Source organism: Tetrao urogallus (genome assembly GCF_951394365.1).
Source record: "Tetrao urogallus genome assembly, chromosome: 11".
In the NCBI taxonomy this organism is placed as follows: Eukaryota; Metazoa; Chordata; class Aves; order Galliformes; family Phasianidae; genus Tetrao; species Tetrao urogallus.
Genome location: NC_136824.1, coordinates 13,725,217 through 13,856,845, shown reverse-complemented (window position 1 = coordinate 13,856,845; position 131,629 = coordinate 13,725,217). Strand labels below are relative to the sequence as shown.

The window sequence follows — 131,629 nt, the reverse complement described above, 5'->3', positions numbered from 1 at the left end:
TTCCTCCTGTTATCCACTGCTGTTACGGCACAGATACCTCAGATTATTTCTAGATGGACAGTCAACAGCAGGATTGTTCAGACAGCAAATTTGGAGAGGAAATGTGCAGTTCAAGGCTGACCTCTGCTGTTGGCTCATTTTGCTCTGCACATTGTTTTGTTGATGGCTGCCTCTCCCCAGCCGCTGAAGGCAGGATCACAGTGAAAGCACTGGGAAGCTTGCACAGCGCAGGGTCCTCGGGAGCCCTTCTCGTTAAGCCACATCAGCCCCCATCTCCAGACTTGCTTGCACCAGACCTCTGCATCTCCTTGCTTCTTTGTTCCTTCTAGGCCACACAGCCCAGAGGAGGTGGACTTGCTGCCTCACAGAGCTGCTGTGTTTGTGCACCAGTACTTCCAGGAGTGTCCATATTGTACAGCAACTGGGAATGCAGAGTGGAAGTACTCAGAGCCGTACTGCTAAGGTTGCTTCTTTACTCCTCCAGCTCACTGGCCAGAAACTCATATTCAGAATGATGTCTTCTGAATTATTACCTGTTTAACAATAGGAAATCTATCAGACTTTAGTAGCCTTGCATAAAATACTCAACAATCTGTGGCCAGCAGAGGCTCTGTCCTCGGCCTCCAGCTCCCACCAGAGATAGAGTCCCATTCCTCCTAAGCTTTAATTCTTCTTTGTGTTTGCATCATCCAGCCGGGTGATTTGGAGAGAGCCATCACCTCTCCTCAGATAAAGCTTTTCTAGATGCAATGATGAGTGCAAATTCATCACACAATTGCAGGCTGTAAAAACTGCTGTGGGACTGCCACCACTTCAGGGTGTTTGCCTGAATATGGACAAGCCCTTAACAGTTCATTTGCCATGCATGTTGGACATAATTATACAAGGCAATCTGTCTTGCATCTGTATTGCTTGTGAATATCCAATATATTCACAGAGACAACAGTATGCACAGATCATACATCTTCACAGGAAGGTCAGGTATAAGAAAATGCTTGTGGTGATAGCATTTACCTAATGTCAGTGTGCTGCTTTTTTTCCTTTATGTAGTAAGCAAAGAAGTGCGTGCATCTTGTGCAGAAGGCGCACACCCTCACTCGGGTACTATTTCAGGAGTCTGAGTGAGGCACAAAGCAATCGCAGAAACACATTGGCATTTTGAGTTTGTGACTATAGAAAAATAAGATATTTCCCAGTTTTATTTATAAGGCTGATCTAGGACATTGGTAAGTTAAAAGAACCGGGGACTGAAGCTCATTAAGAGTGACTCATGTGGTCATTACAAGATGTTGCAGGGATTGTAATATTCCCCAGTGTGAGGAATAGCCTTGTTTTCTGTCTGCACTGGTTACAGGCAAGCAGGCAAAAGCATACAGCTGCCTCATGTGATGGAAGATGGTAAGACAGCCCTGAGCTTCGGCTGGGAGAAGTGACCATCTCATACACAATCTGAAAGCGCCTGCAGTGCTTTCTGAGTTTGATCTAATATTGTGAAACTGCATGGGCCCAGGGCTTCCATGGGCAAAAAAATCTGCTTCTCCTTCTATTAGGGAAGAAGGTAGACTGGGCAAGGATTTCAATCAGAACTTCCAGCAACTGTTAGATGAGACATGCCTACGTTTATTTTAATGTTCTCAAATTAAACTAATTACCTCTTTGATTGTTGCCTTTATTTTTGGATTTTTATGTAGTGTTAGTAAAGGAGTCTCATGTTATTAGTTACTCCCTCTTGTTTATTTTTCACAAGTAATAGTCTGAATGGTGGAGAATGCATCTGTGATGACTTTGATTTTCTTCTGTGCCTTGAAAAAATGTCCTGAATTCTTTGCCAAGATGTAGCAGATAGCTTTGGTGATGACTTTTCCACTGAAGGACAAATTAGTGCTTTGAAATCTGGTTATTTTTATAACTGAACTTATTTTCTATACATCCAATCTCAAACAGAAGTTCATGAAGGTTATCTCTTACTAATTTCTTAGCTCCTGCAGCAATATGTGATTTCCAGAAAACAGTACATTCCCCAAATTGCTTCTTGGTTGGAAAGGATAAAAAAAGGGCACAAACTGTTCTGTTGTTAAGAACAACAGAGCTTCCGCACCCCTACTTTGCAAAAAGCAACAACTGAGAGAGTTGCTGTAATTCATGTGCTCTTACGTGAAGAATAACAACTCGTAAAATTTGCCTAATGAATTTGTGTAACTAATGAGTGGTGCCCGTGGCCATTTCTTTAATGCCAACATTATAGAATGTTCCGGATTTCATCCTCATCCCTCACTGCTGTTAGCATGCACATACATTAGTGTATGAGTATAGCAATTAAACAGCAGTGGGAGCAACACTGTGGAAATGTGAGAGAAGAAAACGTAGACTCTTCTGGTAGCTGGAGCTAAGGCTGAGTAATATGGCTGCTCCTGCGGCGGAGGGGCAGGAGGCACACCGAGGGCTGCTGGGCCTTCTCAGCATTGCTACCCTGCCCTGCTTTTTCCTGCTAAGAGCTCTCACCGATTTTCATTTCTGCCGTGCTTAGCACATTTCCACTTTGATTCTGTAACAGGAATGATTTGTTCCTCTCTGCTTCGCCTCTGCCATTTTCAGTCCCTTTGAGTCATTCTGCAGTCCCTGGGCCTGGCCCTCATTTCTCACTGACGCGGAGTTCACAGCTGCACACAGTCCCTTTGCCGTCTTTTTGCATGAGTGTGAACAACTGAAAGTTGGCAAAATTGATTTTCTTCACCCTGGTTAATTTTAAATAACTTCATAATGTAGGGTTCGCAGAAGCTAATTAAAGTTGACAAGAAATCTGCATGTTAGGCCTGCGGCTTTAACAGCTCCTCATCTAAAAGCATCTGAAAATCAACCTTATTTATCTTATCCTAAAGCAACGCACTGCAAATTTCTCTTTGCTGAAAAAATTGCCATCTGGTAAAATTTAAATAACACGAATTCCACAAAAGAGGGTGGTTTTATCTGCAAAGACCATACTAATGGGGCTTTGACCACAAAGCTAAGCTCTAATCCTTTCAAGGATGGAAATGCTTGAACAATTATATTTTTTCCAGGCAGTAATGTTAAGTAATGTTGTTCCAGAACTGGGAACATACTTGTTTAAACTGCGGCGATGTGGATGAGGCAGGGGATAGGAAACAGACTAGTCTTGGGAAGTCACGTTTCTACAGATGGGGTTTCTAAAACAAAAAGTAATCCGGATGTTCTCTTCTGCTAAAGAATGCTGACTTTTTCCTTTAGAACACTAAGGCTTATGTGTAGGTTTGTCACTTAAATATGTTTTTAATAGGGGTGACGGGAGAAAGAATTTCTTATTATTCAGGTCTCTGCATTCTGTCCTGGAATGCATGGACTGCAAATTTGCATGTGTAGTTTGTATGTTATAAAAAACAGCATTCCCCAGTACATCTCCCAGCTTCTCCCACAAGTCTTGGAATCACCCTTAAAGTAAATCAGCCTGGTACATGTATGATGATTTTAATTAATCACTGCTGCAGTTGCAGTTGATATTCTTTAAGCATTTGGAACAGACATCGTATCTCATATATCCTATATATATCTTATTTGTAAATGAGGTTGTGTCCTTTCTCTGTAATTGCATCCTTTGCAGCCCAGCACACTCCTACAAGGGGACAAATGGCACAGCAGTTCATAGAGGCTGCAGCAGTGCTCATCCCACACGGCTCGATGCAGCGGCTGCCTGCTATGCTGCAGTGCTAGGTGCTCATCGCCTCCAAGCGAGGACAGCTTCACCTCTTGCAAAGGACAGCATTCAGAGAATGGAAACTAAAAATGAGTAATTTCTATTCGGATCCTTCAGAGGCAGGGAGATTTTCAAAGGGTGATTCCTTATGGGACTAGGAGGAATTCTTGAGCCACTTTCAGATAGTTTTGCTGATGAGGACAGACCTGTGGCTGCGACAGCAGCTGATGAGCAACACCACCATTGTGTTTTCTTAAGCAATTAATGAGTCTCAGCAATTAGTCTGTTTTTCTGGTCATCTGGACAGTTGTGAGTCTGAAGATCAAGTGACAGCTTAGACAGTTATGTTTGCAGGATGGCAGGTTGTCACAGCACATCCAAATGAGGACATGTGACTCTGAAATAAAAATTCATTAGGTATCAGAAGACCACATTTAACAGTAACTTTCTTCAGTGGGAAAAGGGAGACCCCTAAGGAAAGCACATGCTTTCCCAAGCAGTTCCGGCTGTCAGTGTCTGCTGTTGCCTGTTTACTGCCAGGCTGAATCCTTTTCCCTGTCTTGGGCAGCTGCTTCATTCTGCCTGTCTACTTCTGCAGTCCCTTTTCTATCTTTTCATTATTTGTCTTAATTCATGTGCTAATACTTCTTGATGAAATGGCCCTGTACATGAATGCGGACATACCACAGGGAAAGAATGAGGGAAGCATTATTTAGCTGGGCTTTAGGTCAAAGGCAGTGAGGGTGTGAGATAGACAGCGGGTGCTGCTGTATCACTGGGAGGAGCTGGAACTCCCATAGGCATATGTTTTGATGGAAAATTCACAGCAAAAAATTCAAACCACTAGTTTGGTCCATTTTACCTCAATACAGAAATGAGGAACCCAGGCACAGTGTGTCCAAAGCGCTGAGGAAGATGAGGTGTGCGTTTGCTGTATTCAGAAGTGCAGGCCGTGTATTTCTGAATGGGCAGCACAGCAGAACCATGCTGTGGCTTCCCAAGCATGGCAAATAAAACCAGCAGAAAAGGCCTGCTGCCTCCCAGGGCTCTCAGAAACAGCCAGGCATGTAGGAGTAGTGGGTCCTTCTTCCAGCTGCACTTCTGCTGTTATTGCTTGTGACAACGTGTGGGATTTTTCCTACTCATTCCTGGTTTCAAAGAAGACTGGCCAGCCGGTCTACTCATCACACCACTCTGACTGCACAGCCAAGGACTGTCGGTGGGCGTAGTGAGTGTCAGCAGCATTCATCACGAAGCAGAAGAATGTACACAAGCAGTTCTGACTGTTGCAAATGGAAGGGGGAAGGAAAGCCCAAAGTGCTGGATATGGGCTCCCTGTGCTCAGCTCCAGCTGTTAGCCTTATTGGGGTGCATGTTGGCACATACCTGGAAAATAACTATACCACACAGCATGCAGTTGGAATGAGCCAGATGGAAATAACAGAGCAACTGGTGTTTCTGATCTGGCAAGAGGTGTGCGCAGTTTGGGGTGAGATCCCCTCAGAATCCCTGTAGTGCTATCGGCAGATTTCAGACGTATATAAGATTCAGTTGGTATGTTTTGCAAAGCACATACATTTATTTTAAGCACATGTTTGGGACTCATTTATTTCCACATTGTTCAGAACATACTGAGGTGCTTGACTAAAATGAAGCTTGCTGAGCAACAAGTGCCACAGAGCTGAGCTGTGGCCAGAGAGGGAAAGGTGTGCTTGTGTGAATGGTGTCCTACAGTCAGATGTTGAAGTAATGCATGTAAATGGAGTCTGAAGCCTTATGAGTCTTATCTCCTCAATGAAGCAATGAAGAACCTACAGCAGGAATGACTTGATGATGGTTGCAGCGCAGATACATGCAGTAACTACTTTATGAGCAAATTGTTTGGTAGCACTGAAATCAGACATGTTGACAAAGGCCTTCCTTTGATTTTAAAGTGATCATTCTTAATATAAAACTGCTCTGTTTTTCAGGGAAATCAAGAGGACTTTGTAGACAGGAGTGAATGCAGATTGCTTTCAGTGTGCTTAAATTATATGTAAAACAGTATGCTTTGTTCCTACCATTGTTATGAACAAATCTATTCAAAAACTTCCTTCTTGTATGATGGAGAGGATGAAAAAAAATGGAAAAGAGGAGAATGGGGCCGTGAATTAGAGAAAAGAATAGCTTTGTTTCTTTCAGACATTTTAATTATGTTGAAGGTGTTTTTCAAGCTTGAATAAGCTTTCAGGTGTTTCCTATAGCGCTAGGTTTGCAGAAGGAGTTTTAGACCACTAGTTGCTTTACTGAATAATTATAAGATACAAGATAATGACTAAAATGGATTAAAAACCTGACCTAAATTCATCTGCTGATTTGAACAACATAGTTCTTACATTCAGAGGTAACCTTGCATTCACACAGCTCTGAGTCTCTTCCTCTGCATGTCTTGCTAGAATGGATGCAGGAGGCCAAATTATTGGTACTGAATTTGACTAATTGATATATGATAAAAGGATTAGAAAAATGATTGTGGTTATTGGAGCAGGGAAATACAGCAAGATATGTAAGAGAGCTTATGGAAATCTTTCTGTTGTCATAGTTGAAGTTGATTTTTCAACCAGAGATGTTTGAATACCTGGAGTTTGTTTATTGAAACTGTGTCTTCAGAGAGTTGTCTGTTGTTACTACATATAGGGAGCACATTCCAAAGTAAAGCAGTGCTCCTGCTGTTGCCAATTCATGTAACTGAATCTTTGTTTTTAATTGAAGCTCTTGCTTCTAATAAGTCCTCTGGGAGGCCTAAACAAAAATTCTGTGGATCTCTTTAACGGCTGCAATTCAAGGCTGTCTTTGTCACGGTCAAGACTGTTACTTTGGATTCCTGCTTAATTATGAAGATAATGCAGCGTGGCAGGTCAGAGGCAATAATGGCATTGCTATTGCCAGGCTGCATGGACAGCTTATAAGCAGCTGAGGTGGCTTGAATATTTTAATTTAATTTATCAATTTGCTGATGCATTGTCTGCAGGAGTGATATTTGTAACCTAAATTTAAATGTATTCACACGATGATGACCCATAGACAAAATACATTGATAACAGTACAGTTTTCAAAAACACTACAACACATATCATACATTCTAAAGAGCTTCTGATCACCTGGGAGCTTAAGCGTTAAAGACAGCCAAGAATTTATATGCCTAAGAGCAGGTTTTCTAAGCAGACAGCTGCATTTTATTCTTAGGAGTGTGGCTTTTAATAAATCACTTGAACATTAAAAAAAAAAAAATACAGTATCTCTTGCATTAATTTTAGTGTTTAAACATAGAGTAATGAACTCATTTGAATGGGTTGACTTGAAAGTTTTGAATATCAAAGCCAAGAAATCCCCAGATAAGCATGTTGCAAGAACATTATTTCCCCACACATCTCTTGTAAAATGGGGAATCAGCTGAACGTGTCTTATATAAGCTAAGCAAAGGTGTTAGCTTACTGCTGAGCACGTTGGGGTATTTTGTGACACAGGTCTGGTAACTACCTTGTCAGCATCATCTCCGTTTGGTTGGTTCACTGAGCAGCAGATTGGCAGTAATACATTTTTCCTTACCGTTGACTCTGAAGTTGAGTCCCTCCAGGAAATCATTCATTTCTCTAATGCATTCTGAGCTGCCCTAGGTTTTCTGTGGCTTCTTTGTCTGCACATAGCAGTATCTTTGATTTATGCATTAGGTTACCAAGTCCAGCCCTAAATTGCAATGTAATTGTATCAGTTTTCTAGTTTTAGGAGGATGTTACAGGTTCAAGAAAGCAGCAGGATTTCTTTAAGGAGAAGGAAGTGTATTTGTTCTGTGAAGGTGGAGCTGCCCAGGTGATAAGAGCAGGACACTGATAGGTTCCCACTTGAGGAAGTCTCTCTTTCGGGGTTAAGGATGGCAAAGAGAGAGATGCTTTATTAAGACCATTGACTCTATTAGAGTGGCAGCTTTTTTAATTTGTTTGTTTGTTTTAATAACTGAATTGATATCTGCCTAGTTAATACAGCTTACCTTGAGGGAAAGGTTAGATGAATTTTGGATGAGATTTTAGTATGACGTTTGCTTTGTTAAGAAAATGAATGCTTGTAGATTTGCTATTCTGTGATTTGTGTTGTTGCTTTTTAATAAAGTCTGTAAGTTTGTAGAGCATCTTATTGTTGGTGCTAGCATGTATTCAGGTTAATTATGTGAGAAAGATACTTCTGTAATTCAGAACCCAGTGAGGGATTTTCAGATAACTTCCATTCATTTATTTTTTTTTTCAATAGGGACTGCATGGCTCATGAGAAAAGCAGGAAAGCAATAGATTGACTGATGCAGATGAAACACAAAGCAAGGTGAAAGAAGACGACAGGCCAGTAAGTTCTCAATTCTTTCTTTGACCATCTTGCAAACTTGACATGTGATTCTGGAGAGCTTTCTTGTGGGAAAGTTCCATTGAGTTCAAACAAGGTAAGACTTAAAGCTAGTATAGTGAAATACTCTATAGAGCTCTGCTTCTGGATTTCCTCTTTCCTGGGTCTGCAAAGCATAACTCCATCTTCTTAGTTGTGCTTTGAGCTATATAACTTAACTAAGGGATTAGGAGTTTAATGACTAACCTAACAAAGGGGGCCTGGGCTCATGGGAGGCTGCAGTACTAGCCATGCAAGGTTTCCAGTCTGAGTCAGGTGCCTATTATATTCCTTAAAGAGAACTTGGAATGAGTTCTGTGAGGCGTTGTGTTGGGTATAGAGCCACCTAAGGCAAAAGGGCTAAGAAATACTGGGAATACGTATAGGGCTTAAATGTTGTTTTTCTCTCTTCTTATCTCTACTAAAGGCACTTATGTTGTCTTTGTCTCATATACCTTACAGAAAATAATTCAGAATTCATTAGGGAAAATTAGAATGATTGTTCAAATTGATGCTTGTATTACTGGTGAAACTGAGCCTTAACTACAAGGCATATTTACATACATAATGTAAAGCCTCACCAACTGAAATACATGGTGCCGTTTCATCTAAGGGATACTTTTGTGAAAACCAAGCTTACCTTGCATGAAGCTGCATGTTTGCTTAGGTGCCATATGTATGTATATGCATGCAAGTTTCAGATTTAACCACTATGTGTGTCTGTGAGTAGAGTATAAATAACAGTTGAATTTTTGTCATTTACAATTAATGTCTGTATGGCCTTGAGCTCAGAAGTTCCCTGAGTACCAAACCCTCTGCTCAGGCCCACTATTCTAATGCACCTTAACTTGCTTCTCTGAATGCTTTTGTAGGGAAAGGCTCTTCTAAGATGAGCAGACTTGTCAATTTTCTTCATTTCTCCTTTATAACCTTTTGAATGATATTAAAGTTTCTTATTTTCCAAAATCCTGCAATTCTGGTTTTAATACCATAACATTTTGTCATCCCCACCAGATATGAAGTCACTACCTTGCTGTAATGCATATGGCTCCACTCTTATCCCCTTTATTTGGAACTTACCTTGAATCCTCATTTGGTTCTCTATGAACACAATGAGGGCTATTTCAGGGCCAGTGACAAGTAGGAAGAGCTCCATAATTGTCATTAACTGTATGAGTTTTTTGTCCTCTGCTTGGGTTTAAGACCTTCTGTATCAAACCACTAACTTCATATTTATGGAGTTTTCCTGATAGTTATGCGTGTCACAGGTGTTGGAGGGTCTGGTGCTTCAGACCTTCCAACAGTCCCTCCCAGACTTTCACTGCAGGCTGCAGAGGGACTCGTGCTTAGCCAAGGCTCTGTATTTTTGCCTTGGTTAATGAACGTGTCCTAACAATTGCAGTCCATCAGACGTATTTTGACTTAGCAAAATAATGTGTTTGATTTCCCTAAGCATTTCCTACCTGCTCAGAGCCTTTCCAAAGCTGCCAATTCATGCAGATATGCAGCCTGCATATCTTGTCTTGGCTTGGCAAGAACAGCAGTGACATCAGGTGATATAAGGGCCTTGAGGACAGAATGATGCTCAATTCCTTCCTCTCTTTTCCTCATTGTGTTTTGAATTTAATGTAGTGCTGGAGTCAGCACAGCCAGGGCAACTTAGTGAACATAAATAATCCATTTGCCACTAGATAGTTTACAGAAACAAAGAGCACAAAGATATAAACTGTGGGCCCAAATGATCTTGAAATGGATTAGGAGATCTAGTGCCCCAGAGCAGTGCCCTGTCCCTTGATGTCAATATTCCTGGCTCTTCCTCATCTTCCTTTATTCTGGATTAAAAATTAATACAAATTAACAGTGATAACATTACATTATCCATGTTTTGTCTTGTTAGTTCATGATAGTTGGAAACCCCAAGTGTTACCTAGTGGTTGGGTTTGTTTGTTTTTGGGTTCTTTTTGCTGATGATGTGACAAGATACCAGGAGACCATACCAGAGACCAACTATCGCTTTTATTTTGCAATGTGAAATGTTATACATGCAAAGAGGTAAGCAAGCAGCTTACTATATGCTGTGAGCTGCCACATTCAATTTAGTGAGATTAATCTCTGAAAGGAAAGCATGTGTGGAATTGGGTCACAGTGCTCCACATATTCAAAACTGTATAAAATACGAAGTGGTCAGTTTTCCTCCATAAGATCTCTATGAACTGAATAGGGTTTATTAATTGTAGTAGTGAACAAGTTAGCATCTACCTTTTAAGAACATGATAGTGGAATAGAATATTTAACTTCTGTTGTTTTCAGCTACCTGCATTTTGAATGCTCTACTTGGTTATACCTTCTTAGAATGTCCTGGTTTATATATTACAAAAGGTGCCCGCAACGTACTGGAATTGCCAATCTCAGACCCGGGGAGCAAGAAGGGAGTATGGGACTATATAGGAATTAAGTGTTATGTATGCAGATGTGTATATTGTAACGTTTGTAGTAGTTGAACCCTTTAAATTTTTGCAGCAAATGGAGCATCCTCTGTAGCTGCCCACAGAAGTGCCAATGCAGCAACAGCACAGGCTGTGTAGTGATGGGGAGTCCCAGCCTCAGGGTACTGCCTCACTACAGGGCTGTTCTGATTATGTATATAGATGCCAGATGTGAGTACAGATTTATTGTCTTAATGTGTTGTAGATGACTTCATTTGTGGTGTTTTGGTTTAGGCCTCACCTCTTCATGTATTAATTTCCTGAAAACTTCTGTCAGGACCCACATGAGCAGGAACAGGCAGGTGCTGATATGCTTGTAGTGCTTACTGCAGGAAAAGCCAGAGTGAAGTACTAAATCAGCTCAGTATAAATTGCTGTTGGAATTGTACAGATTTGGCATCTTTTTCTCAGTCTCTGAAGGAGCCTCAATCTCCTTTCCTTGTTTTCATACGTGTTCGTTCTTTCAAATGCAGCATACAGTGTCTGACTGTACAAGTTCTGCAGCCTAACCAAACCTGACTCTAGTCTCTCTTCAGCAAACTGGCTGGGTTCCAGATGTCTCTCATGGCTTTGCTATAGGCTTTCTGTGTTGTGGCAATTACAGCTTTGATTTTCTTCTTGAAACCAGATCTTGGTTTGGCATTCATCAGTGATGCTGCACTGAACTCAAAATACTTTTTTTCTTTTTTTTTTTTTCTTCACTGATCTCTGCCAGCAAAAGTTACAGCTCTCTCAAGTATTTCTGCACTGTTAAGGCTATTCCAGTATTATTATATTGAGATTATTCTTGCATGGATTTGAGAGCAGCATTTTGCACTAGGCCCAGAACATCATCTGCTAGCAACTGTTTGGATTACCCTGTGGTCCTCGTGCCAAAGCCCCTCTCAGGAGGGGAGGCAGTGCTGGGATAAGAACCCTGCATGCCAGCAGCTGCTCCTGAAATTATCTGTTTGAAATGCATGTTGATCTTTGAGCTTTGTATGATTTTTAAGATCCTGTATTTGAGAAGAACTGCCAGTAACTTTCATCTGGTTTTACCTTACCTTTTAGTGCCATGTGTTGACTTAAGTTTTGCTGACAGAAATGATAGCAAAGGACCTTGGTTTCCACTTGGTGTTCCTTGCACAGTCTAAAGGATCACACCAATCTCCCTCAGAATTCTAGTTAATGAAATGTCAGTCTGTACTGAAACTTCAGAAGGTTCCAAATGACTTTTTTCAGTTGTCCAAATGAGTAGTAATTTGTAAATTGAGGTGAGCCTGCAAGCTGTGATATTGTTAGGGATCGACCCAGTAAAGCCAGCACTTTTCTTTACTTGACAGGAGTAATGGTGACACCCAGTGGCCTGCTTAATAGAGGAGTTGCTGAATTTCTTTGCATTTATTTGAAATTGCCTCTAGATTTCTTATGCCACAGAGAAGGTCACAGGAGAAACACCTTCTCTGTGCATAGGAGGACTTCATCCATTTTTCATGTCTCTTACTAGACACTTCTGTAATTGGAACGTGTGTCTTCTGAGCACTTTAATTTGAAGATAAGGAGAGCATTCTCTGTTGCTGACTGCCAACAGAAAAATGTAGAAACTGAGACAAGGTTGGTTCAGTTTGACTTGGTGTAACGTGTGCTGCTGTATGTTTTCTTTCACACTGTTTTTCTGTAATGTCAAAACTGTGTCCACTGAATTGCATCACTATTGGATTACTATCAGTGATGTCAAACTGCACTACATAAACAACTGGGCGTTGAATTCAAGCTCATCTTTTTTAATTTTATTTGCATCACTAACTTGCCTAATGAGTGTAAATAACACAATTATTCTGTCACTATTGACAGTTCATTTTCCAGTAACTTCTGGATGCACGGTGCTGTACTTTTGCTGTGGTATCACATGAGGAAGAGGCATGTACTCCAGTTAGAAGGATTTTCATGAGGTTACCCACAGATGCTTTGTCATGTCACTCAGACTGAATACTGTGGTCTGCAGATTGCAAGTGCTTAAAGCTTTGTGTGAGTTGAGGAGCTGACAAAACTACGTTTTTTATCTCACGAGGAACTGGTCTGCTTTAGTCTGGCCCCTACAACTTCCATAGCAGTGATGTTATGGGATAGGGCATAGATAGCTGGTGGGTTCTGCAACAGTAAATGTGAAATCCCTCTGCTCAGCAAGAGTTCTTCCATTCACTCTGTATAGCACCAGTTCTTTTTGCTGTATTAGGAAGGGTTCTGCTTTGGATTTGCTTTGGCATTTGGGTTGATTTGGTTTTAAGAATAGTCAGAGCTGAATCCTATATGTTCAAGTATGTTAGCAAATGCTCCCTAAAATGCAAATCAAAAGTGCTGGCATCACTTGATCATTTTCTTCTATCTCACCTAAGCTTACAAATGATATCTCTTAGAACTTTGGGATTTGTTGGCTCACTGTGTGCTCTATTTATACTTGCTTTCAGCTACACTATTATCAATATTTTTAATGGTGACTCCTGAAAAATGGTGAAGAGAAAGGAAGAAGGAGAAAGTAATCTGATTTCAGAAACATTCTTGGAAATGCAGGTCTTGCATTTCAATCACAAAGTTATTTCATCATTTAAAGTTGTACTTTGCAGCAGTTCCTACCTGCTCTCTTAATCTCATGCTGCTGGAAGCTGTTATACTGATGTGATATTTGGCTTTAGATTTATAGAATGGGGACACCCTACAATAGCATAGTTTTGAGTTGAAGACACCCCTGAAATTTCTGCTTCTGTAAACTCTTCCATAAGGAGAACTCAGCCTAGAAGAATGTAGTTGCTTTACCTGCCTCCTGTGCTCTGTGTGCTCCAGAAATGAGTGAATGAGGTAAGAATTGCTGTCTGAGCTCCTCTATTGAGCTCAGGGAGTTTTTTTGAGAGGGGAATTTTCCTTCAGGGACCAGAGGTGGACCTGCTGATCCAAATTCGCATGCTGGCTTGGAAGGGCTTAGCAGATCTTTGGGTTTCCTGGTTTTTCTTATTCTTTGTTCAAAGGCCATGTATCCCCTAGGAAAAAATGTTGCACGCTTTTGTACCATCATTGAATTTCTATTAAATGAAAGGCCAGGGAGGGACTAAAGATCTGCTTCACTGTATAATGACTTTCGATATTGCTTAAGCTTTATAGTAAGCACAAACTGTGAAGACCCTCCAGTCTTGTCCTGCAATTCAGGCAATAATGGCATCATAGCCAAGCATGTGGAACAAAACCAATCTCCAGCATAACATATTGGAGTTCATCGAAGGAGCAGGAGTTAAGGAGTTTTCCCTGCAGGGTCATAGCGATTCAATATAACCTTGAATCACACAACATTTTATAAGAGAAACATTTTATTAAATTCATATATAACTGTTTATCTGTTTCCCTTTATGCCTTTTTTTTTCTGTGTATTGTACAATACTCTCTAGGGTATTTGCAGCTACAGAAGAAAAAGTGTTGAGTTTTTGTTCCATCTCTTCAGGGTTTTTGTTAATTTTACAGAACACCAGAGATAGCACTGCCATTGCACCTGGCTAAATATTTAAGAACAGAGAAGAATACGTGAAGAAAGAATTAATTTTTAGACAATTCCCAAGACATCTCTGTGAGAATTTCACTGTCTTCCTTTAGTGAACAGGGCTTCCCTTTTAACTGCCACTGTAAATATACTTCACAGTGCATGGCTGGTATAGAACAGGAATAACAGAGGCAGTGTGGTTATCGGAGAGCACTAGAAGTCAGAGCTGCAAAAATTTCAGGTATCTTTGCATTAAAATACTTACAACTGCATAGGAAGTGGATACAAATTTAGGCAGTAATCTTGTAAAGATTAGTGTGTGTTTTCTTGATTATTATTTTTTTTCCCACAGTATACTGTCCTAGTGAAGGCAATGGGAATGTTTTTAGAGCCTTTATTTATTTTACTATGGTAAGTTTGTGGGCCATAGATTACTCCATAGAAGTGGAGAAATGCTTGCCACAGGTTGTCCAACTAAGAGTCTAGTTTTGCAGCATTAGCCAGAAAAAAAATCAGTCTACAAAGACAGTGGAAAGAAATCCTATCAATTTGTACAAGTTAGCAGTAATGCTTATATAAACGAACAGCATTTCTGTGTATGAATTACTGTGACCTGTACAAGTTAATAGGATGCCAGATGAAGCCTTTTGTGAGTGCTTAATGCTACGTGATTTGAAAAGATAAGGAAAATGAAGTTGTGGCTGATAATATCAAATCAAAATATATATTTTCCCACATAGGCTAGTATTTTGTATGAGTGCTTATTTTCAGTGTGTTATCTGTTATGGGAATGAAAATAGGCTGTTATTATTTGGAAACACTGTGAACTCAATTACAAAATCAAACCTACTAAATTATTGAAGAGTTAGTTGTTGAACTTCAGAGAAATGTCTAATCTGATCATAAACTGCATTTTATTTTACATCACATTCTCCAGACTGTTAGATTATCACTTTCTTTTGTTTTCAAACCTTTCAAAGCTTTTATCAATAAAATGAAACAAGTCACAAGAACACATGCCCAAGTAAAAAATACTGTTATATAAATATTTTTGTCTCGTCTCAAGTCCACTTGGTTATTCATCTGAAAAGGTCACAATACCTAAGACCACAAGTTGTTTCTTACATTGTTCATGAATCATTTTTAGTCTACAACTACATTACATAATGCTATTTAGTTTACACACACGTGCGCACGCAGGATATTTGCACAACTAAACAAAAAGGGTTTTGAAAATGAGTCTGTCCAGTGCCAGTTTTGCCTCACAAGGAGTCAATGTCCTGTAATGATAGAGAAAGTCACTGCAAAAATGTCCATCAACTTCAAAGACAGTAATGTATATCAAGGTGGAGAGCCTTGCCAAACTGATACTACACAGGTGATATCAACCTGGTTTGGGTTTTTCTGTCTTTTTGTTTTTAAATAAAAAGGAAAAAAAAAAAAAAGCAGGGGTGCAGATGCTTATATATGTATAAGCATATAATAGCCTGATCAAGCCTACACAACTGGGGAGCACTGAAATGCTGTTAGCAAATTAGGTGCCAGCTTCACCAATATATTACTCCAGTTTTACAGCTGGTAATCTCCTGAGAGCAGCTAGAGTAGTGCAGTGGCAAATGAGCACCTCAGCCCATAAAAGCTTCTTGTCAATTGGTATGTTAAAAGCTTGCATTTACCACTCAAAGTAAACATACAGACCTGTGCAACAGCAGCATGTCCTTCAGTACGTGCATTTAATTTGGATTACAGACTGGAACAAGGCTATAGTCTGCCTATTCAGATAAGTAAGTGTTCATCTCAGTCAAAATCTTGCGGTCATGGTCCAGCCTCTCCCCACATTGGAACCTCCTGCTTCATTTGATGGATCTGCTTCTGTAGTTCATCTCTGTCAAGTTTCATTTTTGCCTCTAGAACTTGCCGTAGAGATCCAATGCTCTCATAGATAGCTGCAAACCCTAATTACAGATGAGAGATAAATTAGTTTGTAATCTAAAGCAGTAATAATATGGCATAGTTGATAACAGAATATTCTTCCTACCACAGTATTCAGTTTTCCACTAGGAAGAAGGCAAATGTTCTGAAGAAAAATAGGACTTTCATTATGCTGGCATACTAATGGCAAAATGCCCCTGATCACAGCAAACTGTGCCAATGTAGGTTTGGGGGAAGCAATTCTAAGCTGATGTCACCTCTTGCTGCTGTGAGTTTCACACTTAATGAAAATCCTCTTGAATGCCACAGATGCAGCCCAGTGTCTTTAAACTACTTTGTTACGAGCACAGACGTTCTGTACAATATTAAAGGTCAACATTACCACAATTTAGAATGAAGATCTTGTTTAATTATGGCCCTACCAGCATTAACTTCAGCTTTCATTTCTTTTATATCTTCATTAATCTCATTTTGCAGTTTGCCAATGCGAATATTTATCTTTTCTTCAGTCTGTTGTGTTTCATGCGCTTCCATGGTTATCTTCTGTATTTCTTCTATTTTGTTGATTTTCTCTGACATCTGGCTGAATTTCATCTCTATAGCTCTTTCACTCATTTCCTGGAGCCAGGGAAAATAATTTTAATGATTTAGCATGTGTATTAAATGAGTGGCCTTCCCCAGATATGCACCTTTTATTAGGTGGAATTTAAAGGTGCAGGTGCAACGAATTAAAATTTATTTCAGTAAGTTTTTTAAAATGACTTGATAGAAGGGTAAAATAGTGATGTACTCAAAGTAATCAGATGTATGTCAAGACCCTCAGTCTGTGGTGAATGTTACACTAGACATCAGTGAAAAGAGAGAGTTCTGCAAATGTTAGTAAGGTCTAAGAGTCTCACTCAAATAACATCCCTATAACTCATAATGCTTTTGAACACTTCCTGAGAAGTATTACTAGGACACTGGGATGAAACTTACTGTGTTCTCCTTAAAAGTCAATGAGAGTTGGTCAAGTTTTTGCACAAGCTCTTTTTCAATCCTCTCGTGTTCCTGTTCCAACCAGCTGCGTGCAGACAAAATCTGGCTGCTGAGCTCTTCAATAGCATTTTTTAATCTGAGAACATAATGCAATTTAGGAAATGGTAAGAGCAGAAGTTTCGGTCATTCTGCAGTGATTTTTTTTATGATAAGAAAAGATTTAATGACTGCTACTAAATTGGATAAGGTAACACTGTTTTGAAAATTAAAGAAGGAAACCACAACAAAATAGCAGTTATTTATATGAAACATCACAACAGGTTCGTTGAGGTTCGTTAGACGCAGATTCTTTGTAGCACTGAAAATGGAATGCAGTCATCTTCATAGATCTCAAATCTGAGCAAAGATCTGACGACCACTTATGTAACTGGCAGTGTCAGTTCATACAGCCCCACTTGCACTGCCTCATCTGCCTCACATTTACGCCATCCGTTCGGGCACACTTATTTTCCACTGAACATTTGCAATCTAGATCTGCTCTCCCATCTGGTTTGCAAATAGCCATAATGCTGTAGCTGATGGGATGTCAAGAGGGTGGCAATCGGCAGGCAGGAGGAAAGGTTGAATGAGGCACAAGGACAGGAGCTAGTATCTGAGTTGAACATAGCTCTAGATAGAGCCTGGCAGTAACAGTGACTTTACTAATTTGAGTATTTGAGTTCTCTTTGGAGTCACTTAAAAGCAAGAGCACTTGGTGAGCTCAGCGCTGAGCTTCCTTGCTGTCAGAGCACAGCTTTGGACTGCGGCGCTCAGTGCTTTGCACGGTCAGAAAAGTTACTGGGACACTTTTGCAAAAATTTAGAGCTGGTTTTTAATACAATCCCACTTGAATTCTTAGGTAGGGACCCAACGGGGTTTTCAGAAGTGTCCAGCCACGTGAAGGGTGTAATTTCCACTGGAAAGGAGGGGGCACCGGTCAGATCAGCGTGCTTTTGTAAAACAGCTGAGCACACGCACGTGTGCAGACAGGTAAATGCGGCTGCAGAGCTGCTCCTTAGCGGAAGGCCGCACAGCCCAGACTCGGAAAAGCGGGGCCCTCGCTTCCACCCCCCCCCGGCCCTGCCGCCCTCCTCCCCCGCCCCCCGCGGCCGCCCCGCGCCTCGGCCCCGCTCCGCTCGCTCACTTGGTGTCCAGCAGGTGGAGCTGCTGCGCGCTCTCCTTGTAGGCCAGCTTCAGCTTGGCTTCCTGCTGCGCCACCGCCTGCTCCACGCGGCTCAGCAGGTGCGATACCTGGAACGCAGCGCGCCGTCAGCCGCCGCCCCACCCAGCGTGACTCCCAGCGGCAGGGGAGAGTCGAAAGGCCCGCTTTGCTGGCACTTCCGACGTGATTCAGCTTGCAGGGTTTGTGATGAAAAATGTATTGTCTCACAAGATAGAAATAGGAGTGCTGGGAGGACTGCTAACAAAGTATTTCCCACAAAAGCAGCCGTGGCAGATTTACAAAGATGCTGTTCAGTTCTACACGATTCGTGACAATACGTTGCTAGCACACTGGTGTGCCTGTATACTATACTGGGCCTTCCCACAGCATGCAAAAGGCAGCAATTTAAGGAATTTTCCAGTCAGACCAATGCATTAGCATAGCTGTGTAGCAGTACTTAATCTAAGGACTATGTGCATATGTAAAGCATAGAATCACTAAGGTTGGACAGGATCTCCAATATCACCCAACCCAACCCAATCATCCACCCAGCACCAGTATTTCCCCACTAAATCATGACCCTTTTTACCTCATTGCCCGCCCAGGACCCTCCTCCATCTTTGAATCTGTGACCTCGTAGGCAGGAAAATAATTCACAGGAACAATATCTGTTTGAGTTAGACCATGGCTCGACTGTACCTGTATTTCTGTCTCTTTGATTTTCGATTCTAAGATCAACTTAGAGGTGTGCTGGTCTTTAGTTAGGCTCTGAAGTCTTTCGTATGTGATTTTGTGCTCTGCAGACAGCCTGGCTAGCCCGGCATCACACCTGTTTGAATAAATAAATACCAAAACAATAGTTGAATAGCCCACGTTTTAAAATCACCTGTTTTACATTAGGCATTTCTATGAAAGTACTGGCTGTCCAGCAAAACACTGTCTTATGGGGCTGTAAAAATGCTGATGTATCTCGCCCTATCCAGCAAGCTGCTCCCAGATGGGAATAGATCCCAAACTCTTCATCACACTCCTGCTGTACTATGGTTCTTTTGGTATTGACGTGGAAATTGTGTCATTGTCAGAGTTGGGGAAACTGCATTGGAACTTCAAAGATGCAGGATTTCAATACCTCATTACTTCTCTTATTGTCCAGCAGATATCTGCTGTGGTGTGCATGGTTTGCCCTACATAGAGGCCTAAATAATTGTGAAGATCATTTTTTCATTATTTTAGCTGTGTTCCGCTAAGCCTTACATTCTTATTTTTGTTTGCCAAATAAAAAAGATGTGATAAGTACACAATATGGAGAGTAAACAATGTGAGGAAAAGTTATGGTTTAACTAGCACAGCCTGTATTTAGGTAAGGCTGCCATTTAAAGCAATTTTGTCTCACTAAAGACTACAAAATGCAGTACTGGCACATAATAATTACTGTTTCCTTTCTTCACATTGGAACATTTCTCAGTGCTGTAACATTTTCACAACAAATGTGCTATGGAATATGTCCATTTCTTACTGCATTTCAAAAATACTTTTGTCAGGGGGATTTCATCTACAGTAATACAGTAAGGACATAAACTGCGATGTAAAATAGAAGTACTATAATTTCAGGAGTGAGACTCCTGCAGAGTATGAGTCATGTATATTTATAACCACCAAAGTTACTAAAATTGATCTATGAAACTGGTGGAGAACAGATAGTGGTTACAGTATAAGGGAGGGGGAGAGGGGGAAGGCAGTAAATGGGACAAACTACGGCTGGTTAAATCATTACACAAAGCCATGGCATGTTTTCACTGAAGTTACATTTCAGTTGGAAAGCTTTCACTTCAAAATGCGTTTTCAACACTTCAGTTGTAGTTGTGTTACTGTAATTATGGTGGTACACCTTCAATATCAAACTAACAAATGAAGTAAAATATCACAAATTATAAAACCTGTGGAAAATAATTTATAGTTTGGCAGTTCAGCATAGTAAGACCAATTAGTAGTATCTGTAAGAAGAGTAGCTTAGGTTTATACAGTAAATTCCAGGTCTTACAATCTGGCAGCTTCTTTAGAAAGGCAAGAAAAGCCAAACTCTCCACTTTGTTGCTAACTGAAAAAAACAGAGGGATGAAATAATTTATCTATTCCCCAGAAGCCTGCAATCTCTGGGCAGGAACAGCAGAGCTATAGACTCTGCATAGCTGGCCCTGGCAGGTCAGATCCACCCTCCCTGTGAGCTTTGTACAACTGCAGCTGGCAGAGTGCAGCAGGTTTTTTACTCACAAAGATCTTAAACGTGGTGCATCCCAGATGCATCAGGCTCATTTTCTCATGTAGGAAAATCTGCCTACATGTTATAAGTCCAGGGTATCTGAAATGAATCACATCTAGAAAAGTGTATGTAAAAATTGACTACATATGCAGAGGAGGCCCAGTGTGAACATGCATAACTGCCATCTCTCTGGTATCTGGTATCAGGCAGCCTCTGGAGACACCAACTTCTGTACTGACCGAACTGCTGTATTCATACTTTGCAGACAAATGGTCTTAGTAGACAGACATTATGTAAAGATGTGATAAGGCAGTGCTCTCAGGTTTAATGATCTTTTATCACTAGAAATAGGCATGGCAAAGCTGTTTAATATAAAACTTGCAATGCCAAGGACAGAAGGCAAGAGTAATGGAATTATCGGCATATACATAATTTTCTGCTCAGTGTGTCACTACTTTTAATTAATAGAGGCAATTTCTGTCTTAATAGTAACTCTGATTCTTAGGAAAACGGACAGCATCGTTCACACTGAACCCTGTAAGGATGCTGTACAAAATCATCAGTAAAAGATACTTAAAGAGAAGTGGTCCAGAGACATGAGCTGCAGTGTGGGCCTCGTCTTCTCCTGCTAGAGATACAAGTTGGTTCTCTGATGCAGGTGAGCTCAGCTGTGGGGTCTGTCCCAGTCACACTCCTCCAGAGCCGTGGGCAGTGGAGTGCTGGAGCTGCGCCTAACTGCACACACAAGTAGGAATCCCTGTTCTCATAGCTTAAAGCTGCAACTCTCAAGAATAGAGAATTGCTCACTGATATTGACATGTTACAGAACAGCTGGTGTTAGGAAATAAATAGTACTCTTTCATACTGAAGTTGAATAGAATTTTAGTATACACGTAATCACTGGAATTGAAACTTAGCCAGAATCCTGAGACTGACACTAAAATTCTTACAGGATCCGAAGGCTCAGATGTAGGTGATTTACCATCACTCAGCATATACAGACTGAGTCATGGCAACTGTCCACGTGTGTACTTCTATGCTTGTATACTTGCAGCTGTTGGAGTGGGTTATCAGAGACTACTGGAGTGCTGCAGTACCTCTCCAATGAAGAAATGGGAGCTGGGCCTGTTCTGGAGAAGAGAAGGCTCTGGGGAGACCTCACTGCAGCCTTCCAGTACTTAAAGGAAACTTATAAGGAGGGGGACTGACAGTAAGCACAGTCTGATAGTGATAGGACAAGGAGGGATCATTTTAAAAAAAAAAGAGGGGAGTTTGAGATTAGATATTAGGAATAAATTTTTCACTCACAGACTGTTGATGCACTGCATGCTACAGGCTGCTCAGAGGAGTGTGGGTGCCCCGTCCCTGGAGGGCCCAAGGCCAGGTCAGATGGGATCCTGGGCAGCTAAGCTGGTGGGTGGCAGCCAGCCAACCCACAGCAGGGGTTTGGAACTGGATGGGCTTTAAGGTCTGCTGTAAACCAAACTGTTCTATGATGCTAGCCTAGAGCAAGTGTGACTTACTTGGAGTTAAATTAGCCTACTTTCACTATAGCCTGAGTTGAACTTAGCACCTTGCCTATGGTCAAGAAGAGGAGTTAGCTGATGTGCAGTAAGTTGGAAACCCACAGTAACTGGATCACATATCTAAGGTTTCACTCTTCCAATTAATCTGAAAGCTAGCAAGACTAAATGCTGAAGTAAAATTACATTAAGTGAGCTTGGCTTATTTTACATAACAGATTTTGGGTAGAATAATCAGAAATTATCACAGGGAAATTTTATATCGCATATCTGTATAGCACAACAAACTCTAATCTTGATTATGATTTCCAGAAATACCATAGTCATTAATCATAGGAATACTAATGAATGAAGTAGAGTACGTTTGTAAATGAAGGCAAATAACCTTCTCTCACGGACTACCGCTTTAAATTGATGTGTGGTAAAGACTTATTTTCTTCTCCACATAAGGAAAATACAGAGCATAATACTGAATAGGAGCTAACAGTTAGAGACAATAAACTAATCATCTTATGGTAATGAATACAAATGAATCCACATTCATTGCCCAGTCTGATATAAGGGAAATTGATGTAGTCTCTTAAAACAGTCAGATAAATTGTAACCCAGGCAGAATGACAGGGAGTTGCCCAAAGTAAATAAAGGAAGAACTCTTGGCAAAGACTGTGCTAGTTGACCGCTGCTCTCAATACCAAATGCTCAGCCATGCAGGGCCATGGTGAAGCTCATGCTGGCACGTTTATTTATGTGAATTCTTTACTGAAACCAAGGGCACTATATTTTGTTTCATAAGCTAATCAGTAAGTGCATTGCTCCATATAAAGGTCTGTCTTAGGTCACTTTATATTAAAAAAAAAAAAAAGGGGGCCGGGGGAAAAAGGAGGATGTGTCATGCCCATCCGCATGTGTCACGAGGATGTTCAGAGAGCTGGAGCACTCCTCCTATGAAGAAAGGCTGAGAAAGGAAGTTTTCCAGCCTAGAGAAGAGAAAGCTCCAGGCAGATCTCATAGCAGCCTTCCAGTACCTAAAGAAGCTTATGGGAGAGCTGGGGAGTATAGTGGTAGGATAAGGGATAATAGCTTTAAACTTAGAATAGAATAGATGTAAATGAAAAATGCAGAAGAAATTCTTCCCAATGAGGGTGGTGAGATGCTGGCACTGCTGCCCGGAGAAGCTGTGGGTGCCCCATTCCTGGAGGTGCTCAAGCCAGGCTGGATGGGCCCTGGGCAGCTGTACTGGAGGTGTCCCTGCCCATGTCAGGGGTTGGAGCTAGGTGATATTTAAGGTCCTTTCCAATCCAAACCATTCTATGATGATACTGTGAAATTTCCCATTGAGTTACGTATGTATTTATATCAATTCTCATTTGACAAAAAATGCTTATCTAGTTCATTCCTGTTTAGTAAAGGGTAACTTCAGTGAAGCATAACTTAAAAAAAAAAAAAAAAAAGGCACATAATGATTGTGTTAAGCTGCTCCTGAGTATTCTTTATAAAACGGCTCAGAAGTTACTGTGGGAGCTTAAAAACAATTGAACAATTCGAAGGAAAACTTAAATTCAAGGAAAATCCCTCCCTGATTATTTGTGTAGGCTGCTATCACTAAATCAGTTGAAGTACAGGAAAAAAAGAGAAGTCATCTGTACATTATAGATAATAGGTCAAACTCAGGACAAGTATAATTCCAGTGAAGTTGTTAGCCAAGATATTCTAGGAGAGACTAGGTCCTTTTTCTATAGCTGTGCTAAGCCATCTTTTATGTTACACTTTACAGACACTGAGGCAAATGTACTTTGTGCCATCACCAACACATTTACAATTCAGCCTGAAGTCTGTGTAATTGCACAGCTGCAAGCTGGAGTTTGAAGCAGCCCTCAAACCTCTATTATTTTATAGCTGTCTGTTCTTTACACGTCAGGTGGCCTATGTAGGTTTTAATATGGTTAACCAGTAATTTCACACACATATTTCTACTTCTAAAATGTCTGCCAAAATGTGCAACTATTATGTTCTTTACAAGCGCAGATTGTTCCATGCCTCCTTTACAGTAATTTTGCTAATTAGTCTCAAAGACAAACTACAAAGACTGTCTAACCACAGTACTTTTAAAAATTGAACAAAATCCAAATTTATATGGAATTTGAGGTCACTTGTTAAAAATTAATCTCAAGAATTATGGGACATATTGTTAAGTTTAATATGATGAGAGATGCAAAGGATTACTGTTAATTTTCTTGAAAACACAAAGCAAAATTATCCTGGGAATTTTGCCAAAGTAGAATTCAGCCCATTAGCATTGACATTCGTAATTCAAGATTAAAGCAACATTAGTTAGTCCCAAAAATATACGTTCGTAATGACATTTACCTTGCCACTCTTCCACGAAGATCCCCTAAACCAGAAAGCTGCCGCATTTCCAGGCTCTTTAGGGTAGAATTTGTTCCATAGCTGAGATTGTCTCTGACACGTATCTGTTCTTGCAGCATCTACAAAGTATTCACATGCAAATACAAATCCAGTATGCTACATTTAATGTACCTTTTAAATGTCACTCATAATTTTTCAGTATTTCAGTAAGATCAGGTATCATTTTATTGTGACTTTAATAGAGGCTGGTACGTACTGATACAGGTACCTCCATGTTACTTAACATTTCTTATTCTGAAAATCCACACCATAACCTATTAAATACAACTTTTCAGTGGAATGAAGATATTAACATTTACCCATCAGTTTTTCCCACCACACCCATGTTGCTCATCAAGCAGAGGCCGTGATTAGTCAGAAAAATGAGCAGCTGGGTTGGGCTGCTTGGTGTTGTCAGTGAGTCAAAGTGAAAGAAAGTTTAATACAGACCTAAGGCATTTCCTAGTGTTTATACAGCACAGTCTTTGGACTGGAGTTGAGCTGGGTATTAGTACCACGTTAATTCGTTTTGCCAAGGTTTTCCAGTGTTGCTTTTCAAAGCAAGCTCATTAGTACCACAAAGATTTCTGTGTTTACATGCTAATATCCTGTATTATTTTCATAGCCACTGGAGGAATTGCATAATTTGCAAACAGTTTTTACAGTTATAAAAACAATTTATAAGCTTACGGGATCTTTAGACCTTGCCTGAACTTTCTCATCCTGTGGTAAACTGTTATTAAATCAGAAGGACTAAGTAGCTGAAACAGTATTAGTCCAGTGAAAAATTCCTCGCATACCTCAATGTCCCGGTTGAGCTGCCTCACGATGGCGGTTATGTTCCGGATGTGTTCTTCTAGGAGCTGCCTTGCTAACCGATCGCCCCCCCCTTTGTTCTGCATTCTGTGCAGAGTGGAAACAATGTCCTCCTTGATGCGAAAAGCGTGTTCCACAAGCGCTGCCGTGGTTTTCTCATGGCTGAGGATTCTGTCCTCCAGCTGATCCACCAGGCTCGCAGATGCCAGCGGGACCGCTGTCAGCGCCTGGCTGTGCAGCGGGATGTTTCGAACCCGTCTGGTGGAGAAGAATGTTCAGATATGATTTGGGTCTGACACAAATCTCCATAGCATCTTTCTGCTGAGACAGTACGAGATTATCTTAGTGGCAGCACTGGGGAGAAACACCAAAGCACTTACAAAGGCCGGCTGCTAGAGATGAATGGATGTTGTTTGCTGCTGCCTCTGTCCGTACAAAGGCAGGTCAGGCTCTTTTTCCTACAGTTTAAAGAAGCTTTACAGAGACATAGGATCTTAAGAAGAGGACATTAGCATTACAAAGAGTTACAGTTCTGAACTATAATTTGATTAAGAACCCAAACCCAAGACCCTCTTACTGAGTTTCAGAAGTAATGCTTTTTGTCTCTACAGTTTTCATCTTTATTCAGGCTTAATCAAAGCAGAAACTGTGGAAGGGAGATACAGCAAACCAGAACACGATTAAAAAGAAGGAGCTTGCGTCCATGCCTTTTTGCAGTCAATACATCTGCCCTGTAATAGCATACAGAAGCTTGTCCTCACATGAACGGGACAGGAGGATACACAGGTGAAGAAACTGAGGAGAGACCAAAACTATGACAAGCTTTGCAACCACAGAAGTCACATTCATTTTTATCCTTTAAAGAAAGCTGACATTTAGGTCTACGTTTTTCAGAAAAGCTCTGCACTACATAGCTTCCATGAAATCAACGGGAGCTCATGGATACTTGAAGTGGAAAAAAAAAATAGACTGTGGATGCATGCAATCTTTCCCTGTTCTGTAAAGAGAACACTTTCAGAAGCCTAAGGTAGAAGATAAAAGTTCAACACCACTTTGAAAGAGATTTTTGTTCTCATAACTCTGCTATTCACTGTGTATAGTCCACATTGATTCTGCTAGTGAACCAGACTGACAATTTACTTTCACCCTAATAACATTGATAGAGATATAAGAGGACAGTCAGCTCTGACTCTGAGCTTTCACATTTTCTCTATAGTTAGAAGACTTTGGTTTAAGCATAGCATTTTTGGACTTCTATTCAGTTAGAGTTTAAAGAATTTCATTCAGGAAAGTTTAAGTAAAAGCTGAATAAGGAATTGTGATCTGGGTATGATTTGAAGGAGTCTACAGTATTTCAGCTTGTTTGCATATGAAATTCCAAAGATCCAAGCTACAGCATTACCATAAACAAACAATTAAGAGAGGAAGAGAGGCACATAATACTCCACAATACAAAGGTTTTATTTTTCACATTCCAGTTGTACCTTTCAGAATGGGCGAGAGTTGGGAAGATTGGGCTTCGTTGGGCCATTTTCTGGTCAATAATTTATGTCTGTTGAAAAAGTACACATTGAATTATTTAATGGCTTATATTTGGCACGGAGATGATTTAATGCTCCTGCTGAAGTGAACCTCCAAGTAAAGTTTAAGATTACACTGACAGGTCCGATCTCGGAGTTTAAATTGCTTATAGAATAAATGCATATAAAAATATAAAGAAACAGAATAATGGAAAGTAAAACCTACTGAAAAGCTTCTATAGTGAAAGTGATACTCTTGCAAAAGGAATGGTTGACAGCTTTAAAACTGAAATCTGCTCAACCCACAGAACTGGTTTGGCAGGACAGAGACAAACTTCTTGTCCTAGATCTGTCTGCTGGTCCCAGACATCATCGATCAACAAATACAAAGGTGAGGAATGAGGGATTATAGTAAAGCTTAGGAATGCATTGGCTAGACAATGACATGAAAATTCTTCATGACAGCAAGTTACTGTGGGTAAGGTGTTTTTCAGGAAACCTCAGTAAAATGTTAGAGATCAGTGTAGATTGGGAAAACTGAACCTTTTATTCATTTATTTTTTCAAATCTAAATGTCCACACTTTATATAGTAAATTCTTACATAGTCAGACTATAAATTCTGTTTAAATTTTTTAGATGTAGCCAGCCAGATTGTGGCAGACTTTGCAGCAAAGCAGCTCTGTTAATAGCTTCAAAAAGATATTCCAGATATCTCACTGTGAGACCAGACTGGAGCTTTGCTCCATTGTCAGAAATTTAAACAAAAAGCTTATAGACAAAATCAAATCCAACTATTCCACCCCATACAAAGCAAATACATATTTTAAACTGTGAAGATGGCATGATTGAGCAAGGCTGTCCTATTGGAGGTCTGAGCCTAAATTCTTATTGAAAACTAAAGGCTTGCATGCAGAAAGAATTTTGCAGTTGCTAATGCAATATGTTGCACAAACAGAGAGGACAGAATGGGTTTATTGAAACAAAATCATACAATTTTAATTGTAGAAAAGTAATAGAACTATTCTCCAAGATCTCAAAATGCCAAGCATGTTTGTGCTTCAGGAACTTATAAAAGCACTGCCTAAAAAGAGAGCAAACATTGCCACAGTATGCATGTTCTATTTATAGCACAGTGCTTCAGAAACTACAAATTAGAAGAAGAAAAAAAACACAGTTTGAATAGAGGCTGAGTTGCTGAGCAGCAGTAACACAACTGTAATTCAGAAGGTCTGATTTCAGTTCCTTGCTCGCTCTGTGATCATCATGCCTTTGGATCAGTTATTTCCATGCCCAGTGACTCAGTTTCCCTTTATGGAAAACAGATTATAGCACCTACCTCTTCATTTAGGTTCTTGCATGCCTGTAAGTAGAAAGCCCTGTACAAGAGCTGGGTATCATGGTGCTGGCGTCTGCATTCAGGATTGCACTGCCCTGCCCCAGGCCTGCAGTCTGTTCCTGCACACGGTGCTCCCCAGGTGTTCAAGCAGTGCCTCTGTCCATGGGGAGCACCTGGCTGTCCCACGAGGTCACACAGCAGCCTGAGGAGCCCGAGCTGCTAGCTCTGAGCTCTGGGCTCCTCGTGCTCTGGGCCACAGCACAACTCAGTGATCTTGATGCAGGATTTGAACACAAAGCTATGAACGTGGCAATATCCCACTGATTTAGGTAGAGCTATGCATATCACAGCAGCAAGGCACCAGATACTACCTAAAAAAACAAAGATCAGATGTTGGGGACTGTACGTCTAGTGATGTCTTAGTGAAACACTCCTTATAAAAAAACAGCAAAACAGGAAACCACAACTGAAGCACTTTCATCTTAGGGCCTTTGGTACATATTTCATACCAAATGACAACCATTTTTGGAGCACTGGAAGCATAGGATTGCATGAAGATGTCACTTTTTCTGCCAGACTGCCACTAGACAGCCAGCAGAACGTGGGTGTCTGCGGAAACAGCGTGCACAGGTGGGCTTCCCAATCTTTTGTTAATTTGAGCACATCTCTCAGTACACGTGGAAATCTCAGAGCCAATTGGCAGCTTTCTTGATCTGACCCAACATCCTGAGGGGATGTGCCAAGGTCTTGTTCAGCAGCTGTGCAAAACTTTATTGCAGTTTGGAGGTATTGCAGTTAACAGTGCCACGAAGCTGTCAGGACTGATGCCATATTTCTTCTCATTTAGCCTAATAAACAGCAAATCAAAGAAAAAATAAATGTTCCAAAGTCTAGAACTGGGGGAGTGTGATTTCACATGGATCCCAATTAAATAGTGCTAAACTGGGATCAGCTTAGATACCGGCTGAAATACAAGCTTCAAGTGCATGGTTGTCACTGTAAACGGAGCTGCCTCCTGCTTCATACTGCTGTGGCCATTTAAATCGCAATACGTGAATCCGGTATTTTCGGATTAAATTGCCAGCTATTCCAAATGCACTTGTCACGTCGACACGAGAAAGGGCGATTTTCCCTGTGCCGCCGGTAGGGAAGCGAAGCGCAGGGGCAGCGCGGCTCGGCACTTCGGCACCGGGCACACGGGAAACGCAGCCGAGGGGGTGCGCGCTCGGCGAGGCTCCGAGCCCCGTTTGCACCCAAAGCAGAAGCGGGTGCAAGGGCGGCGGGGGGCGGCTCCTTTGGGGGCGGCCTCGCAGCGCGGAGCTCCGGCCGGGCCGTGCGGGGCGGAGCAGGGGAGGGGGCCGGGACCGGCCCGCCCCGCCCAGGTCCGCCCTCGGCTGGGTGCTGGGTGCCGGGCGGCGGCCCGAGGGGGCGGCCGGCCCCGCCGTCGGGTTACGGGTGGCGCGGGGGCGGGCGGCTACGCCGAGGGGGCTCGGGCCCGGCGGGGCGGCACTCACCACTGCGGCGGGCGGGGGCTGCGCACCTCTCCTCCGCGCCCCGCGGGTCCCGCTCCTCGCCGCGCTCCGACCGCGACGCTCCGCGCTTGCCCCCAGCGCCTGTCCTACCCTGTCTGCCTGTCCGTCCGTCCGTCCGGTACGGGGAGCGGCGCGGGCCCGACGCAGGCCGGGCTGCGGGAGCTGCCGCCGTTGCCAGGACGCCGTCACCATGGGAACGGAGCGGCGGGGGGCGCGCCGCAGCCGTATTTATAGGCAGCGCCCGCCCCGCCGCCGCGGTTCTCCCGCCCCTCCGGGGGCGCGCACGGCAGCGGGGCTCACCCTGCCCGCGGCAGCACTCGGAGCGGGGCGTTCCTCCGGAGGAGCGATAGACCCCGGTAGAGTATAACGCTGCGATGTGTCTCCAAACACGTCCTGGCGTGTAGCTGCAGTGAAACTTTGTGTCCCACAACAGGTGCTCTCTGCTGTACGAGCTAAGAAGTGCTGCTGGAAAGGCAGAGCACACGCAAGGTGCGTCCACACCTCAGCTCTGCCTGCTGCTGTAGTGGGCTTCAGCACAGCCACCTTTGGGTAAGCATGGGCTGTTTGGTGCAGGCTGAGCAATCCCTGTGCAGCAGCACAGCATCTGTGTTAGAAGGATGCTGCAAATGGGAGAAGCACTGCAGAGTGTGCGTGCACCCATATAAAGAGCAAGGCAGGGGCTAACCTGCAGTTCTTAAAGTAAAGGGGTCAATATGTATTAGGGTTAGAAGCTAGAGACAAAAACACACCGTGGGTGCTTTCGGAACAGCCTGTGACTAACGTGGTGCCACCCCACCTACGGAGGGCTCTTATCCAGCTTCTGTTCCATGTAGCTGCACCCTTGGGGTCAGGGCCTGCTCCTGCTAAAAGCCACCGGGGTAGCGGCTGCACAGCCTGCTGGCAGCACACGGGGAGATGTTCCCTTTACACCCAATCAGAACCCCACCTGGTTTCATTTGTGTTGCTGCTCACCCACCGTGCAGTAATGTGCAAGAGCTCAGCTTTGCCCCGCGTTGGTTTTCCCCACAGGGGCTGTTGTCAGTTCCCAACACCGACCTTCTGCTGCCCTCATTGGGTACACAGGTGCTGTCTCTAGCCCTGCAAATGCCTTGCTAACTGCACACAGCTGTGTGGTTGTCATGCACCTGGTCCAGGATTTTTCTTGTTAAAGAACTGCCTGTATATATTGTGTTCTCTTGTCTATGTACGTGACTGTAAGAGCTGAGCAAAACATCACCCACAGTAGATCAGCTTAGGCTATTTTGTTTTAAAGACAGAGTTTGTGTCCTTCCTGCAGCATGTTGTTAGCATTGAGTCGTGTGCCTGTGCTCAGTGCCTCTCTGTGCAGGCTTTGCCCTGGCAGCAGCACACAGCAGTGCAGGCCCTGCAGCCAGGCTGCTGGGAACAGGGCACCGGTGAGAGCATCCCTCTGACCTGTACAGAAACTGCTGCCAGTATAGTCACGTGGCTTCCCTGATGCTTCTAACTAAAGCAGTGCTAAGCTCTTGTAGTTGATGTAATTATATCTTCAGTGTAATTGGTAATGAACAAATAGATTTATTTTCTTGAAGGTTCCTATTAGCCCTGAGAATAACACCCATTCATACCGCCTGGTTTGCAGATGGAGAAATATTCACCTCCATGAATTTGGAGTCTCTCTTGAGTCTGAAGCCTCTCTTAATGAGCCCTAGAGCAAAAGAGCTATGAGATTCTCCTCAGAGAAACAGAGGTGAAGGAGGCTGCTTGCCTTGTTCCTGTGTTCCTCTGATGATATGTCAGAGGGCACCTTGAATGTGGTACCAAGCACATCGAGCAGTGTGCTTCCTTAGTGTGAGGCCAGCAGAGCAGGGGGATGCAATGTTAGAGAAAGGAGAGTTTCACTGCTGCTGTCCTGCACGGAAAGCCTGTCCTAGTCACTGATGTGATGCTGCATTTAATGTTAGACCTTCTGGTTTTGTTTTGTATTTGCCATTTATTTCTCCTTGTATTTCTCCCTGTATTTCACAAGAAGTGTTGAATCCTTATTTCATTTTCTGTAAGTAGCACTCTACACCACAGAGCCTAGCTGAGGGCAGAATGAAGCCAGCTGCATTTTAGCAGAAACTGTGAAGACTGATGAAGTCTGTGTTCGTTCTTTGGAAAGCAGATCCAGCAGAAGTATCTGCGATGAATTTGTTAAATGTCCTCAGTCTAATGCCATTTGTTTTCCTATCCTTCATCTTTCTAAGAAAAAACAGCTTTGTGGTTTTCTAACTGTGTGGATGATTTCTTGGTAATGTCATTAAGCCATTTTTAGTGGCCTACAGGCTTTAATTAGATGATTAATGAAATTATTCTGATCAATGGAATAGAAATGCAGCGTTTGGAAAACTTACTCTAAATATATTTGAAAAGCAGTAACGTCTTTATTTTTTTCCTCACTGACTTCTGTGTTTGTCAATTAAAGGTCAGGGCAGTGCCTGTGCATTACAGTTTCAGGTCTTTTCCAGATTGATCACTCACAGTAGAGCTCTTTCTTTCTGAAGACACAGAACACTTTTTTAGAAGGAAGAGCAGGGGCAGCTGCATTCCACTGTGCTCCACAGGTGGTACCTTTGCCAACAGTTTGGTCTGTAGCTGCTAAGCACGAGCCCAGCTCCCACCCAGAGCTGCTGGCTGTGTGCAGGCAGCAGTGGGCAGAGGTGGGTGGGTTCTTCTCATGCAGACTCCTCCTTAGCTCTGCTGGAGCCCCTTAAGATGCGAGTGGCTGGAAAGCTGCCTGATGGACAGGGGCCTTGGTGAACTGATGGACAGTCGGCTGAATATGAGGCAGCAGTGTGCCCAGGTGGCCAAGAGGGCCAATGGCATCCTGGCTTGTATCAGGGATGCTGTGGTGAGCAGGACTAGGGAAGTCATCCTGCCCCTGTACTCGGCACTGGTGAGGCCTCACCTCGAGTACTGTGTTCAGTTTTGGGTGCCTCAGTGCACAGAGAACATTGAGGTGCTGGAGCAGGTCCAAAGAAGGGCAGCAAGGCTTGTGAAGGACTTGGAGAATGTGTCCTATGAGGAGAGACTGAAGGAACTGGGGCTGTTTAGTCTGGGAAGAGGAGGCTGAGGGGAGACCTTATTGCCCTCTTCCAATATCTGAAAGGTGACTGCAGAGAGAGCAGGGTTGGTCTCTTTTCACAGGTGACAGGATGAGGGGAAATGGCTTCAAGGTAAGTGCCAAGGTAAGTTTAGATTGGATATCAGGAAAAGCTTCTTTACAAAAAAGGTTGTTAAGCACTGGAATAGGCTCCCCAGGGAGGTGGTTGAGTCACCGTCCCTGGATGTGTTTAAAAACCATTTGGATGTGGTGCTCAGGGACATGATTTAGCAGTGATTGTTAGGGCAGTATGGTTAGGTTGTGGTTGGACTCAATCTTTAAGGTCTTTTACAACCTGAGCAACTCTATCATTCCCCAGCTGAGTGCAGTGCAGGTTGGCCGAGCAGTTCAGGCACGCTGGCTGCTCTGCACACTGCAGACATCGTAAGGGAAATGCCTCCCCTGCTGCTGAGCTGGGTGGTGAAAAAGTGTTATTCACTCCACACAGCCAGCCTGGGAATTCCATGTATATCATTAAAACAAGCAGAAGTAAACTGCTACATTTAAAAGCACGAAAAGAGTTTATTGTGAAATAGAGTGTACTTGGTGCGCAAAGGGCAAAGGTCGGTGCAAAGTAGAGTGAGGACAACTTTGGCCCTAAAATTTTTCTTAGTAGTCCTCTGGGAGTGCTTTGGGAGCAACTGGGCCCCAGCAGCGCTGCTCTCAGCTGGCTGTCCTGTGCTGAGACACTTCTTGAGTGTTCTGCAATGTAATTTCTGTGCTTTTTTTCATAACTTGTTACAAAGGTGCCCGTCTGTACCTACACGCAACTGCAAACCAGGCATTAAAAACACCCGCATCGGAAGCAAACAGAAAAACCAGTAATGCTGATGTAGGTTCTCTTTGTCATGCCTCCCCTATTCCTGCTCTCTGGGTGCTTGCGGCTCTTCACTGTTTTTCGTCACAGCCCCTATGCAGCGCCAGGCACCCCCGTTTTGTTCGAGAGCGGTGCGGCTTTTGCTCTCTGCTTACTGCCAGCAATAGAGAACGATGCAAAAATAAGAAGCCATGCACCTGTTGGGAGCGCTTTGCCGAGCGCTCCGGGACGGATGGACGGTGAGGGGCTGCTGGGCGCTCCGACCGCCGGGTGCGGTATCGCCGCTGCAGGCGGCCCGGGAGCTGCTCGGCTTTTCCGCTCGCGAGGGGCGCGCGGCAAAAAGTTGAGTGCGTTGCGGCGGGCTGAGACGTGCCGCCCCGCGGGTCGTTCACGTGGGAGGAGAGGAGGGCACGGCGCTGCCGGTGCCCCCGGACCCCGCCGGGCGGCGGGCAACGGGCGGGGCGCGAGGGGCCGCGTCGGGATTCCCTCAGGGAATGACGTTCCGGCGCGCGGCCATTGGCTGCGCCGTGCCGAGTTCTCCATTTATGGACACGGCGCCCGCGCGGCCAGGAAGGGGCAAGCCGCCCGCGCCGCTCGGCCCTGCCCCGTCTGCCGCGAGCCCCGGCGCTCCCCGCCCCACCCGTCCGCACCGCCCCGCGCGCGGGGGGCGGGCCCGCCGCCGGCCTCGTCCGTCCCGGGGCGCCGGCGCGTCTGAGCGGAGCCGTGGGCAGCGCAGCGCGGGAGCCGCGATGGTAGGCGCGGGCCGGGGCGGTTCGTTTCGCGGGGTCCCGCCGGGGGAAGGCGGGGTGCGCGCGGTGCCGCCGTCGAGCCGAGACCCGCGGCCGGCGAGGGGCGGCACCGGCGGGGCTCGGAGCTCCCCTGCCGGGGCGCCGGGGTGTGCCGGGTCCGCGTGCCCCCCGTGCCGTGCCGGGGACGGTCCGCGCAGCGAGCTGCCGGGTGGGGGCGAGGGGCGCGGCGGGCCGGGCGGGCCGGGTCCTCAGCCGAGCTTTGTCTTGCTGGTCGCCGCCGACTCCTGCCGGTTCGTCATAGGTTTCGGAATGGAGTAACGCAGGTGTGACTCCGATCCCCCGTGCGGAGGACTTGGAGTAAGGAGCGAGAACTCCGGTATGGTAACTAACCGGGCTGGAAGTGAGTCATTGGTTATGAGCGTGGTTCTGAAGCGGAGCCCTGAAGATCTGAGTAAAGGCACTCTAAAAAGAAAAACTTTTGTGCTCCTTCCTGTTGCTACAGCTCGGGGTGCGCGCTGACGTCCCCTCCCCCCTCCCGGCCCCACCTGCCCGGGCGCGGCCCCGCACACCTGTGCCGGCGGCGGTCGAGGCTCTGCCGTTCGCTGTGCAAATACAGCGCTGCGGGGCTCGGGGAGCCGGGATTCCTGCCCCACGGATGGGATGGGATGGCTCCTCGCTCGCTGCAGCCCTGCTCTTGGTGACGGGCTTTGGGAGGGAGAGGCCGGCATGCCGGCCGTGAGCTGATTGTTTACTTGGAGATTGCAATCGGCCTTTGCCCTCACCTTTGTTTCGCGGCGCTCCTTTCGTCAGGGTGATTGTGGCACCTGTGGGCTCCCGGCTGTGATTGCTGTGCAGCTGCTGCTGGGCGCTGGGTGAGGCCGGGGCTGTCTGGTGCCGGAGCTGCGCTGCCGGTGCTGCTCGGGTCAGCGCACCTCTCCCTACGGTCAGTTTGCAGCGGGCCCCAGCGGTTCCCTTCCAACGAAAGGATTGAATCGAAATATGGTTCTTGTCAATACGTGTAACTAGGAAATGGTAACAAGCTCAACCAATTTTACTTTTTCAAACTGAAGGAATTAAGAAGTTATCTTCTTCTGTGAGCTGTTCAGGCTACTACCGTTGTGGTTTTGATTTGGTATTGAAGTAGTCCTGAATTACATGAGTACTTCTGTGATTATCCTTACGCAGCCATTACAATCCAGCCAGTGAAGATTGTTGTTTTGCGAGTACTGCTTCGTCTCAGAGCTCTCTGCAGGCAGCAGTTGGTGACCCTTCAGCAGGTAGCTCTGTGTAACCAGCTGGCAGCAGGGCTGTCTGCTGGGATTTCTAATGGCTGGTTACCAATATGAATCACACTGCTCGCATCCTGAAATGTTATATGCTTTTCTGAGCTCTTTGAGAAGTTATTTCCCTCTTTTTTTTTTTTCTTTCTTTTTTTTTTTTTTCTCTTGACAGCTTTGATTTCTTTGGAGGGGGAAAAATGCTAGTACTGACATCAAATACATTTGTTTTGTGCTGTTCAGGCACTTTGATGCAGCAGAGCATGTGATGGTGACACTTGTGCAAATATTCCTCTTTCCGCCATTGTGCCCTTCTTATGTCTGCTGGTGAGGCCGTGCAGCTGTGTGCAGCTCAGCAATATGTGTGCTCTTTTTTTCTGGTTTATTTTTAATCCAGTCAATATCTATATCTAGTTGATGGTGGGGTTTCAGAAGGGCTTATGCAGTCATGGAATGGGTGAGCTGTTCTGTGGCTTTTTGCTGCAGTATGAGGTGGGAGTGAGAAACAGCAGGATGAAACTGCCCTATGGCTGACAGCCTTAAGGAACACCTGATAACTACTGGAATGCGTTCCTTTTGTTAAACTTAGCATTTCAGCTTTTTAAATTCAACAGCATAGAATCACAGAATGGCTTGGGTTGGAAGGGACCTTAACGATCATCCAAGTTCCATGCCATTACTGTTAGCAGGGTTGCCAGCCTCCAGATCAGGCTGCCTGGGACTCCAACCAACTTGGCTTTTGCTGCCTTCACGGCTTGGGCATCCATTGACTGACTCTTTGGGCAAGGATTTCCTCCTGGTGTCTGTAAGGAAGGAATTACTTACACGGTGAGGCCATGGTACAGGCTGCCTGGAGAAGCTATGGATGTCCCATCCTTAAGAGTGTTTGCAGCCAGGTTGGTTGGGGCCCTTGGTCAGCCTGATCTGGGGGGTGGAAACCCTGCCAGATGATGCCTAATTTCAAAACAGCTTGATATGAGTAGAGGTCAAATATTTATTGTTCAATCCAGCCTCATGCTGAGCATGGTCTTGGTTACCCATAGTGCTCAGGAAAGTCTGCAGAAATGCTGTTTCTTAGTTGTCCTGAAAGGACTTGCTTGGCTTCAGGGTTTGTTCCTAAAATAGTTTGTGTAAGGGACCTTATACTGTCTTAAATATACCGTCTTACATTTTCTTCCTGTATGAAATTCTCAGGCAAGACACTGATGTTTCTGTATTTGAAGAGTGCTTTCCTGTCTGGTGCTGCAGACAGTAGCATAAGCTCAAACCTTACTCTCTGCCAAAAGTGGGATAGCAGGGAGGGCAGCCGCATGTGCTTTGCATTATGTCTAGAGGTGCATTCACAGGAAAATCTTCCAGCTATATGGTATTCCTGTCTGGCTGATACATAAAATAGAGCAAAACACAGTAGCATGTTCAGTAGCAAAACCAGTGATTCATTCTTGAGTTTGGTTTAAATCTGCACTGTGCATATTCTCTGCTTCTTGCGAGTCTGGACCTCTAGAACAGTTTATAGATATATGGTGCATGTTAGCAGACTTCAGAAAACATTAGTGTAGGCAGCATACTACCCAAATGCAGCTTTTGATGCTAATAAAGACTGAACATGTGACTGTATATTATGTACATCCTGAACATTTTCCTAAGTCTTTGCTTTCCAGAATTGCTTTTTTTTTTTTTCCTTGTCTATGTGTAACCACTTTATGGTAAGGGAAATGGGGTGAGAATGGCATTAGTAGCTTGTAACTGAACTCTTTACAGGCATTTCCCTTAGCTTGCCCCAGTCTTACTGCCTTGGTCTTAAGGTGTTGCTGCCTGTATGGAAGGGGAAAGCTGAGACAGTCTTCTTTGAGCTGCTGTGACAGCTAGCAAGTGAAAGTGTCAGCTCAGCTTGCCTGTTCCCCAAAAAGTTCTCAGTAAGAACGTTAGCAGTAACCTCATCTTGAAGTACGTTGTCACACTTGAAGCATTAAGCAGTTGCACGCATCTTTGGTGAAGTTTTCTCAGCTCCTTTTGTAATGACATTAACTGCTTAATTTTCTTTTGGCAATACCAGTTTGATTTCTTCCCAGCTTCTAGGAATTAAGAGAGTGACACTGATGTAAAACGTCATGTGTGGTCCTATCCAGGTTATATCTGAGGAGAAAGGATTTCTTGTATTTTTCTATTCCTGGTTTCAGCATCAGAAATGTTTGTATGTTTAGATCTGCTACTTAAGATTGTATGTATTACTAATGTGTAACAATTAACATGTAAATAAACATTTGGATCTACAAAAGAATCCTTTGTTTCAGTAAAACCTAATTGAGTTCAGTTGCAGCATCTGGTGAGGAAGGGATTGAAAAGGTAAGAGGTCATCTTTCTTGCTAAATTTCTGGCTCTTGTATGTACTTTGCCAAGGACCTTGTGCAACCCTGGGAATGAGCTTACTGTGCTTAAAAAGCAGTGTTCTGGCATAAATTGCAGTGGTTCTGCTGATGGAGACCCGCCTGGGATCTCTTACCGTGTCAGCTTATTAGTTGTCAGATTTCTTGCTTACCTTTTGGTTCTGGTTGCTGCCACAACACATGGCTTATATGTGACAAATCAGTCTGTTTCCTTTTTCTAAAATGCTGTTGTAATGCAATACATCAGTCTGGTTGGTTTTTTTTGAATCTGGTTTCTAGATCTAGATGGTGTGCTACTACTGGGAAGCATTAAAGCTGTCTTATAGGGGATTCTGTGCCTAATTAAAGCAGTTGTTGTTCCGAGGAGTGAACAGCTCAGAACTTGAGGGAAGGGGGGAAAAAATCAAAGCAGCAGTTCTCAGAACTGGTGTGTATGTTTGTTTTACAAAAATAAGTATTTGGAGAGTAGTCCAACCCCTGTACAAAGCTAGAAATAATCAGGCCTACCTTGGCAAGAAGGCATTGGCTTGTGCTGTTACTGACTTTTTGAACGAAGACACTTTGCATATTCAAGACTTTGATTAAATGGAAAGGCTTACATCAGCACCCAGGGATAGACCCTTTGGAGAGAAAAGGTTCTCTTAAACCTATTCTTATCTGTTGGAATTCAGTTGCTTCCCTGTTGTTCTGTTATCCAAGAAGCTCTTGGCAGACTGCAGTGGTGTTATTACCCTCGTGGAAGTGTCTTTACTACTTGGGAGTGCAGAAGCTGCGTGGGCTACTTGCTAACTTTTGCAACCAGTGGACTCTGTTAGCTGCTGTGTGTTGTCTGGCTTCTATTATTTCTACTACATGGGCATAAAAGTATTCAAAAGTATCAGAGAAACGCCACAGTCAACATACTTTCTCCCTTTTTCTGATATCAGAACCAAGAGCTGTTTTGTTCTGAGCTGATTGGGCCTTGTGCTCCCTGCTGGGCCCTCATCCCAGCACAGCCGCCCGCTGTCACACTGTGGTCTCTGCTGTAAGAGCTGCCTTTCAGATGAGCTTCCCTGGGTTCAGCTGCTCCCACCTCCTGCATCCACCGCGTTCTTGAGATGCTCTGGCTGTCCTGCCCAGGAAGTACGGCTGTTGTTCACCTCCTGACTCATCCTCACCCAGCTCTCCTGTGCACCACCTCCTGACTTCCTCCCTTTCTCCTGCCCCACCTTTGTGGAGAGCAGCTGTGCGGCGGTGTCTGGGCAGCACAGGGAAATCCCTTACCTTAGCTTGACCAAGTCATTGCTATGTGGGAAAAGGTTTCTTACTGAGGGTAAAGTATTTCTGAATGATAATCCTCACATAATAAAACGTGCTCAGTATAAATGTGTGTGTGGGTCTGGAGTTACCCGCTCATGTACAGCAGTGAGTATGTCTGAGCTCAAGATGTGTGTAGATAGACTAGCAGGAGGGGTGGTTAAGGGGCACTTTTCAAAGACAGACATTTAGCTGCTGTTAAAGCTATTGGTGGGTTGGGTTCGTGAGCTGTCCAGGTTTTTAAGTTTTGACTTGAAACTGAGACTGTTCTTTTGAGTACAGCCAGTGAAGAGCTGTCAGGGAAAGCAGTGTCGGTAGTTGGAGTGCGAGTCAGAGTATCTTCAGTAGGAGTGGTGGTTATTGGAAAGGACACTTGAGGGGGAACTGAGATGTCTGAGGAGTTGTCTACTGACATAAGAAAACAAGTTCAACAACTGTCCTATGCTTACAAATTCATTTAAAAGTTAGCAGACCTTCAGCATGCTTCTCAGTTGTTGGAGCCTGGAAGTGCAGCAGACTGCCCACAGGTCTGCGTGCTGCTTTCCTACGTCAGCTGCTGCAGGTATCTCTGGTGGAAGTGGCTTTTGGCTGTTAGCAGCAATGCAGAAGCTGACATCACACCCACTTAAGATGGGATGGTGGCAGGTGGGTATTTATTTAACTTATCTCACCAAAAAATCGAACAAAAATGCTTTAAACAAAACCATGTTCTTCTAGAAGCTGTTCTGGTGCTTTGTTCGGCAATCCTGAAGTCTAAATAAATGTGTTTTTGGCACCCTTCAGACAGAGCTAGCAGTCTTGTAGCGACTAGCTGCACTTGTTCCAGAACAGGAAGTGTGAGGGTTTTTCTCTGCCAGCTCACTGAACCACTCACTGAATCACCTTCATCAGCTGAGTGTGAGTCTGCAACCAGTTTTCTGTCAGCCGTGTCTAATTTAAGTGTGGAAGCCGTGGTCAAGTCTGAACAGTGCAGCCTGATATCACTTGTAAAATATGGCATCTCCACTCTGGCAAATGTTCTTAACACTCGAGATTTTAAATCTTTCACTCTGATGTCTTATGAACTAACACAGTGCCAGATGTTTGATCCGGCACCTAGGAGAGTCTTCTGTTTTCAATCTAACATTCCACAGCATTTGAGAGGCTTTAAATTCTAGGCCATTCACCACTGCTTGCTGGGATTTTTTTTTTTTTTTTTTTTTTTGTACTGATTTATGTCTTTTCTTGTGCTTTGAGCTGCATATTGCTAATAGCATAAATACAGAAGATGGAAATCGAGGCTTTTTGTCAGTAATACATTTGCATTGCCAAGCGGTAGTCAAGAATTTGTCTTTTTGTTTTTTTTCTGCCTTGAGGGATTCAAGTCTGTGCAATGCCTGAGCACTTCCGAATTTGCTTTTGCAGTTGAATCTTAACCCTGTGCTACTCGGCTTTGTAGATTAATTATGCTAGTCCAAAGTATTTTAGTTTCTTTTTCAAATACTGCTACAGTGCCCAAACTGAAGTCCCTTGGGCTGTGACCCCTGTATGCCGATAGCTTTTTGGTATGAAAGTACAATCCTTTTGGGCTGGGCTGGTAGGAAGGTTCCAAGGACAAAGGTTGCCCTATGTATCTACTGCATTATTGCTGTTGTATTTCTCTGGATGTGTACTGAGCTCCTTCAGAAATCTGTGATCAGTAGCCCCCAAACTGAACTTTTGTGGTATATGAACTGTAAAATATTTCATTTAAATGAAAGCAATGTTCTTGAGCTGCAGTAAAGCTCAAGAGCTTGTGTTTTCATTGGATCTAATTTTAACTGCCTTTTTGTGGTACTCAAAGGCAAGTGCATGCCCTTAACTGAGAGCACTTGTCTTTCAGTATGAGAAAAATTTGGTTTGTGTGTTGGTCAATTGTGAAGTAATTTGTTTTCTTATACTGTGCTTCTGATTGTGTTCCACATACACATTTGTCCTTTCTTTAGATACAAGAAAACTTAACCGTATTTGAAGAGTCATGCTTCTGGTACAGATAGAGTTAAATGTGAGTTTTTCCAACTTGATGAGATTCATTCCGGAAAGGAAAGCTACAGGTCTGCACGTTTGTGCTTTTTCAACACTGAGGTACTTAGCTGTCTGCATACTCTGAATTGTGAAATAATTCTACAATATTTTCCTAATAATTGCACAAAATCATGTGTCATTGGCTTTATTTTTTCTTGTTTTCTACCCGTGTAGATTGCCATCTAAATATGGATCAAGAAATCTGGTATTTTTGAGCAAGCTAGTGATAGAACTTTATCATCTAGGGAACAAACTAATTAGTCACAGAGATCTGTTGTATTATATCATTATATCATTTCTAGTTTTGTAATCTTCATGTTGATTCTTGATAGTACAGATTTTGTGGAAGCAAGTTACAGACTAGACACGGCATTCCTATTGAGGAAAATCTGGGTAGTGTAGAAACTGATGTATTATAGTATACGATTTTGTAATATATGGCTTCTATACCACATACCATATAATCATAGAGTCATTTGAGTTGGAAGGTACCCTTAATCTCCCCTGCCATGAACAGGAGTCAGGGTGCTTAGAGCCTGGTCCAGCCTGACCATGTCTGTCTCCAGGGACGAGGCATCCACCACCTTTATGAGCAAAATATCCTGCTGCAACTGTCCATGTAGACTTATGGATTCAAGCAAATCAAGAATAAAATACAATTTTAAAAAAGATATTTGACTGTAAATTAAAACGCAGAAGTAGTTTCATGAAGTACAGAATTATTTCAGCTAACGTTCTGCTTCACCTCCCTCTCCCTGTAAACTGGGCCTTATTCACAGCTGTGTTTCCAGGACCTGTTGCTGTTCTGTTGGTAATCTCCCAGGCCTTTTCAGTACTTCCCCTTGACTTTAAATACACACTGGGAGCTACTATCTTGGTCGGTAATTGCTAGATTCAACAAGCCAAAGATTCCTACCAAAATATTCTGGTCTTTGCAGTGCAAAAATCAAAATAACTTCTTCAAGTAGTGCAGTTCATATCCTGGCTGCTGTGTGTAACCTGCACAACTTGAGCAAGTGGTGTGAGGTGACCTTTTGTAGCTGGATGGCCCTGATTGGGGGTGGAAGTGTGGGCCTACTGCAGTGTAGTAGCACCGTTAAGCCTGCAGAGATGCTTGCAGCGGGAGTGCTAAAAATGCATCAGTTGGGTCCTGAATGCTCTCTGTTTTGTTAGCCTTTTATTCCTTTTGTTTGCTCTGCAATGGCAGGTGGCTCTTCAAAGCATCTTTCTGCTTCTTCCTTGAGTACTAGGAGGTTGTAATGCCTAGAGCCAGTGTGTGCTGGTGTGGGATGGGATGGTGTTGGCATGCAGCGTTGGTGTGAGGGGGAGCATTTTTCTACCTGCTAAGTGACAGGGGCTTCTGTGCTTCTCAGGGTTATGTTCAGCTTCCCAGGACACTGTGAAGACCCATGTAGTTCTGTTTGAAACCCTACTTCATGGGAATGGACTATCAGCAAGTAATCTGGGCTCTTAAGTTGGAGTTGGAATAACTTTTATAGGCTGCGCTATTTTTTGTGGGTTGTGTGGGTGTATTTTTATTTTAGCCTGAATTAAGCGTGCATGGCTAGGAAGAAGAGAAATGATTTAAATGTTATTGTTCAGAGATTCTGATGTGACACTGCATACTTCTACTGAAGTCTGATTTGGGACTTGGCCCTTAATGAGCAAAAACTGGACTTCTCTTTAAAGCAGAGCTATGTGGGAGGAGGCAAAATGACTTCATTGTAGGCGAGGCCACTGCCGTTGTTTTCTGATGCTGTTGCGGTTGCTGCATTGGGTTGTGATTACAGAGGTCAAGGCACGGTCTCTTTCCTGTGAGAGGACGGAGATAGGTGTTGAGCAGATCAATTAGAAGCATACCTACTCAAGTGAAAAAGGATATAGTGGAGGTTGAATGTGAAACTCAGGCTGCGTTGGGTCCCTTTATGCTCAGTAACTGTCTTTATGAACTCAAATGCTAATCTGGTGTTTTAAACGACTTAAGGGTACTTGTCTGTAGCAGTCATTCTTGTCTTACAGTACTGTGTAATAATTCGTATCTGTATGACAATAAGGAACTAGATCCAACCTACTGGAGAAAATAATTTGCCCAATTTGATATTTGCTTTAAATAGCAATTAAATCAGTAAGTATGATGCTCTACAGTTAATTAAATTTAAATTCAATATGACTGAAGTTGTTATGGTTTGGAAAAAAACGTCCATGCAATAACAGAGGCTCATCTGTTCTAGCTTAAAGCTGCCTTCAAACAGTTCCCTACAGAACTTCACATTACAGACTTCACAGGTCTTGGCCTCAGCCTCAGGAATATGTCAGTGGAACCTACTGCGAGGCTACAGAGTGCTTAAACTTAAGCAGCATACCATAGTACAGAATGGGACTGATTATTCTGTGTAGATAAGTAGTATTGTTAACTTTCAGTTTTTATGTGGAAAGGAACAGTTTACCAGTTTACAGTGCCAGTTACCCAGCTGACTTCTCCAGAATTCTTAGAGCTATTCCCATTAGTACTGCTCTTTAAAGCTGTTCTAGTGGTAAGTAGGATTTCTGGTTCTAGGGCTCTTAATGTCTGAAATACCAGCACACCCAGTCCCCAGAGACCTGATCTCAGTGTGCAGAATAAGTTGATGACCAGCAGTGGTTTCTTCCTGTAGTTTAGCTTGTGCTTTTATTCTTGATTCATTCTAGGAACACTTCAGGGGAAACAAAAGAATAGTGAATACTTATTCCTGTATTTGGTATAATTCCAGACAAAATGGGTATCCTTCCTCATTAAGTACTGGATGATGGTGCTTCTGGAAAAACCAGCCCTCCTTAAACTATGGACTTATCTTTAAATGGCCACATCAGGCTTATTTTCCTTGTGGCTGCATACAGTGCAGTTTTCTACATAGAATCATAGAGATGCTAAGCAATCAGGTAGCTCTAGTAGAGTGAAGAGGATTAAGATAAATGTTTGCTTCATTAGAACAGTAAAAGCTTGTATTTGCATATTTATATGTCCTTCTTTGGCAGATTCCATTAGCACTGTGCATTAGTAGGGTCATTTAAAATTACATTAAGAGTACGATTGGAATTAGTGGAGGTTATAAAGTATATGTTATGAAATACACATTTGGCTTTTAACTGCTGATAGTGGAAGAGGAAAGAATAAATAAATGTAAAAGGCTGTTTCATCTCCTATATTGCTTTTTGTTCCTTTATATATGAGGGCAGCTCTGAAAATAATGTCTCCTGTTTTATTGTGTTGGCCTGTGACGTCAGAAGTGGATGTTGGTGTTATGGCAGTAGAAGTTGAACCTTCCCACCAATATTCCATTACATGTGGTTGCTGTGTGACAGATGGCAGCAGAGGAGCAGTCTGACAGAATGGTGTCTGACATGGAAGTAAACATGAAGCAAAGGTGTGTCACTGAATTCCTTCATGTGGGGGGAAAATGGCACCCACTGATGAACCAGTGGGCATCAGCACAGTGAGGTGGTGGTTGGTGCATTTCAGCAGTGGTGACAGCGACATGAAAGACAAGCCATGTTCTGGATGGCCATGCAGATTTTTGAGTGTGGCATAGCAGGCTCTTGTTCATGGCTGGCAGAAAGTCTTAGCTAATGGTGGTGACTACGTTGAAGTGTTTTGTAGCTGAAAATTTGTTCTATCTACTAGTGTTACTGTGCTCTTTGTTGCAGCTTCCATGGAAAGAAATCGGAGGTATTACTTCTGGAGCAGCCTATGTAGTTGAATGAATTTACATTGTTTTTGGTATTCCCAGTAGAGATCTGGTGTGGAGGGCGAACCCAATTTCAAAGCCTAGTTTCATTAACAGGCGCTAATGAAGAAAGCCATTAGAATTAAGCAAACACAGCGTACTTCAGGAGAGTGTTTTAATCACGAGAAACATACTCCCTATTTCCTGCTGATCTAACCAGCTGCTTTACCTGCTTCCATGTTGCTCATCTGTAAAAATACCCCTTAATTCTGAGACAGCAGATTTTAGTTGAGGAGTCCTGATCTTGTTAAGTGTTGCAATATATACATAAACTCAGCTTAACTAAACCTTAGTTGCATACATCAGGGTAACCAAAATTAAATTGTTCTGAAGATGTTCTTGGGAGAACTAGAAATTACCAATACTGGGTAAGGAATGAAAGTTTGAAATTCAACGGGAAAATCAGAACACAATTCAGAGTTGTCAAATGAGACCAGTTTTGGTGACAGAGAATAAGTCTTAGAGTTGTAAGTCTGTAACCCTTTGCCAGTCCTGAAAGTTTCTTTTATGGGAAGGAATTACAATGCTGTTTGTTCTGAAAACAGTTTTCACTATGTGAAAGAAATCAAGTGCTGCAGGAAGTATATTTGGGCTCTGTTGACAGTACAGCTTGTACTTCTTGGTGTGTAGGCAGATAACTCGCAGTCTGCAGACGCTATAAGGATGTTCTGATGAATCTGAAGGTAATAGTTTGAGTGTGACAGAGAAGTATATTAGCTCAGTTAGTGAATTACTCATGAATAGCTATTTAGTCTGACCTGCTGAAAGCAGGTTTTCAGATAATTTCAGTGTTCAATTTCAGTGTTCAGGTAATGTCTTAATGGTACAGGCAAAGATGTTCTTGTACATGTGGTCATTAGGTAGGTTGTTGCTTGACTCTTTTGGTATGTGAGCCTGCTCTTAGTCCAGAATATGCTTAAAAATACACTTAAAATTACAGGAAGATTTAGGTGCATTTTGCTGCTATACAGGAGGATTTTTCTTTGCATTGAGTCTGGGTAGTGGGAACCCTGCGCGCAGTCTCTGCTTTTCTCTTGGCTGAGCGACCCTTGTGCCTGAAGGTTAGGTTGACAGCAGCAGCTATGGTCTGATGCTGTTGTTTTTTTCCAGTGAGATTACACAATTTCTTCTTGAAGAAAGAAGCTTATGGTATTTTTCTGCGTGGATTTAATGACTGTTAGTTGTGTTCATCAAAACATGTGCAAGTGCTTTGCTGTTGGGTAGCTAATAGGCACTTAGTAAGCAACTGGTACTTTTGGCAGCCGCAATGAATTCTTGTCCCTTCTATTTTGAAGGTTTGAAGTCCCAGTAGCTGGAGTTCTCTGCCTACTGATTTCTCAGTTCTGTTATCCTCTGCACAGGCTCCTCCTTGGCAGCATCTTGGCAGGCTTTTTCCTTCTAGAATGTTCTGTAGAGCAGAGGGTTGCTACTTGGTGACCTATATGGGAAAACAGGCAAAAATGGTAAAGCTTCCCAAAGAAGCATGAAGTGCTATGGAGCAGCTATGAAAAGCTGTTTGTGTGTCAGTTTTCTCGCTGGCTGGCTTTCAGCCTGGAGCTGTAAGAGGCAAGACAGTCTGATTGTAACCAGCCTGTTGTGGCTTGTACTGAATCCCTGATACCTGGGAGCAGTTCAACAGCTGCTTAGTTAGAGTAGTGGAAAAGTCTTCAGTAGAAATTGCTAATGGTAACTTCCTACTTCTCTAGAATCCATTTAACAATTTGTACAGCTTTTCTTCCTCGTCTGCTACCAAAATGCAGCCAGAATCAGTGACTGGGTTGTGAGCTACTCCTTGTCTGGTAGCCAAGGCCATGAATTTTGCAACCAGTCACCAGTCTTTTAGGGGAGTATCCAGTTTTATTTAAAGATAATTTCACGAAGGCCGCAGTTAGATCTTCAAGTTAGAACTCAAGGAAACTTGTTTCTTTGCCATGCCACCCTCTTGGACTTTGAAAGTGTTCTGTCATTCTGCCCTTCTTGGATGCAGGGCTGGCTGTGAGGTACTAATCCTGTTGCTGTGCTCATTGGGACTGCAGGTGTACAAACAGGAAAGGAAAAAACAAAGGGGAAGTTAATATCGTCTGATTGCCAAAACAAAAAAGCAGCAATTTAGTAGCTAAAATTATGTCCAAGCTGGTAACAGGATACCGTGAACAATGAAGAATTAAAAAAAAAATTCTGTAGCTAAATGTGTCCTTTTAGGGCTTGTTCTGTATTTATTATATGCCATTTGAAATTTGGAGGGTTGGAAGTCACCTCCGTGAAGTGAACTCATTTACTTTTTTGGTGTGTTACCTTTCTGAGAAGCTTAGTCATAAATTGTTGTTGGTACTGTTGACAACTTTGGAATATACTCAAGATCTAAAACAGAGTAAAAGCCTCCTTTGGGGTCAGCCAGGGCAAGTCAAAACAGGATACCAGAGCTGGTAGGGGGAGGAGACTGCTTACTGTCTTTGGTTGTTGGGTTTTTTAAATGTAGCTGCACTAAAATATATGTCTTCTTCCTTCATTTCTGTTCCCGTCTTTCAGTCTCTAGTGAAGCAGCGTGTGAGACCTTTACTGTGGAGCACCACAGCTATGATCACTCTTTCTGTGGATGCCGCTTTCTTCTGGTGCTGTTTCTATTAGGAAGTAGAAGGGAATATACCTGGGGGCATTTTCCTAATGGCTGCCACAGCCTCTGTTGCATTGCTCTTAAGTGCCTGAATACTGTACAGTATGTGAGAGGGCTGGACTCCTGTGCTGGTTCTCACAGACAGTGTGCTTCTGCCCTGTGATGTACGCTGGTTCCCCAGCAGGCTGAGCACCCAATCTTTTGTTACACAGAAAAGTGAAAAATGGATTGAATGTAAGAGGGAATGGCCATATCTGGGTTGGAGAGGTGGTGGGAGCCTAGCTTGATCCAGGTACGTTGTGTCCAGCTGCAATATGGAGTTCTGCGCCTTCTGGGGCACCCTAATCTAAACCTAAGTCCTCCCAGCTGTCAGATAGAATGACTGATTCTAACCTCATGTAGAAAATTGGTACTTGTCCTCTTGTTGATCAGTGCATGACCTTGAAATATTCAGTCTGAGTGTGCAGTCACACACTGTTGGTCCCTGTGACTGTCATCCAGGCTTTCCTTTGGAGATCCTTCCCTTCCCATGTGCCTTTGCCAATCTCTTCCTGTCCTCTGCTGCAGCTCTCGCAGAGCTGCCCCACTTTGTTACAGGCTTCAAGTGGTTTTTGCATTTCTCTTAAATCTTGCCCATCATAGCACATATGCACTCTCATGGATAAGTTTACACCTCCACTAGTGGTTCTAAACACGTTTAACCTTGCCCAGGCAGTAGTGCTTAAGTGGTGAATGCTGAAACTTGTATTTTGAGAAGTGCTGGGTTCTGTGCCTCGCACAGTGAAGGGAAGCTTGTGGTAAAGACAGGTGAAGTTTTATTTTATGCTTTGTAATAAGGGGGTCAAGAAGAAAATGGATATCCAGCTCCATTCACGGGCCCGGTTTATGAGTAGGTTGTGTTATTACTTAAATGCTATTATTCTGTGACTTCACAGTAGCTTAAGACATGTTCACTTTTTTAGTACTCCTTGCAGTAACTGCTGCTGGGTGTTGGAGAATTTCTAACAGCAGCGCACTGAAATGTATGCGCTATTCAATTTGTCACGTATTTGCATTAAATTGGTGTTCATCACTGCTAACACCTCCAGTAGTCTGGAAAAATCTGCCATTAGGTGTTGCCTGCACACCACAGGCACAGGTGTGTGTTGAAGATGATACAGGAAAGTCTCCCTGTAAAGCTAGCACAAGGCTGCTACTGTATAACTTAAAATGCAGACAGTATCTTTTTGAAGTTGTGGTTAGCGGTTCCTAAAAGCAATACGACAACTTCAGGGCTGGATTCCAGAGTAAATCTGTTCTTGCAAAATGTTCTGTGGCAAATTTAATCCCTGCAAATAACTGAAACCTCTTTAACAATTGATTGAAAAGATATTTTCCCTTATGATAGCCCTTTTGAAGAACCAGTGGGCAGTTTTGGACTCATCAGTGACTAAACTACTGGTGTGCTGTGTAGAGTCTTAAGCTTCACCTGGTGTTCTCCCTTGCAAACACTACGAAAGCCAAACCTTGCTAAACATTATGAAATTTGACAGGAGCAAACTCCAAAACATGATAGCTGCAGGCTGCATCCTGTGCTTTTGTGAGTAACGAGGTCCTGGCAGTCAGGCATTACAAGAGGTCTGCAGAAGCACATCTGTGTATCTAATGATTTAATTGTTTAAGCTACTGATGTTGAAGTGCTTTCATTAATTGGGTGAGACATGTTTGGCTGCATATGAAGTATGAAAAACTACATTGTGAACAATCATACTGTTTCGCTGGGGAGCCAAAATGGCACGGGCTATGATAATTAGAGATCACATGTCTCATGTGCAGTGTATTTTTCCACTGTTACTTCAGCAGAGGATACAGAATTGTGTGTTAAAAGAACCTTGTAGAAAACACGTTGTTATTTCTCAGTTAATATACCTGAATCCAGCCAAAGTATGTGGTGGCTTCAGTATGGGTTTTGAGTGAGCTTGTAAATTCCAAACCTGTGTCACCAGATGAGTAACTGTACAACATCACATCCCAGCCTGTGTGCTGGGACAGCTGATGTATTCCATAACTCGTGCCTTTTCCTTCTCAGCAGTAAGCTTACAGTCCTACAGCAGGACAGTGTGCTGTCCTCAAGTGACCTCAGCAGGGTGTATGGCCTGCTCCAGATGAGCCAACCCCAGCCTGCATCCAGTAGCATTAATGGTATTGGGAGATAACAGAGTGGCTGAGAGCTGTGTATGCTTGCCTAGCATCACACCTACATCTGAGGGCTGCCAGAATGGGAGGAAATGCAGAAAGCATCGAAACTGCAGCTTTTAATTAGATTTCAGTGAAGTAATTTCAATGAGATGATATTAATGGACATCTGAAATGATAGAATGAGGTTTTATTATAGTATGTATGAAACATAAAATTAATAGGGAATTGTAAAGTGAGGTGTTGATGTGCAGAACATAATCTGACAAGACATCCCTGTCATGGGTTTTTAGATACTGGTTTCTGTATTTAAACACAGTGCAATCTGCAGAAAAGACAGTTTGCATCATTTATGATACAAGTCCAGAAATTCTACTGAAGAATGTTTCTAATAGCTTGTTCCTTTAGCCTAAAAAAAATCTAAATTAAGAAAGCTGACCCTTAATTATGAATATATTGATAGGATGAGTTTGAGATGCTAAAGCCTGTGTTCTTACAATAATGAAATAAACATACAGGTTTATTCACTTACTATAGTTGCTACCTTTATAGGTGTACAAATTTAAAAGAGAAGATCTGTGTGTGTGCTGAAGGTTATCTTGGAGGGTACCTGAAGCTCCAGTTCTGTGAGCAATGATAACACCCTTAACTTCGGTGCGGTAGAGCAACTGGCCTTTGTAACTTCCGTTTTCTGTTAGTGCTCTGAAATCTGAACTGTGCAGACATGGATGAGAAAACTTACATCTTGTGGGTTATGAATTCCATTATTATTATTTTTTTTTTTCCTTTTAGAGAGCACTACCTATAAAAATGGGTAGGATAGCTCAGTTGTCTCTCCTTCCAGTTCTGTGGGATAAACATTCATAATAATAAAAGTGGGAGAACAGGTTGACAAGCTATTATAAATAGCTGGATGTTTCATGGTTCTTTGTTCTTTTATAATGCTAAATTTAAAATTAGAGGAATTGCATCTTCAAAAGCTTGAATGAGTTTCAGTACTCCAGCTGTTGAATAATTCACGTTAAAGTTTGTGCACTGTTTATGGTACCAGAAAGAACCTCAAGCAACTGTTTTTTAGAAAGAGATTTACCACCTTCCTTTATTCACCTCTGGCTAGTAACATTTGAAAACAAATGTGCTGCAAAATCGTTGCGTCTGTGCAAAGATTGGCAGCGTGCCTGGCCTCAGCACTATGTTATGAGTGCCCTCCAAATCTTCCCCCTTTCTTTTTTGCTTTTATTCCATGGAAAAAATGCTCCAATGCACTTAAGTTGGTTTCCAGCCTGGCGCTTTTTTTTTTTTTTTTTTTTTTTTTTTTGTTCTTGTTGTTGTTATCAGGTTTGTATGGCTGCTATGGCCCAGAACAAGGAGCTTGGCTATGAAGTGAGATGTATTGGAGCGTTGTGTTAGGCTTATTCATAGAGGCTGAAGGGGTGTCTGTCCGTCTTTAGGAAACTTGTAACTGACTTCTTCAGGCTGTGCTAGAATGATGGCTAGCAGAGCGTAGTATCAAGGAGCAGGTTAGGGTTTTTTCTAATTGATTAGCAGAAAAGAGTGACTGACAGCGGTCACAAGGAATTATGTAGAGGAAGTGATTATGTAGAGGAAGAAACCCCACTTGAGATCCCTAAGAAAAGGCTTTCCTGTAAATTCGTAACTAGTTGGGTTTTTTTTTTTCAGTGGGAAAAATAGATTGTTTTGGAAATAACTTTATAAATGTAGAAGCGCCTACTGCAGCAGTGCCTTGTTTTCAAACGTAACAGATCAGTGCTCCAAAAGTTTATGGCATTGAGTCAAATTCTTGATAGTCTAAGAACCTTACCTAATCGTATCAATCTGGAATCTGGGGAGGACACTGAATATGCAGTAGTAGAAAATGAACCGTAGTTGTGGTCTGCAGTCAGCTGCAACGTCTCTGTTGCTGCACACATCTACCTTTAATTTCTGAAGTAGCAGAAGGTTTGGGTTGTGGCCTGTTGCTTATGCAGAAATTCACCTGAGCCATTCTCAAGAACCAGATGTACTATGGATGCCTGCTGCTTTACAAAATCAAAGGTCATATGAGGCAAAAATGGGTAGCACTCATAGGGAAGAAAAAGGGACAGAACACAATTGTGTAAGTGGCGGAGTTAGAATAAAGCTCCTTATGTGTTCCAGTGACTGAAATGAAAGCCCTGGAAATGGACCAGTAGGGTTGGTGTTATCCAAAGGCTAATTAGAGTGTGCTGAACCCTTAGAGTCAGCACCATGGGAGTCTGGAGAGTGTGTCAGTATTTCTTTCTTAGGAAGCTGCTTCTAGGATGCATGGCTTCTAGGACTCCCTTCACTACTTAGTACTTTTTTTTTCTTTTTCCTCTGGTTCTTGGTCCAACTTGTGCCTCAGATTTTCAAGCCCTGGTGTGAGGAATGTGATGAAAGAAACTGGTGTTGAAGGAGTAACATATTGGGGGGATTTGTCAGAGTTCATGATAGACCTGTGCAGGGTTAGCAAAAATCATACTAGGTGTAACTCTGCGTACCTCTTGGCAAAGTAGTAACCTTACATGATGAAGTTGCATGTGTGCAGCTGAGGGGTTTGTGGCAGAGTGCCCTCCTGCTGACCAGCTACAGCTGCTGGTGTGGCATTTGGGTCCATTTGTTCATTGCCACTTTAACTGCACTGTTCTCATGCAGCTAGAATAAGGCAGCATTTATGTCACAGTTGTCCTGTGGTTCTGAGGGGTTATGAAGAATGTCATTTAGCAACCTGACATGTAAACTTGAAGGAAAACTGCTTCAGTACAATTTGCCATTTTGAGCCAGAGCTTTATTTTAAAAGGGCTGAAGATCTTGACTTGTGTACTTAGTATAGGGCAAAAAAAAAAAACAAAAGAGAAAAAAGAAAAAGCTGCCTCTGAGGGCTTCAACAGAATGTAATGGATTATGATGGCTAAAAGCAGATAAATGCTAGGTTATTAATGTCCTTTTTATTTTGTGTATAGGCTGTGTGGAGGCTGAGTGGGGAAGAAGAGTACTCTTTCTTAATTGAAATGCGAAGCTTAGATGTAAAGTCAATATGCAGCTGGAGTTTTGTAGCTGAGTACTGTGTGAAACTCAGCTGGCTTTAGTTCACACTTCTAATGACTCTTTTTTTCTTGTTTGCTTGGTTTCTGTGGGTTTGATCTGGGGCTCAGTGGCTTTGTGTCAAATCCTAAGGAGCTGAAGTCTTTGGACCATTGTGTATCTAAAACTTAAATGTTTTCCTGATTCGTTTTTTTCTCAGATGTGGAGACTTCAGTAAATATGATCTAGCTTGAGTTTTACTTGTTCTGAGTTTTCATTGTGAAGTTCAGCATTTGCTGAAGATGAAAGCTAGCAAGCTTTCTGTTTTGAGGGTAAGATACTAAAGACTTTTACTGTTAAAGAATATAAATGAGCTACTGATTAATCATTTTAGAATTATTATCCAATAAAATCTAATTATTATTATCTAATAAAATAGGACTTGAATCTCTAACTTGATAGAGAAACAGATGATGGTGATGAAGAAGGGAACAGTGCAGAATGTAAAATACTGAATAGAAATTTGCATCAATACAGTCTTGAGGTTATTCGCTTGGCCTGGGTTTCAATTTTTGAATGCTTTGCATCTTTTCACTTTTCTTGAGTGTTAGAGCTGAAAAAAAAACCTGTAAGTTTTAATGAGATGTCTTCAATGAAGAAAACAAGAAGTTTTCTGATAGAAAGCCATGGTCAGACATAGCTGTGGAAAAATTGAAGGGGACAGAAGATGCAGTACCATCACTGCTATACTTCAGCAAGCACTGCTGTACTTCAGACGTGCTTTGTATTAAATTCCAGTAATAAATAAAGATTCCAGTAGTTTTTCTGCAGTATATACAGCAGTTCTGTTTTTTCCTGAGGCTGATTCTTACTTTTCTGCTGTTTCCTTTTAGAAGAGATCGTTTGAAACGGATGTGTCTTTGCAGTATTGATTTACAGGCATAAACGGGTATTTAATTCTGAAAAATAGGTGATAAAGCTACTGGCTGTGTGAAACAAGCCTTTTTAAAAGTCGATTAAAACACAGTTGGAGTACATTCAGTGCTTGTTTGGCTGGTGTCCCTGATTAAAACATAATTATGCCAATTCAGCATCTGCAAGACTGCATCTAATATGTATTCTGATGGTATTTGCTTTCTATAGCAGATATATGGCAAAAGCTCTTTTACAAATGAAATCAGCTGTCAGTAATCTGTTAAAAGCTTATAGCTATGAAGGGCTGGATGTCTGAACTAGTTTTCTGTTAGTTTTCTTATTCCAGTAATTTGAATGCTAAATATCTACATTAAACATTCTAACATTAAAAAAAAAGTTAAAAACAAGAAGGAAGAAACCCACAAACTTCAGGAGCAGAGTAGCAGTTTCTTGTAAAAAGCCACCTTTTGTAGGTCAGTAGAACTGCCACTTAACCTGTTAAATGAACTTCTGCACTAAGTTGATGAAGACACTAGGGGGATGCAATTCTAGGGATCAAACATAAGCATGGCTGCAGCCTGTGCAGTAACCAAAAAGACCAATCACATAGCTGTCAAAGGTTGTATTGTAAATTGTTTAATAATTCAACTAACAACCTTGGTGCTCCATTGGAGTGGATTGAGCTCTTCGTGTTCCCAGCGCATTTCTGTGCTTCCATCTTTCTGGGGCATCAGCTTTACTGGAAAACACAATGTGCTACTTAGCCAGTAGAGATCACTACTAGTAGAGATCTACTAGTAGAGATATATCCATCTTTGGCTTTTTTCTTCTCAGTGCCTTATGAATTGTTATGGAAATGTACAAGTCTGTGGAGTTGGTATACAAGCTTAGTGAAAATTACAGTAAATAATTAAAAGTATGAGATATAACAGGAAAAAGGTATGACAACCTTATGAAATCTTAAGCAGGCCATGTTATTTGGAAACTTATTCATTGACTTGGAAGATTGTAATAAAAGTCAGTGAAATAAAGTCAAGGTATTAAATGAAAACAAGCTAGTTATTCTATAAAGCTATTACACACTGTTGATGAAGCTGACTGAATAAACATGCTAGAAATTTAGCAGGATTTCAAATCGTAATTTCCGTATGAATAATGGGTATGTGGGGGATGGTCTGGATATGAGAGTATTCTGGGTTACACTCAGTGGGGTCTCTTTGCCTTGAGGTAGTGTCCTTGTTGGTTGAAATAGAAATCAATTTTCATCAATCAAAAGGATGAATTTCCTTGTGCAGATTGGCCCTAGCAAGTATTTTCATTCAGTAAGTTCCCACTTCTGTATCTCTACCTTAAGCAGCTTGGGCTTTTCTTGCTGTTACCACTTGCCATGCAGAAGAGAGAGTGCTTAGGTTTGGTCCTTATGTGTGTATCTGAAAACCCAGGGTGGTCTGCAAAGTTCTTTGAACTGGATCTTAACAGCCTTGGTGTGGGGTGAGAAGAGGAACTTACTGACAGGCTGGCAGGAGAATGTGCTTTCTGGTGTTCTGGGAGCTCTGGTGTGGTTGCTGGGGGATCCTGCTGCCTTAAACCCGAAGCAATCTGCACTTTGCAGACCAGAATGGGGGATGAAGGTACGCCCGAGAAAGGGAAGCTTTCTTTTTAAAGTCTGCTACTCGCTGAGTGAAATTTGTCAGGTCCGATGCTTGCTGCCTTTCCAAGATTTTGCTTCCTGTTGCTTTTAGATTAAAAACAACTTTTTGGGAATAGTGTGGACTTGTAGGATTTGATTCTTTGGAAGTGGATGCGTAAGTGATTCCTGAAGTGGGATGCTCAAAAGAATTCTCGCTTGTGTTATGTAATATTAAAGAAAAAAAGAAAAAGGAAGCATCTGTTTCTGCAAAAACTGGAATAAAAATCAAGGTTGGATTCTTCCAGAGTTAAAATAAAGATTTAATCAATGTATCTAACAGTCTACCACACTTTGAAGCCAAGTCTGACTTCTTTGCATGAATAGCAAAACTGGAAAGCTAATAAAAAGGAATTTGTAGGCTAAGCCACAGGCAGCTTGCGTGCTGCTGTCAGCTCCTGGTAGGGGAGTGAATGCCCTCCCTGAGCCTTTCCCCTGTTGTCCTGAGTCAGTACCGTGGGGGTAAACAGGAAGCTGCTGTAGTCCCACAACCTCTAGCATGTGTTTACTCAGCACCCTGTGAAATTAAAGAAACACAGAAAGCAGTTCTTACATGGGAGCCTCCCCTGCTCCTGGGCCCCTGCTGCCTGCCCCAGTGAGCACCTCCTGCCCTAGCATACCTGAGCTCTGCTGTCAAATGTGGCCTGAGGGTGTTGTGGGGCTCTTTCATCCAGTGTTAAAGCAGGCATTTTTGTAGCCACTTAAGTGGGAAAATCCCAGATAAACTCAACTGTAGGTGCTGAATTTCTGCATCCAGGCCTTCAGCAAATGCATTCCATACCCTCTGATCCCAGTACAGCAATGGTTACCTCACCTGTCAGTCCCTGCTGCTGCAGTGCTGTGTCTCCAGGCGAGCATGCTGTGGTTGTGCCAACTGTGCAGATCGATGCTGCTATCTTAAAATAGGCTGCTTTGGAGCCACTGAGCAATCCTGTGGGCAGACTAATAAATCAGCAGTAGACTTAATTTGGCATGTCTTAGACATCTTAGCACTGCATTACACTAATAAAGTTTTGAGGCGTCAGCACAAGGATGCTTTCTGGTATCTGTTGTGCAAAAACCACTCTTGGTCACAGTTTTCTGCTGTACTGCAACTTTTGCTGTTTTATTGTGACTGTTGTGATACTTAGTTTTTTTTTTTCCTAGTCTGAGATAACACAGGCACATGACTATGGGAGAGTTTCTATGTGTGTGTGTATATATACACACACACACACACACACACACACACAGGTTGCTCTGAAAGGTAATGCTTCCTACTTATTTCCATGGAAACCACAGCAGATACGCAGAGCACAGTAACACTATTTGCTAGAGCAAATTATCGGCTACAAAATAGTATTTTTCCACACAGTCATTCCATTAGCTGTGCTTTTTTGCCAGTGCTGAGTGGGACCTTGCATGCTACCCGTGAACAACTGCACCAGTGGAGGTGACCCGCGGTCACCACTGCTAAAGCAGGCTGCCTTACTGTGCTCACATCCCCTGGTTGGTCCCTGTAAAAGCTGTTCAGACAGCGTCAATGAATGTCGATGAGTGCTATTTCTTCCATGTGGAGGAATTAAATTGTATCCTTCTGCTTCATACACACTTCCATGTCAGATGCCATTTTGTCAGGCTGCCCCTCTGCTGCCGTCTGTCACACAGCAACAAAATGTAGAATTACTTAGCTGCGTAGAGAAAACGGTTGCCTGTAAAATGTTCTATCACACAGGAAGTGACTTGCCTCCCCTGAGGCACTGCTGGGGACAGACTTGGGCCTTAAAGTGTCAGGTTAATGTCTCATCAGTATCAGCCTGGTGAGAAAACAAATACCTTGATTTTATCGTGAATCAAAAGGGTCAATAGGAGAGAAGGGGGAAGAGCAGCTTCCAATTCCTGTTTGTTTACAGTGTACAAAGAGGGCAGTGACTGAGCAGAAAGGAATCCACTGGGGTGAGTTGTGGCCTGTGAGCATGGTTTGGTGCTAAGGGCTGAGCTTCCAGGGGCTGCAAGAAGCGGGCAGGGAAACGAAGTGGGAACATCAGCTAGAGCAGGACGTGTTTGTGATGGCATTACTATAATATGCCACTGGTTTTACTTTCTCCAAAAGCTTCAGCTGGCACCAGTATGCAGAGAGCACCACAGCATCAAAATGCTCTTTCTGATGGTGCGTATGGAAGACAGTGGTCCATGTGTAGAGCTTCTGAGTCATGCTGTTCTGAGGTTCTTCTTTCTGGGAAACAGATGGTGAGCTCCCACTTGACTTCAGTTCCTTATTTAGTTTCAGGATCATCAAGGAAAAATATTTTCAATATGATGCTAAAGGAGAGTCTATGGTATTTTGTCTAAATCTGTTGATGGAGTTTTCAAACCGCATATTTTAATTAAAGATGATTTATTTTTGTAAATCACGTCGGAAGGCTCACAGTAAATTAATTATAGATAAATTGTTTTCAGTTGATTAAAAAGAAAAGAAAAAAAAAGAAAAAAGAAAAGGTTTTTTTTTCCTGAAGGGGTGGAACAGATACTTGGGAGCAATCCATCTGTACAGAGATTTGTGGTCTTCAGCCTCTGAGGTCCCAGATGCCATGCAGTATTTTGGGGGAGATTATATTTAAGTACTGTTATATTGTGTATGTACCAAAATGAGTTTTAGTACTTGATGGAACTGGGATAGCACATTTTGGTTAAAATGTGTAGCATTTATTTGAGATATACGGTTGCACAAAACCTTTTAAAACCAGTTTTTGATGGAGAAGAGCGTTACGAAACATTATTTTTAAGAGCTAGTACAGCTAAGATAGAACTTGTTTCTTGTAATTTTTCTTTTGCATTTTCCTTACACAATATAAGAATATACAGTGCAATTTAGAGTTGAAAAGTTAGTGTGAGTAGATGCTGCTCAGTAGACGGTTGGAATGGTGTGCATGTATAACCTGACTAAATTTTGCAATTACCTGCTCTTAATCCGTCACCATCAGAATTCTGCTATTCATGCCACAAAGTACAGGTGAAATGTGGCACACCTCTGGAGGCTGCTCAGCCAGTCAGGTAAAGCAGTTAATGTTCAACATTAAGTCAACCCTGTTAAGTAGTTAACAGCAGTGCATTTTCCTGAGATTACTTCTTGGAACATTGTGCCGCAGCCACCCAAAAAGCTGTGGGATAGGCAAACATACCTTTACAGCTCACTAGCTACGTTTTGTGCCTGCTGTCTGTGAAAGTTGTATGAGAAACCTAAGCGCGCTACCATGATCTGCTCATAAATTCATTCATGTTCTTTAATTTACTCTGTAGAACATGTGCCTTTTTATAAAGAAACTTTTTCTTTTTTATTTTTTTATTCTGATGCAATGCCTGTTGCCCATAGTCAGACACTGAAGTAATTTTTATCTTGGTGATTTTTTGTTATTTATCTCACAGGAGTGTTGATGGTTTACTGACTCCTGAAAATGGGCATAATGTGCATACCCTGTCAACATCTCTTGTTCTTATAGCTTGTGTTGTTTTACACGTGTGCATTTGCTATTCAGCTAAGAAGGCTCTAGTTTCTCCTGCCCTCCTTGAGCAGGAGGCAGTGCTGGGGGCATATCCCAGGGCCACCCCTGCTGCACCTGCAGCCCAACGTGGGTTGGCTAAGTGGCTGGAGGGGGGAGAGCTTTTGGGCAACTGGACTTCCCACTGCATGTAATCTGCTCTGGAGTCAATCTGAGCCACCCTGGGCTGAGCCTTGCCCTACAGCAAGCTGAGAATTGACTTCTTCCCTAACTGCGTTTTTTGGGATATGAACCTGCTAGTAGTTTCCATGCTTTAATATGTTTTTGGTATTTTTAGTTCTTTGTATGAAATGTCTGCTGTGCAGCTAGATGCTGAAATTTTTGCTCTGCTTTTTTCTCAAATATTTAAGCAGCAAATTTTGTCTCCATTAATGTTTCCCCTGTGTTCAATTTAAATTATTTGTCCTTGATCTTTGTCCATCTAGCTGCTGCTTCTGTCTTCCCTTAACTACATCTTTCAAATATGATCACATCATTGCAGTGAATGTCTGTTTGTTCTAACGTTATGTGTACAAGAGCTGTTTGAAGCACTTTTCCACTGTGGTGTCTCAGTTTCAATTACCTTATTTGAGGACCAAAATTCACATTAAATTCTTATAAAATATTTTCTACCGAGAAGAGCAGACTGTTTTCTTTCATTGGAACATATGAATGATTCTTGTAATTGGATGGTAAAAGTTTACTGTTTTGGTGGATGGTATTGCAAGAAGCTTGCGGAAGCGTTGACATCAGGTATAGAGTAAGTGGTGTGCAGCTTTTTCAGCATGGTGTGTTGTAATCATGATACTAATCTGAGCAGAGGGACAAAAACTACAAGGATTTTGTGCAATAGCACTGTCATACCTGAAAAGGGAAAGAAAAGGTCACGCTTAGGATCTTTTGATACTTAATCCTTCATGGGGGCTGAGTCCCTACTGGATGCTGATGGAGGATGAATGTTTGCTACTGAAAACAGCAGTCTGGAATGCAGTGTGGCATTTCTTTCAGTTATGGGAACCAAGGAATGATTTTCTATGATATGTAAATTGTTGTATTTTAGACAGCGCTGATGGAGCACAAGAGAAACAAGGCACTTTCTCAGGGGCAGAATAGGCAGTCTCTTCTGATCCCTTGTTTTTAGCACTTCACTTTTAGATGTACTATTTTTAGACAGCTTGAAATACAAAAATATTTGCTTTTTCTCCAGTTAAAAGAAAGCCCTGTTGTGACACAGCATGACTCAGTCTTTTTATAGCCACATCAAATATGTGTTGCTGAAGATAACGCAAACATATATAAACAATGATAAAGGCAAAAATAAGAAACTGTGAGTTGCTATTGTAACATGAGGTGTAGGCCAGCAACAAAAGTTCTGAAAATAAATGTCTCATCAATATTTATTATTCATCCTGAACAAAACAATACTGTGCTTTAACCATGTCATACCAAAAGTAGTACAAGAAGCCTAGAAAGTAGTTAGTATTAGTATGTCATTCTTTGCATCTCCAGAACTGCCTTGGCAGTAAGTGATGAAATCCACTCGATGTTGATGGTGCTGTCACCCTCATGTCCTCAGTAAAATGTTCCTATCTCCTGCTGTTCATGTAGCTATTGCCTTAAGCTGTTAACCCGTGGCTGCTAAGAGAAATTTGCAGCATTTCAGTGGAGTTAATTCCAGGCTTTTCAGGGTCTTGGTAGGCTTGATGCTGAAGATGGTGAAATTGCTGAGGTGTGCAGGGCAGCACTGTCGTTCCCAGCCCGCTGGTGCTGGGGCTGAGCTCCTGCCACAGAGCCTCTCAAACAGAAGGCCTTTGGCTCATGGGGCCGTCTTGTGACTCATAAATATTATTCTTGTCAGAGAGCAAAGCAGATCTGATTTTGAGCCCTAAGCAGCAACCACATGAATAATAACAGCTGACAGCAGTGCCATACACTCCTTTAATTCCAGCTTTTTGGGCCAGCTGAGTTTCTGTGTGCTGCTCCGAGCGCAGGCTACAGCAGCCCTGGCAGCCAGGCTCGTAGCACTCACTTCTCTCTCAGCCATGGCTTTTCTCCTTGAAGAGGTACTGTGGCTTTTTGCAGGCCACTGATAGGGTAATCTGCTGAGCTTATCTTTTTGCATCAGTTTAGGCTTTAATGTTGTAACACAAAGACATGTATTAGGCTGCTAGGCCCAGCCAAGCTCTATGCCAGCCCAGCCCTTCCCATGTCACTATTTCATTAAGCTAATGAAATAAATACATTAGGACAATCTCTATTTGAAAATCTCTTTACTGGTTCGGTTTGTTCTGCAAGGGTGTAAAAATGAAATCCAGATGCATCAAGACTCAAAGAAAAAATGTATTCTGAGGTGTAATTTATCACAGAATGGTTTGAGTTGGAAGGGACCCTTAAAGGTCATCTCATCCAACTCCCCTGCAGTGCACAGGGGCACCTACTGCTCCATCAGGCGCTCAGAGCACCGTCCAGCCGGACTTTGGAAGTCCCCAAGGACAGTGTATTCCACCACCTCTCTGGGCGACCTGTGCCTCACCACTTTATTGTAAAAATATAAAAAAAATTTCTTTCCTATATCCAATCTAAATCTCTCATCTTTTAGTCTGAAACTGTTTCCTCTTGTCCTGTCACAGCAGACTCTGCTAAAAAGTCTGTCCCCTTCCTTCTTATGGCCTCCCTTTAGGTACTGAAAGGCTGTTATCAGGTCTCCTCAGAACCTTTTCTTCTCCAGGCTGAACAGCCCCAGTTCTTAGCCTGTAGGAGAGGTATTCCATCCCTTGGACAGTTTTTGTGGCCCTCCTCTTGCCATGGTCTAACAGGTCCGTGTGTCTCCTGTGCTCCATATCTGGACGCAGTGCTCCAGGTGAGGTCTCACCATTGCAGAGCAGAGGGGCAGGGCCACCTCCCTCACCCTTCTTTGGATGCAGCCCAGGATACAGTTGGCTTTCTGCGCAGTGAGGGAGCATTGCTGGCCCTCTGGCACCTTGCTGTTATCGTTCCTGTGTATGTTCCTTTTTGCTTCTATTACCTTCATACTGTATTTCACTGTTCCAGATTTTTTACCACTGATATTGTTTATTGTTAATAAAACCAGCTTGCTCAGTTATCTTGGTTTACTTGTAACTCCTTCAAAGAATGTAAGACAAGGCTAACTATAATTTGATTACATGCAAACTTTTCCTGCCTGGTGTTACATTCCTTAGAATTTTCCATTCCATGAGCAGATCCTTTTCCATTCACTGCCTGTGCTTCTTCATTAGTAAGTGAACAGTAGCCCTTAGGATTAATTTATGAGGAACAGCAGTCCTTGCCTATTAAGTTCTTCTCCTGGTTTCCTACCTACTCTTTGGCTAAGTCTGCACAGCTTTCTACAAATCTGGCTTACTGTACCGCTTGAAGTCATCATTTAAAAATCCTCATTGTGTATGTATATATTACAGTATTATTTGTCTGATTCTGAAAATGATCCTAATTGTATTTTCTCAAAGAACATTTTGTTCAGTTTTGTCTGAGTTATTTGTTGCAAGCATATCAAGTATAATTTTGAGATGGAAAATTTTTTGCATGTGTTAGAATTTTGGGAGGGACATCTAAAGTACGTTTCTATTGTTTGCTTCTTGAACAAGTTCTGAAAATTGAATTGCAGGTATTGTAATTTTCAAACCTCTAGGAAAGGTGCAGCACTGGAGAGGCCTGAGGAGTGCCTTTACAACTCCTATGACACGGATTTATTCAGTTGGTTTATGATGGGAAGATCTTTTCTATTTCAGAGCAATAAAAGAATGAGGTAACTGTCAGCTGATGATAGTCCCAGTTGAAAGGGCCTGAGGTTGATAAATTTGCATCAGACTCTGTAGCTACCATTCTATGATTTATGGTTGGAAGAGCAAGAACTTGAGGATCGTCGTGTAGGAACAACACTCTGTTTTGCTACCTGGACTGAGGAGATGCTAGCCACCGCTGCCTGTCCTGCTCTAGGTTCCTGAGAAAAGGCAGGGTGAGGGCAAAGCTTAAACATGTAGGTGAAATTAGTCACTATTAAAGCTTGAATTTATTTCTAGATCTATAGGAGAAATCTAATAATAGTCTGCCAATGGTTTGTCACTTCTCCGTGCATTTTCATGTATGGCTGTGCTTCAAGGAAAAAAATAGTCCCAGACTACTGGTAGGAACTTATATAGTTTAATTCAATATTATTGTGAACTACTTGGTGCTGTAACTGTCAGCTGTCTCCATGCAATATGTTTCGTGGACATTTAGTCTGCTGCCTTTTCCATTTGATTGTCTGATACTGTGGTACTTGGATTTGCTGGCAGCTGTTTGTTAAATCAGTGGTTAAGCACAGGGGAGAGCAGCTCTCAAGGTAAGCTGAGTCTTCTGGCACTTCCCCTCTTGCTTTCATTGTTGCATTACTTTTGGAAAGAACCTTCTGGCCCGGTAATGTGTAACTTGCAGTCAGCAGCAGTCACTGACTTCCATAAAGCTTGCTGTTACACAAACTGTGTGCACATTTTCCATACATCCCATGGCTTTGTGATCTCCGTCCTTTTCTCACTGACCTTGCTGTCTCTGATATCATGCTTCTAATGGGCAGCTTGATTGTTTCCTACAGTCTCCTTTCTTACAAGTTTTCTGTAGCTTACTCCATTTTCCGATACTAAACCACGCTCTGCATAGCTTTATGAAATCTGTCATTCTCTGTGTTTATTTTTATACTATACCTTTTTTTAATCCATGCTGCCTGTCTCTTTTTTCAAGCACAATATCACAAATAGCTGATGAGTGCACTGGAGGAAATTATGTCTTCCTGCTGGACTTCCCTTTACTCAGATAACCTGACATCCAGCTGAGGTTTCAGTCATGTGTTTTACAACAATTTCCAAAAATTAACTGGTTCCTTCATTTACTCAGTGCTTCCAGATAATTGCTTCCATTATGCAAATATGAAATGGACATGTCTTACGTGAACTGAAATGGTTTTAAGATTATTATTTTATTTAAGCTCATGTAAGGTTATTTGATGTTTAAGAGGACTGATGAGATTGTGTGCTTTCAGGTGTATTTTCCTCTGCTATCCTGTTTTTAAAAGTATTCTTATTCATTATTGATTACAAATACTCTTCAGTGTTGTTAGCGGTGATGGATAGCAGTATTTAGAGACTTAATAAAACCAGGGGTAAAGCCTAGAAGTCTCCTGTGCTGTCTGCAGTGGGCAAATAAGTCTGTTTTTAGCGCAGGTTAATTTGAGATCAAATCCAGCTGGTCTTGTTTACCATCTGTAATTATGCATTATGTTATTCTGCAAAATACTTTATAATAAGTTGCATGTATTCTGATGAGTATGACTTGATCCTGTAAAATGCATCTCACTGTTTTAAATTGTGATGCTAAGAAAGAGGAGGAATATACCAGATGACTGTTTTGTTAACCACTTCTTTCTTGACAGCATGCATGGCAATTTATTAGTGTAAAATGTATTCATTTCAGTATTACTAATTTGAGAATTCAGACTTAAAGTGCAGAAATACAGGAGTGCCATGAGAATTACCTGTCAGACTCGAGGAACAGTTTTGGGATTAGAGAGCATTTAATCAAGACTGGATTTAATGTGTTTGTGTTGCATCCATAGAAACGTAACTACAGTTCAAATCAGCTGGAAAAAAAACAGATTTTGATTTCAACTGGTACAAATTGAAATGTCACGAGTTTTCAGTAGCATCCTGAAATAGTAGTCTCTAAGTGTGGGGAGAGATTATCTATTCAGATGTCAGTTATGCACAGTGACTAACAGCTCAGAAGGGGCTGTTCAGGCACACAGCCTGTCAGGCTGTGCAGCATCATCTGCAGAACACCACTGAATGCCTTTGACATCAGTCTCACAGCTCCTATGAGAGTAGCAGCATCATATGTCCAGTTTTGGATTAGAAGACTCAAGATGGAGAATCCAGGGTATCCCCATTTAATGCAGTTCAGATGGTTAATTATCCTCACAACTAATAGTTGCACTGCAGGAGTCTAATTTTTGCATCCTAAACTTCTAAGGACTGTATCTCAGTTGGAAATTCTTTTTTTTCCCCTGCATGTTTTAGAATTGCCTGACGTCTGAGAGCACTTCCGTGTGTAGACATTCACAAAACCCTGTGAAATTATTGCTATTTTTGGAGGGCAGTGCAGTGCTTTAATTAATAGTTCAGAGATGTGTAAGGTGACATTATTTGTGTATGCTTTTCAATAGCTGGGTCAAGGGATAGAATTCAATGTGAGCAATACATTTTGGAAATTGGAATTAGACTGGTTGCTTTCAGATATTTCATGCTAATGAGAAATATTGTAACCTTTTTTTTTAAATATACTTATTGTGTTTTCCTGCAGGGAAGCAAAGGGCACTACAGATATCACTGGCAGAGCCACAATGTCAAGCACAGCGGAGTGGACGATATGGTCCTTCTTTCCAAAATCACAGAAGATTCCATAGTGGAGAACCTAAAGAAGCGATACATGGATGATTATATTTTTGTATCCTTTCTACTATTGCTGTTAGTTGGGCTCTGCGGGTGTATCATAGCGTCATATCATAGCATCATAGGAAGCCCTGGGTTGAAAAGGACCAGAGTGCTCATCTAGTTTCAACCCCCTGCTATGTGCAGGGTCGGCAGCCATCAAACCAGGCTGCCCAGAGCCACATCCAGCCTGGCCTTGAATGCCTCTGTGGGGATGGGGCATCCACAGCCTCCTGGGGCAACCTGTTCCAGTGCTTCACCACTCTCTGAGTGGAGAATTTCCTCCTAATATCTAACTTAAACCACCCTGAAGGTTGAAATTAAGATGCTGTACAATTCTTTTTTATGTGGTAGTTCTTGTCACCGTTGAAGATAATTTTGTAGCTCCATACATTCTGACCCCTCAAGCTAATCCAGCATTGCTGATGCTTGATCAAGAGTTAATAGTTTCAAGCCTTACGTACGTGTTTTGAGATGGTGTTATCTTCTTTACCTCCCAGATTCTAATGCTTTCACATTAGCATTTCTCCTATTACATAACCCTGTTTACAACTTGTTCTGAATCATGGGCTGATGAAAACATGTGACCATGTGAACATCTGTAAATCTACGATGCTTGTGCTATAATTTTTTTTTTTATTTACTATGATTAATGAAAATGTGAAAGATTTAAGTAGTCAAATATATAACAGCAAGAAAAACAAATTTCAGCACCAAAAATGTTTTTGTTTTTGGAAATTTCACATGAAAAGACTTCCTTGACGTAAAACACAAGCACTGTTTGATTTTTAGCTTCTACAATGTAACACAAGCTACAGTAATCAATTTTGTAACCTGTAGTCAGCGGTGGTACTGTTCTTCTGCTTTAACAGGATTTTGGTACCAGCTAGTAGCGTATGGAGAGCAGTTATTTTGAAGAGTTTAATTTCTTTTTAGCAGAATGGGAATAAAATAGAACTTCTCCTATTTCCAAATACTCAGTAAGAGCTTTAGCAAGGACCGGTAGAGGAGAAGTCATGTTATGGCTGTGCTGACGTTTCCATCTCGAACTGTTCAAGTTTTCTGTAAGTTCATGTGTGAGTTGCAAAGAATTTCTCAGACTGATTGTACTGGGGCAATCTACAGCACTCTTCCTGGTAATAGAAGAAACATTTCTGTCAGTGGGAAGTCCTGCATCTTCCGTGCACAATATTCACAAAGTTTTCAGTGCTCAATGCTTTTTTTTCTTACAAAAGTGAGAGTACCAGATTAACATGGAGATGTTTTATTTTTTCTTTTTACTGAAGCAGCTTGTGTGCTTTCCAAGGGGCCTGGTGGTCACATGGGTTATCAGACTCTTCTTTTAAAAGCATTATAATTCATTTGTGCAGAGAAAAATAATCCTTTTGCAGTTCTGTGCAGGCTTTTTGTTCTGAACTGGAGACTATCTCTTGAATCTTTCAACTGTTCTTATGCTCACCCATGAATGAACATTTCTCTGTGCTACTCTGCGCAGAGATTACTGATTCTTCCCAGAAAATGCTGGTATTGTTACCAACAGAAAACTGTCACTTCAGATGGTTATATGGGCACAACGAGTGCTTGATATTTTGGAGGCCCAGATGTTGTCACTCTTTGAATTAAATTTAAAAATGTATGAAGAAAGCATTGCAAATTAATAATACTGAGATTACGTTCACTGATTTATAGTAGTTCTTTGACTAATGCGATTCTGTCTGGGGCACCAGCATAATGGTTCTTACACAGCCTAACACAGCAGCATAAATTTCTCAGTTTTCCTACTTAGGTATGGAAAGCTTGGATAAGTAAGTTCAGTTGTGAGCAATTCCAGCTTGTTCAGTGAAACCAACAGTACAGTGTTTTGAACTCACTGACATGGGTACACTGCTAACTTCCAGCTCAAGGAACCAGTCCTGCCTGTAAAGCAGTACCAGTTGTTTCAGTTGCATATATAACAATTCATTACCTACACTGCAAGTGTAGGCGGATGTACAGCTGAATGTGGAACTGTGAAACACTGACATTCAGAATGTTGCAAAAAAAATTTCTGGGAGTAATAATAAACTGAAATGTTTTATAGGGAGCCTGCAGGATATGTCTTCCAGGGAAATGTCTTCCAGTGTAACTGTTAACAGTTACACTCATAAAATATCACCACAGCACTGCATTACCTAACTCCCTTAGCTCCTTGCCTTGTACACACAACTGAGTAATTGTCCAATTCAGCTCAGTACGGGTGGTTTCCATCTGTCTGCACGCTCAGCACAATCTCTGTGAGATCAGAATGTGTCAGTACAGCTCATTCTGTGAAGGTCAAAACAATCTTTTCAATACTAACAATATGATCTTCTCAGTTACAAAGGAGCAAAGCAGTTCAAATATACCATTTCCTTTCTGTATTTTTGTTCAGGGAATGTTGGACTTGGGCCTGTAATACATGTTCCTGTGCTTAACTTGTCCTAAAATAAATATTTTGATAATATGAAAGTATCCCACTGAATGATATGTTTATATTCGTGTAAGCCTTCTAATTTCATTTTTATTAAGAATTGTTTTAAGCTTTCTTTTTTCTGTATTGTTTGAAGCTGTATCCTGTTGTGTAATATATGGAAAGGCTGTTGCAGTATCTGGTGGTAAGATACCACTATATAAACTGTGGTTACCTTAACTGCTTTTGAATGCAGACATATATTGGCTCTGTGTTAATCTCTGTGAATCCTTTCAAGCAAATGCCGTATTTCGGGGAAAAGGAAATTGAAATGTACCAGGGAGCCGTAAGTAAAGCAGTTTGCAATGTACTACAGTATTGGCAGGGATGTAAATATTATTCCATGTGGTTAAACTTGTGGAAGCATTTGTTTCTGGGTTTTGGTGGTATTGTATTAATGTGGAAGAACGTGGCTGATGCCCTTCACCATATACTGAGTCCTCAAATTGAATTCCCTGAAACACAGAATTAGCTCTCAAGAAAATACTTGCATTGATTAACTCTAATCCATACCAGATTTTTCCCCTTGACAAGCCTCTCCTCCTGCAAAAACACATTTTAAGCTACTGTTTGCTTAAACTGTGGCACAGAAACCAAAATGGCCATTGGTGGATTTGAAGAATATGGGTAGAGATGTCACAAACTAGACAAGTAGAGTAAGAAAATTGGGATGCCAACAATAGATGCTGGTTTTGAAAATAACGCTTGAAGGACATTATGGACTTAAAATTCTGCTTTCTGCTCTGTTTGAGTTAGGCATGTCCATGGGTAGGAGACCAGGGAAACCATCCAGTTTAGGCGGGTGCTGTGGATGAGGATGATCCCATTACAGCACCAGGCTGTAGTGGCTTAGGTAGTTTATTGTTAGCACACGAGCATTGATGGGATAGGCTTAAATTACATCAATTTGTCTTGAACAAGTAATATATTTCAATTATGGGCCATTATTAGAATGGTGTGTTTACATACTTCAGAAGAGAATTATGGGTGAGAAAAAGATCAGTAACATACCAGGCATTGGTTTGTTTTAACTAAACAAACAAAAATTCCTGTAAGTGGATTTGAAAATTGTTTTTTTTCCAGGAATATAGTTCTTCCAATTGAAATAAATTTATTTTTCTCTTTCTGCATTGTTTAAAGTTATGTTATGTTGAAAAATGTATGTTCTATCTCCCTTTCTAGGCACAATATGAAAACCCACCACATATTTATGCTCTTGCAGACAGTATGTTCAGAAACATGATCATTGACAGAGAAAATCAATGTGTCATTATTAGGTAAGGAAAAGATCTGTAAAAAAATATTTTTGTCTTGTTCCTGTTGTAACTTCAAGAAAGGGAAAAGCTAATTTTTTATTATACTAATAAGAACCTTCTGAGTTCACGGCCAGTGAATATTTTGGGGTTTTCTAGGTTGGTTGTTTATGTTCTGACCCTCCCTTTTGTTTTCCGGTGGAATCCTGATAGCTTAACAACAAGTCTCTCTCTCATAGCCAGCCTTGTGCCCATCACCTAATAGCAATAGCTCAAGTGACCACGTGAGAATGAACAACTCCAGCAGCCGCAGACACTGCTAGCTAAATCTGACACTCACATTGACTGCATTGACTGCATTAGCATGTTCATTTTAGGGTTTTTTTTTTTCCCAGTTAAAAGTAAATGCACTTTTGTTCATTTCAGAATTTAACTTGCTTTCAGTCAGAGGCAAAAGGACAAGGCAGATACTAACAATTATTCCTTATTATTATTCCATCTGAATTAGTAGGCTGAGAGAATCCACTGTAAAATTACTGAACTTGTTTAATGATAGGCATTACTTAAGTAACAGTGAAAGTGAATGTTGGGTGCAGAATGTACTCTTTGGCCCTGTCTGTGAACTTATAAATGGTTTATGATAAAAGAAAGCATACAGAAATACAGGATATTTGAGCTGGCCTGTTATCCATCCTTTGACTTTCCTTCTTACATAGAACACTTAGGAAATTCCCTGTGGTGCTCCTGGAATTGCAGTTTGCCTTTGGCACTGGTGTTCAGAGTAGAGTGCGTGCCCTGTAAGGTTTACAGTGCAATCCACTGGGGGGGTCTAGGATGAAAGTATTAGAACATTGGTAGTACATGTATATAGTCTATAAGCAACCAAATTATAAGCATATATTGGGAGCCTGTGTTCAGTAATGTCTTGCTGGTTGGTTACATGATCAAAGGAGTTTGGAGAACACTGGTCTGTGGGAATGGATCAGTCAAGAACTAGAGAAGAGTAAGAGGAAGAAAGTTATTTGAAGTTAAACAGCTAATATTCCATTAATAACAGTCTTTCTGAGCTTTCAGTTGTTTTTCTTTGGAGCACTCATGCATCACTATGAATTTAACTGCTATTGAATTTAAGAAAAGAGGTTGCAGCTCTCACTGATGAGCTGCTTTGGAGCCTTGTTGAGGAATATTTGTTTGTAAGTTAGATTCATTGTCTTATTTCACGTGATCAGTGCCTGGGGTTCATCCAGGCCGTGCTTTACTTGATGATGGCATACAGTGGAAAAGCAGACAGTTGTCACCCTCAACATTAGCAGAAATGTATGTATGTATGTATGTGGAAATTGTTGGTTTTGCACGTAGGAAGGTCAGCCAAACATTAATGGTTTGCTAAGCTGAGCTGTACTGTATTGGCCTTCCTATTATGGGCAGATACCTATAGCATAGTCTTGTGTCTCAAAAATCCCAAATTCATTTTCTCTTATTCTTGTTTCTCATACTTCTGAATTGTTCCTTGAGCTGCCATCTGGTTTGGAAAATTGATGCCTGTTGCCATGTGAAGTTACCAGTCCCATTTGGTCAAATTCAGATCTGTTAGGTAAAATTGAGATTTATTTTGATTTTTTGAACAAAATCACATTCCAGAGCCTGGAATGTTTCATATGAAGCTAAATTTATAGTGAAAATTCTTGAAGTGTTGTGGGTGGTTAATATAAAGCACAATTCTTGATACACTGCTACTGCCTCAAAGGTTTTTAATGCAGTGGAATTGCATTTTCAGAGAGCTGAGATGCAGGCTTTTTTGAATTTACAGGTTAAAATTCTTAGGAGAATTCTTGGGTTTAAGTGATGGATGATGTGTTTCAAGAGTTCCTGCACTGCATATGTGCAGAGTGAATTCTTTCTCAGTCTGTGCACAAAAGATGCAAATTCTGCTGGAATTAATTAAAATATACTACAAAATCAGAAAATGTTTGCCAGGGACATTTCAAAGAGTTCCTCTTCCTTTCTAGTGTTTATTTGTTGTATGATTTGTCTTATTGCAAACTGGAAAAACTGCAGACTTTTGGATAGTTTTCATGATAGTATTCATTTTTCTAGGATGCCATGAAGTTATTTCTCTGAAATCAGGTGACTTAGCTGTTCTTAAAATTAATTCTGTTTCATTTGATATTTTAATACTTTGCCCACATATAGATACATCTCATATTTTGTGATTAGAATGACGTCACAATTTCTAATGACTAGATATGGCTTAAAACTGAAGTATCATTAAATTCACCATTTTGTTTCCTTACATTTTACTTAATTTCATAGAGCAGAAAGCACTGAAATTGATGGCTGACCGGAGATTCCTGAGATCCTGCAGCTCTGGTGTGAAGTGGATGTTTGAGCTGCTCTTCTACCACTCTGTTAATAGCTGCCAAGGACTGTAGCATTACAGCCCCTAAGCTGCTGATTGTCAGAAAATTGAGATACAGCTCTGTTTGTTTTCAGTTCCACAGAAGTCTGCTGAATGTGAGCAGCTTCAAATGGACCTCGCATTTCAGTGAACCATAATTTTTTTCCATAAAACTTTGGCATTTGGGAAAGGAGTGATGATGACAGTGTGGCTATTAAGAGGTGCTGGTTTGCTTATCTTCTTCACTGCTAGCCTAAGTTTGGAATTGCTTCACTGAAAATTTGTGTTGGAACAGAAGAAACAGAGCAAGCTAGTACAGAAACAAACCCAATTTTTCCTTCTTTTCTCTCTTCATATTATCAGTCAATTTTATTTGTTTTTTTAAAGAGAGCCTTTGCAGAGAGGGAAAGGGAGAAATCCTGCGTAGCCTGGGCTAGTTCAGTCACATCTGGTCTGATGGTGCATTTAGAGACAAAGGAATGGTAGGGAAGGGGTTGCTGCACACCCGTCTTCCCACTGCATGTGATTGGGCACCTGCGGCTTCTACTTCCAGCCCTGGGAAAGGATGTGTGTTCAAATTGTGGGGAGCAGATTTCCAGGCAGGTGAAGGAAGGCCCCGGAGGTGTTATGCTGTAGTCAGGAACCTTTGTCAGAGGTGGGGCCACGCAACCTTTGGCCAGGATGTTTAGTTCCTGGATTGTAACTGATGCATTTAAACATTGATGGAAAAAGTTCTTCAGAAAGTTAGGGAATTAACGAGGAAAGTAGATCTGAAAGAAAATACAGTCCTCTGAAAGACTGAATAGATTGTAACACTGGTATATATTTATTTGTTTGTAGATTTATTTATTTATGCAGTAACACTCATTTTGAAAATCAAAATCTCACCTGCCAACTTTTCCAGGGCCAGAGAAGATTATTTCATTAGTGGAATAATTGCATATATGCTAAGAAAATAAAAAAATAAGCTAAGAAAATTATATGTAGATATCTAATTATTGCTGAGGAGCCGTGAGCTGTTCTGAATGGGTATTAGCAGTGTATGCAGTGATGTTATTCCTGGGCTGGTTTGTGGCTGGACTGTGTGCAGGTGCAGAATGTGTGCTTCTGTGGGAGGAGGGAGCACTACTTGTGGCTTTCTTCCCTCGTTTGTATGCACCAGGCAGAATTAACAAGGGAGTTTATTCATCTGAGCAAAGCAGCTTTGCTGGAGTTTGATTTCTTATTGACTTCATGGTATTGAGCATAATACTTCACTGGGGCCTCTACTGAACCAAGCTCATAAACTTGTGTCTGCTGCATCAGGCTGTTTTTATTTCTTCCTCACTGGGAGTGGCAGCACTTGCAAGCATCAGCAATGACTTGTCCCTCAAGATTGTAGTTACCAAGGGTTTTCTTTTAAGATTTTTAATTCCTTCTAGACTACCATTTTCTTTTAATTAAAAGCATGGTGGTTATGATTATTATTTTTCAATTGTGTCGCTATGAATGTTTCTCCAGATTGTTCTTAAGGTGTTGCCTTTCTTTAAATTTGAAGACTTTGCTTTCTGTGACTTCTGCCAGGAGATGCTGCAGTTGCCTTAAAGCAGTTTTCCAGACCTCCTTGTTTGTAATTTTAGTTTACATTTTAACTCTGTGTGGTAATGTTTGGAGCAGTGAAACCATATGTGACAACTGCGTGCCTGAAAAGACAGTACAGCATCTTAAATGTTAGGGAGGTACATTAATGGAAGATCACTTATAGGCCTGACTTGTTAGCAAACAACTAGTATATATCTTAAGCCTATAAAGATTGAAATTTAATTGAGATTTTTAGTTAACTTCTATATCTTGGCTTTCCATAAAACTCAAATGACAGTTGTAAAACTCCTATAGGTAAACTAACTGGAAATATGGCTGGATTTTAATGAGGGAGTGGTAGAAATGTAAGTCTAATGCAGTAAGAAAAATTAGTTAACAGCTCTCAGTTGCAGAAGGGAAATTATGTCTCTGAAATTATGTTACTGAGGTCTCTGAACATAATTGGAGAAAGGGGATTGTGTATGTAAACAATCTAAAAACCTTATTCAGACAAGACAGAATACTTTACACGCAGCGTTCTTTATATATTTATTATTAAAATTTTCACCTTGTCCTGATTATGTAGGTAACTATTATATTGTCCTCTACTGTTCTGCAGCCAGGGAGATTACATTAAATGTCACTCAGCAGGTTAGTTTAGAGAGAAGAATGAGGCTCTGTATTGGATCTTGCTTGTATACTCTAATCAAAGGATTATATGTAGGTTGCTCTGGAAGTAATGTCTCCTATTTATTTCCATGGAAAATACAGCAGATATGAAGAGTATGATAACATTATTGATAGAGCAGGTTCTTAGGTATGAAGCACTCTTTCTCAATGCCATTAGCTATGCATGTCACTAGTGATGAACAAGAGCCAATGTGCCACGCTTACAAAAATCTTTACCAGCAGAGGTGCCCCACTGTCACTGTTGCTGCTGCTAAAACTTGCTGCCCACCACCTTGCTGTGTTCACATCTACAATTCAGTCACCATAAATGTTCAGCAAGCATTGATGAATGTCAGTAGGTGCCATTTTTTCTGCTTAAAAAAATTCAGTTCCACCCCATTGCTTCATGCACTTCCATGTCAGAAACCATTTTGTCAGACTGCCCCTCTGCTGCATCTGTCACACAGCAACAACATGGAATGGAATGGAATATTGGTGGGAAGGTTCAACCTCTGCTGCCTTACCACCAACATCCAACTCTGATGCTGTTGGCCAATATAATAGAATAGGAGGCATTACTTGCAGAGCTGCCCTCATAATTCCTCTGGAAGGGGAGGAAGGAAAGAAAGGAGGAGCTAAAAATTTCCTGCTGCTCATAGTCTTATTCTCATTGCAGCTAATTATTAATTAACTTCATTGAACACAACTTTGCTTTTCTGACATTGCAAATAGTTCTAGAAAAACAATGTGTCTTTCAAAGCATTCTTTTTTTGTTAGTGATTGAGAGCATATGGTGTTCGAAAAATCTCCAAGAAAGTTGCAGCTTAATCTGCTTCTTACTGTCAGCCATTATTGTCATTTTTTCTGCCTTTAAAAATCTCTGTACTTCTAGCTAAAAAAATATTCTTGAATCATCGTAATAGCAGCAGAGCAGTAAGGTGTATGTGAAAAAGCTTCTGTATGAGAATCATTTCCCTGTAAGAGCTGAGTACCTGATCTTAGTGGTGGCAGAAGACATCAGCTAAAATTACTTGAGTTCATAAATAATGTATCATCCTGTTCAGCAGTAATTTAGTTGGAGCTATTTACTGGTCTCTGACGAATAAACTTTTAATACTGAAAATGTAAGTGTATGGATGTGTATGTTTGAATCAAACTGAAAAAAAATCAGTCTTTTAGGCAAATTCATTTACTGTGAAGGAGAACTTACATTGAAATAGAGACTAACAATAAAATGGAACTATGTGCCTCCATATAATTTTCCAAGACAAACACTACAGAATCATGAATGTAAACCATGCTTAATTTGAGCAAAGAGGAGAAGGATAATGAGAAAATCTTAATGAAATGTGCTATATTTTTACCTCTTGATAAATAATATCTACTCACATTCATTGAGTTTTTGGCTCCAGATCCTTTTTAACATCCAGCAGAGAATGCATGTATCAATTTAAGAATATGTTTTCAGTTAGGTGGGCTTGTTTGTCTTGTTCTACAGGATGAGCAAATTTACTGTGAGTAAATTTTTTTGAAGAAGTTATTATTTTTCTACTAATCAAAGTGTAGCTGTTTTTAACAATGATTTGCCATTTAGAAAACTCAGTCTGTGCCTCAGAATGTCATAGATACGAATTATACAGGCTTTCTTGTCTTCGATTGTTAGGAAGAGATGACTGAATAATAAAAGTTGATACAGTTGAGATAATCAAGAAGTATTTTTTCACTTTTTTGATCTATGAAGCTGCAGGCAGGAAAAGATGCATTAAAACATTTCTGACAAAATCATTTCAGTATTTCTGTACTGTTTGGAAAATGATACTTGCAGCTTGACAGCGTGGGGAGCTTCTTCAGAATTAAAACCTTTGGAAATGTCTCCATTAGTCATGTTGATAAGGAGCTGTGTGTTGACGTTCTCAGCAAGTCCTTTTCCTGTGCAGGACATGCTGATGTTTCTCTGGCAAACGTAGCTAAAATTTGTACAGGAAAAGATGCGTGCTTGATCCATATCCAGGAACAAGTAGGCATAAGATAGAAGAGCCAACATTCACAGAAATTATTCTGGAACATAAGGACAGCACAGATTTTCGCACAAAGATATTTGAAATATTTTTTCTTAATGACACTAAACCAACACTTACATAAGCCTGCAGGAATTCTCCTCAAATACAGGTTAGCTGTAAGGTATGAAATAAAGCATTGAGGTTGCATTGCCTGGTATGCCAGTCGTCTTTTCGTCTTGAGAAGCTCTTACTAATTCTGAGAAAATGAAACTACTGATGTTCTAAACTGTATTCACAATTGAAGTGAAATATTGTAACGGAAGGAAGGAATTGTGAAAGCTAGTATGGAGTATTAAAACTTCTTGTACCCTGTGTCAAGAGGTATAGGAACAGGAAGGTGGTTCTTCCGTCATTCAGGATGTGATTAATAATGTCTCGTTATTTCATTCAGGAATGCCAAAAAAAAAAAAAAAGAACTGAAGTAGGCATCTGGCATGGCATTCAAGGCTTGGAGTTTCAAATGAGTTTGTATGTTAAGATCTGAAATCCCACTTAATTTAATTGCGAATTGATTTATTTTGAGCGTATTTATTTCTCAATTTACATTATTGCTGACTTTGAATTCCCATAGAGATTCTGGGATCCATGCAGATGATTTATTCAGAATTATTTATTCATAAACAAATCTGTACTGCAATATTGTATGACAGTCTGTTATCAACTTACCCAGTGTAAAACTTGAATTACTTATTATTCATTATTGTAGTATTGTTACTAACAGCAAGATTGTACAAGATATACCCTGATTAGCTCAATTCTTAGTTATTTAAAAACTAACAGGTATATTTTGTGTCTCACTTTCTCACAGTGGGGAAAGTGGTGCTGGGAAGACTGTGGCTGCTAAGTATATCATGAGTTACATCTCCAAAATTTCAGGAGGTGGCCCTAAAGTACAGGTGAGTTGATACAGCATAATACTAAAGTATGAGCACCAATGTCATTTATGTGGACTACTGACGTAATTTACGTGGACTTGAGCAAGGCCTTTGACATGGTCCCCCACCACATTCTTATTTCCAAATTGGAGGAATGTGGATTTGGTGGGTGGACCACTTGATGGATAAGGAATTGGTTAAAAGACCGCAGGCAGAGGGTGGTCATCAATGGCTCTATGTCCAGGTGGAGACTGGTAACAAGCGGTAACAGGGGTCTGTCTTGGGACTGGTGCTCTTTAACATCATTATCAATGGCGTCAATGGTGGAATCGAGTGCACCCTCGGCACGTTTGCTGACGACATCAAGCTGAGTGGTGTGGTTGACACAGAGGAAGGAAGGGATGCCATGCAGAGGGACCTCAACAGGCTGGAAAGGTGGGCCCGGGTGAACCCGATGAGGTTCAACACGGCAAAGTGTAGAGTTTTGCACTTGGGCTGGAGGAATCCCAGGCATCCATATAGACTGGAAGGAGCGGTGCTTGAGAGTAGCCCTGTGGAGAAGGACCTGGGGGTCTTGATGGACAAAAAGTTTAACATGAGCCAGCAGTGTGCCCTTGCGGCTCGGAAGGCAAATGGTATCCTGGGCTCCATCACAAGAGGGGTGGCCAGCAGGGACAGGGAGGTGATTGTCCCCCTCTACTCTGCTCTTGTGAGGCCCCATCATGAGTACTGCATCCAGGTCTGGAGCCTCCAGTACAAGAAAGACAGGGAGCTGTTGGAGAGGGTCCAGAGGAGAGCCACAAAGATGATCAGGGGACTGGAGCAGCTCCCCTGTGAGGACAGGCTGAGGGAGCCGGGCTTGTTCAGCCTGGAGAAAAGAAGGCTGCGGGGTGACCTCATTGCAGCCTTCCAGTACCTAAAGGGAGCCTGCAAACAGGAGAGGAGTCAACTCTTTGAAAGGGTTGACAACTGCAGGACAAGGGGAAATGGTTTTAATTTGAGGGAGGGGAGATTTAGGTTGGATGTCAGGGGGAAATTCTTTACAGAGAGAGTGGTGGGGTGCTGGAACAGGCTGCCCAGAGAGGCTGTGGATGCCCTGTTCCTGGAGGTGTTCAACGCCAGGTTGGATGGAGCCCTGGGCAGCCTGGTCTAGCGTTGAGTGTGGAGGTTGGTGGCCCTGCACGTGGCAGGAGATTCATGATCCTTGAGGTCCCTTACAACCTGGGCCATTCTGTGAGCACAGTCTGAAACTTGAGTTTAGAGGCAGAATGGCAAAGGTCTGCCATGGCAGGCAGTGGCAGCCAGTAGGCACTCTACTAGAGAAGCTTGTGAGCAGCTGTAAATATGTGCCTGTCCTCAACTACCGAGACAGCTGAAGAGCATAATGAACTGCATACCTGAAGATCACCTGTGTGATGAGAACCCTTATGGGGTAAATCCACAGACCTGGAATGATCTCTGTTAAAAGTATTATGTCTACACGTTTGATTTTTGCTTTTTGAAGTTAGTGTAAGAAAGATACTTTAATTACTGTTCTGTTCTGAAGGTTGAGATCAGCAATCTCCTGTTAGTAGATGTTTTGGTTTTTTTTCCTTCTGGCTTGATACTTTATTGAAAACTGAGCTGGCTTTTCATGTTTTTATTAATTCTATTAAATCTGATTTGTATACATACATTTGAGAGCCAACAATGGAAATATCATCTTTTTTTTATGAGGTTAGCTAGTATCTGTGAAAGCTACTTAAAACAATAAATAGTTCTTGTTCTTAATAGGTATGCTACTGGTGTCTGTCTGTAGAGGAAGACCACGAACTGTAAAGCCAGTTGCCTTGAGCAATTTCTTTTGAAGTAAAATTCAGCCGTCTTTACACAGCCAAGCATACATTAGGTTTCTTCTGAAGCTAATAGCTAGACCGACTTCTACTTCCAACTTCTAGGATCAAATACAAAAGCAATAGTAACAGGCTGCTTATGGCTGTCTCTGAATGTGAGGTAGCAATACCACTGGCCCCCAAACAGTCGGCTCAAGCACTTGCAGAATCCTGAATTTCTTGCTGCTCAGAATTCATCGGTTGTAGTTTCAGACCCTGCAAAAGATTTAAGTGTTTGTGTGGAGGAAGGAAGTTATTTAAAAACAAGAAAGAAAACCACATCAATTTACTGGCTGTGTTGCTTTGCCCAATAGTGAATAGAAGGACCAGTTGTTTGCAGCCTCAGGCATTTTGTTAAATTTTCTTCAAAACAGAGGGACATAAAGACTCTGATAAAAGGTTCTGTACCTTATCCATCCAAAAGGATCTTTTCCACACTTGCACCTATGTGCTTTTTTATAAATAATTTAGATTGTCGTGGTTTTCTGGAAAATTCCTATGAACTTTAAAAAAAAAATCTAAAAAAAAAAAAGTGTTTTTTAAATCTCTATTTATTTTGTTTCCTAATATTTTAGCATGTGAAAGATATAATTCTGCAGTCCAACCCCTTACTGGAGGCCTTTGGGAATGCAAAAACTGTGCGGAACAACAACTCGAGCAGATTTGTAAGTCTGTCTCTATTAGAAATTATTTTTCCAACTTCTGTGCTGTTACAGACGCATTATTCAGGAGTATAATATAGATTGACTACAAATTAAGGACATGTATATAAAATACAGTGTGCTTTAAAATATATGGTATATGTTGATAGGCCTCTATTCATTCTGTATTGATTGCAAAGTTGTTACTCTTGCTGGTCAAAAATTATGAAATGTTCAGTCTGTAAGCAAATAACAGTAACAAAACATCCAGGTCAGTAAAACACATGCAACAATATAATTTAAAAGCATATTTTTTAACAAATGAAACCATTCTTAGAATTCTTTAATGGGAAATACCTTTAGTATTACATACAGAAAATAGGCAGCAACAATCTTTTGTCTGTCCTTCTAAGATACTCAAGTTAATATTGAGAGCAAGTGTTCAGTAGCTAGCTTGCTATAGGTTACACTGCAGAAAAGTTACACATAGGCTTTACAAATTTGATACTTGTTCCTAAGCCAGTGTGAATGTTAACATGATAAATGCATCACGGAAAGGTAAAAATAATTGCTTTACGTTGCTTTCAAGCACAACACTGTTTTTCATTGGTCATAAATCTGCTAAATTGACTTCCATTACAAGTGGTCATTATGGCTTCCTCTATGCTGAGCAAGGATCTCAGCAATGGGAAGAAGCCCCTCATTGCTTCTCTGCGTTGGCATTACCATGTGGCATATTATCTCTAGTCTAACTCTGTATAAACAAAGAAAGAAGGAAGATGTGATAGTTCAAGAATCTAAGCTTACGTAATTCTTGAGCCAGCTAAGTCACTCTGTTCAGAAAGATGAATATCATACTAATGGTCCATGAGATGCAGTACAAGCAGTACATGATTTAATATTTACTAATTATTCAACAGCTTTAATTATTTATTGCAGGGGAAATATTTTGAAATCCAGTTTAGCCCAGGTGGAGAGCCAGATGGAGGAAAAATCTCCAACTTCCTACTGGAAAAATCTCGAGTTGTAATGAGGAATCCTGGAGAGAGGAGTTTTCACATTTTTTACCAGGTCAGAAGTCTACAGCTCTTTTATGGGTTATTTAAAATAACTTGTGCCAGTTTTTCCTTTTGAATTAAAAAGTCATTCACAACACAGTGAGGTTATTGAAAGCATATTTAAAAAGATAATGTGGATATCACTGGAAAACTTCATAGCATGTTAAGGCACCATCTAACATAGGCCTGTCTGCATTTCATCTAAAGAATGTACTTCAAATGATCAGCTTGGAAATTCACTGATAACTCTCTTATGGGGAAATCCCATAGAATGTAATGGAAAATGAGAACTTTCCAACAATTCTCTCTATGAACTGATCTATACAATCATACTTTCTGCTCTAGAACTCTGTACGACAGCTCTGAAATAGAGATTTAATTATGTTTTATGGGATGTATAGGATAACAGCTTTTGAATCCTCCAAACATCCCCAGGTTTTTATGTTCCAAAAAGCTTTTCTGGCCTTTTCTTGTCTTTGACATGAGAGTTTCTTATCAGCTGAAGTCAAGCTCTACAAAACTAGAGTAAAGGCAGTGCAATGTAAGTGAGCGACTGTATGCAGCTTCACATACATTTGAAGTGTTGTTATGAAGATGGAAAGCTGAGTTGGAGCTAGACTTGCTCCAGAAGCTGTGCACTCTCCTCTTCTGAGGTGTATAAACAACTTGCAGTTCCCTTCTGAATTTCTTCTGTGTCTGAGAGAGGCTTTTTGATGCAGAGAATTAGAAAACCACAGGATTTTGAATATTCTGTTTGGAGATTAGTTCATTCCTTCCTATCACTGCTGTACATCTGGGCAACTGTGCTTGTCTTTCAGCAAGCATGGAAAATATGTTGCTTTTGAGGATTTAGGTAAAATGTTGAAGACTGAAAAAGCAGCTTTGCCTTATCTTTGTGGTAAAGAGACTAGATGTTTACTAAACCATTTATGAGAATGGAAATAAGCATCTGATCTTTCAGGTCAAGCTAGTGAAAGAATAAGAAGGTTACTAGCCTGGCACAGCACTGTCCTTGTCTTTTCCAGTAATTTCAGGCTCAGTCACCAGTTTCTGACCCACTTTATCTGTGCTGAAAGTTTTTACTCAGTGACTAACATGAAGATTTTTATTTTCTAGTTAATTGAAGGGGCTTCTTCTGAACAAAAAAGCAGTCTTGGCATTACCAGTATGGATTATTATTACTATCTGAGTCTCTCTGGGTCTTACAAAGTAGATGACATCAATGACAAATCTGATTTCCAAGAAACACTGGTGAGTTCTTGACACCGATTTGTGTAGCAGTGGGTGTTCATCTCACTGTCCATTCGTAGCAAAGACATTGGTTTGGGAATGACAAATTCATGTGCAGGCAATGTACATAAATTATGTTTACTTGCAGAGATTGTATGTTACCCTGTGGAGAATCTTTGTTACAGTCTAAGAATCCTGAGAAGATGGCTACAATTCCATCTTTGTGTAGAAATACATTTTGTTTTCTGTTTGTCCTTTTTCATAATGGTGCAAATTCTTGGATTGTATGCAGACAAACTTCTGTTAGGAATCTACAGTATGGAGAATGTGAAAATGGTGAGGAACTTCCATTAGGGAGCATGTAGAAGAAGACTGTTTCACCTTGATTCTTGAGAGCGCCTAATCTTTTCTTCCTGTTAAAAACAGCACAGCTGGGAGGCTGCATAAAGGGACTAAGAAGGCATGGGTCAGAGATTTCAGAAAAAAAAAATAAAAAAATTACTTGTAGATTCTAGCTACTTTGGAATTTTGGGAAAAGTTACGTTGAGAAGACATCCTGTATATTGTCATGTACTCAGAGCCCAATGATGCAGTCAGTCATTTTCTAGTCAGTGGCTGAAATAGCCTGAACCAGACAGATTGTGCTGCTTTTGAGTTTCACAGTTGTTCATCTCAGCAGATAAACTGTCTGTATAGAGGGAACAAAACTGTTCTTTGTTTTGCATTTTGCAGTGAAATTGATTTCAGTGTGAAGCTTAAGGGCAGGTGCTTGTTGTTCTGCAAGTTTAATTCTTCAAGAATTTATGTAGCTAACTCATCTCTAAGTGGTGTATGTAAATGCTTCTGTAATTAATGGTTAAAAAGGAAGAACAGAAATGCTCGAGTAGGATATCAGGTTTTCTATCACCTTGAAATTTCTGGCGATAATGAAATTTCATTGCCTTAAGTGTTTGAATTCATTTGAAAAACTTGAATTTTTAAGGTAAAAAAATTGAAATGACTTTAATGGAGAGAGTCATTGAAAAGATTCTTTGCTTAAAAATTCTTTTCTTCCTAGCATGCAATGAGTGTGATTGGGATCTTTGCAGAGGAACAGACGTTGGTGCTACAGATCGTGGCTGGAATATTGCACTTGGGAAACATTAGCTTCAAAGAAGTTGGCAACTATGCAGCAGTGGAGAGTGAGGAGTGTAAGTACCTCTGGAAATTCTGACAAGAATGGGCTGAAACCCAGGTGGCATGAGCTGAACTTCCATCTTGAGCTACTTATCCAAACATAGTGCATCATTTCTTTAAGTGTAAGGCTGCTAATTCAGATTTTTCCAGAACCAGCAATGGTACCAAGGCCCTCTTTGTCTAGTACAGCACTATAGGCTTTAATAGGAGTGCAATTTTGAATTTAAGAAATCCTTTTCCAGCTGTCAAGCATGAAAAAAGAAGCTGTTTCTTACATGTTGTTTGAGCCCACAGTGAATAAGCAAAAATCTGCAGTAGATTATAGATACCTATTTGTTCTCTTATTTCAGAATGATCTGTTGTGGTTTGTGTTTAGGAAAGCTGCATCTGTTACTCTATTTTTAGGAAAATTAAATATGAATGAAGTATCCTGTGCAGTCAGCTCCCCACTCAACTGTGTTATTGCTCTCCTGCTAGTTATTTTAACAAATTGAGAAATAAAAATTACTAAAAATTTCTTAATTTGGGAGAATATTAATGGAGAAATACAAAGGGAAGCATTTATTTCAGATGGAAATAATCAAAATTCAACAGTTTTGCTCGATGGAGTTATTGTTATTATATAGCCAGTTGCATAGAAACTGATGCAAAAGATGTTCTTCAGGAAGCCAGATCTCTTACTCTGAGTCAGACTCAACTGTACAGAGACTGTTCTCAACATTTAAACAAATGCTTTTTTAAAACTGACAGTGATTTCTGTTTGTTATAGTGCTTGATTAACAATAATCTCTCATTACTTGTCTTCCTTACAAATCATGCTAAATACTACTTACTCTCTTTGCATATTGAAAACAATTTGAAACTGTCCCTCTTTACACTTTGTTTGTACTGGGAGATATATTTTACACTTCCTGAGAACTGATGAAGCGATCCTCGTCTTTTACAGCTTCTTTGAAGACAGTGCATTAAGCTATTTCACGGAACATCATCCATTACTCTTTGAGGATTGTTTCTTCAATTACCTGCATATCCCACTTTAAAGTAATTTCTAGACCTAAAAATGGAAAAAAATCAGGCATGTTAAGAGTGTGAAGTCTGTCAGGTCATGTTCAGTTATTCCTCCTTTCCAGTGAATTATTATCACTGTGAAGGAAAAGTTTCAGAGCTCTGCGTGGTGGTTCTTATCATTATACCATCTTCATAAATTCTGACAGTTAATATTGGCTAAATAATTCATTCCAGCATCTTTCCAGTATATGTGAGCCTATTTGGTCTACAATACCCTGCAGTTTCTTCCTTTTCACAATATGTGATGGCTAGCCATGTCATGTTCTCAGTGAGTTACCAGAGCTGTTGCTAGCAACTCAGTTTTGATTAGTCCCCTGGTTCCTGCTCCCCTAAGGGTAAATTTAATCACCTTGCTGATTGTAAGAAATCAGGTTCATAAAGCTGGCAGTTATTTACAATTAAAAAAACAGTTTTGGATTAAAATAGTAAGGGGTTTAAAGAATCATCGTGCTGTTCTGTTACAGATTTGTAAAGCTCAAGTGGCTGCTGCATTAATGATTGTTTTGTGTCCTCCTCACATGAGCAGGGTGGATCTGAAAGCAAAGGAACATGGAAGAAACGTCACTAGAGGATTATTGTGGTTTAGTGGAAGTGCAATAGTACCTGCAAGAGCTACCATTGGGAGCTATTTCCATATGCTTTCAAGCAGTTTCTCTTTTCCTGTTCCACCTGCAGCTGTCACCTGCGCCATGTGCTAAAGATGCAGAAACGTTAGATTTGTTATTGCTTCGTGCAGATACCTGTTTTTCTGCTTTGCTTTTTTTAGAAAGGGAAGCCAGAATTTGCAAAGTGGCTTCAGAGTAAGGTATTAAAAAAAGTAAAAAGAAATAAAGAGCAAGGGAATTGAAGGTTGATTGGTTTTTGTTTGTTTGTTTTTTTGCAATATCCTTAGAGGAAGAAGGGGAAAGGATTTTAGAAAGCAGCACTATTTTCTTCATTATTTTTTAAACCTTTCATAGTTTACAAGCCACTTTCATTAGCTTCAATTTTAAGTGTGAGCTTTGTGTTTTCTTTTCATCTCCTCCAACCATGCCATCTCTGTGATTGTTTTAACCACAGAGTTCGTATATATATGTATTTTTTTTTTCTTTTATTCTGCATTGGTTTAGTGTAAATCATAATCCAGCAACTCTGATCTTTCTTGCAGTTTTGGCTTTCCCTGCTTTCCTCCTGGGAATTAACCAGGACCGCCTAAAGGAAAAACTGACCAGCAGACAGATGGACAGCAAGTGGGGAGGCAAATCCGAGTCCATTAATGTAACACTAAATGTGGAACAGGCTTGCTACACTAGGGATGCACTGGCCAAGGCTCTTCATGCCCGCGTTTTTGATTACTTGGTGGATGTAAGTTGGATTTCCTTCTGTTGAAGTACTGATATGAGTACACTGGGATTGTATCTTGCAGAGCTCCTCTTGTCCATCTGTTTTTCAGCACGTGTATGTTTCTTTGCCTAAACCTTAGCAGTAGTACTGAGCAGTGCTGAGGGAACATGACCACAGCTCACATACAAGGCATGGATTTTATTACAGATGCTGCACTTTCTTTGGAGCAAATGAGCTGTGCTTTCAGCACTGTATTTGTTCAGTTTCTTGCCACTACTGTCCTGTCCTGGTATCTCCTTCCTGTCGGCATCCATACTTCTCTGTAACAGGTCTCACTTTCTCCTATATAGTTGAGCATTTTCAAATGAGCAGAACTAGTGCATTATGTTACTGGCCTCCTGTTATCCTGTCCCAGTCTCTGCAGCATCCTGATGTTGTGGCATTTGAGCAAAAGCTTGAATTCTGTTCTCCATGCTGGAGTACTCTCTGACCAAGTGACTCTGGTGGTTGAATTGGTGGGGGATAAGCCTTTTCTTTGGCCACAGATGTTAGCTAGATGAAGTCTGCTGCTTGGTGGCACTGCTAGTGTATCACAAGTGTTCCTCATCGTGACAGCTCTGAAATTTCTGCTGTGTAAAATAATTGAATGCGGAAATTGGTAAAAAGTTTCATGTTGCTATCTGCAAAATGCATTAACTACAGATTTAAAGCTGGTCTGTTTTTCTGTTCGCTGTTTTTTTTTTTTTTTCTTCAACTGAGCTCATTGCTGCAAAGGAGAAAGACTTACAAAGAAAGTCCAGAGGCTTACTGACTGAAAAACAAGACAGTATATTGTTCATTCTCAAGCTATTAAAAACACTTTATTAAAAAGGAAAGTAGTATACCCTATTTTTTTTTTTATATATATATATATATATATATATATATATTCAATTCAAATATGTTACTTATGCAGAAACCCTTTTATATAAAGGGTTATATAATTTAAATAAGGGCATATAATTTAAATATATAAAATTTACTTTGTTTTCCATTGTGGTTTTTTTTTAGTCCATTAATAAAGCTATGGAGAAAGACCATGAAGAATACAACATTGGTGTCCTTGATATTTATGGTTTTGAAATATTCCAGGTAAGCCAATGCACTACTCAGGGTTTGAGCTGGTCTGACCTGAGAGAGGTTTTTTTTTGTTATTTACAGGAGAAATAATCTAGAACATGAAAGACAAACTTATGGCCAGAGTAAAAGGAAAAAAAAATAAGCCAGCTTCCAGGGCATTAAGTTCTCCCTGCTAATGTCTCACTTAGTAAGCAAGAAATACTGATGGAAATTGAAAGAGATTAATTCATTGATCTTGAAAGATCTGAGATTACACAGCATGCCTATAAAATCAGAAACCCATCTGTCACTGGCAGTATTTCCTTACAGCTTCTCCTGATATTGCCAACATAAAAATTAAGAGTTACTACATGATTCTAAGTTTCTATTGTTTCCTTTTTCTGTAGAAAAATGGATTTGAACAGTTCTGCATCAACTTTGTTAATGAAAAGCTGCAGCAGATTTTTATTGAACTGACACTGAAGGCGGAACAGGTAACCAGACATTCATTGTTTTTGTCTTCATAGAACGGGCTATCATTTTCTCAGCTGGTGGAAAAAGTGAGGTTTCATCATCTGTTAACAATAAAATTTGCCTTGGTAAGCTAGAGGGAGAGAGAGAGAGAGACAAAAAAACAACCCAAACCTTAGCTGTTGGCTAACCCTGAGAATGTAAACCGACTGAGTCCGTTATGCAGTGCACTAATGAAGTCATATGACTCTGCCTAGACTTGCTGCATACTGACTCACAGAAATGGAAAACTTCAGCTTGATTCCATCCCTGTGCTTTCATTGGACACGGCACAGAGTTAAATGGGAATACTTCTCTTAGTTTCCTCCACGCTCCTTTTTTAATGTATATGAACTAGATCACTGAGGCAAATGCACAAATACTTCTGAAGTTATTTGCATTTCTCTGCTCAAACTCTCACTGTAAAACCACTCTTTATGTGAATGTGAGCTTTGGCATGGGAGGGCAGACAGTGCAGCTGGGACGGTGTTGCATACAGTATGAGCTCGGGCCTGGCACCAACTTCAGGACAGGGATTTCAGGAATGCACACAGAATTGCCTTTGTGTAAATGTAACTGATCAGTGCAGTTGAGCATGGGAGTGACCTACCTGCTAAGTGTTTAGCTGCACTCTTATGTCTGTAGCTAAGTGGATTAATTTAGTCAAATTTCAGTATGATTTTTTTCAATCCATATCTAGATATGGTTACAGTAATAGTGTACAGAAATAAAAAGAGTTGTCTCCACTTTATGTCCATTTCTGAATGTGGCATTTTGAAGACCTGATCTGTGATACACAGTCACAATCTTCATATTTTTTAAAATAGTTTGGATATGGATGCTAACTGAATTGTCAAGAGAACATAAAGCTCTTTTTGTTTCAGTTTGCAAAATGCTTTGACAGTGAACGCATGGGAAAAAATAGTCCTGCTCTTTTTGGTGACTACTCAAGAGCTGTGAATAGCAAGAGTGGGGAGAACAGGGGAATTTTAGGTCAGCTCTTAGATGGTAGAGAGCTGGGTTAAATCGTCATGTGGGTCATTGCTGCCCCTACCCAATAACAGAGTGGACAGGTCTTTCTAAACACAAGTAGAGTGGAGTTTGTATGGATGTTGTGTATTGGGCAAGGCAATATTTGCGTCTTTCCTCTTAACAGGAAGAATACGTGCAAGAAGGAATTAGATGGACTCCAATAGATTACTTTAACAACAAAATAGTGTGTGACCTCATAGAGAACAAAGTGGTAAGTATTTGGCATAAACAAATGGAAAAAACAGAGCAAGATTTTTCTGTAAAATATTTGGGCAACTGCTTTGCTGTCAAGAGAAAAATGCAAATACTGTTGTTAGTATGGCTGAGTCATACTAAGCCTATATATAAGTCTTACATAAGATATTTTATAAGATCTTATGAGAGATCTAAGATATATATTATTTAAGATAGTAGGCAAAAAGAGAACCGTAAGATAGCATGATTGACAAATGGTGTCTTGAAAGTTCCCTGTTTGCAAATTATAACTTTAGTCACCTAAATTTGTTATGAATTTCATGACGTATTCTTTTGTATGTATTAGATAAGGCTCTCTCTGTCCCTGGGATGTGTGTTTCACTTTGGGAAAGCTACAGTAGCAGCTTCTGTTGAGGTCCTTTTGCAAATGAAGCAGGAACAAGTGAAGAGGAAGTATTAGAAATTGTTGTAGCTAGAAGAAATCTGTATGTCTTTGCTCCAGGGAACATTCTGCAGCATAAATTCCTTTCTGTCTTGGGATGACAACAGATGTTGTTATCCAGTTGTTCTTTAGAATACAGATAGTTCTCATATAAGACAATAAATTTTAATGGTAGTTCACAGAATACATTGCATTGTGCTTTAAAGCACTTCAGATTTCACCTGGCTTCTATCTGCATCGTGATAACTAGGAAAAGGATTGGATCTCTGTCACAATCTTAGATCTGTTTGTCTATAAGTTTGTCACATGCAGCATGTGAATTTAATTATTTATTTCAAACATGGCTTTATGTTTTTGGGAGAATAACAACAGAAAAAAATTTACATTGCAAAGTAATTAAAACAAATTTATTTATCCTGAACTACAGGCATCATTTCCCCCTTCATTTCCCACTCTGTCACTGGCTTTACATGTACTTGCATCTGTACTTAAACTATCTGTGTGCCAGTGGACAAATTAATTTGTACTATGAACTCTGCAGACTGATCTGATGGTGAATTTTTTCTGCTGTGTTTTTGTAGTAAATAACATTCTTTGGGGGGGGATCTTGGGGAAAAAAAAGTCTTTTTTTCCCCCCCCTCACTTTTTGTTGTTTTTCTGAAATGTTTTAGAATCCCCCAGGAATTATGAGCATTTTAGATGATGTATGTGCCACAATGCATGCGGTGGGGGAAGGAGCTGACCAAACACTGCTTCAAAAACTCCAGATGCAGATTGGAACTCATGAACATTTCAATAGCTGGAACCAAGGATTTATCATTCATCATTATGCTGGAAAGGTAATGTGGAAAATCATCACTGAACTCTGCATAACGTATTTATAAAGAAAAAGCAAAGGGAAAGAAGTAGCTCTAGAAAGTTATTCTGACTTTAAATAGCCAAATCATCTCAGGAGATATTGTCTTCCTTTCACAATACAGGGATCTTGTGCCCTAATGTACATTCCTTACTTAGGAGAGCTGTCTGAGCCTTGCTGCTGTCAACCATAGTAACCAAAACTTACTATTAAATATAATAAATTGGTGCTTTAAAATCCTCCTTGCATAACAGCAGTAAGTTTAAAGCATTCAGGCATTTAAAAATGATCCTTAAGAGATAATATACCGGTCAAATTAGAAGTATTATGCACATTTCTGTCTTACTTGGGTATATTTCTCAGACTACTCATCATTTCCTGCTATTATATTTAATAACAGTACATCATTGTTATGCATTTTTTTTTTCTGTAAAGTTCAGTATTAAATTCACTTGTATTGCATTCTGTTGACTTGTTCATAGGTCTTTTTGTTGTTGTTGTTGTTGAGCTTAAATCTATGGATGTAATTCCTTTGTTTTGAAAGAGTCAAGTAATGTATGCAAGGATTTAGTCATCACTATACTGTCCTTAAATGGTATCAGACTAACCAAAACTTCAGAACAGCTACTGATGAGGACAGGATATAAATTTTCTGTAATTATTGGGTTCTCAACTTACCACAAACAATCAATTTCCACCTTGGCCAGGTCTCTTATGATATGGATGGATTCTGCGAGAGAAATCGGGATGTTCTTTTCACGGACTTGATTGAACTCATGCAGAGCAGTGATTTGTACGTAAGCAAAGTTTGCTAAAGCTAGGAATAATGTGCTAGTTTAGATGGATGCAGAGGGCCTAACTTCTCAACTACTTCACAACTTGTGAAGTAATTCGCATAAAAATGGAAATGAAGCATCACTACAGTAAAACAGTATAGATTCTGTTATGCTTGATCTTCATTTCCTGCAAATTTGAGTAAGTAGGGCACTAAAATGTCCAGCTCAAATGCTATACTGATAAATATTTTTCTGCCTTGAAGAAGGCTGTCAGTATTATAGCCTTATTGTAAAATAGGCACTGTTTTAACATACGAAGTAACTTTTTTCTGTTATGGTATTTTAATTGAGGCTTTTTAGGAAGCACTTTGTGTCTGGAAGACTGGTATCACATGTCTCCCAAAGCTCACTAAAATAGAGATTTCTGTGAGGAATGAAGCTCATGGAAAATACCAAGATTAAAATAGATTTGATAGCACTCTGGATTAATGTAAAAAGCTATTTATATTCTGCTCAACTACCAACTTCTACACATATTTTTTTACATTTCTGCATCAAATTGTCTTTTACCAACATTATTTTCTTTATTCTTTTCTAGGCCTTTTATAAAGGCTCTGTTTCCTGAAAATCTTCAGGTAGACAAAAAGGGTCGTCCTACCACTGCGGGCAGTAAAATCAAGGTATGGCTATTTTCGTATGTGCATATATGAATGTGGCTGTGTTTGTGCAAGCATACCTAAACTAAAAAGAGGGTAGTCTTTGTTTTTATTATCCAGACCTTTATTAAAGATAGACATAGGAGTGTTCGGATCACAAAGCAGTGCGTTGTTTTAGTTGTTAGAATCGTGTTTTGCCCGGCATCGCTATTTATTAAACCTTTTGTTCAGCTGTATTTTATGGTGCTGAATTTTCAAAATGAGCAATTGATGGTAGTGGTAATAGTACTTGCATGTGCATGATGAATGAGCCCCTTCACTCAGCCACTTGATGTCCTACAATTAACTACAGATAACTGGTCTCTTTATAGTGCAGAAATGCAGCAGGGCCTGATCCTACACCCACTGAAGTCAACAGAAGTCTTTCTATTGACCATAACGTGGGCTGAATAAGGCAGTAAGTGTTAGAAGGCAAGCATCTTTTTTTTTTTTGAGGCTTGGTGTAAAATATACATTTAGATAATGTACTTGAAGACTTTGGAAATTCAGTATTTTTTCAGCATCTTTCCTCATATTTCAACCTTACAGTTAAGACCACTTGATGCATTCCCCATACTCACCACTGTATTTTTATATAGTAGTTAAAATATATTACATAGCTGGAGATAATGGGGACTTCTGTTTACTGATTGTGTTTTCATGAGAGACTGGTAGAAGGTGTTGAGTTTCTGTTAGGATGAGTTTTCCATGTTTTACAGACGCGTTCATAGGCACCAATGTGGGTAAGTTTTAAATAGAAAGAATAACAGGATGTGATAGAGGAAAATGATTTGTGAAAGAATTTGAGAAGAACCAGAGCCACGTAGATCATCAGCAGATGGCTGATATCCTTAGCACTCTCTCAGAGGTTTTACCGTGTTCACCTCTGTTTCTATATTTCTTCCCTCAATTTTACAGAAACAAGCGAACGATCTTGTTGGCACCCTCATGAAGTGCACACCCCACTACATCCGCTGCATCAAACCCAACGAAACAAAGAAACCTCGAGACTGGGAGGAGAGCAGGTATGAAGCAAGAGCGCGTGATAGGAACAAGCACTGAGTCAAAAAAAAAACAACCCAAAAAAACCCTACAAAAATTCATGTTTTTTAATCATATAAGCCACAGACAAACAGAACTAGAAGCTCTAAAAGCCTTCAGAAATGAGATCTCAATCTAAATAATTCTGAATTAATTCTGACTTTTGCTTCATGCTTTGAAAACAGCTTTTATTGGGTAGCAGAAAGCCAGCAGGATGTTTGAATTTACTTTCGTGGATCAAAAAAATCACACACACACACAGACACCAGGAAAAACCAACATTTTTATATATATATACATATATATAAAATCAAAGAATATAGTTTTTGTTATTATTTTTTACTTTCTGAACTTGAAGTTATTATCTATCTAAGTCATTATCTATCTCTTTAAAGGGAGATTGATAGAATATGATCTCAGGCGGTTGTACAGACACTGGATTTATGATAAAAAATAAAAAATAAAAAAAAAATTGGTTGGTTGCATCTGCTCTAAGGCATCTTTAAGCGTATGGTTCTTTTTAGTATCTTCTTATAGTTAAGAAAGAGATGCTCTTCTTTCTCATACTGAGGTAGGGTACAAAAAAAACTTAAAACTTAACGTTTTTAATCATACATAAGTACTTTTTGTATTGGTAAAAGTGCTGATGTTTGCAATGTGGGTTTTTTTTTTTTAATCACAGTGAAACAATTTGTGAAGTCTGATAAAGAACACTCTTGACCACATCAACAGCACACCAAAATTCACTTCCTGCCATTTGGCACACAGACTAGCACAATTACATGCAGATGTAGAGCATTTACAGAAGCCACAATCATGACTGCCCCTTGAAAGTGTCATTTAGATCTTGGCAGAAAATGCAGATCCTTTCTCTAACTTTTCCTTCCCTTCCCACTCCTTAAAATCCTGCTATGCACCACTTAATTTCACTTTGACGCTGGGAAAAAAGAAAAATTACTCTAGTGAAAGTGTGCCTAAACTTATAGTGAAGTAATAACCACGTACATTGGAGGGCTTTTGAAATCAATCATTTACATATTGGAAAATAGGCCTTTTATTGTGGAAAGTGTTGCTAGGAAACCAATGAAACAAACAAACAAAAACGGAGTCCAACAAGAGGCTGGCTTTCAGGAAGCCCATTCTGAAGTAAAAATAGGCAAGATTTCTGTTTTTTATTTGGTAAGTGCGGCAGCTACTGATGCTAAAATAATAAATTAAATACAAGGATTGTGTGGTATCAGACTCGACTACAAATGGAATGAATTCTTAGGATAACGGTAATTTTTAATCCCAATTAAAAATACTAACATTCTCTCCACTTTCAAGCCCTTTCTCAAATATTAACACATCACATAGAGACAATAGTGTCATATCCAAGGAAAAGAGATGTAAGAATATGCAAATTTCAACTCAAATTTCAGCTTGTTTAGTTTTATATTTTCACAGTTTTGCTGTGAAAAAGACGAAATGCAGCTGAATGCACATATGGGGTATTTTGCTGTGTTGGGTTAGTGGCCTTGGTTTTCTTCTGCGATCATTTAATGAATGTGAATGAAATGAAAGTGTTTCTGAATGAGGAAAAGCTTCACAAAGCCCATCCTTGTGCCACATAATTCCAGCTTTCTTCTACTGCTGAATAATTTCAGAATATTTTGCACTTTAAGGTAGACCTTGTGTAGTACCTAAACCTTGTACAACACCTTAGTTACTCCGAAAATCGGGGTGTTCCTAGAAATGTGTTTTTGTTCAGCTCCTGGCATAGTTGCTTGGACATGTATTCAAAATTGCTGCATCAGCTGAATTCCCAGACCCCGACCTGCTTAAGGCTGATGCCTGGAGGGAGATTTTCAGTATGCCTTTTCTCAGAAAGAAAAGGAAAAACAGAAAAATGTCTCAAATTCTCTGTTGCTAGACACTAATACTGGCAGGACATTAAGAAAAAGGGAGTAATAGTGTTGGTGCAGTGCATTATTCCAGATGTGAATAGGAGGGAAAAGCTATAAACAGGAAAATGTATTTTTGTCTGTAAATTTTCTACTGTTACTGTACCAGAATTCTTGGAGTTGGTACAAAACATACTTTATTCCTTGAGCACAGCAAGATTAAGATGTGCTGTATTTTGGTTATTAGAAGAAAGAGCAGCATCTCATTAAATAACTGATCAGTGCTCCTTAAAATAAGAAATAACCAAAGGGCCTTTGTCAGTTGTGGCATGGGACTTCAGAAGTTTTTTCCCTTGATACTGAGTCATGTGAAAAGAATTTGTCTACCAAAAAAAGAAAAATCAACAGGCTGTACACATTATATTGAAATTTAACATTTCAAAATAGCTAGAGAAATAACACTCAATTAACCTAGAGGGTTTTCAAGGCTGGAAAAATCTTCTGTAAACAGCGAAACAGTATTTAAACTGGACTAAGGTTACATGGTTCCTTACAGCCTCGTTTTTTAAAAATTGTTTGTGAATTCTTTGCTATCTACTGTGTTCCATATTATTCTTTGTTCTATACTCTAGAATGTACAGGACTAAGATCTTAACTGCTCCTATTTCTGACTGACAGCTAAAGTTTCCAGAATCTGCCTCAGATAAAAAAAAACAAAACACCACCACAAAACCAATGGCGGTGGAGCCCCTGAACACAGCGTTTCAGAACTCAGAATTAAAAGCTGACATTGCCTCTTCCAGCCATGTGACTTAGAAGAGATAATTAATGCAAAGCAAAACAGCAAGTGTTGTACACTGTGAGCAAAGTTAACTGAAATTCTTCAAATGAAATTTCCATGCATTAAAAAGTAGACTAGGAGGATATGTAAGAAGGAAGAGAAAATACGTTCCATGGCTCCAGAAAGTGGAAAAGGTGCCAAAAGGAAGTTCTTCAGCTGCTTTTCTGCCTTGAGATTTATGGGGAAATACTTGTTCCCTGTTTTAAAACCCAAAAGAAAGGATCTTGCAAGAGGGAGCTGTAATGGTTTGGGGATAGCGATGTTTCAGTTGTCCACCACCATTAACACTTTCAGTGGGACTAACTCACTGTTTGTTTCAGAATTAAGCATGCCATGAGCAGGCTTACCAGGAACTCCTGCAGGTCTTGTGCCTATCCTCACAGCCTCCCTTTGCCTTGTGGTAAGGTCTGCAACAGTGCTAACTTTTCATGAATACACCGTTCAGAGTTTCTTACATCTGATTCTTTGTGTGATAAAGGTTTGGCATCTGGGGCTTTCTCCAGTCCTCAGATGTGGTCCTCCAGAATAGCCAAAAATGAGCTGTGAGCAGCTGTTCCTGTTTGGGGCATGTAAAACACACACACAAACTACATTAAGGATCATCATTTCCCACTGCCTTGGATATAATTGTGTAGGTAGTTACTTGATCTTTTATGGGTATTAGTGAAGAAATTTGTACATAAATTACTTAGGAGACAGGAAGTTTGACTACTGAAAAGAATGCCAAAGAAAGTTGCTGTATATTTCAGTAATGTGGTTTTGCCACACAGCGTGCAAGAATAAGTAGATTTCATGTACCTGTGCATTAATTTTAGAGTTAGTCTTTAAACAGATCTGATTTTAATAAGAATACTTCAATCCACAAATATGCTGAAATAAAATGGATTATAAATCTTGCTTTGTTTTTGTCCACAGGGTAAAACATCAAGTAGAATACTTAGGTCTGAAAGAAAATATTCGAGTAAGAAGGGCTGGCTATGCCTACAGGCGGGTTTTCAAGAAGTTTTTGCAGAGGTAAGGTAATGCTAATTTGGAAGTATTAGAGAATGTTTGCTTGCATCATGAGTATAAAAAAGTTGTGAGTTTTGAAAGCTTCTAATTTCCCACTTTTCCTTGTTAGTATTTACCTTGTTAAAGATCTAGGCTATGCAGATGTTTTGAAAAACAGTCTCTTTGTGTCTTTAAAATCTTTCCACTTTCCACCAAACGTGCCTAAGGCCACAGTTCTTCTTGGAGGGTTCTTCTAGGAGCTCTATATCTGTGGAATCCAAGGCTCTGGGAACTAAATTCTGTTTAAAATGTTACTGTCACTCTCCAGTCACTCTTTCCTAGTGACAGAGGGGAGGCAAAGAAACAGATGCCTGCCATTCAGCAGTCTCAGTGAAAAGAGTAACCTATTAGCTGAAATTGCTGGTGTTAAAACAGCTGGGAATGGTAACAAACAAATGCTGCAGCTGCTCACAGAATGAAAGCCATGAGATAAATCCTCATTTCAGTGTCTTAAGACCAGCTGTTGAAATGAATTAGCTACCTTCACCAGCTACTGAATCCTATTAACAATTAGCAATTTCCTTATTTAGGCAACATTCAGTCTCTTTTTTATTATAGAAAATTGAGACATGCACTTAATTAATGCCCAAACCAGGGTGTTGTATGACAGTTCACCTCCGTTAGAAATCCTTGTGTTACATTTTGAAATAGAACATAAAAAAATAAATAAATCAGTTATTCCAAGGAATGGAGTATGATTCAGCAACTGACCCAGAACAAAGCCACTGATAATACTTTGTATACTTTATAATACAGAGGGTTCTAATTATCTAGTAATAAACAGTTCTAAAATACCTTAAGGTATAGACTCCATTTTAATCATGGGATAATTTTTAATCATTTTATTCCCCACTATCTTCGAGCCCAGACATTAAACATGAATGGTCTTCAGATTACAGAACCTTACTTGAAGGTTACTGCAAAGACAGACTAACAGATTAATAATGAATACCAGGGTTCTAGTCTAGCCTAACGATTGTTGAAAACTAATTGTGAGAGCTGTGCAAGTCTAGAAAGGTCTGCACGGAGGAAAGCCACATGGTGCTTCTGGAGGGTGAAAAGCTCGCTGCACTTCGTGTGCAGAGATCTACAATGAGCTGAAACCAATTTGTTTGTTTCAAATCAGTATTGTTAAATTTTACATTTTGTTACAAGTAAAACCTTTCCTGCAACCTTTCAATTTACAGTTCCCTAACATCCAGAGAACAAACTCTTTTCTGACACCATGGGTCAGTGTGAGTAGAAGCGGGCTGAGGCATGGGATGGTCAGGAAATGCATGCTTGTACACTTGTTTTCATTGGGAGCTCATTGGCAGCTCAATGTAAGTGGAGATTTCAGACTGAATAGACTTATGTATGAAATTTATGTTTGCATGCAAAAAGCCAAAGGCACTGAAAAGGCTCATGTGTTTCAAAGCATAACCAGAAAGCTGAACTCCATACTCCTGTAATTAAAAGTAGAAACTAACTGCTTACTCTGAATTTATAATAATTTTTTTTCAGTGATCATGATTTTGGAATTGTTTCAGAAGCATTTTAAGAACACAGTATGCTGAAATCCCTCATAAGCTTAAATTACATGTAAATTTGAAAAACTTAGATAAATGGGTATTGATATGAGCTATTTAATGGGAAGGTTGCAGAAACACCCTGGAGAAAAATGTTATTCATTCCTAAATGGCAGTGGACAATGATAGAGTTGATGCAGATGAAATGTTAAATTCTAGGACTTATGCTTAATTGGTGCATATTATGCTCTTTTTTTTCTGCCTTGTAGACTTGTCCTAACCATAAATTATATGAAGTGAGCTTGCATTAATGAAAAAGGAGAATTTCAAATCTATTCTTATACCCAAGAACTTTACTATAGAAGTCTTCAGTCTTACTTTTTCCAATGCCCTCCTTCCAAGCTCACAAGATAGGATAGGAAAGAATTTACAGCATGCTGAAATGTGGCATCAACTTCTGTTGTGTGAAAGGTTCCACAGTTTTGATTGCCTTTATTAACTGAAGCTCTTTTAAATTCAGACTTGATTGTACAATTGTATTGTTGGAGATACGTGATGAACCTGCAGAAGAGTTCCTTAAATAAGAGGGGAGTTAGTTTATATACAACTCCTGCTTACTACTGTGCATCTGTCTATCCCATAAATACTGATAAATAACTTACATGATCTGTAAACAGATTATGTGCCATGTACATTTATATTTAAGATGTCATGAGAGCCACTTCTGTTACACCATCATGCTAGTATCTGAGCATTTGATAATTAATAGAGTTGAACAAGATAGCATACTAGACTATTTGAATCCTACTGAATTGTATATATAAACCTTTTCTTTTCATGTACACGGTATCCAGGGTTTGTTTGTTTGTAGTATGTTCCTTTTTAACAGTTTGCTGTATGTCTTTATGTGGCATTGCTATTTAAGTTGCATGACACTACGTCTTGGTTTTGACTAGATAACATTTTAGGTATGGTAAGAATAAGAAATGAACATTTCCTGAATTAATTTCCTTTCAATTCCTTCTGTGATTTTTCTGAACATTTTACTAGAAGCTGCCTACTTCTTTCTACCTGAGAATTACAACAAACTAAACTCCATACTCTACCTTATTTAACTGAATAGTTGCACTAATAAGCATGATTTAGTCTATATAGCTCAAATACTCTTACTGCAATACGAAGAAAAAGAGTCAAGGCTAAAGAACAGAAGATCTGTGGGGGAAAATCATAGAATCATAGAATCACTAAGGTTGGAAAAGACCTAAAAGATCACCCAGTCCAACCGTTCACCTATTCCCAATAGCTCCTACTAAACCATGTCCCTCAACGCAACATCCAGTCTTTCCTTGAACACCCCCAGGGTCGGTGATTCCACCACCTCCCTGGGCAGTCCATTCCAGTGCCTGACCACCCTTTCTGAAAAGTAATACTTCCTCATGTCCAGCCTGAATTTCCCCTGGCGTAGCTTGAAACCATTCCCCCTGGTCCTATCACTAATGACACGAGAGAAGAGGCCGACCCCCAGCTCACTACAACCTCCCTTCAGGAAGTTATAGAGAGCAATAAGGTCTCCCCTGAGCCTCCTCTTCTCCAGGCTGAACATTCCCAGCTCCTTCAGCCTCTCCTCATATGGCCTGTGCTCCAGACCCCTCACCAGCTTCGTTGCCCTTCTTTGAACACGCTCCAGGGCCTCAATATCTTTCTTGCAGTGAGGGGCCCAAAACTGGACACAGTACTCGAGGTGCGGCCTGACGAGTGCTGAATATAGGGGAACAATCACCTCTCTGCTCCTGCTTGCAACACTGTTTCTGATGCAAGCCAGGATGCCATTGGCCTTCTTGGCCACCTGGGCACACTGTCGGCTCATGTTCAGCCGAGCATCAATCAATACCCCCAGGTCCATTTCCTCTACGCAGTCCTCCAGCCACACCGCCCCAGATGTGCAAATGTGTTACAACACATTTAGGTGTTCTCCAGTCTCTTCCCGAGGAGTTTAAATAGCTTCTGCTAGAGAAGTTAGTTATCCCCAGGCATGCTGATGCAGCTGAAGCCCATTAGCTCTTCTCAGTGTGCAGAATAACAAGAAATCTGTCAGTTCCACAAGAGCCAGTTAAGCACGAAAAAGTGGACAGTTTAGAAGGAGCTGTAACCTAGCATCTACCTCATTTCTAAAGCTTAAAGAGAGTACCATGAGATAGAAGGCTACTCGCTTATCAAATGCATGGCATTACAGCACTTCCCCACCTCATTCCATAGCTCTTTTTTATGGTCAGTTCACCTCAGCATTCCCTCCAGACAGCACCAACGTCACAGGATGTTCCCTCCTGTAGCAGACGCTAAGCCAAAGGCTATATGGGTTAAAGCCAAGAATGCCTCCTTGCTACATGCAGACCAGCTGTTATTAACAGGTGGGTTAGGAGAATGAGCTTGTCTACTTGCTTAGAAACACAAAAAGCCTTTGTAAGAGTAAGGAAGACAGAAAAGCTTAAGGGGGAAGTTGGTCACATGCTTGGGAAGGAGTCCATTGTACCAAGGGTAAGGAAGTACTTTAACCTGCAGCATAAGTCATTGCTAGTAAATAACCTCGCCCTGGATTTAAGATTAGAGCAAAACTTTCTGTAATTAACCACTTACTTAGAATCTGGAAATGGGAGATTCCTGGACACTGTTGCCCTTCTCATTGCAGCTGTTTGGTCTTACTAAGCAAATAATATAGTTTTGCATCTTCCTACGCTCTAAGCTTCTATAAATACTGCCAAGGGAGCAAACATTTTCCTACTGTGGTCTGACTAGGAGTCAGTGGTATTCTGCTGATGTTTGATGTCAGATTTTGATGTTTTTTTCTCCTTGCTGATTAAGGTACGCCATTCTGACCAAAGCAACTTGGCCTTCCTGGAAAGGAGATGAGAAGCAAGGAGTTCTCCACCTACTTCAATCGGTCAACATGGATCCTGATCAATACCAACTTGGGAAATCCAAAGTCTTCATCAAAGCTCCAGAGTCTGTAAGTATGGCAGGACACAAGTCTATAAATATGAAGCTTTTGCTAAAATACATGGCCTTCCTGCTCCAATGATGCATAGCTTATCTGCTAGGACGGAAGAAGCATCAGAATGTAAGTCAACCTGGGCAGGGCTGTCACAGATGCCTTGAGGCAGTGGGTGCAGTAGACACTAGAATCTCACTTCTGCGATGGGTACAGTATGTCCTTATACATCAATTTGACACTTACACAAGGAGCATCAGGAAGAAGAGATGGGACACACAAAGATGCTTTGGTGTCAGGTTGCACATGGTGACGTTCCATCAGAATCTGTCGTATGAAGGAATATCGTGGCATGAGAACACATGTATGGCTGTTTGCCCAAGCTAACAGGTCTTTTTCAAAGGATAAGAGGATAAGAACTGATGAAAATAAGAGAAAAATTCCCTAATATGTCTGAGTAAACCAATGTCACAGAATAGCTAACTAGAAATCCCATTCCAAAACATCAGGTAGGCAAATTAAGGCTGCTTTTATCCTGTGGCTTCTGAACTGCACGGAACATTGGAACAGTTTTGTTACCTCATTATTCAGGAAAGTTGTCAAGGAAGGAAAGTATGCTCTATTTACAATCATGTATTCCTTATCTATCAGAAGCAATCAGGCTTACTTAGTGAAACACCTTCTGGTTGTCAGATGGCTTCTTAGTACTTTGCCTTAAATTACACATCAAAATAAAAGCAGAACACTTCTATTTCTGTCATTTTCCTTTTAAGGAATACTTCTTTGCACTACCCAATCACACAACAAGATCCCAGAGGGAAAATAATACTTCCTCAGAGTTGTAACCAAAATTGATTCTGCAATGAATAGAGTCAGAAGGATAGTCTCAGTTGTTAAGGAAAAGCAGTGCTTTAGCATCCCTGTCATTTGAGAAAGACATGTTTATAATAATAATTAGTGTTCAAGGTGTATAGGGTGCTTGGATGTATGTTGGCCAAACAGGATTCTAGTATAGGATTAATCCTAGTTAGTCATTGCAATCAATGCACCTTAGTTACCAACTACAAAGAAGCGTGAGCTCTGCTTGCCTTCCGGCATAGCACAGGTCATGATTTGTTTCCTAAGATTTCAGAGAATTTTGGCTTACCTGTGTCTTGTTATGACCTTGAACATGAGTGGATGTGTGTCTTTGATATCTCTTCTTGTGACAACAGCTGGGACATGTAGTCCTTTGCTGATTACCTCAAGTTTATGACAGGGCGGTGGCAAGTACACACTCTGGTCAAGTAGCTCTTTGGCTTACTGAGTTGCTCATAAGGACAGGGGAACAGAATTAGTAACTTAAACAGCATCTGCCAGTTGGTTATCTTACACTGCTGCAAACCTGGTTTTACTGTTTTCACTATGAAACTATTTATATCCATAACAAAATAACTTGTATAGTAGCTGTTTTCTTGATCTTACTCTTATGGAAAAATCAATCCAGTTTTTAATTATTTTTCTTTTTAGTTATGTAATGGGTCATAAGGAAATAACTTCCCTGACTCCTGAAAAGGCCGTAAGCTTTGGTATATTTACCACTTACGGGAGCACAGATTTTCAGCAGCCTTATTTTCACAAGTGGGCTGGGACTTACTCCTGTTTGTCTTATTCTCTTTTTTTTTTCTTCCTCCTCCTTCCTTCTCTCTCCAGAGAAAGGACTTAAAATGTTTACTGGTACTCATGTACTCATCCTCTATTTAATAGTAGATTTAATTGAGAATACTAGAAATAGTTATGTCACAGAATCACAGAATCATAGGGGTTGGAAGGACCTCCAGAGATCATGGAGTCCAACCCCCCTGCCAAAGCAGGTTCCCTACAGCAGGTCTCACAAGTAGGTGTCCAGGTGGTTTTGAACATCTCCAGAGAAGGAGACTCCACCACCTCCCTGGGCAGCCTGTTCCAGTGCTCCGTCACCCTCGCCGTAAAGAAGTTCTTTTTCATTTTAAGTTGAAAAACATGATGTGAATATTCTAAAGCTTAATTTATATCTTTTAGTATCAAAGAGAAATCTCTCATGTTACTAAAACATTGACTTGAAACAGTAGTGAAGAGTCATATCACTTGAAATAGGAAGTGAAAAAAATTGTCTTCCATCAGTAAAGAAAGCAAGCACCTGGAGGAAAAAACTTGATGTGCTCAGGAGTATAAGGGGAAGAGGGATTATTTTATATCTATCTATGTATCTACACATACACATGTATAATATGTCAGGAAAGAATTTTTACTTCAGTATTTCATAGCCTGCATTTTACTGAACCATGTTAACTTGATGTTTTCACGGAACTTCCTTAATTGGGACTCTGACATTCAACCCCAAGTGACAGACTGTTTTGCACTGATAATTTGCAACTAGCAGTATTGTTAGAGAAATCAATTACATGGTCACAGGTAAGCTGAATTAGACAAGGCTTGATCATGCCATGGCTCAAACGTAAGAACTTTTTGCATCAGGATCAGTCATGCCTCTGCGGAAACACTTTCCAGTGCTTGTGTGTTGGTGAAGTTTGGTTGTTTTTTTTTTTTTTGTTGGTTTGTTTTTTTTAAAGTTTCTGCGGATGGAGATTTTCCAGCTGTAAAATAAGGTTTTATGGGTGGCAGAAATGAGGCTTCATTATTTACATTTCCATCAAACACCTGAATAAATAACTTACTACAAAAGCAAGCAAGGCCCTGCGGAAATAGTTTGCAAAAGATCAAGTTCTCTTTCTAAGATCAGTATGAACAATGTTTTTTCTAGATTAGCATGGTTTAGCAGCAGCGTGAGCAAAGGATCCTGAAGCCCAGGTTCATTTCTTGATATTCCTGCTTTTACTAATGTTCTCTTTTGACAGCTAAGTAGGTTGCACCAAAAGTAATGCCTCCTATTTATTTCCATGTAAATTACAAGCAAATACAAAGAGTACACAATATATTTGATAGAGCAAATTCTCAGCTACAAAACGCTCTTCTTCAACATAGTCACCACCACTAGCTGTGCTTTTTTGCCAGTGAGCAAAAAAGCTGTGCTCATAAAAATCTGCAGCAGTGCAGGTGACCCACTGTTTCGCAGCTGCTGTGATGGTGTTATTGCTAGGAAGATGTTGCCCATGCAGTCCACCTTTCATTGTCCCAAACATTGGAGTCAGAAGATACCAGATCCACACTGTACTGTGGGTGTGGCAAGATAATTGAGCCAACGTTGGCAATTTGCTTCATGGTCTTCAAACTGGTGTGGGGCCTGATGTTATCACCTTACTGGAGAAAGGTTGTCGTCTTCTCTGGCCTGACTCTGGAAGTTCAAGCCTTCAGCTTAGCGTGATGTAGCAGCCACAGCTGATGGTTTGTCCAGGTTCCAGGAAATTCAGAAGGCTCACTCTTATCTCAAAAGGCAGCATGCATCACTTTACCCAATGAGGGTTGTATCTTGAACTTTTTCTTCAGTGAGGCGTTCACGTCACCATTCCATGAACTGCTTTTTTGACTCCAGTTCATAGTGGTGACACCACATCTATCACCAGTGTAAAAATAGAGAATCGTAGAATGGCCTGGGTTGAAAAGGACCACAGTGATCACCTAGTTTCAACCCCCTGCTATGTGCAGGGTCAGTTTAAGGCACAGTAGAGAGAAACAATTAGCAGATCAAGGCAGTGGACTGATTTAATATTGTAATTGTTATCCAAATGCTCATATTTCTAGTAAGATAAGAAAAAGTAAGTTTACAATATGTAAAAAGGCTGTAATGAAATACGCCATATCCTGCAATAATTTTGAATTTTTTTCTTATGCATTATATTTACATATTTTTCAGTGGGAACTAAAAAGAAGGTGGATCTTCAGTTTTGATAAATCATTTCCTCGTGAATATTAACAGTGTAGGCTAAATGATATAAGTTATGTGATCATGTATTATATATGATCATGATTATATATTCCACAGCCAGCCTACAACATCACTGCTAAGGAAAAATGTTGCCAATGGACTCAACAGTATTAAATACAGATGAGTAAGAAAGTTGCAAGTGAATGTGAGAACACATTGTATTTCACCTTGCACAGATAGTTTCTTATTCAACACCTCTGGGTTGTAGTAGGACCGGCTTGGATCTGGAGTGCAATACATGTGAAAGTTGAATGTAAAGCGTTTCTTCCAAAAAAATTTTCTTGTAAAATTTTTGACCCACCTTGCTGTCTTCTTGTGCAGCTTTTTTTGTTAGAAGAGATGAGGGAGAGAAAGTATGATGGATATGCCAGGGCCATCCAGAAGGCATGGAGGAAATATGCAGCCAGGAAAAAATACGTACAAATGAGAGAAGAAGGTAAGTCCTAAGTTTTTATCATAGAATCATAGAATTGCTCGGGTTGGAAAAGACGTTCAAGATCATCAATTCCAACCACAGCCTAACCATACTACCCCAACTCTCTGCTAAATGGTGTCCCTGAGCACCACATCCAAATGGTTTTAAGCACATTCAGGGATGGTGACTCAACTACCTCCCTGGGGAGCCTGTATTGATGACTTATTTCCCATGACTCCAGAAGTAGAAAGTATGCTGCTATAGATGAAGCAAATATATTCCTTTGTGTAGAGAAAACCACTGCTTTGCAGACTGGGAATGACTGGAAACTGTTGGAAACCTAAGGTACCATTGATGAGGTTGGCTGTTCAGCATGCACAACTTTCTTGGACTATCTGGTGCTTTGATCTCAAAGCCAGACTGAGCAGGATAGATTTTCCATAGTTTCAGAAGAACTCTTGATTCTTCAAAGCTGCCAAGCTTGCCATCAGTGTATTTTAGTAAGAATGAATTCAGTAATCATGTGGATCCTTAATGCAGAGTTTTATAGCAGCATCTCACCGTTCTTTCCATTGTATAAACTGTTTGGTTATCACTTGTTCCCCAAGTTCTGTTTGAAACTGCTCGCTATTTCAAATGATAAATTTTCTAATTTCAGCAAGTGCTACTAATCAGTGTTTATTTTTTGTATTTAAGCATCAGATCTGCTGCTGAACAAGAAAGAGAGAAGGCGGAACAGCATTAACAGGAATTTTGTGGGAGATTACATAGGCATGGAGGACCACCCAGAGCTACGCCAGTTTGTGGGCAAACGGGAGAAGATTGATTTTGCAGACACTGTGACTAAATATGATAGGCGGTTTAAGGTAGGTTATAGAGCAATATCCACTATTGATGAGATCTGCTGGGGTGCTGTACTGATGCCTTTACCACCATTTAACAGAAACTGCATGTGCCAAAGACTTCTTGGATACCAGTTTGAAAAACAAGTCTTTGACCTAAGAAGACACTCGGAAGCAGTCCGTGCTCTTGATCTGAGCACAGTGCTGTTTTCTCCTAGGACAAGAGCTTTGAGGGACTTGCTGGGCAGACAGCTGTTAGGAAATGTTAGGAATTTCTCTATAAGGAAATAGAGGAAAAAAACTGTTTTTTTGTTTGTTTGTTTGTTTTTGTTTTTTGTTTTTGTTGTTTTGTTTTTTGTTTTTTAAATACAATGCAGTCTGACTCCAGAGTTATGCAAGTCAGTAAATCAAGTGTTTCCTTCTCACCCCACAACTCAAACCAGAGACTTGGCCCAAATCGCACTATTTATATCTTTGGAACAGCATCATGGCATTAAAGCATCAGTCTCTGCATAGCTGTGTATTTTCATATAATTTTGTGTTTCAGAGTGTGAAGCGAGATCTTGTCCTCACTCCAAAATGTATATACCTTATTGGGCGTGAAAAAGTAAAGCAGGGCCCAGAGAAAGGCCAAGTGAAGGAAGTCTTAAAGAGAAGGATGGAGGTGGAGAGAATTCTTTCTGTTTCTCTAAGGTCAGTACCTTGAACATGTCTTTCTTCTGACAGAGAAATCTGTGTAAAGTAGCATGAAATATATGGATTGATGGAGAATGTATTTCATAAGCTGTACTTATTGACTCTTGCAAACAGAAAGCTGGACTTATTTTCACTCCCAGCCTTAATGCTGCAGTAATAGATGTTAATGTTAAACTTCTGACTACTTATTAAAGTAGTCCACTTAGTTTAAGTGTAATCCAAAATGTATTATGTGAAGCATGTGTTCACCATAATATGTTCAAGGAAGTTCTAGTGAGTTTTGGCTTAATTTTGTGTCCCCTACGTAAGTACACCTTGTGCACGTCCCCTGCTTTCTGAAGAGTGGTTCTCCGGGCTTATTACAATCCTTTAATCCTAAAACTTTATTCCTAGTTGGATTTCACATCACTTCTTAAGACAGTGTCAAACCAGTCCCAGCTTGCAGGAAATAGCTGTGGTGTACACAGAGAACTAAGAAACCTGGTTAGTTGAGTGAGTAAAACCAAGGAGAAACAGCCCACAAGACTAAAGTTCATGCCTGTGTCACTTCATCCCTTTGAAGGCTGATAAACAAAGTCTCTGGATACTTCAGCAGTTGTTATTGTAGTTTATCAGAGCTGGTACCTAACTAACTTAATACGAAAGAATACAGATCCAGCCTAATATGGCAACAAGCATTCTTCAAATACTAAAATTTCATGTTTTAATGGAATTCAAGTCTGCCCTTGACTGCTGTATATTGCCTGTTACTGCAAAGTTTTTATTTATATGCTTATAGAACATTGTTTCTCTTAGCATAGCCAGAACTCTTCTCACAGACATACTTCAGTACTTAGAAAAAAAAAAAAGCAGATGGCACAATTCTGCAGAGTTCTAAACAGCTCTTCCAAGATTAGGGTAAGGTCTGCAAAACAATCCTGCATACAATACCATTTTCAAAACTTGTGGTTTATTTTACCATATATTTTTCAATTTAGAACAACTTTGGTAGATCGAGGTTAGAGTAGAATCTGCCTGTTTAGTGCTCCAGGTTTGGACTGTGTGCCATGCAACTGCTAACCAGATTGTAGGCAGACACCCAAGCTGGGCCTTCAGCATTCCAAAGGCAGAGCTGCATTGAGTCAGCTGAAAAGCACAGCTTGCCAGCCAAGTTAGTGAAGACTGTTGCACTTTTCTCACATGTAAGTAAATTCTACAGAACATTTTGAAGCAAAACCAAATTTGCATACTTTGGAGGAAACGTGCATATTACATTATGTCTAATCATGTTTTAACCTTACTTCTTGTATTTCATTTTGTTGCATAAGCCTTCTTTATACATGCTAAGAGTAGAAGCAGAATTACAGACTATCAAGCTGCTCACGTATTTGCTCACTCCCCTCTCCCACAAAAAAAACAACGATGGGAACAAGGGGCAGTCTTCATATGAGGATGGGCTGACTTCAAAATGGATCTCACTGGAGGAATATTTTAATACAGCTGAGCAGTTACTCAGTGCTCTGGCCACAGAGGCTACAGAAGTCGCTGCTCCACTAGAATCTGAGGTATCTTGTGTCAGTGACAAGAGTTACAGCTCACAGTGCTTAAAAGGTTTCAGTGAATAAAACCAGAACAAAACTTTCAAGTATTACAAGTGTGACCAAATCTGTATTTTTGAAAAAAATATTTTTTGAGAGGCCAGGTTCAAAACAAGTTGCATTATTTCATTCTCAAAACTTCAGATCTTTCTTTGTACAATTTTTTCCAGCAACGCTATGTTTCAATTGAAGTAATACATGGAATATATTTTAAACAGAAGGGGGCAGGGGATAACTGTGTTCTTGCATTGTTATCTAAATTTATTTCAAGAAACTCATGCACAGTACACTGAGGTAAGCTTGGGTAGATACACCTCTACACAAGAAAGGCAGAATATTCAGCAGTATTGATGGGTGTTTAAAGCAGGTAACACCACATCACAGTTTAAATTACTGAACGAATTGCACTTTAATTTGCAGTTACCAAATTTAGAATTTGTTCAGCATATTGAGTATTCATGGAAATTTGCTGATGTTTTTAGTAACAGTACATTACTGAGCTTTACAGTTATCTGATAAGCAGTGGCACAGGATATCCCAACAGCATTATAAAGTCAGGCTCATTGCCAAGTGAGCAAAAATAGGACAATTGGCTGGGTGGTACTATAGGGCTTGGGTTTTTCTTACACATCTCCTTCAGAACATTTTGAAGCTCTAGATTTGCTTGATGGTAGTGAAGGTCACGATTTTACTTTATTTTCTCATGTTTCTCATTGCTATTTTGAATAGTAAATAGGTACCTACCTTAAAGTAATTCATTTGTAGTTTCATACACTTTTTCCTATGCAATTGTAAAGATTTCAGAGTATGAAGTTGGGTGAACTTCAAGTTGGTGCAATAAAAATGGGATGTGGTATAACACAGCATTCATCTCAGAACTGTATTTTCATACCTAACAGTCTAGAGCATCTGTAGCAGTAATACGAAATTGCTTTTCAATTCTGAATAAAGTAAATAGGTACTCACAATATCTAGAGGGATTTGTGGGCTTCACAGTAGCTACACAAAAAATGATGGTCAGAAAAAAAACTGTCTTATTTCACCACCTTCATATTTAAAGAATCAGCAGTGAAGCAAACCAGCCGTGAGTGAAAAGGAAGAGAGCATGCTCAAAGTGTTAATTGCTAGGTAATTAGGATTGGAAATCAGTGACAAGGGCAGATAGACTGTGATGGAAAACTGAAGCTTCTTTTCTGAGCTTAAATTTCCTTTAATTCCTTATGTGTGAGGTTTAATTTACTTTTTGGCAAGTTTGTAGTGTACTGCTTTAAGGGGGAGAAAAAAAGTGAAAACTACAAAGGAATGTCAAGTCTGGATCTAACTAAACCTTTCAGATCTCTGGAAAGAAATGCGCACAGATGGTTCTTTTTTCCACTTAGTAGGTGACACCTAATGTATTGAAATAAATCACTGTGATAAAACTGTATTTTCCAATATTACCAACTGCAGGTGAAGATGAGATGGAAGCAAATATGTAGCACAAAATAACACGGTAAAGTTAAAATTCACATGAGATGAGCTTTGGAGTGTGCTGTGATAGGGAGGTTTGCTGCTTGCAGTAAATATCTGCAGTAATAGCATCCTTGGTGTAAATAGCTTTTCAGTGTAACAATTGTAGGTTTGGGGTTTTTTTGAATCAGCAGCTGTGAATAATGCTGCTAGAAGTTGTATTGGCAACTTCTTCCTCAGCTGTGGCTCTTACAGCTTGCTGGCCATATTTGTAACTTGCTTTCTTTTTCCTGTTTTCAGCTTTCTTCTCTTAAAAAAAAAAATAATCCTGTAATCATCTCAGAAATGATTTTATGTCTGCAGGAGTGGACAATATAATAAATAGATTTAGTCCAGTCTTAGAACAAGAGTTGACTAACCCTGATGAAGCAGCAGAGAAGCTTTGAGTTCAGACACTGTGTAGTGGTCTAATAAACCGTGAAAAGGAGCTGTAAATTTTCTATCCCAAATAATTTTTTTTTTTTTTAATTAGATATTGTTAAATGTTTGTACTACTTTTGGTGAAAGTATTACGTCTGTGACAACTGTTTTGTGACAAGGTTAAGCAATTCTCAGCTCTGTACAGCTGTGAAAAAAGCTCTGTGCCATCTCCTGCCTGGTGCACGTGTTTCTGGCACCAGTGCTTGGGTGGCTGCATGGGGATTGGAGCTCAGATCTTGAAAAGCAAGGAAGTCAGCAATGAATCTGCCAGAAAGGGGTGGGAGGAAGGGAAGGGCAGTCATGAAGCTGTCCCCATTGTCGTGTCACCCATGCAGTGACCTGATTCCATGGGTGCCTCCTATGGGACACTGGCCAGCTTCAGACTACAGGTAGTTTACTGAGGAGTCAGCAAACAGAACCACAGTATCTTATGGTTCCTGATGTGCTGTTCAAGTCATGGGGTAAGGAGGTAAGGGAGAGGTGGGCATGGCCACACAAATGAAACTTTGTTTTGATGAGACATGTAGGTTAAAAACCGCACCAAACCTCAGAACTATTTAAAAAACAAAAACAAACCAACCCTCCATTTCCAAGTTTTGGTTTTATTTGGAAAGCTTTGTTTATACCTCTTTTAGGGAGGGTGCAGAAATGGACAGGCATCTATGTAGTTACAGCTAGGAACTGTGGAAAATTGATACATGTACAGACAAATTACAAGCATGCCAGAATAACAATGATCTTGGCTAAAACACAAAGGAACTGTGAGGACGGGGACCTCACAGTTCAGTCACAGAGTGCACCCTCAGCAAGTTTGCTGACGACACCAAGCTGAGTGGTGCGGTTGATACGGTGGAAGGAAGGGATGCCATTCAGAGGGACCTCGACAGGCTGGAAAGCTGGGCTCGGGTGAACCTAATGAGGTTCAACACGGCAAAGTGCAAGGTTTTGCATTTGGGCCGGAAGAACCCCAGGCACCCGTACAAGCTGGGAGGAGTGGTCCTTGAGAGCAGCTCGGCAGAGAAGGACCTGGGGGTCCTGATGGACGAGAGACTCAACATGAGCCAGCAGTGCGCTCTGGCAGCTCGAAAGGCAAATGGGATCCTGGGCTCCATCAGGAGAGGGGTGGTCAGCAGGGACAGGGAAGTGATTGTCCCTCTCTACTCGGCTCTTGTGAGGCCCCATCTGGAGTACTGTGTCCAGGTGTGGAGCCCTCAGTACAAGAAAGACATGGAGATTTTGGAAAGGGTCCAGAGGAGGGCGACTAAGATGATCAGGGGGCTAGAGCACCTCCCCTATGAGGACAGGCTGAGGGAGTTGGGCTTGTTCAGCCTGGAGAAGAGAAGGCTGCGGGGCGACCTCATTGCAGCCTATCAATACCTGAAGGGAACCTACACCCAGGAGGGGAGTAAACTCTTCATAAGGGCTGACAATAGCAGGACTAGGGGAAATGGATCCAAGTTGAAGGAGGGAAGATTTAGGTTGGATGTTAGGGGGAAGTTCTTTACGAGGAGAGTGGTTAGGCCCTGGAACGGGCTGCCCAGGGAGGTTGTGGATGCCCCGTCCCTGGACGTGTTCAAGGCCAGGTTGGACGGGGTCCTGGGCAACCTGATCTAAATGTGTATGTTTGGTGGCCCTGCTAGGCAGGGGGGTTGGAACTACATGATCCTTGAGGTCCCTTCCAACCCGGGTGATTCTGTGATTCTGTGATTCTGTGACGGGGAGGACAGAAATGTTTTGCAGCTTTTTCTGTATGAGTTGATCCAGTGATGGCAATGGATGCCAACATGTATGATTTTTATGCTGTTTAACTGCTTCAAGCAAAAGACAGTGGAGACTTCAGAGCATTCGTTCAGAAGTTGCTTGCTTTGGATTTCAGTCTTACGTTATGGTTAGTGACTTTCCAGTTCATCTCTAATCCCAAGTTTTGCCATTATTGAAGAGATGGACTTTAACTGTGACTTTAATGTGACATGTTCTTAGGATACAGTGATTACTGTAAAATAACCAAGTAGCTTTCCCGTGTCACAGAAGGGATTGCTTCAGATACTCAATTACCAGCTGATCAAAAAAAGGTGTTCTCAGAAAGCAAGACTCTACAGTTAATGCTGTTTGGACTTTCTTATGTTGTTAAAAGTTAACCATCTGTACTTTGCTAATTTCATTATAATACTGGCTGTAATTGCTGTTTAAGTTTTATTCTGAATGGTAAATGTTCCAATTTCTTTTCAGCACGATGCAGGATGACATTTTCATTCTACATGAACAGGAATATGATAGCTTGCTTGAATCAGTCTTCAAAACTGAGTTTTTAAGCCTCTTATCAAAACGATATGAAGAGAAAACACAAGGAAAACTACCTCTGAAATTCAGCAATACGTGAGTTTAGTTTTTTCAATAATCTTTGCTCTTTCTAACAAGATGAACGAATGCTGCTTGCAGAGCTCCTGACACGATGCTTTGATTTAGAAGAGGCAGCAGGCTGTAAAAATGCAAGTGAGCTGGACTTTGTTTTAGCACATCATAGTGTAATAGGTTAGGATCGCACCTGGGCCCTCTGCCATTTTCCACTGTCCGTGTGCGTAGATAAGTTGCTTTCATTCTATTGAACACACATCAGGCTCAGGGGTCTGCAACTTCAGCCTGCCACAGAGCACCTCTGTGCTGTCAGAGCTGTTAATGCTCCTGCCCATGAAGCAAATTAGCAGCAGAAGAATTTGGATTTGTAAGCAAGAATTATAAAATTTGGGAGGATTATCGTAGTTTGAAAGGGCAGAGGAGGACAGATGAAGTTTGGAACATTCCTGTAGCGTACAGTTCTATGCTGTGGGAGTCCTAAGCCAGTACCTGACATTTTTTTGTTCATGTAAAATATGATTTATTTCTGGGGTCTTGCCCAAAACTAAACCAAGATTTTCCTAGCTTGTTGTAGAATCACAGGATGGCTTGGGTTGGAAGGGACGTTAAAGCCCACCAAGTTCCATGTCCTTGCTGTGGGCAAGGCTGGACCTGCTGGATTGGGTTGCCTGGGATCAGCCTGACCTTGAACACCTCTAGGGATCTGGCATCCCCAGCTTCTCTGGGCAACCTGCAAATTGTATCATTATAGTTACAATTATGTATTTTATCTGATTACATTACAGAGCACAGTGTGGAAGTATTGGGAAATAAATGCGTGTGCATACATACAGATGTGTGACTGCAAAACAGGTCACTCCCCAAATACGTACACAAAGCATGTATTAGTCACCTGATTGCATATACAGAAGAACAGAGGCAGTGCTGAATCTGTTTTATGGTAGACGTGTCTGTTGCTCAGTGCCTTGCACCTTAGTGCTCATATTCTCTGTCTTCTCCTGAATATCTTCCTTCCTTTACCAGGAAAGCTAAAACATTATTTAAGTCAAACACGAGGGGAGAAGGAAAAAAAGAAGCTTAATGAGGTATTTTATGTCAGGTTATTCATTCACTGAATATAGTTCTTAGTCTGAACTTCTTATTTTTATATCTCTAAGTTATTTACTGCCAAGCATCATTGTCCTGCTTAGACGCACAGATGCTTTGTGTTTGTGGTGTTTAGTTTATTTCCTTCTCTTGTTTTCATGTGCTTGTTATAGGCTAGAAGTGAAGCTGAAAAAGGAGAGCTGGGGGCCATGGAGCAGTGGTGGTTCTCGACAAGTGCAGTTTATTCAAGGCCAAGGTGATATAGCCATTCTCAAACCAAGCAATAAAGTGCTGCAGATCAGCATTGGACCAGGGCTACCAAAGAATTCCCGTATGTATGATTTTCTGTTGGAAATTAGTGATGATTTAGAAATTTAGAGAATGGTTGAGTCTGGCTTTCTCTCCTTGCTTGTCTCTTGACTCAGCATTTTCTTTATTGTTTCTCCTTAACATTGGAAATAAGATCCAAGTTACAGATCATAATGATACAACAAATTTCCCTACTGCTCTACAGTTTTTTTGGAACTTATTACTTTCCATATATAACAACTGCTTCTGAAATGCCTGAAATTCTTTTCCCTGTGTCAAAATAAATCTGGGTTTTTACTCATGACACTGTACAGAGAGCACACTAGCCAGGCATTTTGCAGATGAGTCTTTCTCACTGCTCTGGGCTCCTGCCATTCCTCCAGTGGTGCTGATGCAGAAAGGAAGTAACTTCTGTGCATCACCAAAGACTGAACTGCACATATACTGGTGTCTGTTTTGTGTTCTACCTTTTTCTCATACTGATTGTGCACCATTAGCTTCCAGCACTTAGAGGATTCTGTAAGGAGAATGAGAAAGGCTTTTGTTGTACAGTATTCTTGGGGAATTAAAAAAGCAAAAAAAAAAAAAAAGTCTCCTTTCAGTATAAAACACCAAACTTTTAACCAGACCTGGGAGCATTTTGCTATTTTCCCATCAAACTAGGGAGTGCAATTAGACAAGTTAAGATTGATTTTTTTTTTTTGTCCTGGGGAAATTTCTTGGTGTCGTAGAACTGGGAAAAGTGTACTTCTGTGTGCAGAGAAATTGCTGATCAGAAGTGTTATAGATTGCTGTGCCAGCTATCAGTAGTTCCTAAAATAAGTCCTAAAGCTTTTGGAGTCCCATTTTCAGTGTCTCAAGACACCTTCAAGACACTTTATATCCTATGGCTGAACTGGATCGCAAACGGGAGAGTATGCCTAAAAGCCATCCTTGTTGGACCTAAAGCTTTAGCACATTGTGGATGACACTGTAGATATTGGATTCATTATTCCTGAAGGAAAAGGAAGATGGCCTCTCTGACCATAGAGGAGGAGCCTTGCAGCCAGAAGACCTTACCTACTTATGTAAACGTGAAACAGTACCAAACTGTTGCTGTCTCTTTCAGGTCCTACTAGACGTAACCTTTCCCAAAGCAGAGGGTTTTCTAGCAGGTCTCAAGCTCAGTCTTACCCTATGAGAGCTGCACCTCCTCCTCCTGGTAAGTTTGTTTAGCCTCATGTCTAAAGCAAAGTTCAAAATTCAGACTTATGCTTTTATTCTTGCCATCTAGTAAATTGGTTCTCCACTAAAAATGCATAGTAAAGTTTTTACTCTTAACTGAAACATACACTGCAGGCCTTTTACGATGACTGTTGGGAGTCTGGTGCCAATTGAACTGGTATTTCACGAGAAGTAAATACATGGTGGATAGCAGCTGGCTAGGGATGCTGCTACGTTCGGCCACTGAGTGTATGACCTCATAGCCTTTCCCCTTTCCATTTTAGGGCAAAGTGTATACATTCATAAAGACACAACACATGAAAATGCTTTCAGGGCCATGAACAGCAGAATGCAGTTTATAGCTCATTGTTCTACTCTGTTACACAATAACTTTCATGTAACCCAAGTGCTGAGCCCTATCAGTTGTGTCAGTAAGTCAGGGCGCGTGGCTTTTCTGCATGGGATTGATGTAATGAGGGTGTTTCACTTCTGCCCTTGAGTGATATGATTAATTTAGCCTGTGAACTCAGAGGAAAGAACAATGTCCCATTGACCCACCATTTCCCAAGCAGTTTTTTTTTTTCTATTTACATTTCTAGTGTTTGTTGGGTCAGGGTTTGTTTTTTTTTCCCGAACAAAAGATTCTCTTTAAGTCACCTGGTCTTTATGGAGAAGCACAGTGGTAAGAAAGAGAGTTGAAGTTCAGTACTCAACCCATCCTGGTCACCAAGTGAACTAGCCAGCTCCTGATGCTCGTAAAAACCTCAGCCATGAGTCAAACAATGACAAATGAGTGCATGATTTGCAGTAACTGCAGCTTTTCTAAAGTAGAAAATCACTGTGGTTAAAGAAGTTAAAAAGCCTGCAAACATGGGCAGTAAATACTCATTGAGGATGAATCAAATAAAGCAAGAGAAGGCTTTTTTCATTTGCATTTTCAAAAACTCATCAATTCTAGAGTTACAGGAAAAACAGACAAAAAGAAACACTGGTTGAAGATGTAACTTTAGACCAAGCTCAAATTTGCATTTCCTTAAGGTAGTTTGGGTGCAGATTTGTATTCAACTCCAAAGTACAGTTGAAGTATGCTTGCAGCAGAGTCTTTTGTCAGCATATATCCCCAGTCCTTGTGACAGCTGCTGGGCAGGTGTGTCAGTCCCATTTAAAAGAACCTACTTCTGTGTCCAGCAAGACAGAGGCCTAACTTTCCAGTGGAGCTGAACTAGATGATCGTGGCACAGATAAAAATCATGGTGTTGGTATGCAGGAGGGATAATTTGATGACAGAACTTAAATGCTATATTGACCACTGTTCATGTGTTATGTTTAAAAGGTAAGTACAATTCTCATGAATACCTCAAATCAATCGTACTGTATTATCATATTGTCTTGGAAATAGAAAACTCAAAAACCATTTTGTAAAATAGCCAATAATAGATTAAAAACAACTGTTACAAAGGAGCTGTATGTAGGGTGTTGGGACTTTGCAGGAGTCTGAAGCAATTGTATGATTTGGTCACATTCCTCATTGAAAGCTACAAACAATTCTATGCATCCTGTTCTCACAGTGTGAGAAATTAATGCCAGGGCCTCATCCTTGCTCCTTCAGAATGTATTCTGCCATAGTCACGGCTGGTTTGAAATTAATGGTCCAGTTTGTATATACATGTGTGTCTGTACATGTGTGCCCATTTACATGCATACACATGCATTTGTTTGTGTCAGTGTGTGCTTGTCTGTGTATCAGTGCATATGGGTCTGTGCATGTTTGTATCTGCATGTGTATTGTGTACATGTGCCCATGATGCACATGAATACACACACATGTATACACAAATACATACACACACATGTACTGTGTATACATGTGCACATGCATTTATGCTTGGTATGCATGTGAAGATGCAGATGTGTCAGCATGTACCTGTATGTGCCTGCATATTGTGTTCCACGTGTCTGTATTTGTGTCTGTTAGTGTGCACCTTTGTGTCTGTGTGGTTACACACATTTGTGCACATATAAAGGCACAAGTCCAGACAGTACACAGACTTATATACAGACACGTGCATACACTCCAGCTGCTCATAGATAGATGTGTGCAGGTCTGCACACATACACACAGACACATGTACTTACCTGAGCAGAACAGGTGGTGAGGATAACTTTCCTGAACATGCTGGCCACACTCTTTAGTGCACCCCAGCATACCATTGGCCTTCTTATCCACTGCAGGCTCATAACCTCTTAATATCAGTGTACTTTCGTGTCCCTGACTTAAGGAGATTCTTCTGTCTTGAACTCTTCCTTTCCCAGCTATTAATGTGTATACTTTTGCATGTGTGCTTAAGTTTATGCAGTGCCCATAGGTACGTGTATATGTACACACACACATACATATAAATTTAATGTGCAAACATGTGAGCATACAGGTGCAAATAGGAATATATACATGTGTAACCATGTGTACAAATGTACACGTGTATGTATTTATGTTTGTACTTGCTCACACACACATGCACACATTCAGACTCAAGGTATTCTGATATGTCCAGGTCTACATGTGCCTATAGAGGTAAGTACAGATGTATACATTTGTATTTATGTACATAGTGTTAAACGCATAAGCAGAGGAAAAGAGAAAACTAACCCACATCATTTTAACCAACTCAATTTTGAGCACAGCTCCCACTTCCCTCAGTAGGGTTTTAGGAATGTAAAGGATCGAGATCCTTATACCAAGAACCTGCAAGTAGCTCAAACGTAGGTGGAATTGTTTTCAAACTCAAGATATTTACCCATGTCATCAACTAGAAACCAAGAAAAGGGCTACTAGTGTAGAGCCATTACTTGGACTGGATGTGTTCATGCTTTATTTACTTCCAGATCATCAGCAAAATGGAGTAACAAATGTTCCACTACGTCCTCAAATCCCCGGAAATCAGCAGGCCAGTCAAAGGACCCTGTATACCAGCATGACACGACCAACTTTACCACGGCAGCTATCAGGAGGATCAGGCAAGATCTCACAGCAACCAGAAAGCCTGGATTTTCTTAAAGTACCTGACCAAGGAGCAGCTGGGTAAGATTTACCTTACATCTAAGACAGAAAAGTAGATTTCTGTAAATAGCTCCATGTGCTCAAGCTTCACTGCTGATAACATCCCTGTAGATGCCCAGATTAAGCAACTGAGCTGCACTGAAAGGACTCCTCTTCCATCAGATCTAAAAAACACATCCATCACAACTTTAGGACGTAAAGTTTTAGTAAAACTTTAGGAATGAACGTGCATCAGTTGCAGTTTAATTTCTTAAACTTGCACAGTCCTTTCTACTCAACACCATTAAAACACTTGTAGAATTTTAATAGGCCTTCTTTATTATCTGTAATCCAGAAGGGAAAGATCAGACGTGGTATTTCACAGCAACTCTCAACCGCCTGCTAGCCATAAAAGCTTGCAAGCACATTTACAGCATTTGACTGATCTTAATTTTTTCTCATTTAAAGACCAAAACAGCAACTATTAATTTTACCGATTTCAAAACTCTCAGCAGATGCTAGCACTTTCAAATGTTTCCACCTTGTAAACTAATAACCTCCCGGCATTGAAGTTCTCACTGCACGTCAATTCACTGTAAAGCTGTTTTGATAACATTTGATTTTTACTTTGTCTTGAGAATATGGTTCCTGCACTAGCACCAAAATCTATAAGCTACAGCTAGGGTAAAGCTATGTGATTTTTACCAGACAATTGTGAATAGACATTAATCAGGTATATAATGAAGGTTATTCACTCTTAACAGGATTAAAAACATGTTATACCAGGTAGTTCCCAATGCTTTGGTAAACACCAACAACTCTATTTCAGTCATTTGTTTTTTAAGTTTATAAGGATGATAAAAACACATTAAAGCTCCCAGTTCATGTAATTGCCATTTAAAATAGTTGTCAAACTAGAGGAGATAGTGAAGATATAACACAGTGTTTCTCCCTTCCCCCCCCAAGATAGCTGCATGCTCAAAGCTGGTGGGAGGAAAAAAGTAAAATACAAAAAAAAAGTAATAAAATCCATAAAAGCTAGAGCAGTAACTGTTGGGATCAGCTGTCTGCTTATCCCCTTCAAATGGCTTTTGTAGAGGTCAGTTTCTCTAAGAAGCTGTTTTTGTTCCAAAGCAACCTGGCAGTCATTTCTGAGACTTTAACATCCCAACACATGGGGTACTGAGTATTTAGCAATCTCTACAGCTTTACCAAATCGTTTCAGTTTTCATAGTGTAAAATACTACTTGGAAGGAATTATTTTGGTCAGAAACAGTGGGACATGCCCACCCTGAGGAGCACACAACTCAGTAAGGAAAACTTGAGGTAGGCGTTGAAAAAAATAGTGGTTCTTTTTTTAATCTTTGTGACAGTAAATGCGTTGGGAAGTCTGGGAATCAGAGTGGATATATGATGGTAAAGCCTAGAGGAAGATGACAGGTTTATTTTGATAGCATGCATTCAAAGCTTTGCTAATGCTAATACTACCAAATTCTGAGCACGGAGTAGAAAGTTGAATTTGTAACTGAAGACTGCCATAACATTAATACAGCCTTGTTCTCCCGACCAGTATTATCGCTCCCAAGACATTTCAGTAGATCTTCCCAGGGCCACTTTCCAAGCAGAAAAAAGCACTCTATCTTACAGTATTCCTAAGAAGTTCCATTTCTTTAGGGTAATCAGCAAAGGAAGTTAAAGCTGCAGCTCTGGGCACGCAGCCCTATTTTCAGCACAGAGGCCAGGCCCCTCTCCACCAGTCTCATACAGGCAGAGGCATGGGCCAGCTGTGCCCCACCACCAGGGCAGCACTTATGCTTGAGGCACGCACACCCTGCTGGCAGCACAAAGCAGCTGCAGCCCTGCGTGTGGATGTGAGCTGTGAGGACATGGGCATTTATTTCCATTCCGCTCTGAGCACTGCTTTCTCCTATGCATTTGACCTGCTGTTTCCAAGTGCTTAACTAAATTTAACACTCAGAGGAGTGGTCCTAGTGTTATATGCTTATTTTTAATTGGTGTGACAATTAACAAGTGCATTCAATCTCTGAAGGATGTTAACATTCTTTACCCCTAACCCCCCAGTGTTCGCAGGCAGTCAACAAACCGGCCCCCACCAGCTGGAGGAAGGCCTAAACCACAGCCAAAACCTAAACCTCAGGTACCACAGTGCAAGGCACTGTATGCATATGATGCTCAGGACACAGACGAACTTAGCTTTAATGCCAACGATGTGATTGACATCATCAAAGAAGGTATGTAAATGTATAAAAGCACTCATCTTGAAGGTACATTTTCCAAGGAGTGAAAAAAAGGCATAACTTTTGGAACTAACCTGCAGCTGTCTTCCATGACTAGGCTTGCAAATTTCTATGCAAAGATATCTTCCACAGTCGCTTTAAGGCAAGAGTGAACACTTGAAAGAGATGCACAGTATTTGCTACTGTCAATTTAGTTGACTGTAACTGTTAAAGAGTTTCTGGCTGAAAATTAGCCTATGTCATAAGAAAAACAAGTAACAAAGCATCTTCTCCATGCCTACAAAGAAACCTAAAAGCACAGTCATGTAGCCAAGAGATTAGCCAATTCAGTTTTCCAAGTCATTTATTATCAATCCTCTATAAGAAGGCTGACAGGAAGGCAAGAAGTTTTTTAAGTCTGCCTCAGAAAACAAACAGTAAGGTTTTACAAAGCCTCACTTCACTTTGCTTTCTTTGTTATAGATCCTTCTGGTTGGTGGACAGGAAGACTACGAGGGAAACAAGGTCTTTTCCCCAACAATTATGTCACCAAGATATAAAAGACTTTCAGAAAAAAGAAAAAATGGCATGAGGTTACCAGTGTTGAGGATATTTCCCCTTGCCTTCAGGACACTGATCTCCTAAGATCTGCCATTCTCAGCAGTACCTTTCACCAGTAAAGTTGCATACAAGAAAGAAGAATATTATTCACAGCAGACTTAGATCCTCTGTCTCAGAACCATACAGCAATGGACGTACTGACAAATTATTTATTCTATTTAAAACCTGGTTTTCACACTTCACAAGTGAAGAATACCCAAACCTACCATCATCCTGGAACAGAAAGGTGCTTTATAATCTGGGACCACACACTTGGAAATGGGAATATTAAGTGCCTCTTAGCTGATAGTAGTCTTTTTAATTGTCTAACAAAGATCATGTTAAAAGCGTGTTTTTTCTAATGCACATAATGCTGGAGAACATATTAAGTATGCTGCTACATGTTCAAAAGATTTAGGGTGATTTGGGGTATTCACCATCTAAAAACCTAACATGATGGAGTGTATTTAAGTAATTTTCTAGAGGTGTAATGGAACTGGGTGCACTTGTGTCTAGGGTCTCCAGCAGGCACTACAAGAAGTTTAAACAGAAAAATGCAGAGTAATGCTAAACAACGTTGCCTTCAAGACTTATATTAGAATATGGCTGGCCCATGTTGGTTTTATGTTTGATGCTCCACCTGTTATGTTTATGCAAAGCTGTACATTTATGGAAACAAATCCTATACTGTATATAAAAACTGAATATATTAGAAACATGTATGAATGTATAATGCTGTATTCCACTGTTCTTACTCATAGAAGTTCTACTATGGTTTTTATGCCAGGTACTTACTGCTAATCCTCCTGATTTCTAAAAGCAGAAGTGTTACTGTTTAAGTTTGATCGCCTCCCACACCATTTAGAGTTGCTGCTGTCTGCCATAGTTACAAGCATTCACTGCTTTGCCTTTCAAACCTCCATGAAACAAAACAAGCAGGTAGCTTAACAAGTCTGTTCACTGTGCACTTTGCTTTCAGATATTATACATGCTAACATGTCTTAACCACCACCTGTTTGATTTTACTGTCATGATTTTAAATAAAAAATTGCCCTTCCTGTGCTCTAATTCAGGTTGTTTTTGCTATTGCCCAGCTAAGCCTTACATGCTGCATTTTTTGTTAAAGTTTACACAAATCAACACGCACAATTTTTATAACTGCTCTTAAGATGCCAAATCCTGAATCCTGTCCCTCCAAAGCCATTTGCCCAGGCTTAATTTAGGCACACAAACATCTCCATTAATAGATAACAGAATGCACAATGCATTTTTTTGTATTGGGACTAGCAGCTAGAAACTAGTCTCAGTCCAGGACAGAACTGCATAGACTTGAGTGATCAAACACTCTTCCTCCCCGAAACGCTTGCAGTAAGTGCTAGACTCAAATTACCTGTCTTATCCTAGAGAAAAGATACCTGCCTGTGAAGATTAACACTTGCAGCTCCAACATTATTCCACAGATGAGCATGGATGTCTAGGTAGTTTCATAGTTCTGTGGTTTTGCTCCTACATCAGAGCCAGCACATCCATACTGGAGACAGTGAAGGGAGGTAATGACTACAGCAGGATTTACAGAATATCTTAAGGTTACAATTTAACATTAAAATATATTTTAAGTACTACATCAATAGAAAGGCATAAATAAAGCAAGGCAAAAGAACTGAGGTACTTACAATGCTTGTACTCCTTTGAGCATACCACTAGTTGTGATCACAGGGGTTGTTTTCTGCCTCTGCTCTTTGGTTAGGCATACAAAGATACAAAAATGAGTTGTCCATCCCTCTACTATCTAAACCACAAGGCTGTATCTGTTACAGCCTATTTCTTTCCCAACCTTGAAGTCAAACTACTTCTTGAATGCTTCTCTGGGACAACACACTGCAAGAAACTACACAACAAACATCCCTTAAGGTGTATTAAGGAACGATTAACAGTCTGCCTACTCTTTAAGAGGGAGAACAAATTACTTAATATAACCCACTATGAATCCAGATTATCACTGTGGAAACAACCACAAAGAGTATCACCAATCTCTGTGCAAACTGCATCAGCCACTCAGTTTGTCAAGTGTTCTACTACGACATCAAATGGCAGGCATAACTTTTTTTTATTTTTTTTTTGAAAGAGAGGAGCTTTATTTCTAGGTATACAGTTGTAGTACAAAGCAAGTTTAAAACTTCAGAGTGAGTCTGAAATGGTGGTGGTAGGACTGGAATACTATTTACACAGGGCAGTAGTTTTTCCTCAGTAGGCAAATGAGGATGACACAAAGTGCATATATCATCAGAATACATCTGCCTAGGGTTATAAGAGTGGTGCAGCTAGGTCCTTGATAGTCTTACAGTTCAGTTGAGGGATTGTGCTGATCCTCAGGAGTTTGCTACTTGCATACTTGTTTCTTACAGCCTGCAGAGGAATAGTGTTACAGGAAGTTTACACACACGCACAGTCAATTCAATCCAGACAGACAATTTTGAGTTAGTCTGACTGTTTTGAAAACAAACAAAAGTAAGGGTTAGAAGTGAACCAGCAGGCAGAGTACCAAGAGTAGTTTAGATAAAGAGTTTTGATGTTAGTACTGATGAACACCCCCTCAGAGGCTTGTCAAAATAGCGTATGCTGTAAGGTAACATACAAAATGTTCATCTGCAAAATCACAACATGCAGCAAAGGTGGCTTTCTAAAGCATTACATGACTTACTTAAGTAGATATACTTACAGTATATTTTGTTAAGTTTTCATTTACTTTGACGACGTTCTTGGCCATATGCTTCATAGTCATTGCAAGGCTGTCTTCTGCATACCCAGTATAGTACTGCTGCTTTGTACCCTGCAGCACAACATTAAGAAATTTAGGATCTATAAAGGGAGGGAATTCTGCTCAAGACACAATCACTTCAGTTCACTCAAGTCCCAGGTATCAATTGCTAGCCTTCAGTGCTAGGAGTTGTAGGACTGCCAGTTGAAAAGGCAGATTCGCAATAATTTTAGTATGCAGTGGAAGACTAAACACATCAATGCTGAGTCACATTTCTGCACCCTACAGAACAACAAAAACAAACGTTGCAAGAGTAACTAATAGCTGAATTACAATTTATATTCACACTCCATGATTTAATCTAGCTTACTTGCAAGCTACATAATCAAGATCTACTTTAAAAAAGAAAACAAACAAAAAACCCAAACCAACAAAATATACAATATGTTCCCCTATAACTCACTTTCATAATCAAATCATGGTACTCATATAGAAAAGAGTAAGTTATATTTTCAGTGGTATAATTATTTTCCTATCAGCCTGTCCGTCATTTAATCTCCAGCATTACTTCTAAACACGAGTTCCAAAAGTACTTTTTTAGATGGTCCAATTGTATGGAGGAAAACCCCCTTCATTTTGACTGCAACCCTTACCCACTTATCATGGCCCAGAACCTTCTGCGACAAGCACAGCGCAGCAGCTGCGATCTCCGAGGGGTGACAGTGCACCATGTCGTAGTCTATCAGTGTCAGTTCCATGAGGTATTTTGCCAGTGTGTGTTGCTCAGCGTCCGCCTACGGGAGTGAGAGTTTATTAGTCCACATTAAAATACCTTGTACCTTACCTTATCATAACAGAATTAACAACCCTGAAGTATCAACTTAGAAATAACTCGGCAAAACAACAGTCAACAACATTAACGAGCAATTGCCTCTAAATTCTAAACCCGTTCCGTCTAGCAGCCTTTGCAATTCAGACACAGTCAGAGGAGCACTCAACAGAAGATGGCAGTACCGAGCACTGGGGTGCCCAACGAGGGCTACAAGTGCTCCCTCCACAGCAGGCAAATCCAACCCTCAGCCCAGCACAGACAGCAGCGCAGCCATCCCCTGCCCCATGCTGTAAAGGCAGCAGCTCTTCACCACAGAGCTGCCCCATGCACACACCCATTGCTCAGCAACAACCAAACCATCAGTGCTCTATTAATACTGTGACTGAAAGCAGGGCACAGGAAAGGCAGAGCAGTGCAGTGCTGATTCAAGTGATGGCAGAGAATTGTATGCGTTTTGACTGCTGTTTGGAGCAGTGTTTAGCCAAAGAATGCGCAGCTGTGCTTTCCGTTTTGATAAAGGTGTTTGAGAATAGGTTTCAAGAGTGCCAAAAACTCACCCATTTGTTCTCATGACACCATTTTCAGTTGATATAAATAAATTGTGTTCACATTTTCAAATGTGTGGAGTTACAGATTTCAACTCAAGGAATCTGATCCTGCCTCTTTACCAGACTTTTGTAAGACTTCTTATGAGAGAAAAATAATCCTTCACTTCACAACCACACCTTAATCATGTCATTGCTTTTTGACAGTACATACATTTGTGAACAATTATCAAAGTATGACGTACAGTAAGATTTCAATCTGATCAACACCTTGAGAATTCACTGAGAATTACAGCCATATCCACTGAACAAGACTGATGCATTTGTTTCATAAAAACACAGTCAAATATCCCCCTAATTTTGTGTTTTTAAACATTTTAATATTAAAAACTACAATGCCTTATTACTTATATATTGATGATATTGAATATGTTATGAGGACTACTCCAAAAGTAACACCTCCTATTATATATTATATAATATAGGTATTATATACCTTTTATTATGTCGGCCCGTGATATCAAAGTTAGATGTTGGTGGCATGGCAATGAAGGTTGAACCTTCCCACCAACTTCCCATTATATTTTGTTGCTGTCTGACAGAATGGCTGATTTTTATGAGTGTGGCATGCAGGCTCTAGTTCACCACTGGAGCAAATGCATAGCTAATGGTGATGACTAGAGTGAAGACTGTTTTCTAGCTGAGAATCCACCCTACCAAATAGTGTCATTGTGTTCTTTATACCTGCTGTAGTTTCCATGGAAATAAATAGGAGGCATTATTTTTGGAGCAACTTATGTTTATGCAGCCCAAGACAATACCCCTTTACTCAACACAAACCAGGCAAGCCAAAAGGTTGGATACCCATGCTCTAGGGGGTGGGGGAAGAGTAAAATGAAGAGTAAAAAGAGTACAATGAAGCTCGCAATTCAGCTAGCTTCAGGAGTTACGCAGTGATCTACTAAATAAACATACGAGCCCAACTTAAGTGCTCATACACCAACGCATGCAGCACTGGGAACAAGCAGGAGGAACAGCAGGGCTGTGATGTCAATGGCATCACTGAGATGTGGTGGGGTGCCTCTCACAACTGCTATGTAGGAATAGATGGGTAAACTCTTCAGGAAAGAGAGGTAGGGGAGAAAGGGGGGCTGCTGCCTTCTCATCAATGACCACCTGTTGTTCATGGAGCTCCACCTCCATGATAAACAAGGAGCTGACAGAGAGCTTATAGGTTTGGGTTAAAGGGAAGGAGCCGTCATAGTGGGGGGTCTGCTACAGGCCAACTGATCACGAAGACCTAGTGGATGAGGCCCTCTATAAACAGATAGGAGCAGCTTCACATTCACAAAACACGGACTTCAACCACCTTGATATCTATTGGAAGGACAACACAACAGTGCACCATAAATCAAAGAGGTTCCTGAAATGTGTTGTGATAGCTTTCTCTCCCAGGTAGCACAGGAACCCACGAGAAAAGGTGCTACACCAGACCTTGTCCTCATCAATGAAGAAGGACTGGACAGTAATGTGGAGCTCAGAGGCAGCCTTGGCTATAGTGACCGACCACAAAATGGTGTTCAAAATCTTCAGGGTATCAAAGAGGGTATGCAGCAAGCTTGCTACTCCGGACTTCAGGAGAGCAGACTATGAACTGTAAATTCTCAAAGAACTGCTTAGCAGGGTGACATGGGAGAAAGGAATCCCTTGGAAGGAAGAGGGGACGTCAACAAAGCTGGTCAGTATTCAAGGACCATCTCTCCTCCAAGCCCTGAAGCAGTGCATCCTGAAAAAAAGGAGGCAGGAAGGAGGTCCAGGAGGCCTCCATGGATCAAGAATGAGCTCCTGGACTTATCTAAGCTTGAAAAGAAAGTCTATAGGGAGTGGAAGCACGAACAGGTCACCTGAGAGGACTACAAAGAAGTTGCCTGAGCAGCCAGACATTAGGTTAGGAAAGCTAAAACCCAGACAGAACTATAACCAGCCAGTGATATCAAGAGGAACGAGAAGAAATCCTATATATACATACTCTATGTAAACACTTTTTTTTCCTCTCTTTTTTTTTTAAACCCAGAGAGCAATGGAGCACTGGAAGACATCATACAACTAAGTTGCAGAGTCGCCCTTGTGAGGGATATTTAAAAGCCACCTGCACATGATACAGGCAAGCAGCTCCCAACGCCTTTAATTGAGCAAGTCAAGAATCCAGACCCAATGGCTCCCATGGTCCCTTTCAACATGAGCCATTCTGCAATTCTGTGACACATGAAGAGTCAAGACAGTGAGGACAAGTACCCACCTCCCCAGCTTTTGATGCTCTTCTTAAGAAGTGAAGTGGAAGAGGCCGTCCCAAATCAAAGTTCAATTCTTTCAGAATCGTGATCTCCATTTCTCTAACTTCAGCACTGTTGTAGGCATTGTCAGTAATATAAACGAAGTCTGCTATATCAGGAGAGTACATCTCTTCGTATTTTGAGGCTAGAAGCAGCGCTGTTACACCCACCAACTGAAGCCTCTTACGAGGTACCGGGTGGCTCTGCAACACAGGAATTGGAAAAGCACATCTCAAAATTTAAGCTCTAGACAAACATTATAATTCATCAGCTTAAAATGCCATTTTTTTCTGTTATTATTAAAAACATAATTGAGATTTTCTGAGTCAAAAGCATTCCCATAATAAGTTCAAAGAATCACTGCTTTAGACTTAAGATGCTATGTTACAGAACTCTCAGACAAACTGTAGGGTTCCTGGAAGAAATCCTAAATGCCTTTAAAACCACAGTTATGGACCAAATCTCCCAATCTAAACACACATTGATAAACACCTTTGTGACTTACTTGTAAGAAGCGGTCCATAACTGCAACACACATATACAGCGTTTCCTGAAGAAGCTGGAATCTTGAGTGGACCTGGACAAGCCAGTCAACTAAAATTGCACGCATACGTCCATTGATCGTCTTCCCATCGAGGTAATGTGGGCGCACAGATTGCTGCAGCTGTTAAGAGAAAGAGCTGCGTGAGCAACAAGATTAACACTCCACTGCAGCAGCACAGACTCAGTATGTCATACCTCAAGCTGTCTCAGATACAGGTAGATATCTTTTACATAGTCACTACATAGCTGGGGGTTCCCCGAGTCATCCGCATCGATGTCTTCTACGTTGTGGAGCAACACATCAGAGAAGGCTTGACACAAATCCTCCTCTTGCATAGATACATCCATAGGGACAGGGGACAGAACCTAAGAAGCAGATCACAGTGCTTTCATGTCTACTGACAAAGCATCGTTGTTTCTTTATTCCCACATTTTTGTAGTAACAACTTATCAAGCTTAGAAGCTGAAAGAGTTTGCATCCCAGCGTAGCAAGCCTTCACCAAGATGCCACGCATTAAACCAAACCTTCAAGACAAAAGCTCTGCTTTTCCAACATGGAAACAAAATACACCTACAAATAAAATTTGATGTTAGGGCTCCGGCTAAGCCCTAAGGAGCAGATTAGTATTGTTACTGCCTACCTTTGATGCAGTAGTAGTGTCTTTGACTGCTTGATTCACAGCAGCTGGAGGTTTAGGTGGTACAGCTGTATTTGTCATCTTGCCAGGTCCCTTTGTAGCCCTTACTGATGGTTTGATGCAGTCCGTTTTCTGCAGTGAAAACAACAGCTATTAGTACAGAGCTAGTTAAGCACCCTTTCCCTATTGATAGATTTCGAGTGAACTTTACCTTAGGTACATTGGATCCTCTTGTAACTTTGTTACCTATTTCTTCCAAAACAGCCCTTTTGCCAGTCACCTGAGCTTTGGCTTTGCTGTTATGTCCCATCACAGCATTCTCCATCCCTCTCATGACCTAAAACAATAAAACATCAGTGAGTGAAGTTTGTCCGACTTCTGATTTTTTTATGTTTAACTACATTACAGCACATACCACCCTACTGGCACACTTCTACACATACTGAGTACTACTTAACCAGGCTTCATTTCCTAAACGTGCACACAGGTTCAAAAGAAGAAGCCAAACTATTTACAGAGAGCACCATGGAATGGAGCTGAATGCTCCGAACAGCAAACAAATCCTAATTCCTCCTCAAATCCTTTTAACTCCAAGTTAGGTAGCAAGCAAGCACCTGTTTATTGCATTTACCCACTTCAGGACTACAGCAAAAATTCCACTTGGTCGGGGAAAACGCTCTTTTTATTATAGATGAAGAAATTATCTTACGTGGATGTAAGCACACCCTGTTTTTCACTGCAAAGAATCACAGAACGGCTACGGTTGGAGGGGACCTTGAAGCTCTGACCCCCTGCCGTGGGCAGGGCTGCCAGCCAGGAGTTTCCAAATATGGAAAGCAGCCTTCAGTTTAAACCACCGTAAAGCTCACTTTAAAAGCGTTCTTTTTCCCCTCCTTCTCCCCCCACACGTGTCCCCTCCCCCACCCTCGTCCCTCGCTCGGCGGGGGAGCGGCCAAGGCCAGCTGCGGCCCGACGGCGGCACAGGTGTTCGTTCCACTCAGGGGCCCCGCCCCTTCGAGGGCCGCCGCACTCCCGGCGCAGCCCCGATCTCCTCGCACTCTCCGCCGCACCCCCGCCGCTCCGGCCGCTACCCGGGGCAGCGAACATGCCGCACGGCAGCATCCCACCGCCATCACTCCCGTCCCACAAGGGATCGAAGCCCTCCCGACGCACTCAGCCGGCTGGGGACGCTCAGCTCAGCTCCTCGCTAATCGAGCCCGCCCGCTCCATCGGCTGCGGGGGACTCGCTCGACTTCCTGCCCCCCATCTCCTCAGCCGGGCCGGCCCTGGCCGCCTCCCACACGAGCAACACTCACGGCTGCGCGGCGCGTTAACGCCATCGGTCCGGAAAGCAGAGTAGGCCGCAGCCGCTCGCGCCGCTCCACACAAACACGCTCCGGCCGCGAGAAAGACCACCAACTGCTGCCTCGCGCCGCGCGGTTCCTTTTAAACACTCTTCCGCGCTCCTATTGGGCAGCTTCGTACGATGCACGCACTCGATTGGCCCACGGCTTGAGGCCCCACCCAAAGAGGGAAACGATCCCATCATTTCCGCCGAGCCGGGGTCTGGGGGCGGGGCGGCGCATGCGCCGCAGGGACAGGCTCGCGCCGTGGGTTCCGCGCGGCTCTGCGGTCGCGCCCTTTCAGCCGCGTGAGAGCGGCTCGCGGGAAGCGTCCTCGCGCCGCCGAACAGCCGCGCAGGCTGTGCCCGGGGCCTGAGGCGTTCACCTGAGAAAAAGCAAAGCAAGGAAGAAAAGTCGATCGAACCCCCTTTCGTCCCCACCTTTCAGTGTTCGTAACCTGTGCGAGAGGCACGAGGGAGCCCGTGCCACAGCGCATCACCGCTTCCCGGGGGAGCTGAGGAAGCAGCGCCCGGCTCTGCAGTAACGCACGGCGCTCCTCATCGCAGCCCCTCCTTCAGGGTGCACAGCTGCTGCCACCTCCCTGCCTTACCTTCTCCATTTCTAAGTCCTCGTGCTTTTAATCTTGTAATATCTGCATTCCCTGCTTACCAAGGATGGTCTCAAGTTCCAGTGGGCAGTGTTTGAACACAACCCAGGAAAAGGCTGCCAGCTCCAAGCCTGGAGTTGGTATCTGGTAAAGGCTTCACCAGCACAATCCACCTCAAGTGCAAAGAGCAGAAATATTTCTTCTTGCATTCAAGTGTTCAGTTCTCAGAAATACATATTGCACCATGATTGCAAAATTCAGGAATCTGACAGAAGTGCCTAATGGCAATTGCTTTGCAGCTCCCAGAATTGGCTTTATATGTGTGCTCACATATGCACAAGTTATTTTGATAGCCTTCAGGAGCTCAGTTTTCCTCAATTCCCAAGTTTGGATAAACAAGGCCCTGCTTATCAAACACATTTAACAGCAGCTGGTGTTGATCCCTCACCGTGAGAAATTTCTATTTGATGGTGCTCGTAAGATAGGATTGTACATAAAATTTTTGCAAACCAGTACTTACAAAGCAAAGTAAGGAAGGCAGAAGGAAACAGACCTTGAATGATACCGGTCTAACATTTTATTTATTGCATACAAAAGGATTTCTTTTGACAATGGAAATTTATATGAAAAGTAATCTGATGCATACTGGTGAGAATCATACCTTCAAAGATGCTGCAGAAAACTTAAGGCAATGCATCTAAGCATGTAAAGCACAGTAAGTGGTGGAAATTTTCCAAATCAAAAGCCTATTTGTTTTCCTTCTTAAGTTATTGTCAAGTCACAACTTTTTGGAATAGAAATAGGCTGCAGCTCTATTAGCTCCTGCAATAGCATATAAGATCAGAACACTATGATTCCTGCCAAATACCTAAGTGTTCAACATCACATTACAATGTTAGGCATACATTTAAAAGCAAGACAATATCAGTAGCAGTTATAAAACAAGTCAATGCACGGGCCACTAAAATACCTCCAGTACCAGGCACCCACATCAGGTGCGTAAAAGAATCCCAAAGAAAATCCTCAAACCTGTGCTTGTCTTTTAAGGAAGCCAAGAGATTCCATTGTATACCCAGGGTCTCAATTATTTCACAGGTCCTGTTTTTTTTTGCCCCATGCCTCTCATGTACCTTCTTGGAAACTTCTTAAAAAGTTATTATTGTCAGACTTCGAGCATCAGTGTTCAAAAGTAACTTCACTCCTTTTCAATAGCCACTGAAGAAAAGGAACCATCTTCTGCTCAGTCCTTCCAGTCAGTTTACTTAATTTTTTAATCAATGCAGCTTCAATTTCCAACAGCTTCCTACAGTCACAACGTTCAAGAAGTTTTAGCATAGAACCATGCCAGGTTTCGAAGCACTCAAATCATGTGTTGCCTCTCTCCCATATCCCCCATACACAAAGTGGTTTAAAGTTCAGTTTTAGCAATGCAGTTAAATTTGACAATGTCCATTTATCACCCATTCTGGAATAAAATTTCTTCCCACTTAATGCCTCAGTGCCAGAGGTGTTAATTTTGTTGCCAGCAATAAACACTGCACTGGGAAATGCTACTCCTAACAAATGAGAGTTTAAAAAAAAAAGGGGGAGGTGGGGAGGACAGAGGGGAAGCAGCCTTAACCAGACAAAAAACAAGCATCAAATTAGATAAGGTAATATTTATAAATGGATCACTTTTTAGTGTAAACATAACATTTTCCAGGTTACTGTAAACTGTATTACACTTAATCTGATTAT

General features: G+C 41.0%; 3 protein-coding genes across 3 annotated transcripts; 1 reads left to right on the top strand and 2 right to left on the bottom strand.

Annotated features, from left to right (window-relative positions):
• Positions 1–15,925: 15,925 nt before the first annotated feature.
• FAM81A (family with sequence similarity 81 member A) lies at positions 15,926–26,757 on the bottom strand (the record flags this gene model as incomplete). The annotated part of the gene is made up of 8 exons (XM_079540901.1): positions 15,926–16,065; positions 16,465–16,660; positions 17,021–17,156; positions 18,204–18,310; positions 18,921–19,050; positions 24,372–24,490; positions 25,211–25,484; positions 26,711–26,757. The coding sequence occupies 8 exons, from the start codon at positions 26,755–26,757 to the stop codon at positions 15,926–15,928; spliced, it is 1,149 nt and encodes a 382-aa protein (XP_079397027.1).
• A 7,293-nt stretch (positions 26,758–34,050) lies between these two features.
• MYO1E (myosin IE) lies at positions 34,051–120,253 on the top strand (the record flags this gene model as incomplete). Its single annotated transcript, XM_079540715.1, has 28 exons — positions 34,051–34,308; positions 65,393–65,536; positions 68,205–68,294; positions 69,191–69,285; positions 76,757–76,844; positions 79,270–79,359; positions 80,275–80,406; positions 81,510–81,644; positions 82,681–82,813; positions 85,015–85,211; positions 86,241–86,321; positions 86,696–86,782; positions 87,955–88,041; positions 89,139–89,306; positions 90,031–90,116; positions 90,698–90,779; positions 91,713–91,819; positions 95,475–95,573; positions 99,977–100,121; positions 104,329–104,443; positions 105,119–105,288; positions 105,812–105,957; positions 111,696–111,842; positions 113,081–113,238; positions 114,325–114,417; positions 117,303–117,498; positions 119,539–119,708; positions 120,177–120,253. 28 exons carry the CDS (start codon positions 34,051–34,053, stop codon positions 120,251–120,253), a joined length of 3,576 nt encoding a protein of 1,191 aa, XP_079396841.1.
• A 2,344-nt stretch (positions 120,254–122,597) lies between these two features.
• Positions 122,598–129,282, bottom strand: CCNB2 (cyclin B2; the record flags this gene model as incomplete). Its single annotated transcript, XM_079540727.1, has 9 exons — positions 122,598–122,699; positions 123,013–123,123; positions 123,705–123,845; positions 126,728–126,964; positions 127,267–127,425; positions 127,500–127,670; positions 127,946–128,074; positions 128,154–128,279; positions 129,259–129,282. 9 exons carry the CDS (start codon positions 129,280–129,282, stop codon positions 122,598–122,600), a joined length of 1,200 nt encoding a protein of 399 aa, XP_079396853.1.
• Between the last annotated feature and the right edge of the window lie 2,347 nt (positions 129,283–131,629).